This window comes from Mus caroli, unplaced genomic scaffold, assembly GCF_978045245.1.
Source record: "Mus caroli unplaced genomic scaffold, Mus_caroli_1 scaffold_3, whole genome shotgun sequence".
Taxonomy (NCBI): Eukaryota; Metazoa; Chordata; class Mammalia; order Rodentia; family Muridae; genus Mus; species Mus caroli.
The window spans coordinates 25,195,052-25,339,230 of NW_028227258.1; the positions used below are offsets into that span (position 1 = coordinate 25,195,052).

Sequence of the window (144,179 nt, forward strand, 5' to 3'; positions counted from 1 at the left end):
TTTCATTTGTAGTTGGTTTTCTTAGAATTGGAAATATAATCAATAGATTAAGAAGTAGGGATAAAAAAGTAAGTTGCATCCTATCTTTATCCCTCAAATGATTGTTTATATCTTTTATTGAAAGAATTTCTCATGATGGACCTGTTGATTTCAGTGCTGATTTTTTTGTTTATAAATATCACAGCAAGCTTTGAACTGTAACGTCTACTTAATAATAGTGAGAATATTTCAAGGATTAAATAAGTTTACATATCCTTCTATAGCAAAAGTATATCTTTGTTTTTCTATTTACTCATTAACCAATAATTCTTCCATCCATCCATCCATCCATCCATCCATCCATCCATCCATCCACCCATCCATACATTCATCTGCCCATCTGTCTGTCCATCCACACGTTCATCCATCTGTCCATCCATCCATCCATCCATCCATCCATCCATCCATCCATCCATCCATTCGTCTATCCATCCATCCACCCATCCATCATGTATCATCTATTTTCTCATAGTTAGTTTTAGAATTTAATGAATAACAAACATGGGAAGATGTTTTGTTAGTGGAATGGTACCTCTGAATTATTTTTCTGTGGTCCTGAGACAATGAACAATCTCATGACTCATCCACTTTACTGTATACACATTCCTCATTCTCACCTTTACCCTGGACTAGATCTTATTCTATTCCTGTTTTTTATATTTTTCTTCCTTCTAGGTGGACACCTTAATGTCTCCACCCATTCTGGACCCTGGTCATATTCTCATTTCATCTCCTACCTTAAGAGGTACATTTCAGACATGAGACAAACACATATGTATTAACAAGTAGATGCCACTGAAAGGCTGGGTTTCTTCAGAGTCTTCCATGAAAGGAACAGCATTGGCAGCTCCAAGCCAAGATGCTAAGTATCAAATGCTTATATTAATTTGTGCTCGGCTTGTAGAGATTCACTACTTCTTTTATCTGCTCATCAAAATTCCCAGCCCCAGTGTCACAGACAGCAACATCCTTGATTGTTTGTAATTGGTTAGTCCTTGTTCACAGCAGTGTGATGCACAGCTGCAAAGCCTGAGAATTGCAAGGGATGCTGGCATTTATTCTTTTGTCTCTAAATTAATGATATAGAGCAGTGGTTCCCAGCCTTCCCAATAATACTTCTTTAATACAGTTTCTTATGTTGTAGTGACCCCCATCTCCCCAACCATAACGTTATTTTCATTGCCACTTTGTGCCTGTAATTTTGCTACTGTTATGAACAGCAATGCAAATATTTGATATATGACTCTAAAGGGCCGAGATGCACAAGTAGAGAACCATTGTTATAGAGGGTAATGCACTATATCTGGTGGAGGGAACTCAATGTTTTGACCATAACTTTGCTTTCCACTTAACTTTAAGCACTTCAGTGGCATGGTGGGGATTTTGGCCCCTTGTCTTTGCCCATAGTGTTTGTGATTCTTGGGTTTTTCTTTCCTCCAAGCTTTTCTACTCTTCCTGTAAGATACAGTTCAGGAGTTTTCTCTTCTGAGAAAAATGATTCATTCATCTCTTTCCTGTTTTCTCTTCCAGGTAAATAGAGGTGTCCTCCAAGCCAGTTTCCCTATCAGAGCCATTGATTCTTTTTTTTTTTTCCTTTTTTTTTTTTAAAGATTTTATTTATTTATTATATGTAAGTACACTTTAGCTGTCTTCAGACACTCCAGAAGAGGGCGCCAGATCTCGTTACAGATGGTTGTGAGCCACCATGTGGTTGCTGGGATTTGAACTCCGGACCTTCGGAAGAGCAGTCGGGTGCTCTTACCCACTGAGCCATCTCACCAGCCCTGAGCCATTGATTCTTAATCGCTTATTATATTACATTGAAGTCAATTATTCACTCTAGTAACTGAGTGTAACCTGCCTTTTGATGATTCAGCAAGATGCATTCAACAGTGACTGATGATTTATTAATCACATGTGTCTTTGTCATGGATAGCAACTGTTGTCAGAGGGACAATTAAAAAATTAATGAAAGAAAATGATAACGTGGGACATATCTGTCAAATATTCTGAGTAATTTTCTTTCCATATTGTAAGTAGAGATAATAGCTGATATTTTTCTATTTTCTCCCATGAACATCATAATGCCCTGATTTAGAATTGCCCTGGGCTACTCCAAGGCTGAGAATAATAATCAGAACTGGCCAGACTCTCCCCTGAAAAGGTTACACACTGGGGAAAATTTGGAGTTAGTAATTCTATCAAAATTACTGCGTGAGATATAAAACACACACACTTTGAACACTAGAGTGGCCAGATCACTGTTTTCTTGGATTACTATTAGACTCAGGGACAGACAAATTCAGCATTTACTTCAGGTGGCTGTATTGCATACAGGTGTCAAAAGTATAAGTTGGTTCTGGAGTCAAACTCTGGGCTCAGTTTTCATCAGTAACAAACTGCAATTTGAGCCAGATGATTAAAGTTTCTTTCCTTATAAGTTAAAAATTGCATTAAAATTCATAAGCAATGCACAACATTCAAAATATTGATGCTTATTTTTAGCCGAAAAGTAAACAGAGATGATTGGAAACAAGAATGGATTATACTTGCTGAAATAAATACGTTAACTTAAAAATCTTACTAAATTGAATTAGGTTTTTTCTTATGTGTTTTTTTTTTTGGCAACTTATAATATAAATTGAGCAATAACTAGGAAAATGTCCTTGGAGTAATGTGCCCATTGTGGATATTTATATCACGTATACATACTTGTTTCCTGGAAGAGTGTCACAATGACAAACTGAAATATTACAGTTGTCTCAAGCACATTCTTAGCAGTAAAATGTCATGTAGCCCTGCTTGCTGTACTGTGCTTGGCAGTTTATCTCCTGCATCCATTAAGGGTCACTGTTACTAATCCAGTCAGTTATCAGGAACTAGGTGAACTGCATTCTATACAACAGGATTCACAGAGATTCCGGCAGGCACTAGAGAAATGGAAATCTTATTTATGAAGAGTTTTCCTCAATTCTTTTTTTTTTTTCTCAAGACAGGGTTTCTCTTCGTAGCCCTGGCTGTCCTGGAACTCACTCTGTACACCAGGCTGGCCTTGAACTCAGAAATCTGCCTGCCTCTGACTCCCAAGTGCTGGGATTAAAGGCATGTGCCACCACTGCCTGGCTTTCCTCATTTCCTAAGTGGGGTGAAGAAGTGGAATGTAAGGAAGGTTAATACCCAGAGAGAAAGTGACTCTCTCTTTGAACTTAAGACTAGATGATAGTTTTTCAGTCTGAGAGCATGTGTACTTTACTGAGAGGCTCCCAGGACCCAGTAGGGATTACCTTAGCTAAAATGCCCAACAGTGTGGAGATGGAACCTGAGAAGACCACCTCCAGTATATAGGCATAACCTCCAGTTGCAAGATGGGGCCACCCACCCATCTCAAAATATTTGATCCAGAATTGTTCCCGTCTAAAGGAAATGCAGGGACAAAAACGGAGCAGCGACTGAAGGTCATGCAGAGACAGCCCCAATTTGGGATGTCTCCCATGTACAGGCACCGAACCCTGACACTATTGCTGATGCCATGTTGTGCTTGCAGACAGGAGCCTGGCATGGCTGTCCTCAAAGAGGCTTTACCAGCAGCTGACTGAGAGAGATACTTATAGCCAACCATTGGACTGAGCTCAGGGGTCCCTATGGAAGAGTTAGGGGAGGACTGAAGGAGCTGAAGGGGATTGCAACCCTATAGGCTCAATAGTAGCAACTAATTGAACCTCTCAGAGCTCCCAGGGACTAAGGCATCAACCAAATAGGATACATAGGCTGGTCTGTGGCCCCTGCTACATATGTAACAGAGGACTGCCTTGTCTGGTCTCAGGAGGACGGGATGCATTTGTCCTGTGGAAACTTGATGCCCCAGAGAAGGGGGATGTTACAGGAGTGAGGTAAGAGTGGATGGGTTCCCCTCTTAGAGGTGAAGGGGAAGGAGATGGGGTGGGGTTTGTGGATGGAGACAACATTTGAAATGTACGTAAATAAAATAATTAATAAAAAAGCAAAAATTAATTCTTTTTGCTTTTCTATTTTATTCTTCAAAGCTACAGAGTCTTTGCTCGACTCGACCTCACTGCGGTTTTCCACTTGGTTTCTCCTTTATTTCAGATTCTTAGTGAATTATTGTATGGTCCAAATTTGATGCTACTAGTACATATTCTGAAATCGATTCTTTCAGTTATACACCTTACAAAGCATCGCTACCCACTACACTTACCTGTGAAATACTCTCCCAAGTAAAGGCCGTATTGTATGAAGCGACTTTCTTTCTGGGGAGTAGAGTTGAAGCTTGTTGTGGAACTATTCTCAGCATGGTGAATTTATACAATCCCACGTCGAATTCGTTGAAATACTCATTTGCTCTTTCAGAATCTTAGGGTAGCCCTCCAAAAGTTTATTCTCGGTTTCGTGGATGGTGATGGGAAAGGAACTTAATCTGATTGGTGTTTTAATAAGAAGCAGAGTTTTGAGAAGATCATTTTTATTCGAAAAATAATAAATGTTTATGAGGTACAATGAAATCTTTCATATATGTATGTACCCTGTAGATTAGTCAAGATGCTTTAATAAGTAGGATAATAGTCTAATATATTTTTAGTCATAAACAAGGATTATTTTGTGGCTTTTGTAATACATTTAGAATGCACTGTGATCATCTTGCTATAAGGTAAGTAAGTATATTGCACTATGATAAAAAAACGTATGGTCAAAGGAACTCTGCTACATGTCCTAAACTCTCAGAGCAAGCAGTTTTAAGTCCTTTAGGAGGAGACTAGATTGTTGATCATTGCCTGTGAGATGTGTCAGGACCATAGTGGTTGCCTTTTAATTTACACAGTCCCTTTTTGAAAGCGACATTCTATTTAGAAGTAATCATGTTAATTGCCCCTAATTGTGATATCAGCTGCCTCTCAACAGCCAATTTTAACCTTTAAAACCTGTCACAATTGTTTCTCATGTTTGCAAGTCAGGCTAAAATAACCTTGAAAAGCTGCATGTATTTTCCAAGTGTTCAGTTTAAACAGGATACGCACACCTCAGAATATTGTTTAATATTTTTGTTACTTGTATAGTAATAAAAGGAAAATATATAGGTTTAACTGTAACTTAACATGGATGAATAAAAAGAAAATTAGAAGTTGGGATTCTGCCAGTTGAAAACACCCACTTAACTCTAATGTAATTTGTGTTTGTCCAGGCATTTATTACTGACTAGTTATTTTTTTTGAATAACCAACCTTCTGCATTTGGGGATTTCCCACTGTATGAGGCAGATCCTGCCTTTCATTTTATAAGTAGAAACTCTTGGGGCAAGGGACAAACACATTTGCTTAGCTGCACCCGATTTATACAATGGACTCAGGCTTTGAAGTCTCATGAAGCAAAATGTACCAGTTATTAGTTGGCCATTCCCTCAGTTTCTGCTCCGTCTTTGTCCCTATATTTCTTGTAGATAGGACAAATGTGTGGTAAAAATTTTATGGGTGGGTTGGTATTCTTATCTGTCCACTGGGGGTCCTGGCTTGCTACAGAAGGTGGCCACTTCAGGTTCCAAATCCCCCCTGCTAGCAGTTTCAGCTAAAGTCATCCCCATAGACACCTTGGAAATCTCTCCCCCCATCTCAGTTCTCTGGCACATCCTAGAGATGCCACACCCCGTGCCCACACCCATCTTTATGTATGCTTAGGATGGGTGAAGTCTTGTTACCTATTCATACTGAGATGGTTGGAGATGAGGTTTGTATTCAATGGAGGACAAATGACTAGATGAGGAAAAGTGTTCTTGCAATTTCTAAACTGGAATAGGCAGTTTAAGTCATTGCTGTCCCTGACATGAAAATGTGACTGGGAGCTACTCACGGAATCATGATGGACAAATGAAGGGAGTCAGAGAAATTTCTGAGTAAGCTTTAGCAAACTCTCTATCTTGATTATTCATCTATTATCACATGATGTTTGACATATTCTGGAAGTTTGACTTATTCTGGAACCCAAATATGACCATAATCAACTGCTTCTTTCTGAAGAAAGAAGTTAGATTCATATGTTTCAAGCCACTTACTCCTTTATTCGTTGGCTATTGCTAACTATTCTCTTGTACAGCTTTCCCATCCAGGGGCTAAGGTACAAGAACGAAATGTAGGAACAGTCATATCCAGTGAATGGGACCTTATGAGAGCTCTGGAAACAGCTCCAGTGCAGTAACTGAAAGTCTCTGAAAACACTTAGCACAGGAAACAATGACACAGATTACAAAGGGCTTCCCTGTCTCCCTGCAGGCGTCATATGAGATGTTTTAAATGTACTTCTCTGTTTAGCTCTGTCCTGCTCATGTATTAATGAATAATTCTCTTATCAAGTCAATAAGGATATTGTTATTTTCTATTTTTATTGACAAGTTAAGTGGGGCTCAGAACAGATAATGGTTTCCTCTATGTGCTAGAGAACTCCTAGCAGGTTTGGGCTTAATCCTAGTCTCTCAGTTGGGAAAGCTTGGGGGCCACTGTTCTGAAACAGTGTTCTACCCTTCTGCTCTGTGTAAAGAGTGATCACCTATACTTTGGTAACAGTGCTTCTCCTAAATACCTTTTCTTTCCTGAGTCAAAGGAACTTAGGTCAACCATCTCAAGAGGAAAGGCAAGCAAGAAAATACAATTGAGTTTGTTAGCTGATTGCGTGTGCTTAGAATGTATTCACAAGATGTTTTAGTAGCCACATAGGAAGATCTTAGGGATTTAATAATGTTTGTATTACTTTAATAGATTTAAAGGAAAACATTAATTTTTCAATCTACTACTACATATGCAAAGAGTATGTACTTATTAAATACAGTCAATATAATTATTACAACTTGAGAAATACTTCATTCACTAGTTACAAGGTGTATATGAATGCCTTATAAACAAAGACTTTTCATATATATATATATATATATATATATATATATATATATATCAGAAAATTAGTGGCCTTACTTAGTCCTGATGGACATCTTCTCAATTCTTGTTTGGCCTGAAGTGAATTTACTTCAATCTTATTACTCTGCATGGCGAGAGCCATGCTTGATTTCCTTAACATTTGGCACATAGTTAAAGACAAAGGAAGCCGGCTATTCCAGTTAGTTGTTACATTGTTGCCGTTTTAATTGACCAGACAGCAATGAGAAGTTTTCTGAGGGATTTATGCAGTCACAACAATTCTGAGCTGGCCAGCACTGTTTTCGAATTTGGTTTGTGTTTCTTGGGTTTGATATCAAGCCTTCTGGCATTTGGCATAAGATGTAAGGATGGAAGCACTTTGAAGTTGGTCAGATGCCTGTTCCTGAGAGACTTTCAGACACTAAAGAGAATGTGAACTGGCTGCTGGGTTAGAAATGTCGGTGCCCTAACATTGGAGGTGGAATAATAACTACAGCAGCTCACTGAAGCACTAACAGTTATGTTAGATTGGATTCTATAGCAAGTAGTTGCTTCCTCTGAATGTAAAATAACAAAACAGGATGCTTATTTTTGATTCACTTTCTCTTTTTCAAAAGAGAAACAAAATACTAATCAATAATTTTATTTTTTTTCTGTATTTCTCTCACACTATTTTAGTTTCTTTCCTGATACTTAAATATAAAAGTCCAAGGTATTTTATCCATCTATCTAGGACTTTTGTAAGTCTGTAATGTCTGTAAACAGTGAAAAAGATTCCATCTGAACTTTAATATTAGAGGGTAGAGAGAATTTTGTAGGCAAAGTCATGTCAACTCTGTCAAATATGTAAACACGGCCTTCTTTAAAGTCAGCACTGCTGAGGCCAGCCTCCATGTGCTTTATTCTGCGATTCAATGTTGGAATTCAACAAAAAGGGTTTATATCTTGTCTACCCATTGATTTAGTTTCTTATTGTTTAAAGTTCTAAGCTTAGCAATGTCTGCCTGGGAAGTCTCGCTTCACAGGAGCTGTGAGCAAATAATGCCAGCTTGCCTTACAAGGCCCTGAAAAGCTAGTGTGTGGGCCACAGAGGCCAGAGTGCCAGCAGAGGGAGCTGAACAAAACAGCAGCAGACTTGTGAAAACATCCAAACAAAGATAAAAGCAACCGGTTGTGGCAAGAACCACCCTGGAAAGGTCTTAGAAGATTCTCCTGAACTTGCCTAATATGAAAGCCAGGAGTCATGTTCTTCCAGTGTGTTTGGGCGTGGATGGCTACATTGAATTTGAAGGCCAACTTCACACTTGCTGCCTGAGAATTCTAAGGCTGTCTATGCTCCCATGACTTTAAACTTAACTACACCAGCCCTCTATACCCATAAACTTAAGAAGAAACATGACACATACCAGGTTTTCATGATGATTTTACATTTGATAAGCACTTCCATAATTTAAGAATAAACATTTTTCAAACACTATATTCAGATGATGAGATACTTAGTACAATTGCTAAGGGGAAACATGCACACAATGCTTCATAGACATCACTGAGTGGTTTTTGGGGCAATCCTGTTGTGACCATCTGCCTTTTTGGTTCTAATTTTGAATTTAATCCTTGAAGCAATCACATTCATTTTTGATAGTGTTTATCCGCACACTCATATGTGTATTTGGTTGTCTGTTTGTTTATTGGAGTTATTAAAGTAAACCCAAGCATATATAATTTGGTACTTTAGAGAGTTGAAATTGTGAAACAATCTGGTATATATGGTTTGGGCTCAAATGAGAAAGAAGGACTGGAGACAAGTGCTGTGATAATCCACTATGATTTACTATCAGGCAAGTGCCTCTGCCCTAATCTTCAGAAATATTCTTATGTTGATAGAGCATACAAAGAAAAAAGTGTTAGAGGCAAGTATTTTGGACAGATAGTTAATAAAACCCACTTGAATGTTGGAAAAGAAAGTTTGTAGGACAAATCTCATTCCCATAAGGCTTGTGATTTTATGCACAGAATCAACAGTTGTAGTAACGTAAGGAAAGATGACTTGTAAAGGATGTAGTCTGGAAGACACATTCTATATTTCTAGATGTCTGTAATTTTGTTCTGGGCCTCTTAAATGTGCCTACACATGGCAGTTCCCCTAACTGGAAAGGAAGTACTCTCACAGTGTATTCCAAGCATAAATTAACAAGGGAAGCATTTATAGGGGTAAGAAAGGAGACTACCAAAAATACTAATTTCTATTAGATGAGTCAGACAAACTTTAGGAAGAGATACATACACACACACACATACCAACACATTTCCTTCTAGAGGGATTTTCTCTTAACTAAGTACAGACAACCAAGTTCTGTGTCTGGGAGCATGTGTGCTGTCCTCTTCCTCATCTGTAGCTTATGTCCCCAGAGTCTTACACATCTTCCTTTTCTAGCCAGCTACTTATAGGGCTATGTCTTCTCTGATTTATCAGTACATATATTAATACTTTTCAATTTGTCCTGGGGCAACTCAGCTCACACTTGAAATATATTGTAATACTCCCCCAATGGCCTTTGTTTTTTTCTCAGTGAGGAAAGAAGAGAAGAATGCCATGATATAACCAGTTCATGACTGACTTTATTTGCATGGCAGTGGGAAGCAGCTGGCTCAGGGACTTGGAGATGCTGGTGTCTAACGTCTAAGTACTATTAACTTATTATCCAAATCAAGCAAGTGAGTTACCAAGGCAATTATGAATTTCTCTTTTTGCATTGGATGATATCTTTAGTGCTTTTATAATTTTACTCAAATTTAAAAAGCATGAATAATAAGATAAAGAAGATGGTAAGACTTTTCTTTGTCCTATAAAGCCCCAAATTTGACTGCAACTTAGTTTAGCACTCAATACACCTAGTGGTCAAAATTAAATGAAATTATTTCCTTTGGAAAAATAATCAAGAGAAAGACATGCTGTGTTCGGGCAATGGTTTCACTATTTCTCCTTTTCTGCTAAGTGTTTTAGAGGGAATTTCTGAAAGTTTTTATTCTATGACATAAATTTTCTTGAGCAAAGCCTTCTTCCTACCATATCTTCCTACTCTTTGAGGCTGAGTTTTCTATTACTTGTTTGGAAAGTCAGTCATTTGCCCTCTCCACTTCACAGCCACACAGAACTTCTGTTTTATGTAGGTCATGTTTCCCTTGCTAATCATAGCATTTTAGAGCCTCCTTATTCTCTTGGAAAACCCCTCTGCTGTTCTGAGGTCACAAAGACACATTGCCATTGTTAAATGGCAGACACTGGATACTTAGAGCATCTTTCAGATTCACACTTTGCATATGATTTAAGACTCAGTTTTCTTTTTGCTGGCTGATATGTTGGTAGTTTTTGTTATGTTGGTATTCCATTTTTCTCAAATTAAGTATCCCCACCTAAGGACTGCCCTTCTGCTTTCCCAAAGTACCTAGAACAGGACCTGGCATGGTTAGGAGAATGAGGGACCTAGGCTGGCCTCATGGTGGCCTCACGACAGCCTTTAGCTTGGGACATGGATTTAGGAATATTCATCCACAGAGGTATAGGGCGAGCTTATGAAACTTGATGTGGTGGAGGCAGATTTGGACTCTCTGTGGGAGCAGCCGTTGGCACTGGGGTCTCTGGGCACCGCCCTCTTCTTGCGGCTGGACTTGGCCGGGTCCCCGTCACTGGGGTCATACAGCACGGTCACTGACTCCATCCTGCTCACGGTATACAGGCTGCTCTGCCGTGTGGGATGAAACCTGGTGGTCTTGAGCTCCAGCTCATCATAGCTGGAGACTTGGATGAAAGGACACCAGCGAAATGCTCTCTTGAAGCCTGCGCGAAATCTGAGAAGCAGGAGAGAAAAAGGAAGTTTCAGGGGGGCATTTCACCCCCTCTCAATCCCTTCACCATCCCCACTCCCTTTCTCCTCTAAGTAGGTGGAGTCGTCCCCTTCCTCCGCCCACAGGTATCCCTCCACCCTGACAGATCAACTTTGTGGGGTTAGGTACATCCTTTCCCACGGAGGCCAGACAAGGCAACAGCCATCTAGAAGAGCATAATTCCCAGCAGGCAACAGCTTTTGGGGTACTCCCAAGCCCCTTCCAATTGTTAGAGAACCACATGAAGACCAAGATACACAACTGCTACATAGGTTTGGTCTGGCGAGGGGGCGGCAGCAGGTGTGTGTGTGGGGCAGCTCATGCTCATTCTTTTTTTTTTTTTTGGTTTTTCGAGACAGGGTTTCTCTGTGTAGCCCTGGCTGTCCTGGAACTCACTTTGTAGACCAGGCTGGCCTCGAACTCAGAAATCCACCTGCCTCTGCCTCCCGAGTGCTGGGATTAAAGGCGTGCGCCACCACGCCCGGCTCATGCTCATTCTTTGGCTGGTACTTCAGTCTATGATAACTCTAAGGGTCCAGATTAGTTAACTCTTGTTCTTCCTGAGAAGTTCCTATCCTTATCAGTGCCCTCAATCCTTCCCCCAAACTCTTCCATAAGCGATAAAATACAGGATATCTACGCTACACTCCACAGATTAAATTTGACTGTGTTTACAGTACTGCATCAGTCCTGTGAGTCTTGTTCTAAAAGTATCATTAGGGAAAGAATTCAAGTTGAAAAAAGCATGGCCTGGGATTATCAATGGGGCAAACGGCTTTTTGGCAGTGATCCCATACATTTACATACCTAATCACATGAGGCTGCCTAGTTAAGGCATTAAAAAATGGCATACTCTATTCCAAAAACATTTATTGCAAATAATTGCACATTTACAAATTAGTCTCATTTAATGTTAAAATTATTAATCATAATGGTTTTATCTAATCATATATAAATGTGTAAAATTCTTGTCACTGTATGCTATTAAATGCAAATGATTCAAAGCAGATTTATTACTTATGCAGTGGCTTAAATTGAGATATGGCTTATATAATTAATTTAAAAAGAGTTCATTAAGCATTTAACCAACTTAAGGTACTAGTCTCTTGGTGTCTTCCCAAGTTGAGAAGTTAGACTGTGCAGTCATTTATATCTACATAAAGAACTATTTCTATTGGTGCACAAAGCCATTGCTTTATTGAGGGGACTATCTTGTAAAATTTAACCTTACTCCTCTGTGTTCAACATGCCAACAAAGTGGGTTTGGTTTTAGAACTTTAATATTTTTTAAAATATGGAGGCCAGAACTAACCTTCTTTATAGTATTAAACTTGATTATAAGTGGTCCTACATTTTTTTTTTGACAGGACCATGCTGTGCTATGTAGCCCTGGCTCAAGGCAAATTCACAATCTTCATGTATTAGTTTCCAGAGAGATAATCGGCTCATGCAAGGCTATGTGGGAAGGACAGGGACTGTCCTTGCTCTGACAGCAATGAGAGTGCTTTTAACAGAATTCCTGTCATGAATCCCATTATTTCCCCCTCTCATAGAAAAAAGTATTTTAATTGCATTAGAAAAAACCTCATCCCTGGGAATATGGATGAACCTCCACTCATGAGAGTTTCTTTTTCACTAGCAGATAAAATTTTGAAGGTTTTAAGGGAAGAAATTAGCACACATAAAATCCACCTTTAAAAACCTCTAATGTGTGCTCCTCAACTTGTGGGTTTCGACTCCTTTTGGGGGTCCAACAACCCTTCCCACAGTCACCTAAGATCACCAGGAAACACAGACATTTACATTACAATTTATAAGAGTAGCAGAATTACAGTTGTGAAGTAGTGACAAAATAATTTTATGGTTAGAGGTCACCACAACATGAGGAACTGTATGAAAGGGTCACAAATTAGCAATTTGAGCTGCTGCTCAGTGACACTTTTGAGAACTTAGGTTTTAAGGTGGGGCATTTAGTGAAGTCAGAAAAGCTCACAAGAGCATGCTCTGATTTCTCTCTGCGTTCTTACACACTCTCCCTATTCTTCCAGGGAAGGTGGAGGTGCTAAGAGACCCATGCACCAGCCAGCAGTATTGCTTTTACCTTTTGTTCAAACAGCAGTAGATGATGGGGTTGTACATGGTTGAGCTCATGGCCAGCCAGAAGCTAGCCAGGTAGACCTGCTGGATGTATTTCCACCTGTTTAACTGTTGGTAGATCGCAGTGAGAATGAAATACACATGGTAGGGTAGCCAGCAGATGGCAAATGTCACCACCACAATAATCATCATTTTTACAACCTGGAAAGAAAGGATAAAATTACTGTAAGCAAGTTAAAATGTCATTAGATTAGTTTAAATGTCCCTCTACAAGTTATTTTTTAAGTAATACAGCTAAATGTATAAAATTATAGCACATTTAATGAATAACCGAAGCTCTGTAAGTAGTAAAGACAAATGTATACTCTCTAGCTAACTAACTAATTAGCTAGCTAGCTAACTAAATACATACATAAATATATATGTATATCTATATAATATCTATATTTATATGTATACACACATACTTATCTAAACTAAATATCAAAATGTATGTTATATCACAACTCCATCCCCACCTAATAGTAAGTGACATTAATACAAATATAAAAGTATATTTTAATTGATCTGAAGTAAGGCTAGGGTTGTAGTTCAGTGCTAAAGTATTTGCCCAGAATGAACAATAATAGCCTGTTTGAATTTTCTGTACCATGGGCACACACAAATTATCTCAAGAAGCTGTTTACAAAAACCCATGAAGGAGGCAGGAGCTGGGTTAGGCTGTGATAGTCTGCAACATGTAATAGTGAAAGTATATTTAGGGAAACCAAGTCATTATGGAGGTATATTATTCTAACAGGGATGGGCTGGTTTTTTATCATTTGTCATAGTCTTCTCAGACCTATAGACTATTTAAATTGTGTTATTATTATGTTTACTAGACAACTATATAGATATTATTTTGATTCTATACATTAGAGACACTTTCACAGATTAGTGATCATTAATATAGTAATCTAAGAAAATTTTATTAACTTTCAATTTATGCACAAGTGATTGACTTATATAATTGGGTTGCTAGCACCTTTTACTAGGAGGTTGAGATGGATGCTGCTTTCAGAGCAAGGAGAATCCCTGTTCTTCCCACATAATCTTAAATCGAATCTTCTAGGATTCTAAGTTTCCTTTTTTCCTATAATTTTGAAATGTAATATCCTATAAAATTCCATTTGAGTAGGATGCTATAGTGTAGGGATTTCCTGGGAGTTAAAACATTTCATCCTGAAGGAACTCCCTTTAGGGCTCAGGAAGATCTAAGTGAAAGTATTTCATCCAGGAAGTAGAGTGGGAGGCTCATGGGACTCAAAACATAACAACTCACATAACCCAGAAAGTTGGAAACTGAAAGCTCTTGGGGTTCCTCCCTCACTCTCATTATAGAAATACTAAGCAGTTGCCAGAGGAGAAGAGATCTGACCTGCAAGTCACGCAGACTGCTCGCTCCCAGGGCGTAGCTTTCAGGGGTCAGTGTTTGATGATGAAGTTTCCATGAGTTGCTTTGCTCCTTCACCCATACTACTGTCAGTAACATGAATAAACCTAATGGTTCATCAGTTTGTAGTTTGCTGTAATTATTACTCTGATCGGTCATTTGTTCCCTATCCTGAGAATAGAAGTTTGTGTCATGCCTCATGCCCAGGATATGTCCATGTAACATTCTTGGTGCTTAAACCAGCACCAAACAGAACCAAAGATGGGTTGGGGAGGAATGGTTCCTCTGCTATGAGTGCTGAGACATGGAACTGAAGCTGATCTATCAAGGGTGGGGAACCCACAGGAGAAATCCTGGAATGCTATCTTTCCCTATGCAGCATGAAAGGAACAAGATGCCTTCTTGCTGTGATGGTAGTTTCATGGGCCTTGCTTTGGGTGATAAGACATGTAATCAAGGCTGGGCCTTTTACCCACAGGGAAAGCCTGGGTGCAGAGTCCTCAGGGACAATCCAAGTGGGGCTGTCTTACATTTTGCAGCATACAATGTCATGCTTGCTTGAAATCAAGCTTGATGAGTGGAGTCTACTGCATGATCCCAGAGATGCCATGAAAACAATCAAAGGTAAGAAACAAATATTATACTCCCTGAAGGTAACATATAAGTGACAAGATATATTGGTGAGGTTTCCTGGCTCATGTATGTGTACTAAGAAATGCATTTGAGACAACTATGGCAGACCAAAGGGAACTTGTTCATATTAAGGGGGATTAGGAAGGAAAAAGAAGGTGTGCTTAGCACCTATGCAATGATCTATTATGTAGAAAGGATTGGATTACAATGAGGTGGAAGTATTGGCTTTTTATTCTGTAAGGTTAGCAGGTTGCAAGGAAAAGAAAGCACAATTTATATACTTTTGAACACACTAAGATCTTTGTAGGAGAAGTTAAACATCTGTGTGCCTCATAACTCCTCTGTCCCTTTGTGTTAAGATACTCCAGAATCTAAGAAGACTGTAGCTGGGAGTAGCATCCTAAATAAATAGTTTTGGTTTTGGTCATAGATGGGGACAGATTCTCATTGTACAGTACTTAAAGTGCCACAAGTGATAGAATCTATCCCTGGCTTCACCTCTGTCACAGAGCAGACAGCTTGTCTAATTAAGGGTTGCTGAAGCTTCTTTCTGGGGAGACACATAATCAAATCCTACAAAGGTGGCATCCATATTTATAGAAAGATGGTCTGGCGTTTGAAAACCATGTAATTAATGCCACACAGGCTGTTTTGGGGTCAGTGGCATTTTAAGATACTGAACATCCTCAAATAATTGAGCCAATGGCTAAGTCAGATGAAATGTTTGAAAGGACAGCATCCATCCCTGTAGATGTCTGGAACACAGATGTTATGAATAAAAACATCACACCAGAATAGGTTCTCAAAAATTTTAACTCAAAATTGCTCCTGTCTAAAGGAAATACAGAGACAAAGAGTGGAGCGGAGACTGAAGGAAAGGCCATCCAGAGACTGCCCCACCTGGGGATTCATCCCATATACAGTTACCAAACCCAGTCACTATTGCTGATGCCAAGAAGTGCTTGTTGACAGGAGCCTGACATAGCTGTCTTCTGGAGGTTTTGTCAGAGCCTTACCAATACAGTTGAAGATGCTTGCAGTCAACCATTGGATTAAGCACAGGGAACCCAATGGAGGAGTTAGGGGAAGGACTGAAGGAGCTGAAGGGGCTTGCAACCCCATAGGAAAAACAACCATATCAACCAACTAGAATCCCCAAAGCTCTCAGTGACTAAACCACCAACCAAAGAATACACATGGTGGAACCCATGGCTCCAGCCTCATATGTAACAGAGGATGGCCTTGTCTGGCATCAGTGAGAGGGGAGGTTCTTGGTCCTCGGAAGGCTTGATGCCCCAGCATAGGGGAATGCTAGGGTGGTGAGGTGGGAGTGTGTGTGTGTGTATGTGTGTATGTGTGTAACACTCTCATAGAAGCAGGGGGAAGGGGTTGGGATAGAGGGTTTGCAGAGGGGAAACCTGGAAGCGGGTAAGTTTGAAATGTAAATAAACAAAATAACCAATATAAGTTAGAAAAGAATTGGTACTTCTAATAATATAAATGCAAAGAGATAACATGTAGCTGGAGAAATAATGAAAAAAGTAGCCAGTGAGCCTATGCTTGACCCATGATGATGCTGTTCATGCAAAGGACCCTGAGTTCAATCCCCAGTAAGGTACACATGCTGGTTAAGATAGTAGATTGCTATCTACAACACCCCTCCAAGGCTCCAGGAACATCATAGAAGAGAGAGAAGAAAGAAAGAGCTGGAGGAAGGGATAAAGTGTTGCATAGCAATTGCTTCCTAGTTGAAATATTCTGTCTTGATGTGAGTCTCCTTGAGGCCTGAAAATCTCTAAGTGACAACATGGCTTCCAGGAAGAAGCAGGTGATTTTGAAGGACTCAGGAAGTAAACAAACTTCACACATCTAGTGAGCATGAACATTTTAAGATTCATGAGCATCCTTCCTAAGCTATAGAAGTACTCCCCAATCACTGAGTGCCTGCAAGTCATAGAGAGAGTACTAGGGGTACAGTGTTCATGGGAGAGGCATCCCCACTCTTTTGGGGCAAGTTTTTCAGTAACGTAGCTGCCTTAGACTTGTCTCTTTTGTAAGTAATATTTTATCCACACTCCTATAAGTGACCTAAATAAACTCACTGGTTCACAAGTTGGACTTCAGTGTAATCATTACTCTAGTTTCTTTGATCCTCTATCTGGAGTCTATCTGTTGTTCCTCCCCAAGAAAAGTCTCATGATAATGACAGCATCTAACTCTCCTCTTCCTGTCTTTTTGTTGGTGAAAGTCAGAGAGAACCCAAGAGAAGATCTGTCTCTAATGGACTTGAAGCTAAATAAGCAGATGAAGAATGCATGTATGGTGAGCAACAACTGGATGAAAGGAAATGAAAGTTTTATGTGTCTATGAATGAAGTAAAATCATGTTTATGTGTTTATGAGATAGAAAAGTACCTCGCACTGTGTGTATCATGGATATGATTATCTGATATTTCTCATTACTCAGACAGCATAAATCTCTCTGTATTTCCTTGGGAATTTAGAATTCAGAATGAAATATATCCAACAAAACAATTTTGAGGCTTAACCACAGTGAGATTAACATAACTCAAAGGAAGATCCTGATGTGTGGCCCATGAGGCGTCTTCAATGTAGAAAAATACATTATTTATGAACCCCACTCGCCATTTGACTGTGAGTTGTGAATTTAGATGTGAGTTGGCAAGGTTAAGAATCATGAGAGACATTATTCTAGAAATAGACAAAGCCTGAAATGGATCAATGTGGAAGGTAAAATTTCCCTTAGGGCCTAAAAACTACAGTACTGACCTGGTGGGAAATTGACCATTAGAGCAGAAAATCCAGGTCAATAGCTCAAAGAATGTTGTCATTGGCTCAACCATGTGAAGTCGTTTGATTTTTTTTTGTCATTACTCCTTAAATTTCATTTTACCTGGAGATCAAATTTCTGCAGTTGGTCTCATGTTTCTTAGTCATGTATTTAGAGAACCCAAATAAGGATCACACTTTAATTAATTAATTAGTTAATTAATAATTAATTCAGCATTAAACATTGCAACAGGTTATGGTCTTTCTGTTGTTCATTAGGAGACTAAAGAATGGAAGATTTAACTGCTGTCATTTGTGGGATGAAGTGAGGTCTTCATAGTAAAGCTCTTAAAACTTTGTTTTTTATTCAAGCTGGAAATATTTGTTCTATTTCTTGAATTCAGAAAAGTATCCTGGGAAATATAATGACAGAAGACAAATGCATTACCTGGATGCTTAGAGCATAATGACAATAATAAGAATGCAAGAACCTTGTAAAATGCACAGTTCTGTGATGATATGAACATTTGTCAATAAAATAAAAATATTTATGAACATGGACTTGATATTGCAATAATTAGCTGAATGCAAGATCTAGCTATATGCTGAAGGGATACTGGATTGAATGAAGTTGGGAATAAGAATATCCCACTATTCCTTGAACAAATGATGTGAGCTTCTACCCTGCACCATTCCTTTTGAAACTCCACCAACAAAACACTCTGCTTCTAGATGTTTCCATGGCGAATGCTCTCGTCTTCCTGAAGCCTTCGCACAGCTGTCAATCTTTTTCAAGACTCTTATTTAGTAATGTGACCTGCTGTCTTTCTAGCCCAACTAGAACCACTTAGAATGTGCCCAATTTTAAATCTTATTTGTTATGTTTTGCTCTTTATATTTTGACTCCTTTACTGATGTATTCTAGACACATAGATGGCAATTAAACATAATGAGTTCTTAAAACTTTAAAAATAAGAGAATGAAAGTGAATGTAACGGGGAAGATATTAAAGGGCACACTTGTGGGTAAATGGTGCCCAAGGTTATCTAAGTGGCCTGTGTCACTTAGTCATTAAGTTTTGAATTGATATAGCAACATATAACAAGTTATTTACTGTTATTTCTTCTTTATGGGAAATAAACTTAGGTAAATAGAAAGAATGAATATACAATCAGTTTAAAATTATACTCTTTGGATGAAGCAATATATTTCATTGTGAGCAAACAAACAAACAAAAAGTCAGAAAACCACCCTTGAGACTGGAATGTGGAGCTTACTGGAGTCCCTCAGAGGGGAACAAGTCACCAGAGAATAAAATAGTTCTGCAGTAAAACTGAGTGAAGATTCATTAAGGCTATCAGTGTGTCTGTAAGTGGATTCCTGCCATTGCAGGGGAAAGGACTCGAAAAAGATGGGTACAACTGAAATGTGTGTGGAGATGGAACAGAGGTTTGAAATAATTTCCACTTCACAGGCATAGTATAAGGGGAGGAGCTGATACTAAAATCTACACATACTCCCTCAGGCCTCTTTGCAAAGGATCTAGAAGTGTATTTGAAGTGTATAAGAAGTGGATCTTAGGCAAACCCCAAAAGACCATAAAAGATTGTCCTAAAGTGAAATAATTTTTGTATTTTACCTTATTTATTTCTATAAAATAATTACCTTGTTGAAACTTTGAAGCTGCTGAACTCTGAAGACTCTAGGTACATGTGTGTATCTTTTTAGCATTTATTTATTTATAAAGTGAATACATCTTTCTCTCTCTCTGTGTGTCTCTTTCTCTTGTGTGTGTGTGTGTGTGTCTGCATGTGGAGGTCAGAGGATAATTTATGGGATTTAGTTTTCTCTTTCCACCATGTGGTTTCCATGATAGAATTCAGGCAGTCAGGCTTAGAAATAAGCACTCATATGATGGGCCATCTCACCCATGATCTTGTTTTTATATAAATACAAAAGTAGTTTTATTGTTTTAGAAGGGAGAAATTATTTTGGTATATGAAGTATTACAAATGTATAAATTGTCTTCCTCATAAAATAGTAAGAAGTACAGACTAGGTAGATTAAATTTATGTATTTAGAAATATTTATGTATGCTCATATAAATACATGTATGTAACAAAAGTTAGTGGGACAAGAGTCCGATAATTTGAAAGAGAGCAAGGAGGAGCGTATGAGAGGGTTTGGAGGATGAACAGGGATGCTTCCAAGGCAGTTTGTGTGGTTTACCGTCCCTTCTCATTCTTTCAGGCTTTTAGGAACATCAGGAAAGATACATAGACAAGTGACATAGATCTTAAATGGCCCTGATACCTGTTTTTACTTACTTTCTTTAATTATATATCTGTTAACTATCTATGTATCTATATACCTATGTATCTATCATCTATCTCTCTGTGATCTATCTATCTATCTATCTATCTATCTATCTATCTATCTATCATCTATTTTTATGTGTTTGTACGTGTATGAGTACATGTGTACCATGGCATAAATAGAAGTCAGAGGACATCTTTGAGAGCTGGTTCTCTCCTTCCACCGTATGGGGATAAGGGATCCATTTCATGTCCTTAGGTTTGGTGGCAAAAACATTTACCAGCTGATCAATCTATTCTGCCCAGTGCCTGTCCTTAGTACTTAAAAATCCAGTTTAACCACACATGCATAACTGAAACACAGACTATATGTCAGTTAGATAAGTACCCATTTTTCTACCTCTAACAAAGTTAAAATGAAAGGTTACATTTCTGTGTCTCATACAGGTTAGACGACAATGCCTGCAGCTGTTCTTATCTCTCACATTCGATTACAGCAGGATGGGTGATTTTGTGACTAAGGTCACAAAAAAGTGTCAGTCTAGGAAACTAAAACATTACTGACTATTAGAAAAAAACCAAAGTATTATTTTCTAGTGCAATAGCATTTTTTTCTGAATATCTAAACAGCCAATCCTGTGTGAAAGAAAGACTTTTTGAATAGCATCTCTACAGAGCATAAACTTTCTGAAACTAATCAGTATACTACAGCCTATTCCTTTATTTGTTCTCTGTGTTAGAAACTTCAGTTGAACATTGTTTTGAAAAATATAGACCTTTCTTATTTGAACTACAAAAGTAACATAAAAGAAAAATATCTAAATTTAAAGTACTATTCCTCCAGTTTTTTAAGCTAGGTTTTGGCATTTCAGTTTCAAAAATGGTGCTTAAAATTTTCATTTCAAGTTAGAAAAATTCTGCATGTCAGTGAGTTCAGAAAAGGTGAGGCGATAGCTGTATTATGAGCATATTATGGTAGTGATATTAAGGTCATCAAGGAAATCAGGCACCATTCCAAATCCAACTAGTTTTGAATATTGCCTATAAGAAGTTAAATGAACCCGATGTGAATGAGACAGCATCTATGCTCATGTGTCAGATGAAACGTTTGTGTATACGTGATGCCCTAGCAACTTATTGTCTATACTTTATTAGACACAATTAATGTTAATGTCATGTTCTTTTTCTCATTGAAAACATAGCCTTTGGGACAATTGTAATATTTTAGTAATATGAATTAAAATAATTGAAAAGATGTATCCATAGTAAGGAGATGTGTGGCATTATAAAAATACACGAAAGCAAAGGAAAGATAGATTAATTTCAGGGAATTATGACAGTAAATTACAGATAATATACAGAGGTTTGTCCTAGCCTGTCCAAATGTTATATCTTGAAATCTGAATATCAAGTCATCAAATGTGATCCTATTTAGATAGATGTGTTTTTTGCAGATATGATTTGGCTAAAAAGCATGATGGCAGGTCCCCACCACAACATGTGTTTTTCTGAGAAGAAATGATTTGACACAGACACCATCATGGGACCGGGCATGAAGGCATGGGGAGGAGATGGTCAGCTGCCTGCAAGTAGGTCACCTTCAGAAGAAAGCACCCTGTGCTGCTCTTGTGCTTACACTCATGACCTTCAGAGTCATGACAAGGTGACCCTTGTTATTTACATCTTCCAGTCTGGTATTATGTTGCCCCAGAAAAAAAATAAATGTGGAATTTGTTATTTACATCTTCCAGTCTGGTGTTATGTTGCCCCAGAAAAAAATAAATGTCGAATTTGTTCATGGAAAGTGGGGTGCTAATAAATGTAATAAATATTTTAAAAATGCTCTGAGGCTTTAGAGCTAGGCGATTGGTGCTGGGTAAAAGAATTAGGCTATGTAATCAAGAGTCTGGATTTTATCTGAGAGACCATTGATTAAACAGTAGCAATGAAAGGGAACTTTAGTGAGGGCTCATAAATGGAACAGCACTCTAGGAAAGGCTTTTACAGTTGCAGAGATATACATGTATAATGAAAGATAGAATATTCAGAATATTCACACAAATATTTCATCTGTGTCTGATGAACTCTGGCATAAAATTCAAACAGTGTTACTGGACAATGGATGAAAGATAATTCTTCTTGTCTGCTGTAAAGAATATAAACAGATAATATGGAGAGCAGAGCTTGTGAGTGAGGAACTTGGATATTAATAGAAGGGAACTCTAACCAGTTTAAAGGTCTGATCTAGGTTTGCTTGCTGTTTCTGACAAAACAGGACATAGATAAGGATAAACCATTACCAGTCTGTCTATATGACAAAAGGTGTGAAAGGGCTTTTTGGAGACCACATAGACACATGGCCACACCATCATTTGCTGAAGTGGATACAGGAGATGACGTAGGACCTAAAGTGGTATCTCAGTGAATAGTGGAAATAGGGAAATGTTTTTGCCAGTAGAGAATCAGTCAGCTTAGATATGGAGACAGAGATGAACTTACACCCGGGAAGGCACGCGTGTGGTTCCCTTCAAGACAATGGAAGGAGGGCAGCTGAGAGGTTAACAGGGCTGCCTTGCCACCACCAGCCCAAAGAACACAGATCTACAGCACCTTGGTCAATCATTTAAATAAAATAGAATTTGTTCCACTAGTTCTCAAACTTTCTAACCCTCAAAACTCTGAGAAGGTGAACCTTGTTATTTGCATTTTCAAGTCTATTATTCTGTTACTCAGAAAAACTGTAGAATTTGTTTATGAAAAGTGGGGTCTTGATGTATGTAATAAATATTTCAAAATGCTAAGAGTTTTGAGGCCCATCCCTGATCTTTTCCTGAGTTTCCCCTTTAGAGGAGGAATATCTGCCATGTGTTCTTTCTGCCATTGTACTTTGGAAACAAGTAACTTGTCTGGCATCACAGATTTTATGTGTCAAAATTTTCATGGGAAGATGCAAAACACACACACACCCACCCCCACTCCCCCACACACATACACACACACACACTTATTCATCCCTGAAAGGGAGACTTTGAGAGCTCCTAATAGTGATTGTATCAATGTCCAAGTTGGAGAACCAATGTATTTTTTAGAGGTTACTAACAGGAATATATGAGAGGAGTTCCTTACAAGAGCAGGGGTGCCCCAAAATCAGATACACCATGAAAAACCCACCCTAATCTTGATGAAAACTCACAAAAGCTGGCTGCAAAGCCTGGAGCTTTCTTGACATCTTGTAAGCAGTTCACAGGATCAGGGACTCTCTCCTCATAGTCACAACCTTTGTTTGAAGCTGACCAGTTGCTTCCCAAGGCAGGCATTTATTCCTTTGTATATGTGGGGCAGGGGCCATTAGGACTCTTTCTGGTCTTCTAGACATTTGACCTTTTGTTTATGTGCTGTGTCTCATAGAGTTTCCTCCCCTCTCAGTGGAAGAAATGTGTCAACTAGGAGGAAACTGTTGTACAATAGCTTTAGAAACAATATTTATCAGAATGCATTTTCTTTCAAGTCCAACACATTTTTAAGTAAGATATGTATATGTATGTGTGTATACTTATATACATATATGCATATATGTGTGCAAATACTTATATGCCTATTATGAATTTGAATTTAAGATTTGATAAGGTACATGTGTTTTGCAGGGTCCTAGTGAAATATAGATTGATGGTTTAATTGCCTATAGACCCTCTTTAGCAGTGTACAAAAAAAGAGCAGGGATTCTATTCCTATCAATTTGACCTCTTTTAGGTTTGATATGGTCTTCCCCACAGGATCTGTTTTCCACACTAATTCCTGTATAGAAGAAGGAATGACAAGTGCACAGAAGGCTTGTTTTCTGAGTGGAGATAGATTAGTCTTGGTTTTCATACAACTCAGACATCAAATTGAATCTGTCACTTGAGCTCAGGATGAAAAGTGAGTCCTTTTGACGATGCCGAGGCTTCTTAGTGCTCACACTTAAGCATTCACCTCTGTCAATGTTGGTTGTTAGAGAAGAACTAAAATAGGAAACAGGCAATGCAACTTACATGATTTTAAAGCCACAGACATAGATTTATTTACCAGTATTGTAGTGATCAGAATAAGACCTATTCAATAACACATTTTAGATGAAACCCCAAATATAATAAATATTATGACAGATTCTTGTGTTTGAGTTATTTAATATTTTTAAATGTCAAATATAGTTTATAAGTGCTGTCTTTTTGATGGTATGAATCTGACTAATAAATGCAAACATGTAATAAGTATACATTATTCATAGTGTATATAGTCAACATATGTAAGATACACAACCCAGTATAAATGCATAGTCTTATAATAGGAACAGGAGATAAACCATATTTAAAAATTTTTATTAGTTCCTTGAGAATTTCATGTATTGTGTTTTAATGATGTCACCCACCTGTTATAACTCTTACCAGATCCAATCCCTCCTCCCCACATACTGTATCATTAAAAACTGTAACAAACTTCTCTATTTAAATATTCATGGACATGTGGCATTCTAGTGGAACATGTCTAATTTGCTAGGTGTTACTCTCTTAGAAAAAACTGTCTCCTCTTCTCCCACCTATTGGCTACCAATTGTCAATAGTTCAATATCTAGGTTGGATTTCATGCTGGGACTTGGTCTTGGGTTTGTACAGGACCTGGCATTCTGTCACAACCACTGAGTTCACATGTGTACCTACCCTGCTGTGTTCCTGAAATATTGTTTCTTTGTAGTCATCCACTGCCTCTGGCTCTTAGACTCTTTCCACTCTGTCTTCTTCAATAATCCCTGAGTCTTGGCAGAAAGGATTGTGTGCTCCGTTTAGGGCTGAGCGTTCTGTGGTCCTTTGTTTTTGTGCTTTTGCCAGTTGTGCATCTATATGTTAATCATTATCTACTTCAAATAGAAAGTTCTCTGCTGAGAACTGAGAGTGTGTTTTGCCAGGAGTGGCTGAGCATATTTTGATCAGCGTCTCCCATCCTTTTGTTTTGTTGGGGCAACATGTCCTTCTGTATCCCAGGCTGGTGTGACACTTGTTGCTCCTTGTTTATCATCCCAAGTGTTGATTTTACAGATGGGCTTCAAAGTTCTGTCTTACTTATGGAGATCGCTAGCTTGTTACATGGTATTAGACAAAATAGAGGCCCAGTCACTGTTTTTTTGCCTTTGAGGTTTTTCTCTAATAAATTCACAATGAGTTAGCAATATTTTCATCTCGTGGTCTATGTAAGGATTTTCCATTCCAGTATTTAAGCATTTATTACTACATTTCCCCTCTTACTATTTTCCTGAGAAAATTTCTGCTTATGCCGTTGTGTTGCTGAAGGTATTGTTCAGTGCATAAAAAGATTCACTCTTCAGTCTAAGCTCAAGCAATAGTTTCAGTTATATTTAGGCTTGTATGAAATCCAGTACTAATTTGTCTCTTTGCTCTGTATACCACCTGGTTCCTGTCCCCCTTTAGAGAATCACCATAGAAACTCATCCTGGTAGTATCTTAGAAATAGAAGACCATGACCACAATATCTTAAGACTCTAGAGTATGATCAAGAGACCAAACCTAGGACTACATAGAATATAAGAAGGATTTCAGCTTAAAAAGTCATAGAAAATATGATATATATCTCCTTTATGAATATATATATGTATATATATTTAATGAAATTATAACAGAAAATGTCCAAATACTAAAGAAAAAAGTGAATACCTAAACATGAAAGGTATTTAGGATCTCCAAAACACAGGTCTGGAGATGAACCTCTGCATGACCTAGTTAAAGTGCCAAAATAGAAACCAAAGAAACAATATTAACAACTGCAAAAGATAAGGCTGACTCATCAACAATACATTAGAACTCTTATCGGCAACTCGAAAAGCCAGGAAAGCTTCAAACAATACAGTTCAAGGCCTGGAAGCAAATAATCTCCCAAGATTGCAATATTCAGCAAATCTGCCTCTTAAAATCAATGGAGTAATAGTCAAGATGATCACAAGGTTAGATAGATCATGACTGCGAATCCAGCACTGCAGAAGACACTTAAAAGAATATTGTACAAAGAGGAGGAGAGGCTCTATCATAGAAGCAAAAGAAAGAATGGATTTCCCTAAAGGAGAATATTTATAAATCAGAGCAAAGAAGGAATGCATACAAGTCATAGGGGAGTGTTAATAAAGACCAGTAAAGCAGCCAATCACAGAACAATTAGAAAATTATCAGGAATAAATGAACATTTTTCAGTAATAACTTTAAAGGTAAATGGTCTCAACTCACCAATACAGACTCATGGACTGGGCTAGAAAACAAGACCTAGCTATCTGTTTTTGTTAAGCAGCATACCTGTCCAGTAAATATAACCACAGATTGACAGTAAACCAAAGGAAAGGCTATCCAGAGACTACCCCACCATAGGACTCATTCCACCTGCAGACATCAAACACTATTGCTGATGCAAAGAAATGCTTGTATACAGGAGCCTAGAATCCTGAGAGGTCCTGCTAGCATCTGACTAAGATAGATGCAGATACTCACAGTAGTCAACCATTGGACTTAGCCTGGGGTCCCCAATGGAAGAATTAAGGGAAGGACTGAAGGAACTGAAGGGGATTGCAACCTCATATGAAGAATAAAAGACTAGCTGGTCTACTCAGAGATCCCAGAAACTAAACCAACAACCAAAGAGTATATATGAGTCTGTCTATGGCTCCTGCTACATATGTATCAGGGGACTGCCTTATTTGGCATCAGTAGGAGTGGAGAACCTTGGTCCTGTGGAGGCTTGTTGCCTCAGTGAAGGAGGATGCTATAGGGTTGAGGTGGAAGTGAGTGTGTGGGTGGGGGAGCACCCTCTCAGAGGTGAAGGGGAACAGGTAGGGAGTATGGGGTTTGCTGAGGGGAGATGGGGAAGGAGGACAACATTTGAAATGTAAATAAATAAGATAATTCATTTTACTAAATGATGTTAATCTACCAAATGAAGGGGCAAAAAGTAGCCAACATAGTTATTCTGATACCAGGAAAGCAGAGTTCTAGTCAAAACTATGCAGGAAAGAAAAAGGAGGCTGTTAAAGATTAATAAAAGAGTCATCAAGAAGATGCAAAATTATAAATATCTATTAAATTTTGGAGTTTCCATTTTCTTTTTGTTTTTGAGACAGGGTCACACTATGCAGTTCTGGCTGACATGAATCTCTGTGTAGACCAGGGGAGGGGCATCTAATTTTACGCAACAAATACTAATGTGACTAAAAAGTCAGATAAAACCTGCACAAAGCTAGTAGAGGATGTTAGTATCCCAAACTCATCTTTAGTTAGGTCTCTAAACTAAAAGACAACAAACTTCATACTTAAGTTACACTATAGATCAAAAAGACCTAACAGATGTCTACAGATGTTCCATCCAACAGGGACAGAATATATAATCTTTTCAACAGTCAGTGGAATCTTTTCTAAAACAGACCACATTCTGGTCCACAAATCAACTCTTTTTTATTTATTTATTTATTTTATTAGGTATTTTCCTTGTTTACATTTTCAATGCTATCCTAAAAGTCCCCCATACCCACCCTCCCAATCCCCTACCCACCCACTCCCCCTTTTTGGCCCTGGGGTTCCCCTGTACTGGGGCATATAAAGTTTGCAAGTCCAATGGGCCTCTCTTTGCAGTGATGGCCGACTAGGGTTTGATACATATGCAGCTAGAGACAAGAGCTCCGGGGTACTGGTTAGTTCATATTGTTGTTCCACCTATAGGGTTGCAGTTCCCTTTAGCTCCTTGGGTAATTTCTCTAGCTCCTCCATTGGGGGCCGTGTGATCCATCCAATAGCTGACTGTGATCATCCACTTCTGTGTTTGCTATATCTGGGTCCTTTCAGCAAAATCTTGCTAGTGTATGCAATGGTGTCAGCGTTTGGAAGCTGATTATGGGATGGATCCCTGCATATGGCAATCACTTGTTCAACATCCTTAATCATCAGGGAAATGCAAATCAAAACAACCCTGAGATTTCACTTCACTCCAGTCAGAATGGCTAAGATCAAAAATTCAGGTGACAGCAGATGCTGGCGAGGATGTGGAGAAAGAGGAACACTCCTCCATTGTTGGTGGGATTGCAATCTTGTACAACTACTCTGGAAATCAGTCTGGCAGTTCCTCAGAAAATTGGACAGTGTACTACCGGAGGATCCAGCAATACCTCTCCTGGGCACATATCCAGAAGATGTCCCAACCGGTAAGAAGGACACATGCTCCACTATGTTCATAGCAGCCTTATTTATAATAGCCAGAAGCTGGAAAGAACCCAGATGCCCCTCAACAGAGGAATGGATACAGAAAATGTGGTACATTTACACAATGGAGTACTACTCAGCTATTAAAAAAATGAATTTATGAAATTCCTAGCAAATGGATGGACCTGGAGGGCATCATCCTGAGTGAGGTAACCCAATCACAAAGGAACTCGCACAATATGTACTCACTGATAAGTGGATATTAGCCCAGAAACTTAGGATACCCAACATATAAGATACAATTTGCTAAACGCATGAAATTCAAGAAGAACGAAGACCAAAGTGTGGACACTTTGCCCCTTCTTAGAAATGGGAACAAAACACCCATGGAAGGAGTTACAGTGACAAAATTTGGAACTGTCACAAATCAACTCTTAACCCATAAAAAGATTCAGAATAATTTCTTCTTTATTATTAGATCACAGCACAAAACCCAGAACTCAGTAGCAAGAAAACTACACAAATACTTGGGATTAGAAGAGAACATTCTTGAAAGATCAGTACATCTTTGAAGAAATCAGACAGGATATTAAAAAGAAAATCAGTGAATTAAATGAAAATGAAGAACCATTGTAGTATAGATAAGATAGCTCTGAAGATGAAAGCTTATATGTATGTATGTTTATATTAAAATGTCAGGAAAATCTAAAATAGTTAGCCTAATGTTATACTTAAAATATTTAGATACATGAGAACAAGTCAAACTCCCAATCAGCAGAGACAAAAATAGTTTGTAGCTTAGTGCACAAATTAATGACACAGATACAAAAGAACAATACATAGAAATAAAGTTTTATGAATAAACAGGATTGACAAGCTCCTAGCTAAATCTACCAAAAAGGACAAAACTGAAATTAATAAAAGTAGAGATGATAAGGAGGTGGTTACAATAGATTCCAATGAAATTCAAATAATCATTAAAGAGTACATTGAATATTTATAGTCCCCAAACTGGAAAATACAGAAAAAAAAACAAATAAATTTAAAGACATATGAAACCAAAATGATATGAACAGCATAGAAGAAAAATTAATGATAATGAAAGAACAATGTTTGTGCTGACAGGTTTGCCCCCAAATTCTATCAAACTTTTAAATAAGAGTGAATGAACACTAATGCTTCTCAAAGCATTTTATACACCAGAAAGCGAAGGAACACTACCCAACTGATTCTTCAAAGCCAGCAATATGGCTGTATTGAAATTGGATAAGGACACAACAAAAACAACATGGATAGACCAATTTCTCTGATGAATCTGTGTACAAAATTCTTCTCAGTAAAGATGCTGCAGCTGCATTCAAGAACACAATAGCATCATAAGTTGTGACTATTGGTTATCATTCCACGAATGCAAATCAATACACTGAAAGTAGCCCATACATTAACATAAGGATAGAAGTAATGAGATGACCTATCTTCAGCCAAGGCCTTGGACAAGTTTTATTACCCCATGATACGGGTCAGGAAGAAAGTAGGATGAGGGTCAACATTCCTCAGCATGAGAAAGGTTACATGGGAGACGTCTACAAGCAACACTCTACTAACTGGTGAAACACTCAAGCATTTACTTAAAAATCAGGAATGAGACAATATTCATGACTCTCTCTCTTAGAGAGATGAGTGTTACAGCATTAAATCAAGAGAAGTAAAAGAGATACTTATAAGAAAGCAGTAAAAATTTTCCTCTTGGAAAATACACAACAATATCCTTAAAAATCCCTAATGGCTCTGCAGAAAAAGCTCTCGAGTCTGATAAATAGTTTTACTGAATTATCATGGTACAAATAACAGACAAAAATCAGTGGCCTTCTACCTACCAATAATGAACAAGTAGAGAATACTAATAAAAAACCCTCAAATTGCTAAAACAAAACACAATCAAGCTTAACCAAGGAGGATAAAGATTTTATAATAAACATTTAAAACACAGGATAAAAAAATCGAAGGCAACAGGAGATGGGAAGACCTCTTGTGTTTATTGCTTGGCCAAACCAATATTGTAAGTGGTCATTTTGCCAAAATGTACAGGGTCAGTACAAGCACCATTGAAATCTCCACTATATTCCTAAAGATCTGGAAAAAGAAATTCTGAAGTTCATATGGAGTCAAATATCAAAAAAAACCAAAAACCCTAGAATAAGTAGTTTGATCTTAAGCAGAAAGAGCAATGTTGTTGGTGTCATAGACAACACCTGATCTTAAATTATATTATAATGTCATGGTAACCCAATTGTATGGTGTTAGCACAAATGAAGACATGCAGGCCAATTTAATAGAATAGATAACTGAGAAAAAAATCTACCCAGCTACAGCACCTAGTTCTTGACAACAGTGTAAAAAATACATATTAGAAAAAAAACACAGCCTCTAGATGTTTATGTCTGCATGTTGAAAGATAAAACTGGATCCATCTGTCACTCTGCACAGGAATCAATTCACAATGCACCAAAGCTTCCTGACAGGATCTGAAAGTTTGAAACTTCTAGGGAAAACAAGGATATATAACTATAAAACGATAGCTCTCTAAATAAAACTTTCTCATCTGGGCTGACAATGCTCCCTCTAATAGTTAAACACCACCTAACAGAAATCCCATCACCAGCCACGAGAAGCCCTCTTTTGAGTTGTTGGATAGGGTTGTCAAAGAGACTCTCAAAATATTACAGACTGTTGCCAGAAGTAGAAGGTAAGTTCCTATTGCTGATGATACCATGCACTTCAGACCCAGGGCTCAGAGACCCCTGATATATAGTGAAATGAGTTGAATGCTTCCTTCCAGAGGACTTAGCTTTCTTGGTATTGAAAGACACCATGCAAGCTTCCAAAGGAGGGAAACAACCTATAGTCTTAAGCAGCTATGAACCTATGGACTACAATAATGATCACCATGACATGATAACCCTAAAGGATAATCCTAAAGTGTCACCAACACGACTGCCTGAACATGAACATAAATAAGGAACAACAACAGTAGACATGCCATAATAGACAGGGGAAAGACTGTGAGGCATTGACCCTATATAAAGAACTACAGGCAACTAAACAATACAAAAAATGGGAAAATAGACTTCTCTAGGGAAGACCTTGCTTGAAGTTGGTTATTCAATATTAAATATCATCCTTGAAAACATTCATATGAGTAAAATTATACAGATTGAGCAGGTCATGTATATTTAGGAACACCCCTCCCCCAAAACACATACACACACACACACACACACACACACACACACACACACACAGACACACAGACACACAGACACTTAACAATTAATGAAAAAAGAGACCATGTATTTGAAAGAAAACAAGAAGAAATCTATGGGAGGGTTTGGAAGGAGGAAATGGAAGGAGGAAATGATATAATTACGATACTTTTAAAAATAAATGAAATATTTAAAAACTCTAGAAATGTTAGAGATGTTGCACCCATGAAGTCTCATTAAAATGTCTGCCTAAAGAAGACCTGGGTGAGGATGACACTAATGGACATGGTAACATTGAAATGTCATGAGGCCTCAGCCATAGACAAACATAGGCAACTAAGGAAAGATGAGCATGGGAGTAACAGTCTTTCCCAGGGAAAAGCCTTCATTGTCTAATATCAAGTGGTTAGCTTTCAAATCATATCCATGTAGACAACATTACATAGGGTGATCAAGTTGTATTTACATATTATAGGAATACAAACACACACATATATACACATATATTACACATTATATATAATATATGTTATATATATTATATATAATATATGTTATATATATATATATATATAATATGTACATAAGAGTAATATTCTGAATCCCCTTAGACAATACCATGCACTACCTGAAGAAAGAGAGAAGTGATTCAGAGAGGAGACCTGAGGAGTCTCCCATAGGAAATGACTTCCTTGTGGCAAAGAGTAACAATCAGGGATACTGGAGAAAATGTTTGGGTGCACATCATATAGCTTTACTTCACTGTAAAAAGAAATAAGATCAGTAATTATACATTCTGCTGACTCAGTTCACTGGACACTGTAGAGAGTTCACTTTTCAGTGACCAGCCTGATTTTCTACTGGATTCAGTGCAGAAGACTAATCGTAAATATCCTGTATTTATGCAACTTCAAAAGGCAAAAAAATTTTACACTTTGAAGATGAAAGGCCAACTTCAAAAGCACATTGAAAATTTAAGCAACAACAATAAAGTCTAGCTTCCCCGTTAAAGGAAAATCACACTGAAGTAGTGATTGGCTTAATATTGTGTTTTATACCACAACGTAATTGATCATACTGTGTTACTAAGAGAACTAGCTGACTCAAAATCTCTAAGAGAAAGAAGTGTGATCTGTATGTTTTGGGTATGCCTGAACAGTGAAGTTTCTTTTAAAAATATTTTATTTTATTACTTTATGGATTTTTTTTTGGTATTTTGCTTGAACATATGTCTGTGTGCCCCATTTTTGCAGTGCCGACAGAACCAGAAGAAGACATTCGATCCCCTGGTACTGGAGGCACAGAGAGGTGTGAACTGCCTTGTGGGTGCTGGGAATCGAATTCGGATCCTATGGAAGAGTAGCAAGTGCTCTTAGCCATTGAGCCATCCCTGCAGCCTTATTCCATAGTCTCTTACTCTTTGCATGTTGACCAATTGATAGTCTCCATATTACTGGCCATCTATTGCAAGAAGCCTCTCTGAGGATAGACAGATGCCTTGATCTATTCCAGTTAGATGACTTTAAGAGTCAGAAGTGGTAGATAACATCATGGAAAAATATTTTCCTGACATGACAAGGCAGTAGCACATATTACCTCAAAGTGATGTTGACAGCAGTCATAAGATCTGCATAAGGTCAACACAGACAGAATTCCAGCTCAGATAGGGGGAAGTGTGCACAAAATCCCACCATTAGCTAAGGAGCTACTGGCATTTGATAACTGCTACGAGAGAGTCAATTTTCTTCAATAATGTGAGCCCTGATAGATGAACCATATCAGGGAAGATCCCATTCTCAAGACTAGATGGGAAACACAAACTGGAATCCACTGAGGAAAGAAAAAAGAAAAAGAGAAAACTCAATGTCAAATGAAAAGGGAAAGGAATGAAGAGGGGAGGAATAGTTAGGGGAGGGGAGAATTTGTTCAAAATGCATTGCATGAAATTCTCAAAGAATTAATAAGAACATTGTCTTTAAAAGAGAAATAGTTAACATCAACATATAGAGAAATAACCTGTGATTCTGATGCATGGTGTCAGCAAAGGCTTTTTCTGCCTAGGTAAGCAGTTTTGAACTCAAAGATCTATTTATCTTTGTTGTTAAATAAAATGCCAGTGTATACATGTACATTTCTTTATTCACAATGGCTGGTTCCATATCCCAACTGCTGTGAGTTATAAACACGGATATGTAAGTATCTCTTTGTTTTGTGGCGTACTACCTCCGTAGTCTAGCTAGGTCATATGGAAGTTTTACTCTAGCATTTGAGAAAACTCCATGGTGCCTATGAGAGTGGATGCGACAGTGTGTATTCCCAACTATAATGTGTAAAGTCCTTCCCTCCTCATGCCTTTTCCTAAAGTTGCTGTCATTCTCTGTCTTCACAACAGACTTTCTGACTTATGTGAGATGGAATCTCATGGCAATTCTTTTCGGTTTAGTTTCAGTTAAAATAGAATAACATCATTTTCCCCATTTTCCCCACTCTCTCAAACACTCCCCATAATACGTTTCTAACATGAAAAATATTTCCTGTTCCTCCAGTTGTGAGGAGGCTGCATGTATTATTCATCTTTGTGTCTCTAGAACTTACCAGACTGCATGATGCTGAATAAATATTGAATAAAACTATCTGCTTCCTCCAAATCATGGTAGAAGCAGTGTAACTGAAAGAAGAATCATTCTAGAGAAAGTACCCAAGGAGCTAAAGGGATCTGCAACCCTATAGTTGGAACAACATGATGAACTAACCAGTACCCCGGAGCTCTTGTCTCTAGCTGCATATGTATCGAAAGATGGCCTAGTCGGCCATCAATGGAAAGAGAGGCCCATTGGACTTGCAAACTTTATATGCCCCAATATAGGGGAATGCCAGGGCCAAAAGAATGGGAATGGGTGGGTAGGGAAGTGGGGGGCGCTATGGGGGACTTTTGGGATAGCATTGGAAATGTAATTGAGGAAAATATGTAATAAAAATATTAAAAATTAAAAAAAATCTAGCAATTAGTGATTGTAAACTGAAGGAAGGATCCATGCTGTGCTATAGAATACTAGCACTTATTGTTTCTCCCTATCTGTTTGGGCCTCTGCTATCCTTTATATTTTAATCACTATGCCTATCTGTCTTCAATAGGAAATGGAAACACAAATAACAAACTTTAGTTTTCTTGAGAAAAATCAGGGCAAGACCAAGAGGAACTGGAATATTAAGCACTGTTCCATTAATATAGAGCAGTGAATGATTGAACCTTTTCAATCTAAATGTGTACCCTGATCCACATTTTACTAAGAGGGTATTACAGCACAGCACATGGATATGTGCAAGGACTTTTATAATGCTTTGTCAATCCAATGCTCTTACAGAATAGCTGATGTATGGTGTTTTCCAGACTGCATCTGCTGGTTATGGCTAGATGTTGCTTTTCGGACCAGAGCACCATCGACTGTAACAGGTATATTGGCACGAGGAGGAAGAGAAAGAAGGGAAGAGGAAGACGATTATGAGGAAAAATGGTGGCTCTCTTTTCAATTCAATTCCTTCGTACCCTTGGAATTAGGAGCCAAACTAATTCCATACTTGAGTAAAATAAAGAAAGATTTGAAACTAAAAAAAAAAAAAAAATGTCATGTTTCAATACATGTTCAAATACATGTTTATCTGCATTATGTCCACTGCATGAACCCCAAAATTATTCAAGTGAACAAAATAAGATGTTTCAAAACATTTTATAACTAAATTCAATTACTCTTTATTACTTCTTTGCTTTCAGTTATTTTGGCACTTGGAAAGAACAAATGTGTGAGCCGCGTAAGAGCATATATTAAAATGAACTATTATTTTTCTATGTGATTTTTCTATCATATCCTTAGGTTATAATTTATTTCCTAATAATGCTGTATTTCTAAAGTAACAAAGGCCAGTTCTAAGAATACAGTAATGAATTTTTAAAAGGAAAAACTATTATTTCAGTATTTTCCAAATAAAGACACTGTATTATTATTTAATAATAAATATATGAATACGTTAAATTCATGATAAATTCTTTAGGGAAAGTAACCATGTGTACACAGTAGGATACAGAATCAGTGTTCCTGGAGGAAACAATATTCAACTGAAACTCAGAAAATGTCCTGGTAGAAAAGACTTTCACATAACTGCGGGCCCTAACACTAATGTGAGTGGCTAACTGGATGAAAGCTGCATGGAACAAGCATACCTGAAATGTGCTGTGTGAATGGTAAAGTTACAAAAAAAATTAATTTTGAAGAGTAAGGTATAAATGGAGTCCCTGGGGTCTTATACATTATTTTTTCAAAGATCAAACTGTATTTGAGTTAGTTTGATAACTACTTTATAAAACCACTCAAAAACTGTGAACTGATTGCACGAGTATGTGCATTTTAAGAATATCACTTTGGTTCCTGTACAATGAGTTTGAGGACAAGGCTGCCCCTCGGGAATGTGGTTGAGGAGATTTCTCTGGTAGTCCTGGCGTACAGTTGGGTAAGAGCTGCGACCGAGTTGGTGAGTACAAGGGATGACTGATATTTTCTAGGGAAGATAATCAATATAACTTAGTGAAGGATTGGATATGGGTTAGAAAGAAGAGAGGATGATCCAGAGTGGGTCTTTTTTGAATTTGCTCCTGATGACTACACTCGCTGGTGAGTGTAAATGCTACTTACAGATGTCTGGGTAGTTGCAAAGAGAGGAAATTTTCATGCCAGACATGGAGACTAAAAATCAGAGGTCATTTTTTTAAATATATATTTTATGAGTTTAAAATATGAATAAAAACCTCAAACCAAAGACATGAAATGTGCAGCTGGCTGTGTAAATACATTGGTTACAAAGGAAAAACTGGATTGAACCACACATGTTTTTCCACCATTTACAAATAATAATTATGTCAGAAAGGATGAACTAAATCACTCAGATAGTGAAGAATCTGCTCTGACTCCTCAGTAGTTCAGTTATTTGGATGGAAGATTGAGGGAAAGAGTTGAAAGAATACAAGGAAGTAACAAAGGCTGACTAGAAAGAAACTGAAACCTCCTAAGAAAGTCAGTATAAGAGGTTTATTTTCCTGTAGGACAGAACACTGTCAACCTTGCAGAATGTCAGTCAAGCTATTGTTAGAGAAGAACGTACAGTTTCCATGATGACAAGATGACAACCTGAATAAGAGGGACAAAGGGATCCACATGCACATGACTGTGAGTTTGTTTGCCTATAATAGAAGAAGAGAAAGGGAATCAAAGGATAATTTTCTAAATTCGTCATCTTGAACAATACTTGACCAACACTGTGATCAGTCTACAGGTCCTGAAGTAAAACTGGGCTTCCATGTTTACAAAGAAATTAAGTTTGAAAGCCATTTACAGTTTTATTGAGACCAGGTATTCCTCACTGTAATGGGATTGGTGAACGTAGATTAGAGGGCATAAGTGGGTAGATTTGTGGATGATGCAATGAAAAGATTGGGGGTTATTCCATCTGATGTCATCATGTTTCTTAATAACGTGCTCTCAGTATGTCTAGAAAAAATGATAGCATGTAGAGTATTCTCAACATAGTAGTTGATGAATGAACAGAAATTGTACAAAACTCTGAATTTACCCATATTATATATTTATAAGAAACCAAAAGTCACAGATTGGGCTCCTTCTAAAGGAGGTGATAAGATACAGGTTACACAGGCAACTGCATGGTGTAATAGGTAACATAGTACAGCTTCAGCATGCTATTGGTTGGATTTTTGGTATGTTGCTAATAGAGAAGAATTGTTACTTATCTGCACTGTTCACTGTGCTCTATCTCTGAAATCTTCACAAGATCTTTTTAAAGCACCAATTTACTTTTGTAAAATGTGATATTGTGTCAAAATAATTTATGTATGCTCCAAAGTATGTGTGATTCAATGTACATATTTTAGAAACTTTCACGTCTTTTTTTCTCAATATAAGCAATGCTAGAAAGAAAGAAACTTCTTTTTTTCTGTAATGTGTGAGAAAGAATTCAGAAAAGGAGCCATTAGCATTTTAAAACTACTTACTGATCAGGATCATTCTTAACTGAGACCTCAAAATGCAAAGGCAAGGTGCATGCTGATTGATTCTTGTCTCTGGAAGCAGGAGGAATTTTAGACTTGGAAAATTAGGTAAGCAAAATGTATTTGATAAAATATTAATTGAAGCCCGGTGGTGGTGGTGCACGCCTTTAATCCCAGCACTTGGGAGGCAGAGGTAGGCAGATTTCTTAGTTGGAGACCAGCCTGGTCTACAAAGTGAGTTCCAGGACAGCCAGGGCTATACAGAGAAACCCTGTCTTGAAAAAAAACAAGAAAAAAAAAAAAAAACAACCCCCCCAAAAAAACCCAAAAAATTAATTGAATAATAAAATGACAAATTAAAATATTGTTACTATTTTTAATTTTGTGTAAGAGTGCACATGTGGGCATGTGTATATGAGTGTAGGTGCCCTCAGTCCAGAGGTGTCATACTCCCTGGAGCTGGAGTTATAGGAAGCTGTAAGGTATTTGACATGAGTCCTCTGCAAGAACAATGTATGCTGTTAATTACTATTAACTCCAGTTCCAACAGTAAGTATCTTTAAAAGTCAAAAAGTGCAAGGACTCAGTGGTCATTCAATTGCTAAAACTATATATACACCAATTGATTAGTATAAGGCACAAATGATCAGAGTCACTCTCTATTTGTATTTAAGATATTTGTTCTGACGTGTGAAGTTTGTCTAGGAAAAAGCCAAGATAATTGGTCTACTTTATATGTACTCTGTAAGGTCATTAATGCCAAGAGTGAAAATCCTCTGCACTGACAGTTCTAGAAATACATCTAAGTTATCACATACATGATCTCCATACTATGTCAAGAAAACTAGAGCGTTTCTAGCAGATTAAATGCCATAGAATCATGTGGATTAGAAATGTCAGAAATTAGATAACTTGAGGGTAACTTTGGATATATGGCTCCCAATAATGGCAGATTAACATATAGTTAATATGTATATATTGTACATGTAAAATACAGAGTATCACACATAATTCATACTGAACAGCTTATTAATCTGACACATATATACTTATGTACATGGCTTTATGTGTGTGTTTGTATATATATAAAATTACTTGTTTAATTTGTGTTGGCTATTGCTTATACACTATGCAGTCAAGCTTACAATGTTTTCATCTTTTTTAAACATGTACAACCTTACTTTATTATTCTTTCATTATTGCTGGAGCAATATAATATAAAACTGATTTCTGCAGTATTTACATTTAACAGGTTTTATAAGGAATATTTGGTTGATTTAAGGTATAGAACTTGATAGTTATATGTTATATAAAATACAATATATTTTACATAGTGGATTAGGCTATTTGAAGCTTTTGGTAAGTATAGGGGGTGCCAGTACTTATCACACATAATTCATGAGACATATCAATCAATCAATTAATCAATCAATCTCTCTCTCCCTCTTCCCCCTCTATACATATACACAAAGATGCTTATATACTGATATAATGTGCATATATATATATATATATATATATATATATATATATATATATATATATATATATAGTATACATGTCTCTATACTGTTGGTAACCCACAAATTTTAATGTTCTGTATCCATAGATGAAATCAATTGTGTATTAAAAATGTTTTAAAAGAAGAAGAAATCAAGCATCTATATAGAACTTATATAAACTACTCATAAGCAATACATTACATTTTATATAGTGTTTACACTGTATTAGGTATAAGTAATCTAGTGATAAGATACACAAGCAGAAGCAAATGGATTGTGCATACATCCTATGAACTGTTATATAAGAGACTTGAGAGTCTTATGATTCTAGTATTTGTGAGGGGTCCTGGAACTAACCCTTGCTAATACTTAAGGAGGATTCTTTATAAAAAGAGACAATCTAGGGTTTCTAGATCATTGATAATCTATCTATCTATCTATCTATCTATCTATCTATCTATCTATCTATCTATCTATCTATGTATCTATCTATCTGTTATGTATTATCTATCAATCTTTTATGATCTACCACATTGTGCTTGCAACACACACACATACATATAGAAAACATTAGTTACATTTTATAAGGTAGACAGAGTTTAGAGTTTGAATTCTATTAGTTTAAAGGGATTTCAGTAAAATCTTTAGCTTTTTCTCAGAAAGCCTACACATTAGAAATAGAACTAATGCTTTAAAAGATTGACCTTAAAATCAAGAGCAAAGTTAAACTAAAACAGTTGTGCTCATAAGGTATAAATAAAATTTTAGTTGGTCTAGTGGTCTAGTGGCCGTAAAGAGAAATCACAGAATTACACAGATAATGAAATGACTCAGAATTTCAACATTTGTCTGACAGTGTACATTAAGTGTCTTAAAATATTAAACATGAAAAAATAATAGAAAAGTAACTTAACACCCAAGTAAGTTTTACCATTAGACAGGCCTTTAAATAACTATGATTGTTTCATTAATGCAGTTATAGAAATATAATGTAGTTCATCAATAGATAAAGAATTTCAGGTGAAATACAAAAATTGTTGGAAATAGAAAACCAAATATAAACCATTTAAAAACTTAAAAAATATATTTTGTAATATCTTATACTTTTTCCTAAGGACCCTAGAATTCTAATATCTTCAGAATAACATTTCTCCCATTTTTAGTGATCAAAAGAAGAGAAAAATAATATCAGACCTCTAAATTGGAAAAAACATTTAGATATTGTTTTATTAACCATGTCTTTTTCTTATTAAAGTTTACTCTTGATAGTAAGTCACAAAACATGATAATTGCTATATACTTTCTGATAATAATAAATACCAGTTTCATAGAGTACAAACTGCCACAATCTTTTTATGCACATATCTATGCATTTGGGTCATAAATATTAGAAGAACATGATTATTTGAGTCATTACTTAAGAAGATAGCAGATTGAGAAACATTTGGGAGTGTTCTACTTTCTATGTTAAATGTTAGCTTTCACATTTTATAATTATTGTTAAATGATTTGTCCTTGAATAGAATAATGGATTTAATTGTCATCCCTACTTTGAAAGAATGTGTTTCGCAAATTGTATCTTATATCTTGGGTATCCTAATTTTTGGGCTAATATCCACTTATCAGGGAGTACATATTGTGTGAGTTCCTTTGTGATTGTGTTACCTCACTCAGGATGAGCATGAAACTCAAGAAGAATGAAGACCAAAGTGTGGACACTGTGCCCCTTCTTAGAATTGGGAACAAAACACCCATGGAAGGAGTTACAAAGACAAAGTTTGGAGCTGTGACGAAAGGATGGACCATCTAGAGACTGCCATATCCAGGGATCCACCTCATAATCAGCTTCCAAATGCTGACACCATTGCATACACTAGCAAGATTTTGCTGAAAGGACCCAGATATAGCTGTCTCTTGTGAGACTATGCTGGGGCCTAGCAAACACAGAAGTGGATGCTCACAGTCAGCTAGTGGATGGATCACAGGGCTCCCAATGGAGGAGCTAGAGAAAGTACCCAAGGAGCTAAAGGGATCTGCAACCCTATAGGTGGAAGAACATTATGAACTAACCAGTACCCTGGAGCTCTTGACTCTAGCTGCATATGTATCAAAAGATGGCCTAGTAGGCCATCACTGGAAAGAGAGGCCCATTGGACACACAAACTTTAGATGCCCCAGTACAGGGGAACGCCAGGGCCAAAAAAATGGGAATGGGTGGGTAGGGAAGTGGGGGGGAAGAGTATGGGGGACTTTTGGGATAGCATTGGAAATGTAATTGAGGAAAATACGTAATAAAAAATATTAAAAATTAAAAAAAAAGAAAGAATGTGTTTCTTATTCATCCTGGAGAAACTGTAATTAGGAAAGCAAAATATTCCCTAGGACCTCAAAATTCTTGGGAAAAATATAAGGGGTGAACAAAATTATGTAATATTCTGAAATTATTTGTCTGAAATCATAGAAAATAACTTTTGACCTGTGAGTTATACTAGGCTCCAGCTGAGTCTCACCATCTAAAGGTGAATAAGATGTTGATCCAATCTGTTAGTTTTATGGAGTTTGATGAAAGGTACCAATAAAATCCAAACCTATTAATTATTCAGGTACCCACTAATAGCTGCTCTGCTATGGAGCCATGTGGCTGACAGGGTAGTCAGAGGCAGAAGGGATTGACATAGAGGCCATGGGTAAGGGTGTACATTAGCTTTAAGGATCCACATGCTCAAAGCAAAGTGAGGTGTTCTAATCCAAAAGATTCAAGGCCAAAATTAAAGATGTGTTTGCCCACCCTCAAAATTTGGGGTATATCAATCTTGAAAAAAAATTAAAGTGAATACATGAAAGTTTTTCTCTGTGCTTAATTTACATAAACACAATTACATGCTTCATTTCCATTCAAATGATATAGTTCTGTTCTTTCTTTTTACTTTAAAGAGACTAAACATTTTTTTTAAATGAGCTATTTTCCTCATTTACATTTCCAATGCTATCCCAAAAGTCCCATATACCCTCATCCCCACTCCCCTACCCATCCACTCCCACTTCTTGGCCCTGGTGTTCCCCTGTACTGGGGCATATAAAGTTTGCAAGACCAATGGGATTCTCTTTCCAATGATGGCCCACTAGGCCATCTTCTGCGACATATGTAGCTAGTGAAAGGAGCTCTGGGGAGTACTGGTTAGTTTATACTGTTGTTCCACCTTTAGGGTTACAGACCCCTTTAGCTCCTTGGGTATTTTCTCTAGCTCCTCCATTGGGGGCCTTTGATTCATCCAATAGCTGACTGTGAGCATCCATTTCTGTGTTTGCTAGGCCCTGGTATAGTCTCACAAGAGACAGCTATATCAGGGTCCTTTCAGGAAAATCTTGCTAGTGTATGCAATGGTGTCAGCGTTTGGAGGCTGATTATGGGATGGATCCCCGTTTATGGCAGTCTCTAGATGGTCCATCCTTTCCTCTCAGCTCCAAACTTTGTCTCTGTAATTCCTTCCATGGGTGTTTTGTTCCCAATTCTAAGAAGTGGCAAAGTGTCCACACTTTGGTGTTTGTTCTTCTTGAGTTTCATGTGTTTTGCAAATTGTATCTTTGTATCTTGGGTATTCTAAGTTTCTGGGCTAATCATTGAGTACATATCATGTGAGTTCTTTTGTGATTGAGTTACTTCACTCAGGATGATGCCCTCCAGGTCCATCCATTTGCCTAGGAATTTCATAAATTCATTGTTTTTAATAGCTGAGTAGTACTCCATTGTGTAAATGTACCACATTTTCTGTATCCATTCCTCTGTTGAGGGACACCTGGATTCTTTCCAACTTCTGGCTATTATAAATAAGGCTGCTATGAACATAGTGGAGCATGTGTCTTTCTTACCAGTTGGAACATCTTCTGGATATATGCCCAGGAGAGGTATTGCGGGATCCTCCAAGAGTACTATGTCCAATTATCTGACGAACCAACAGAATGATTTCCAGAGTGGTTGTACAAGCTTGCAATCCCACCAACAATGGAGGAGTATTCCTCTTTCTCCACGCCCTCGCCAGCATCTGCTATCACCTGAATTTTTGATCTTAGCCATTCTGACTGGTGTGAGATGGAATCTCAGGTTTGTTTTGATTTGCATTTCCCTGATGATTAAGGATGCTGAACATTTTTTTAGGTGCTTTTCTACCATTCGGTATTACTCAGGTGAGAATTCTTTGTTTAGCTCTGAGCCCCATTTTTTAATGGAGTTATTTGATTTCCTGGGGTCCACCTTCTTGAGTTCTTTATATATTTTGGATATTAGTCCCAATCTGATTTAGGATAGGTAAAGATCCTTTCCCAATCTGTTGCTGGCCTTTTTGTCTATTTGACAGTGTCTTTTGCCTTACAGAAGCTTTGCAATTTCATGAGGTCCCATTTGTCCATTCTCCATCTTACAGCACAAGACATTGCTGTTCTATTCAGGAATTTTTCCCCTGTGCCCATATCTTCGAGGCTTTTCCCCACTTTCTCCTCTATAAGTTCCACTGTCTTGGTTTTATGTGGAGTTCCTTGATCCACTTAGATTTGACGTTAGTACAGGGATATAGGAATGGATCAATTCGCATTCTTCTACATGATAACAACCAGTTGTGCCAGCACCATTTGTTGAATGGTTTTAGCTTTCTTTCTTCCACTGGATGGTTTTAGCTCCCTTGTCAAAGATCAAGTGACCATAGGTGTGTGGGTTCATTTCTGGGTCTTCAATTCTATTCCATTGGTCTACTTGTCGGTTGCTATACCAGTACCATGCAGTTTTTACCACAATTGCTCTGTAGTACAGCTTTATGTCAGGCATGGTGATTCCATCAGAGGTTCTTTTATCCTTGAGAAGAGTTTTTGCTATCCTAGGTTTTTTGTTATTCCAGATGAATTTGCAGATTGCTCTTTCTAATTCTTGAAGAATTGAGTTGGAATTTTGATGGGGATGGCATTGAATCTGTAGATTGCTATTGGCAAGATAGCCATATTTACTATATTGATCCTGCCAATCCATGAGCATGGGAGATCTTTCCATCTTCTGAAATTTTCTTTAATTTCTTTCTCCAGAGATTTGAAGATTTTATCATACAGATCTTTTACTTCCTTAATTAGAGTCACGCCAAGGTATTTTATGTTATTTGTGACTATTGAGAAGGGTGTTGTTCCTCTTTCTCCACATCCTCGCCAGCATCTGCTGTCACCTGAATTTTTGATCTTAGCCATTCTGACTGGTGTGAGGTGGAATCTCAGGGTTGTTTTGATTTGCATTTCCCTGATGATTAAGGATGTTGAACATTTTTTCAGGTGTTTCTCTGCCATTCGGTATTCCTCAGGTGAGAATTCTTTGTTCAGTTCTGAGCCCCATTTTTTAATGGGGTTATTTGACTTTCTGGAGTCCACCTTCTTGAATGGGTGGGTAGGGAAGTGGGGGATGCTATGGGGGACTTTTGGGATAGCATTGGAAATGTAATTGAGGAAAATATGTAATAAAAATATTAAAAATTAAAAAATAAAAAAAAAATAAAAAAATAATGTACCCACCAAAAAAAAAAAAAAAAAAAAAGAGAGAAGGGTGTTGTTTCCCCAATTTCTTTCTCAGCCTGTTTATTTTTGTGTAGAGAAAGGCCATTGACTTGTTTGAGTTAATTTTATATCCAGCTACTTCACCGAAGCTGTTTATCAGGTTTAGGTGTTTTCTGGTGAAATTTTTAGGGTCATTTATATATACTATCACATCATCTGCAAAAAATGATATTTTGACTTCTTCCTTTCTAATTTTTATCCCATTGATCTCCTTTTGTTGTCGAATTGCTCTGGCTAGGACTTCAAGTACAATGTTGAATAGGTAGGGAGAAAGTGGGCAGCCTTGTCTTGAACCTGATTTTAGTGGGATTGCTTCCAGCTTTTCACCATTTACTTTGATGTTGGCTACTGGTTTGCTGTAGATTGCTTTTATCATGTTTTGGTATGGTCCTTGAATTCCTGATCTTTCCAAGACTTTTATCATGGATGGGTGTTGGATTTTGTCAAATGCTTTCTCAGCATCTAACGAGATGATCATATGGTTTTTGTCTTTGAGTTTGTTTATATTGTGGATTACGTTGATGGATTTCTGTATATTAAACGATCCATGCATCCCTGGAATAAAACCTACTTGGTCAGGATGGATGATGTTTTGATGTGTTCTTGGATTCGGTTAGAGAGATTTTTATTGAGATTTTTTGCATCTATATTCACAAGGGAAATTTGTCTGAAGTTCTCTATCTTTGTTGGGTCTTTCTGTGGTGTAGGTAGCAGAGTAATTGTGGCTTCATAGGATGAATTGGGTAGAGTACCTTCTGCTTCTATTTTGTGGAATAGTTTGTGCAGAATTGGAATTAGATTTTCTTTGAAGATCTGATAGAACTCTGCACTAAACCCATTTGGTCCTGGGCTTTTTTTTTTGGTTGGGAGACAATTAATGACTTTAGGAGATATAGGACTGTTTAGATCATTAACCAGATCCTGATTTAATGTTGTTACCTGGTATCTGTCTAGAAATTTGTCCATTTCATCCAGGTTTTGCAGTTATGTTAAGTATAGCCTTTTGTAGAAGGATCTGATGGTGTTTTGGATTTCCTCAGGATCTGATGTTATGTCTCCCTTTCATTTCTGATTTTGTTAATTAGGATGCTGTCCCTGTGCCCTCTTGTGAGTCTGGCTAAGGGTTTATCTATCTTGTTGATTTTCTGAAAGAACCAGCTCCTCATTTGGTCCATTCTTTGAATAGTTCTTGTTTCCACTTGTTTGATTTCGCCCCTGGGTTTGAATATTTCCTGCTGTCTACTTCTCTTGGGTGAATTTTCTTCTGTTTTTTTCTAGAGCTTTTAAATGTGTTGTCAAGCTGCTAGTGTGTGCTCTCTCTAGTTTCTTTAGAGGCACTCAGAGTTATGAGTTTCCCTCTTAGAAATGCTTTCATTGTGTCCCATAAGTTTGGGTTTCTTGTGGCTTCATTTTCATTAAACTCTAAAAATTCTTTAATTTCTTTCTTTATTCCTTCCTTGACCAAGTTATCATTGAGAAGAGTCTTGTTCAGTTTCCACGTGAATGTTGGCTTTATATTATTTATGTTGTTATTGAAGATCAGCCTTAGTCCATGGTTATCTGATAGGATGCATGGGATTATTTCAATATTTTTGTATCTGTTGAGGCCTGTTTTGTGACCTCTTATATGGTCAATTTTGGACAAGGTACTATGAGGTGCTGAGAAGAAGGTGTATCCTTTTGTTTTAGGATAAAATGTTCTGTAGATATCTGTTAAATCCATTTGTTTCATAACTTCTGTTAGTTTCACTGTGTCCCTGTTTAGTTTCTGTTTCCATGATTTGTCCATTGATGACAGTGGCATGTTGAAGTCTCCCACTATTATTGTGTGAGGTGCAATGTGTGCTTTGAGCTTTACTAATGATTCTTAAATGAATGTGGCTGCCCTTGCATTTGGAGCATAGATATTCAGAATTGAGAGTTCCTCTTGGAAGATTTTATCTTTGATGAGTATGAAGTGTCCCTCCTTTTCTTTTTCAATAACTTTGGGTTGGAAGTAGATTTTATTCAATATTAGAATGGATACTCCAGCTTGTTTCTTCATACCATTTGCTTGGAAAATTGTTTTCCAGCCTTTCATTCTGAGGTAGTGTCTGTCTTTTTCCCTGAGATGGGTTTCTTGTAAACAGCAAAATGTTGGGTCCTGTTTGTGTAGCCAGTCTTTTAGTCTATGTCTTTTTATTGGTGAATTAAGTCCTTTGATATTAAGAGATATTAAGGAAAAGTAATTGTTGCTTCCTATTATTTTTGTTAGAGTTGGCAATCTGTTCTTGTGACTGTCTTCTTATTGGCTTGTTGAAGGATTACTTTCTTGCTTGTTCTAGGATGTGGTTTCTGTCCTTGTATTGGTTTTTTTTCTGTTATTATCTTTTGAAGGGCTGGATTGGTGGAAAGATAATGTGTGAATTTGGTTTTGTGGTGGAATACTTAGTTTCTCCATCTATGGTAACTGAGAGTTTGGCTAGGTGTAGTAGCCTGGGCTGGCATTTGTGTTCTCTTAGTGTCTGTATAACATCTGTCCAGGATCTTCTGGCTTTCATAGTCTCTGATGAGAAGTCTGGTGTCATTCTAATAGTCCTGCCTTTATATGTTACCTGACCTTTTACCCTTACTGCTTTTAATATTTTATCTTTATTTGGTGCATTTGTTGTTCTAATTATTATGTGTCAGGAGGAATTTCTTTTCTGGTCCAGTCTATTTGGAGTTCTGTAGGCTTCTTGTATGACCATGGGCATCTCTTTCTTTAGGTTTGGGAAGTTTTCTTCTATAATGTTGTTGAAGATATTTGCCTGCCATTTGAGTTGAAAATTTTCATTCTCATCTACTCCTATTATCTGTAGGTTTGGTCTTCTCATTGTGTCCTGGATTTCCTGTATGTTTTGAGTTAGGATCTTTTTGCATTTTGCATTTTCTTTGATTGTTGTGTTGATGTTCTCTATGGAATCTTCTGCACCTGAGATTCTCTCTTCCATCTCTTGTATTCTGTTGCTGATGCTAATATCTATATTTCCAGATTGCTTTCCTAGGTTTCTATCTCCAGCGTTGCCTCACTTTGGGTTTTCTTTATTGTCTACTTCCCTTTTTAGGTCTAGTATGGTTTTGTTCATTTCCATCACCTGTTTGGTTGTGTTTTTCTGTTTTTCTTTAAGGTCTTCTACCTGTTTGTTTGTCTTTTCCTGTTTTTCTTTAAGGACTTGTAACTTTTTAGCAGTGTTCTCCTCTATATCTTTAAGTGAGTTATTAAAGTCCTTCTTGATGTCCTCTACCATCATCATGAGGTATGCTTTTAAATTCGGGTCTAGCTTTTTGGGTTTGTTGGGGTGCCCAGGACTGGGTGAGGTGGGAGTGCTGTGTTCTGATGATGGTGAGTGGTCTTGCTTTCTGTTAGTAAGATTCTTATGTTTGCCTTTTGCCATCTGGTATTCTCTGTAGTTAGTTGTTATAGTTTTTCTGGTTAGTGCTTTTTCCTCTTATGATTCTGTTAGCCTCTATCAGCAGACCTGGGAGAATAGCTCTCTCCTGAGTTTCAGTGGTCAGAGCACTCTCTGCAGGCAAGCTCTCCTCTTGCAGGGAAGGTGCCCAGATATTTAGCGTTTAGACCTGCCTCCTGGCAGAAGTTGTGTTCCACTCACCTGAGGTCCTAAGATCAAGTGGAGAGTCCTCTAGGGACCTTGGGGGTGTCTGCTGACTCAGTACCCAAGGTGACCCAGTGCTGGCATTGACCAGAAGGGACTTGTGACCCTGGTCAGGCTGGGTTTTCTGTTTCCCTAATTAATGCTGTCTCAGCTCTTGCACGGATTGGATTGGAACAGAAGTTGTTGTCCACCCACCAGAGGTCCTAAGATGGAGTGGAGAGTCCTTTAGGGACCTTGGGGGTGTCTGCCGACTCCACGCCCAAGGTGACTTGGTGCTGGTGCCGACTGGAAGGGCAGTCCTGTTCTTTAGTTGGGAGGAAATGTGTGTGCACACTACATAGTTCAAAGAAGTTATAATTTTTCGTTCTTAACTTAATTTTTTTATTAGATTTTTTCCATTTACATTTCAAATGCTATCCCCTTTCCTAGTTTCCTCTCCAAAAGTCCCCTATACCCTCCCCACTGCCCTGCTCCCCAACCCACCCACTCCTGCTTCCTGGCCCTGTTATTTCCCTGTACTGGGGCATATAATCTTTTCAAGACCAAGGACCTCTCCTCCCATTGATGGCTGACTAGGCCATCCTCTAATACATATGCAGCTAGAGACAGGAGCTCTGTGGGTACTGGTTAGTTCATATTGTTGTTCCTCCTATAGGGTTGCAGGCTCCTTCAGCTCCTTGGGTACTTTCTCTAGCTCCACTATGTTCATAGCAGCCTTATGTATAATAGTCAGAAGCTGGAAAGAGCCCAGATGTCCCTCAACAGAGGAATGGATACAGAAAATGTGGTACATTTACACAATGGAGTACTACTCAACTATTAAAAACAATGAATTTAGGAAATTCTTAGGCAAATGGATGGATCTGGAGGATATCATCCTGAGTGAGGTAGCCCAGTCGCAAAAGAACACACATGATATGCACTCACTGATTAGTGGATATTAACCCAGAAACTTAGAATACCCAAGATACAATTTGCAAAACACATGAAACTCAAGAAGAAGAAAGACCAAAGTGTGGATACTTCATTTCTTCTTAGAATGGGGAACAAAATACCCATGGAAGGAATTATAGAGACAAAGTTCGGAGCTGAGATGGAAGGAAGGACCATCCAGAGACTACCCTACCCAGGGATTCATCCCACAAACAACCACCAAACCCAGACACTAGTCTATATACCAACAAGATTTTGCTGACAGGACCCTGATATAGCTATCTCTTGTGAGGCTATGCCAGTGCCTGGAAAATACAGAAGTAGATGCTCACAGTCATCTATTGGATGGAACACAGGGCCCCCAATGAAGGAGCTAGAGAAGTTATAATTTTTTTTATGTTCTTAAATTGGCAGCAAACACATGTTATTTTTCTTCAAAATATTTACAAGGTATCATTTTATGTTTTAAAATATAACACATTCTGCTTATTTTATGGATTTTTTTCTTTTAGCTTATAAGAAAAGCAACTTTTGTGATTTTGATGGAAACTATTTTAGCAAAGATAAATATAATAGATAATTCTGAAGTAAACTTATCTTTTAGGCTGTGGCACTTGATGATGGAATAGTAAAATTACTCATTTTTGAGTAATTTTTTTAACTATAGTCTAATCCTAGCAAATCTTTTAGGAAGATGAGGGCAATAAAAGACAGTCTCTGTTCACTGTATCATAGGTGAGCTGACTTGTTCACCACCACACAGCACCATTTAGATATCTCTCTGCACAGACATTTCTAGTAACATTTCTGGTTCAGTGTTGAAGTATATGAAGAGATGCACCATGAATCCTCATTGTTCAAGGATGATGAGGTGAGAGGGAACTGGCTTGTATTCACAATTAAGTAAGAAAATTCACACCTTTTACTTTTTTATTAAGCCAGATTTTGAGGCAAAACCAAAAATGGGTTAATGAAATTTGGCCACCATTTATCAGCCTTCCCTGTATTTATATCATTGGATTTGTTTTTGCCTTTTAATCAAGATAGATAGCATCTGAAGGGCTCATTTTTCTATCCCTTTTAGGTATGAAACTGTTCTATAAACTATTTTCAGTTGGTTTAGGATGCTATTTTCCTTTGCTGATACATTGTGGAGCTTTCGATTTTTATTCTTCATAAAAATCTTTTTCCTCATCTGGGCTTAGATAGCTATAGCAGAGGGTTTTAGGAATCTCATCTCAGAGGTTTATAGAAGACTGACACATCATTTTAGAGGATAATAAAATAACTAGACAGAAATAATATCAGGTTTACTCTTGAGAACTAAAGGGGAATGAAGTAATCACCATATGATTTTTAAATATAAACTAAAGACAGGTTGGGAGGCATATGAATAATTTGACAAAGTTATGAACTTGGGAATACCACAAGGGAAATCTGGGGACATAGAAGGAGCTAGAGTCCTTGGAGGATCTAATATTTAAGCAAAGATGTAGAGGAAAAGCTTTCTGATATCTGCTTAAATAAAATAAGAATTAAAAAAAAGTGTTAAAAAGACATCAGAAAGGAAATGGAGTAAATAACTGTGTTCATATAAATAAAATATTTATGATAGAGAAATATGGTTTCTGGCTTTTTAGTCTACATCCAGACTGAGGAGACTAAACTTGGAAATACAGAGGGCATTTTTTTCTTTTCTTTTCTTTTTTTTTTGATTTTTAATATTTTTATTACATATTTTCCTCAATTACATTTCCAATGCTATCCCAAAAGTCCCCCATAGCGCCCCCCACTTCCCTACCCACCCATTCCCATTCTTTTGGCCCTGGCATTCCCCTATATTGGGGCATATAAAGTTTGCAAGTCCAATGGGCCTCTCTTTCCATTGATGGCCGACTAGGCCATCTTTCGATACATATGCAGCTAGAGACAAGAGCTCCGGGGTTCTGGTTAGTACATCATGTTGTTCCAACAATAGGGTTGCAGATCCCTTTAGCTCCTTGGGTACTTTCTCTAGCTTCTCCATTGGGAGCCCTGTGATACATCCAATAGCTGACTGTGAACATCCACTCCTGTGTTTGCTAGGCCCCGGCATCGTCTCACAAGAGACAGCTATATTTGGGTCCTTTCAGCAAAATCTTGCTAGTGTATGCAATGGTGTCAGCGTTTAGAAGCTGATTATGGGATGGATCCCTGGATACGGCAGTCTCTAAATGGTCCATCCTTTCATCACAGCTACGAACTTTGTCTCTGTAACTCCTTCCCTGGGTGTTTTGTTCCCAATTCTAAGAAGGTGCACAGTGTCCACACTTTGGTCTTCATTCTTCTTGAGTTTCATGCGTTTAGCAAATTGTATCTTATATCTTGGGTATCCTAAGTTTTGGGCTAATATCCACTTATCAGTGAATACATATTGTGTGAGTTCTTTTGTGATTGTGTTACTTCACTCAAGATGATGCCCTCCAGGTCCATCCATTTGGCTAGGAATTTCATAAATTCATTCTTTTTAATAGCTGAGTAGTACTCCATTGTGTAAATGTACCATAATTTCTGTATCCATTCCTCTGTTGAGGGACATCTGGGTTCTTTCCAGCTTCTGGCTATTATGAATAGGGCTGCTATGAACATAGTGGAGCATGTGTCCTTTTTACCGGTTGGGACATCTTCTGGATATATGCCCAGGAGAGGTATTGCTGGATCCTCCGGTAGTACTATGTCCAATTTTCTGAGGAACCGCCAGACTGATTTCCAGAGTGGTTGTACAAGCTTGCAATCCCACCAACAATGGAGGAGTGTTCCTCTTTCTCCACATCCTCGCCAGCATCTGCTGTCACCTGAATTTTTGATCTTAGCCATTCTGACTGGTGTGAGGTGGAATCTCAGGGTTGTTTTGATTTGCATTGGCATTTTTTTCAAGCAGAGTAGTGAATCCACATTATATAAAGTATAGGAACACTTGTTGTAGTTTTATATTTGAATCAGATGTTAAATTTTAAAAAGTAAAACCTTGAATTGAGTAATTGGGATTACTCAGTGGTTTAAAGCACTAACCATACAAGTGTAGGATCTGGGATTGAACTCCCAGAGACCTTGTAAAGCCAGGTGTGAGAACATGAGAGAGGCAGGAGAATCCCTGCTGCTCATGAGTCACTAGTCTCAGGTAAGTAGAATCAAATAACAAAAGATCACTGTCTCAGAACAAGACAGAAGGGGAGGGAACTGACACCCAAGGATGGTCTCTGACTTCCACATGAACACCATGGCTTGACTGTAGACTACATACACCACATCTAATACAGAATACAAACAAAAAAGATAGGAAAAAAATAGAGTTGAGCAATGGATCAAGATGTTCAACAAGAAGTAAAGAGGTACAGAGAAAAGATGGGAGAAGAAAATGGAGCATGAGAACCTTACTTTCTCACGCACACATTTGCTTGGTGACTGAACTGAGACAGTATGAAAGGAATCTCATGTGAAGATAAAACCAGGAAAGGGGATAACATTTGAAATATAAATAAAGAAAATATCCAATAAAAAAAGAGAAATGTCTGTTTTGGGTCCATATAGAAAATCATCAATAAAATAAGAATAATTCCTTTCAGGACACAAAAAGCTTAAAAACCATGGAATAGATGAAGTTAATTAAAATATGGTTCCTGGGTACCAGAGGGTTAAGAGGTAAGAGACAGTACTTCCAAGGAGGAAAATATATCATTAATTATCCAGACAATAGCATTAAAAGAATTGAGTTTATAAAATAAATTTTACCTTGAGAATATATTGTAGAAAGGGTTAAAACATATATGTATCATGATTTTCTTCATCTTTAATTTTTATTATTTATTTTTAAAATGATTTTACTCTTTTAAAAATATTTATTTTACTTTGTGTGTATTGGTGTTTTGCCTGCATGTATGCTTATGTAATATGTGTGTGCAAGGTCTAGCTTATAGAGGGCATTGGCTCTTCTGGAACTGGTGTTCCAGATAGTTGTTAACTACCATGTGGAGGCTGGAAATTGAAGCTGGGTCCCCTGCATCAACAGCCAATCGTTTTAAGCACTGAGGCTCTCTCCAGCACCACAGTTTTATCTCCAATTATGTGTATGAGTGTGTGTCTGTGTGTGGATATGTACACACAAGTTCAGGTACCTTAGGAAGCCAGAAGCATTGGGTAGACCTTTTTGGAATTTGAGTTTTTGCAGATGTGAGTCACTTGATGTATTGTTGGTGCTGGGAACCAATCTGCAAGAATAGTGTGTGCTCTTAACCACTGAGCAACTTCTTGAGAACCTTTCCCCCCTTTAAAAGCCCATTCATATGCAGCTGGGAGGGGTGGGGGCAGAGGGAACCTCTAGAAAGTCCCAGAGATGTGATAGGCTTTCAGAACTCAATGGGGATGTCCTTAGTCTAAATTCCCAAATTCCCAGTCTAAATTGGTGGAGGGATGGGGGCCAGCCATCTACCTTCAGAAATTTTGACCCAGAATTGTTCCTGTCTAAAGAAAATGTAAGGATAAAAACGAAGCAGAGACTGAAGGAAAGGCCATCCACTGGCCAGTCCAACTTGGGATCCATCCCATGGGTAGACCCCAAACCCTGAAACTATTGCTAGTGCCAAGAAGTACTTGCTGACAGGAGCCTAACATATCCATGTTATCCATGTCCTCTGAGAGGCTCTACCAGCATCTGACTGAGACAGATACATAAACTTACAGTCAACCACTGGACTGAGGTTGGGGACCCATATGGAAGAGCTGTGGAAAGGATCGAAGGAGCTGAAGGGAATGGTAACCCCATAGGAAGAACAGAAGTATCAACTAACCCAGACCCCTGGGAGCTCCCAGAGACTAAGCCACCAACCAAAGAGCATACGTGGGCTGCTCTATGGTCCCCCAGAACATATGTAGCAAGGGATTGTCTTGTCTGGTCTCAGTGGGAGAGGATGTGTGTAATCCTGAGAAGATTTGATGCCCCAGGGAAAGGGGATGGGGAAATGAGGTGGATAAATTGGTGAGTGTGCACTCTCTCAGAGGCAAAGGGGAAAGGATGGTGCAAAGATCAAGGGGAGGGGGAACCAGGAGGGGGCAACATTTGGAATGTAAATAAATAAAATCATTTCATAAAACAACTCATTTCTCTCCCATTTTTTCCGGAGATTCATTTTAACTATAATGCACCATAAAAGGAAGTAGAAAGGCATTGATCCTTTCCCTGACATTAGTGGTAGGATTCCAAACCAGTCTCCCCCACCTACTTGATACCATAATTGCAAGCAACTCACACATTGTAGAGGAATTTTAATCCAGTAATACAGCTGCTCTGGCAAGATATCACATCCAAAGACCTTCTAGGCCTGTATGATCTGGCAGAAAACAGACTTGCCTTTAATCCCAGGAGATAGAGCAAGCTGATATCTCAGTTAAAGGTCAACTGGTATAGAGCAAGTTTCAGGTAAAGAAAAGCTTAGATCCAGGCATGGTAGTACACACCTTTAATCACAGTACTCAGGAGACTAAGGCATGCAGATCTCCGAGTTTAGTCAGTTGAGTTCAGTGCAGTGGAGTTGGTCTGTTAGTTGAGAGTCAGTGAGTTGACAAAGGCAGTGCAATGGAATGGAGTTCATGGCAATTCAGTTCATGGAGTTCAGAGGCAGGTTTTACAGGGATAGGTTACAGAGAGAACAAACTAGACACAGGGGAAGACAGTGTGAGCCAGAGATTAGGAAGGAGCAAAAATATTAGAACAGATTACCAGAGTTAGTCTGAGGCCAAGCAGAGCAAGTCAGTGAGAGGCTGAGAGAAGCCAGATTGAATCAGTCAGCATGGAGAGGAATTTGAGTCAGAACTGCTGAGTTGAATTAGCCAGCCAGAGTTCAGAAGGAACTAAAAGGGGTTAAATTATTCAGCAGTAAGACTCTGAGATGACAGTTGAATCAGGTGAATAAATTACTTTTACAAAACACTTTAAGTGTTTATTACACCATCAGCATAAGTAAAGTATTATCTCAGTTACGAAATCTAAGTCAGAGGACATATATGACCAGCTGTGATTTGATATATAGTATCATTTTAGCTAAAAACAGTTAAGGAAGTTGAACATCTGAAAAAAAATCCAGATTTTATATTTCTAATGGATAAATGGATAAAATATCAGAGGTTCATGGGATAGACTAGTACTATATTTAACAGAATAATTTGTATTGTTGATCGGGTCACTAAAAAAACAGCCAGATAGTTTCTTGAACTCAATGTAGTCTTGTGAATTAACTTTTGCATAGTTTAATTATTCTTGATCCATTTTGTGATCACAGATTTCCTCAAACTCAGTCAGTGCTTTAAAAAAACAAAAACAAAACCTCAGTCTTACAAAAATAGAAGATGAAGAAAATATAAAGATATTAGTCAATACCAATCATTCTATCACTATGCTGAATAAACAGCCACAAATAAAATTCCCACTGACAGTGGACCATAAGTTAAGAGACAACATCCTGTTATTCACACAAGCCATATAATTACCAGGCTTAAAAATGAGGCAGGTGGTCCTTATTTCTGAAGAGCCCAAATAGCTGCACAATTGTTAGTGATTAGTCCATCTTTTCCTAAGGATATTGTATAAACAGTTTCCAACTGGTAACCTCTATAATACAATTTTATCTAGATTTTATATATTGGTTGGGAATATTATTACTCTAGGTGTCAGGAGACTGATGAGCATATGTGAGTGGAGTGGTATTCACAATTCCTAGTAGGCTAGATATTTGTCTTCATGGTTGTTATGCAACTAAGGGGTTGGGTAGGAGGTTCTTATGAAAATTTCTAAACAGAGAACAGAATAGGTACCATGAACCTGTGTACACAGGTTACCATCAGTTTTCTTCTTGAAGCTGTAAAGTGGTATTTACTCCCATGTGTACATAAGAATTTCAACCTTAGTGAGTTCTCCTATAGTAAATTCATCTTCCCTGTCACCAAAACTTGCTGGATTATCTGTCATACAGGTGACCTCTGTCTGATTCTGTCTCTCTTCCTCCCTCTCTCCTTCTCCCTCTCAGTCTTTATTTATGTCTCTCTCATATTTCTATAGCTAAGACAATTAATTTTCTTCTCTCATCTTGCTAAATATTGGGATTGCAGGTATCAGGAAACACGCTTGATCGGGGCTTTCATCTTTGTGCCAGGGGTGTGCTAATTTTCTAAACAGTTGAGTAGTGAAAGAGAACACTTCCCTTTCCTCTCTCTGTGTCTATATCTAATTAGTCACCAAATTAGGACATTATTAAAAGTTTTCCAGTTCACCCAGTAAATGTTTTATCTTCCCCCTTTTACTGTACAAAATATTTTTCAGTTTAGTGAAGTCCTTATTGTATAGTTTTGGTTTTATAACATCTATTCTTAGCAGAAAATACAGAAGTCATTATCCAAAAAACCATCATTTGAAGCTTTTCTGCTACCGTTTTGTGAGCAGTTTCAGTTTCAATTCCTAAGCTTTTGTCCGTTTTGCGTTTATTTCCTTCCATTGATTTTGTGAATGGCATTACATAAAGTGCCCAGATTCTTTGTTGTTGTTGTTGTTTCCGCATGTGGATATAACTTCATCAGTCAATTTTGAAAAGAACATTTTTTTTCCTCATGGAAATTTTTTTATGAGCACTTTTATTCATTTTTTAATTAATCACTTTATTTGTTTACATTTCAAAGGATACCCCCTTCCAGGTTACCCCACACAAACCTCCCATTCCAGCCCCACTTTCCTCACTCCTTCATCAGTCCAAACACACTGACCTGCAAAGCAATGCTAAATGAAATCTGTAGGGTGTGTGTGTGTGTGTGTGTGTGCATTCGTGCATGTAAACACAATAAAAGTGTTCATAATACAAATTATCTAGAGCACCACCAACCACCAACCAAAGGGTATACATGAGGGGCCCATGACTCCAGATACGTATGTAGTAGAGGAGGGCCTTATCTGAAATAAATGGGAGGGGTGGGAGGCTTGATGCCCCAGCATAGGGGGATGCTAGAGGGGTGAGATAGGAGTGGGTGAATAGGTGGAGGAACATCCTCATGGAAACTTGATGATACATGTGTGGGTTCATTTCTAAGTTCATTATATATCCCACTGGCACATATTTTTTTTCATTCAAGTCTCTTATTATGACTGATCTAATTTAATATCTTGTACTATGATGTCCCCAGATTATTTTCTTAGCTTAAAATGTATCCCATCACTAACTGTCAGTGAATGTGATACAAAAACCACAGGGAACTCTGACCTCACATTTGTTATTACAGAAAGATTAAAATCAACAATGTGGAGATAAGCAAATTCTATATAATGTAAGTATGAATATAAATCTGTACAATATTACAGAGATAGTATGTTGGTGTCTCCATACACTAGAGTTAGTGATATCATATTATTTAGCAATTTTAGTTCTGTAGATATGTACACACATGCATGCACACACATATATGCATAGACATGCCCACACATGCATACACAAGCACTCATGCACATGTACACACAAAGTAATTGAAAGCATTCTTACAATTTGGAATTCCTACCTCACTGAAACATTGTTTACATCAGTCAAGGTAAACAGTCAATGTAATTATACATTAACAGGTGAATTATTAAAAAAAAATAGTAGTACACACACACAGTGGAATACTTTTATCCTGGTGAAAGAAATACGTTGCTATTTTAGAAAACTATAGAATATTGTACCAGGTTAAATAAGCAAGCCACAGGAAGACAAATGACACACAATCTCTCCTGTGTGTGTAAGTCAAGCTTAGAAGTTAGGAGTGGAGTGTTTGTCACTGGAGGTGAGAAGAGGTTGGTAAGCAGAGACTTAACAGTAAAAGGCTACGAAGTTTCAATTAGATAGAAAATATGTTTTAAATATCCACTGCACAGCCAGTGACTATAGTTAAAAAATATTATATTGTACATTTCAAAATTGCTAAAAATTCAAGAGGCAAGTATATAAAAGTAATGAAGTAGATATAATATGCTAATTAGCTCTATTTAATCATTCCTTAAATATACATATGTCAAATACCAAAACATGCATTGTTTTAGTTAAGGTTTTATTGCTGTGAAGAGACACCATGACAATGGTACCTCTTATAAAAGAAAGCATTTAATTGGGGTTGGCTTAGAGTATCAGAGGTTCACTCCATTATTGTCATGGTGAGAAGCAGTATGTAAGCAGGTATGTTGCTGGAGAAGGAGCTGAGAGCTCTAAACCTTGATCTGCAGGCAGTAAAAGGAGAAGACTGTCTTCTGCAGGAGGGGACTATCTTGCACACTGGGGAGGGTCTGAGCATAGTTGACCTCCAAGACTACCTACACAGGGCCATACCTACAATGCTACACCTCCTCATAGTCTCCTTTCCTATGGTCAAGCATTCAAACACTTGAATCTTTGTGGGGCAAACATATTCAATCCACCACAGAGATTAGCTAAGGGTAGCCACAAGTCCTTTGCAGTTCATAGTAGCGGAACGAGTATTATTTTGCCTTCCATAGCATGGATGGAAGTTTGATTTCAAGTGACAGGAATGTGTGGATTTCTGAGTCTTAGTTTTCTGATCTCTTGAATGTATCAAAACAATCTCTATCAGGTCTGTGTCATAATAGGGCCTTTGTGAGGATCAAAATAACATGTGAGTGGTTTTTTGCTTTTTGTTTTGTTTTGGTTTGGTTTGGTATTTTCAAAACAGGGTTTCTCTGTGTAGCCCTGGCTGTCCTGGAACTCACTTTGTAGATCAGGCTGACCTCAAACTCAGAAATCCGCCTGCCTCTGCCTCCCAAGTGCTGGGATTAAAGGCGTGTGCCACCACCATCTGCCTGTGAGTGGTCTTTTTTATTTCTGTTTAAAAAATAAGTAGACAGTTTTATACCTTCTTACATTTCTGTCACATGATGCCTTTAACCTCACAGTATAAACCCATAAATAGGAGCATGCCTAAAATAATGAAACATTGCAGAAAATAATAATTACAGACAATATAATAGGTTATTTTTGAGTGTGTATCATATAACATCCACTTAAAATCCATACAACTATGTGAGTATATGATTTCTTTTGTAATTTGGATACACTTTTATAAATCACATTAACAAATACTAAAAGTTATATTTAATTTTGTATATTACAAAACATATATAAAACAAAAAATCCAATGTTAACACTGACACTTTTCATTAATTTTAAAAGGACTTTAAGCTTGGACTCAGTACATTATGCTATGTGTTTTTGCCAACATTTGAAGCTGGCACAATGACTGTAAGCTTCTGCTATATTCTATGACATTCAATAATAGCTTAAAGAGAGGCCCTTGGTCTTGAAAACTTTATATGGCTCAGTACAGGGGACTTCCAGGGCCAGGAAGCAGGAGTGGGTGGGTTGGGGAGCAGGGCAGGGGGAGGGTATAGGGGACTTTTGGGATAGCATTTGAAATGTAAATGAAGAAAATCTAATATCTAATATTAGAAAATATCTAATATCTAATTAGAAAATATCTAATAAAATTGTTAAATTAAAAAAATAAATTAAAAAAAGAATGCTATGCATTTATCCTGTACCCACACATTCCATATTTTTAAACTATTTTTAACTACATTAGAAATATATGTATAGTACTAAGAAGATAGCTTGGTGTTTTGTGACTCCTAACAATGGGATTGGGTGTATGTCTGACTCTTTGCTTCCACTTGAGACTCTTTTCTTCCTATTGGGATACCTTGTCCAATCTTTTGCCATGTCTTAGTGCATCATGTTTTATCTTGTTTGGCTGTCATTTCTTAGAGATCTGCTCTTTTCTGAAAAGGAAATGAAGGAGGAGTGGATCTTGGGGAGAAAAGAGGTTGGAGGGATGGGAGTGGAAGGAATGAAGGTATTATATGAGAGAAGAATCTAGTTTCAATAAAAAAGTGGCAGAGAGAGAGAGAGAGAGAGAGAGAGAGAGAGAGAGAGAGAGAGAGAGAGAGAGAGAGAGCATAGTACTCTGGCACAGGACCCAAGTTTGGCACCCAGTACCTATGCTGGGCAATTCACAACCACCTCTAATTTTCTAATTCATACCCCAGGGTATCTAATGCCATCTTTTGGATCCTGTGTTACTTGCATTCATTTGAATAGACACTACTCTACACTATGCGTGCGGACACACACACACACACACACACACACACACAATTTGAAAAGTAAAATACATCTTCAAAAATGATTCTGTTTGTATATGAGGTTGTTATGTGTGTACTGATTTGTATGACTAGTGACCACAAAGGCCAGAAGAACTCTAGAATACCTAGCATTGGAGTTGTGAATTGTGTTCAGCCACCACCTAGGATCCTCTAGAAGAGCAACAAGTATTATTAACTGTTCAGCCATCTATCCAGCCCTATTAAATACATTTTGCTTCTGATTTTTCAAGAGACGGTCTCTCTATGTGCCTTGGCTGCCCTAGAACTCACTCTGTAGACCAGGCTGGCCTCAAACTCCCAGAGATCTGCTGGCTTCTGCCTCGTTAGTGCTGGGAAGCTGTTGGATAGTGAGGTCCATTGTCAATGATATTATTCACTCTCCAGATCTTAACAGGGTGGTGGTGGTGGATACGCCTTCAATCCCAGCACACATATGGCATCTTGCAAACAGACATGATTCTGGAAGAGCTAAGAGTTCTACATCTTGATCCACAGGAAGCAAAAAGGGATTGTGTTCTACACTGGGCAGAGCTTGAGCATATATATGAAACCTCAAAGCCCATATACCTCCATCCCCAGTGATACACTTCCTTCAGCAAAGCCACACATCATAATAGTGCCAAGCCATCACACACATGAGTCTATTGGGGACCCATGTATTCAAACCACCACACTAGCTTTGATAGTGCTGGAACTTGCTGTGTATCTTATTGGAGGAGTAAAACAAACACCAACATTACCTATCTATGAACCCCGGGTGCTAAAGTGATGACAGACCTGTCAAGGCATGCCCACTGGTGCAATAGTGGCACAACAATCATGGGATTAAACAACCACTTTCTGATTGGATTTAAGGCCTGCTCTAATCCTGGCAATATCATCAGCCCAAGGACCTGTGGCTACTCCAAGAGCAGGTCATAGGTCCTAGGGGAAAACATATTATTTTGTTTTATGGACATAATATTGAACTAAGTCCTAGGGACTTGTATACCCATAGACTAACACATCCCTCTATCTTCATTAGAGAAAATTCTGCACTCAGTAGCAGTTAACATAGAGACTCTCAACTGGTCAAAATACATAGAATAAGAAAGTTATGCTCAGATCTAAACTGGGCATCTCTATAAAAGTCCTACTTTCCATAGCTCAAGGATTCCTGGGGAAGGTGGGAGAGAAGATTATAGGAGCCAGAGTTGGTAAGTGACAACAAGGGAACTAGACACAGTATGGCATATATGAAAAGACACCGGTTTTGAGCTCATGCCAGACAACAATCCCAGCATAGATGGAGGTCAAAGAGAAAAGTTCTACCTCTGTCTGAGGAGCTATTGGCAAAAGTGAGCCAATAGCTGAGAGAATAGCTATACTTTAAGATGTAGCCACTGGTAGGTTGACTGTTCTCTAGGGAAGGCTTCACATACAAGAATGAGTCTACAGCAGAAATTGGGCTTAAATCAAACAAACAGGACATAAAGGTGTTGGGAAGGGGCCTGCATCTGAGAAGAGTTGAGAAAGGGAAGTGAATCTAATCAAACATTTGTGATATTTTCAAAGAACTAATAAAAACTAGAAAAAGGTAGGCAGGAATTTATGGATAAAACATGTTGATCAAGCTTGAAAAGGAAACTGAGCAAAAGAATAAGTTATAAGAGTAACAATAAGAAACAAGTCAAATATCCATGAGTTTCCACCAGGTAAAGCTACTCATGGTGTGCATAGGAACAAGCAAGTCTGAGACTTTTCATTCTGTTCAAGTTTTAAATTTTACAGACACATATTCATAGCAAAAAGATCTGTAAATTTCTGACTGTTTAATCAATTAACTGAAAGTTTTAAAAATTCTACATGTCACTGATTTTGAACCTCATGAATAAATAAAGAAGTCATGTATATTTTTAAAAAGTTTATTAGATAAAAGCCTAAGTTATCCAATACCAAATGGTCCTCCCTGAAAACACACATATAGGTAACACTGTACCGAATGAGCAGGAATATATATGTATGTACACACACACACACACACACACACACACACACACACACGTATGTAAAAACAGTTAATGGAAGCAGCAGTTGTGAATTTGAAACAGAGCAAGGAGACGTATATGAGAGGGTTTGGATGGAGGAAAGAAAAATGGGAAACAATATAACTGTATTATAATCTAAAACAATAGAAGTAATAAAAAAGTAAAAATTGGAAAAACATAAAAGTAATTTTGTATATCTGATTGAAAACAAATTATGTCAGAGGAGTCTACCTATAACTCTCCAGAATAGTTACTCCATTTTTGTTGATCATTTTACAACACATTACAAAATGAATTTCTGTTTCTAAGGATAGGATGTCTACTCCTTTCTTCTGATTTCTTTTAACAATTAAAATACAAGGTACATACATTAACAGCCTAAAAGCATACAAATGATAAATCTAACAAAATTATGAAATACTTGTGTTTCTTTAAATGTATGTTGTATGTGCTTATTTGGATAGGTATATTTTATCTTATCTCTACATGTATGCTTGCATTCATATAACATTTGCATGGTACCAAATTTGCTTATAGCTAAGTGGTCACACACATAAATTAAAACTTGTAAATTAGCCCAAACCCTTCCAATTTATATGACTTAAAATATTTGGCAAATACGTAAACTCTGACTTTCTGGAAGAATAAGGATTGTTAGGTATCATAGCTCACATCTATAATTTCAACAGTCAGGAAACAGAAGTAGGCAAATCTTTGTGAGTTCAAGGTCAAGCAGGGCTACATAGTGAGGCCCTGTTTCAAAACAGACAAGCAGACAAACAAATGAAAGCAAGACATCTTCAGAATTGTTAACATTTATTTACCTGTTCTGTTAGTTGGTATATATCCCTCTATTAGATGTTTAAATTATTCTGTTCAATGCTTTCCATGTTTCCAGACAGGAGATCACACCATTTGAGAGATAGAAAGGTCTCTTCATAGTAGTTAAAAGAATATCCATAAGTTTTATTGGGTGTAACTCATGTGTAGAGTTCATATGTAAATGATTAGGCAGACATCTCATTATTTTTAGCTGTTTCCTTTGGTTAACTGCTTAAGGCATCATAGGTCAGTGAAGGTCAGACTTCAGATGCTCTGGGCCTGCTCATTAAAGTATGAAGTCTCCAGGAGAGCCAAGATGCCATTGTCTGTAGCCACAGCTTGCAATGGTTAACTCTTTCTGAGTAGAAAGCAGTCCTTCTCAAAGGCAGTAGCATCCCTGCTCTGAGGCCAAGGTAGCTCAGCCCAGGCATTTTTCCCCAAATGGCATCTACAAGTAACCTTACCTACTTAAGTTTTAAAGAAGAAACAACATACACTTGGCCCTCTTAATAAATATGACATACTGTTGGCTTATATTGCTGGCATATAGCTAAAATTGCCTCTCCCTTGGGACTTCACTGTTAATTATTGCTAACAACTTTAAATTCACATTGAGACAAATGATATATACAAGAAGCTATTAATATTGTAAAATATGTTCCACTAATTTTTCCCATGGGAAAATGATTATGTCTTAATTGGAAATTTCTTAAAATGTTTCTTCAAAATATAAAATTTAAAACGTATCAAAATAAAGCCTAAATGACAAGTGAATAGAAAAATATAGAAATATAGACTACCTACAAGGACACACAACAGAGAGGGAACACAGTGTTGAGGGATAGCAAGAGAGGCAAGTTAAATGGTTTGTTGAGCCTCTGACTTGTAAAATTGGCTCAAAAGTCTTACAGCTAAGAGTTTTCTTGTTGCTGAGTGTCCATTTCTCAGGTGCTTCCTTCCCTTACAGGGCAGTTATGACATCACACCCAGCTAATGTTCTCAAGCAGCTGAAGGTAGCAGTATCTGCTACAAATATCTGCTCCAGTCCTCCCTAGACAGTAAAACCTTGCTTAACAGTTAATGAGATTTTTTTTTTCTGCCTGTGTCATCAGAGCTGCCAATACATCATTTCCAAGAACTCATAAATTTGGCAAATTCAAACTAAATGGATATTCAGAATAAGCCTGTGATAGATGTTAAAATGTATGGTTGTCACCTAGAATAATTTTATAATTAATGGCCCACATTGGGTTGATTATGCAGTGGCGTCTTCATACTGAGGCAAAACTTCCGATCCTCCAGCATTTCAGCTGAAATAAAGTCTCAGACTTAAAAACACTTAAATTAATAAAAGGGAAGGCATTAACTTTCTGTACTGATCCCAGATATGCCTTCTCAGTAATTTATGCTCATGGTACAACCCAGGGAGAGACAGAGATTGTTTCTCAAACCGAGTCCCAAAGCTGTGAAGCAGCTAACTGGCTCTTTCCAGTGGGAGTGGGGCCTCAGGTAGACTCTATTATGTCTGGGACGGCGTACAGAGCTAAACAAAGAATTCTTTTTCTCAGTTATATAGGGTAAGCCTTTTATGTCTTCTCTTAAGGTCAGCTACTAGCTCTGACTTCTGTATGGCAGATAAATATATCAAAAATTTTTAAGTTAAAAAAAGAAAACAGAGGTAGAAATTTTGTAGTAGAAGGATGTGTCCCTCTTTTGATTTAAAAAATATGCTCCCTGTCTTGCCAGGGCTATAGCTAATTCCTTTGGGCAGGAGACCACTGTTTACAGTGTGCCTTTTATCTCTGTGGGAATACAATGACATGTAAAAGAAATGATTTGGTTGTGGAAAAATGGGTCTGGGCAATTGTTAAATTTTCTCACAGTTATTCAACTTACTATAGAAAAGTAAATCTGCAGATTCAGATTATATCTATCTATTCAAATGACAATGGGTTTGCTTTTATTTCATAGGCAAGAGGTACAGTTTCCTAGATGTTAGGAATAAAATAAACATTACATTTAACATGAAGAGACCACTTGCACACATAAGTCTACCTTGATCAAGCAGTATCAAAAGATAACAAAACCTAGTTAAAACTTTATCTATTGCTCTGAACTACATAGACACTGCCCCAAAGAGAACTGAATCTTAGGTCCTTCAAAATGTTATTAAAAAAAGGCCCCATCAAAGAAGGGGGAGGAGGAGGAGGAGGAGGAGGAGGAGGAGGAGGAGGAGGAGGAGAAGGAGAAGGAGAAGGAGAAGGAGAAGGAGAAGGAGAAGGAGAAGGAGAAGGAGAAGGAGAAGGAGAAGGAGAAGGAGAAGGAGAAGGAGAAGGAGAAGAAGAAGAAGAAGAAGAAGAAGAAGAAGAAGAAGAAGAAGAAGAAGAAGAAGAAGAAGAAGAAGAAGAAGAAGAAGAAGAAGAAGAAGAAGGATCTAAAATATACTTTTAAGTTGATACTAGATCTTAGACAATTTAAGTCAGAGGATGTTGATTCTACACATTCATGAAAGCCTGAAACTTTCTTCTACAGAGATAAGTTTCTTCCTCATTCCTGCAAATCAGGAGATTAAGAAGATTAAAAACCTGGAAGATAGGGTCCTGCCAGGATTCATTGTCCCTATTTGGACAGCATTTATTTAATTTATTAACTATAAACTCTTTCTGAAAGTACAAGATGTTACTCCTTGAATTCCTCATACCAGGGCAAAGGGACAACAATAAGTGACAAGACACAAGTGAGTCTCAAAGTCCTCATCCTCTCTATCAGAATCTGTGCTTACTTTAAAATTAGAAAGTAATAAGGAAATTGAAGCAATGATGACTCTTCATGCCCTACTATTCCAATCCACCTCTGGGTTTACATAGTTTTCATCTTCTAAATAGGTAGAATCTTTTATGTTTTAACATATAACACATTTATAGTATAAGAGATAGCAATATCTTCTATATCTTACTCTTTTAGCTGACCTATCTACTTCATTGTGCTTTGGCCCATATTCTCTGGTTTTGTCTATATATGTCATAAAAGTCAACTTTCTTATAATTTATGATATATCTAATATTTTAAATGTGCCTTAAATATTTTACTATATATAATATATAAAACAAACAGATACATGCAAACAATCTTCTTCCTCTATGATAATAAGCTATCCTGACTGATTCTAATGCCTATCCTGGTTTAGCATCAGGAGAATTCAGTCTCCAGACCAGAAAGACATGGCATCCCTGCCACCAAGAGGTAGGATATCCCTAGTACACAGCATCTCCATTATCCAGAGGTAGGGTATCCCTATCAGACAACATCCTGTCATTCAGAGTCAGTGTGTCACTATCATATACTATTCCCATGACCGAGAAGTAGGATATCCCTATCATGGAGCATCCCTGGCATCCAGAGGTAGGGTATCCCTATCATTCAAAAGAATGATAACTATCCATGACTTGTTTAAAGATGAGGAATAAAATGACTTGGGGTCAATTGTTAGCCACTACATGAGGCAGACACTTTGAAGGGCAGACCCTTTGACTTAACTCACTAAAGTATACTTTCCTCCATAGCGCTTTAATCTCTGCCATCTTAAACTGAGCATGCTTAGGGATAGAACAATTTCTATGAAGACATATGTGTATATATATTCCATGAATAAATCCCCAGGCTTTCAAGGAGAGATTTGCTTTGGAAATAACTTTTGTGTTCTTGCTGGTTGAAGGAAATAAATAAATAAATAATTTCCTTTCCTATATGTCTTAGCTATGCCTATTTTGAAGTTTCATTGACTAACATGAGAATGCATTGTGTTCAGTTACAGTGTATCCTGAAGTACTAGAATTATGGCAATTGTTATATATCACACATGTTAAGATTTATTTGGGGGTGGTGGTGGTAGTGAGATGTCGCACAGGTTAAGAGCATTGACTGCTCTTCCAGAGGTCCTGAGTTCAAATCCCAGCAACCACATAGCGGCACACAACCATCTGTAATGGGGTCTTTCCTGTGTCTGAAGACAGCTACAGTGTACTCATATACAAAAAATAATTCTTAAAAAAGAGAGAGTTGCCGGGCGTGGTGGCGCACGCCTTTAATCCCAGCACTTGGGAGGCAGAGGCAGGTGGATTTCTGAGTTCGAGGCCAGTCTGGTCTACAAAGTGAGTTCCAGGACAGCCAGGGCTATACAGAGAGACCCTGTCTTGAAAAACCAAAAAAAAAAAAAAAAAAAAAAAAAGAGAGAGAGTTGCTTTTAAAATGCTGAGAACCATCTTAGAAATCTTTTCAAGTCTTTGTTACACGGCCAAGAAATATATATATCTTCTCTTCATAGTGCAACATTAACAAAAAAACTTTCAATAAAGGAATACACACTTTTACTTCTCAAGCATTATTAGAAAGCCTGAAAAAAACATGTAAACTTTTCTTGGCTTTCCAAAATGAATCTTTCCCACTGCATCCACGAAGGGCAGGGAGAATACTCAATCAAAGGCTTTAGCGATGTGGTGTTGGCAGTCACTGCACAGCACAGCTGCAAAGGGTTCTCTAATCTCAGTGTGTAGCACAAGGTAAAGGAGAGGAAGCTAGCCAGGGTGTGCAGACAGCTATTTGTTTGTAAGCTTCATTGTCTCAACTGAAAACACAGAGTGGTAATGTAATTCAGCCTTGTCAGGAACTTTAGATGTATATGGCTTGGTTTTTGTTTCTTTTCCAATAAAAGAGTGAAGTTTTAAAAGAACCAACTGCATGTTTCATCTTTCTCTGCTGGGTTAAGTTATTTGCATGGTTTCAAAGATAAGAAGTAAATATATTCCAACAGTGTTCACTGATTCAGCACTCTAAACAAAAACATTTTTCTTTTTTCTTTTTTTTTTATTAGGTATTTTCTTCATTTACATTTCCAGTGCTATCCCAAAAGTCCCCCATACCCTCCCCCCACTCACTCCCCTACCCACCCACTCCCACTTCTTGGCCCTGGCGTTCCCCTATACTGAGGCATATAAAGTTTGCACGACCAATGGGCCTCTCATTTTCAAAGTAGCTGAATGAAAAATATTTGATAAAAAATCACTATCACTAATTTCTATTTTAAATTCTTACAGTATTTACTTTTTCTTCTTGTTGGAAAAATACATGACAGAAAATTCAAAAGCTATTTTATAGTTCTTTGCTCCATTTTCTTAGAAAATTTAGTTGGTATATGACTATATGAGTATATATGTAAATACATATGGTTATGTATATTTAAAAGTAAGACACACAGGTATTTAACAGCAGATCTATTATGATTAAAAATAATAGAGGATATCACTACAATTTTCAGAGTCCCATGGGCAATCACAAAGGAGAAAACCCACTCAGAAAAACATGACTACTATAAAAAAACAATATTAAGAATAACAATACAAATATTTTAACAAACTTTCCGGCAAAATGAGCAATGTGCTATGAAGGCTTACAAATGTGACATCGCTATCGCAAACCATCTCCCTTAAGACTTTATCAAAGTATTACTTCAGTTTTTAAATTTAATATCACAGTAGTGTTCTGAATAGTCCACATTCTTCAAAGGAGAACTTTGACAGCATTATTAACCAATTACTACTTAGGGTAAACGCAGAATAAAAATGTAGCCAGGCATTAGCAATTTTTGTAGATGTCTGATATTTATATTTTACATCTGGTTGAATCTATTTTTACTTGAAATGCTGAGGTTCTCCACATATGTGTATATGCATATACATATACACACATGTATATATATATTCATACAATTCATACATATATATGAATTGACATACTTGTATCCCATAGGTATGTAATGTACAAAATTTTAAACCAGAATATTTACTGTAATTAGAGATATATTTAGTTATGAGATCTATAAATTTCTTTGAAACTATAGAATGTACACAGTAAGATTTATTAATGTGCTATGTTGCTCATAATTCTTCCATTAAAGACCAGTTTTTCACATGTGAATCAAATGTTTGAACAATAATACCTATTGACTTTTAGTTCTCTTTTGTTTCTTTTTCCTTTGAATTCATCTTTTATTTTTTGAGATTATAATATAATAACACAATTTCCTCCTTCCTGTTCCTCACTCCAAATTCCCATACACCCCTCCTTGCTCTCTTTCATGGCCTTTTCCCCAATAATGGTTATTGATGTGCATGGGTTCATATAATATTGCTAACTGTACATATAAGAATTCCTAAATACATAAATATAACCTGTTCAGTCTATATAATGCTACCTGTAAGCATGTTTTCAGGGCTGCCCATTTGGTATGGGATGTCAATTAGTGCGTTCTTCCCTGGGAAGACTATTTCTCTTCCTGCGGCCGAGGCCTCTTGTGCACTCTTCTCTCCACTGAGTATGTCTATTGCCACTGTCCTCGATCAGCTCATGTTTAGGCCACCATGTTTGGGAGACTTTATGGATGTAGCTTTTGACATACTATGCCCCTTAGTTCTTGCTAAATTCTATAGGGCTCATAAAGTATAGACACCAATTATCAGGTAGAACACTATAATGTTAGTGATGTGTCGCTTTGTATGAGGGGGGTGCTATCTCATTTTCCAAGACTAATATGTCTTTTACCAAGGGCTGATTACAGCCAGTGCTATTACTCCCAAAGTTCATAGGTAATATACTAGTAGAAGCTGAGAGGGGGTGGTCAATCCCAATTTATCTAAAGGTTTTATATCACTTGAAGTATTGGACATATTAAGTCCTATAAATGTAAAAACACTATGTACTCACTATTCTTCAAAGGATTTAATAGAGTGTAAATCTAAAGATTATGGGAGAAAGAGAGAAAGAATGGCTGAATCTTTTTTTGGTTTTTTTTTTGACCTCTTGCTGTCTTTCTACTCTCTGTAGACCAGGCTGGCACTGATTTTGATGTCTTCTGATGTCAGTTTCTGAGTGCTAAGAGAGAGGAGCCAACATGCCTGGCTAGCTAATATTAAGTATATTTACGGTGTATTTATTCTTTTCTTTTTATTTCTTTTCTAAAACAAGGTTGATTCGTGTAGCCCTGGCTGTCCTAGAACTTGCTCTGTAGACCTGGTTGGTCTTGAACTCACAGAGATCTCCCTGCTTCTGCCTCTCAAGTACTGAGATTAAAGAAGTGCACCCCCACTGCCCAGCTAATGTGTTTATTCTTTTTTTTTTTAAATTTTTTTTTACTACGTATTTTCCTCAATTACATTTCCAATGCTATCCCAAAAGTCCCCCATACAATCCCCCCACTCCCCTACCCACCCATTCCCACTTTTTGGCCCTGGTGTTCCACTGTACTAGGGCAAATAAAGTTTGTGTGTCCAATGGGCCTCTCTTTCCAGTGATGGCCGACTAGGCCATCTTTTGATACATATGCAGCTAGAGTCAAGAGCTCCGGGGTACTGGTTAGTTCATAATGTTGTTCCACCTACAGGGATGCAGATCTCTTTAGCTCCTTGGATACTTTCTCTAGCTCCTCCATTGGGGGCCCTGTGATACATCCAATAGCTGACTGTGAGCATCTACTTATGTGTTTGCTAGGCCCTGGCCTAGTCTCCCAAGAGACAGCTATATCAGGGTCCTTTCAGCAACATCTTGCTAGTGTATGCAATGGTGTCATCATTTGGAGGCAGATTATGGGATGGATCCCCGGGTATGGCAGTCTCTAGATGGTCCATCCTTTTGTCTCAGCTCCAAACTTTGTCTCTGTAACTCCTTCCATGGGTGTTTTGTTTCCAATTCTAAGAAGGAGCAAAGTGTCCACACTTTGGTCTTCGTTCTTCTTGAGTTTCATGTGTTTTGCAAATTGTATCTTTTATCTTGGGTATTCTAAGTCTCTGGGCTAATATCCACTTATCAGTGAGTACATATCATGTGAGTTCTTTTGTGATTGGGTTACCTCACTCAGGATGATGCCCTCCAGGTCCAACTATTTGCCTAGGAATTTCATAAATTCATTCCTTTTAATAGCTGAGTAGTACTCCATTGTGTAAATGTACCACATTTAATGTGTTTATTCTTATATGATGTTTTTAAAGATGTCAGCCAACCTCTGTCAATCATTTACTTTTAAATGACTATACCAAAGTTGTTTGTGGAGTTGCTGTCCTGAGTGTTTATGACTAATTTGCACCACTATATCCAGTAGTTTGGTATTCTGTCTTAAGTCTAATTAGTATTATCAATGATGTATTTATTCTCTCAGAAACAGGCCATAACTAAAGAGAACATCCAAGGCAAGATTTACAGATGTAATGACATGAAAAATATGAGTTTGTCATGCTTTATAGAAACACTGTATGGTGTTTTACACTATACTAGGATATTTTCACACACACACACACACACACACACACACACACACACATACACACAAATGAGATGGATATATCTATCTGCTACATGACATTTAAAAGTTAGAATATATATATATTTGCAACTATTATGTGTCAGAGAAAATAAAGTCAGTCGCTATGTTCGTAAACAAGAAGAAATGAAGAAATATCAATTCTTTAAAATTAAGGTAAAGTGAGAATTGATGTGTGAATAAACTGTTAGGAACTCCAAGGTCGAGGTGACTGGCTATGAGATAGATGCCCATGGCCATCATGGCGGTTTACATTTTCCGTCAGTACAACCTCTGGGAGAAAGAGAAACGGACCAGAATATTAAGTGTCCGCTCCTCTGAAATGATCTAGGAAAGGCACGTTCCTGTGTGGGCTGGTATTTCCACTCTGAAAGGGTAGGGAATGAATCAAGGGCACACTTATGTCTTATTTTCACCAATAATGGAAAAGGGTAAAAGAGACAAACTTCCTCTTTCTTTTGTTCTTAATGAGACTTTATGTTAAAAAATAAAAGAACAAGCAAAAGATTTTCATTTCTTCCTAAAGAAATATTACAAGTATATGAAAAAAATAATTAAAATGTGGAATAATAGACTTAGATTTCTTGTAATTTATCCTCTAACTTTCTGTCTGTGGTATCCCCAATAATCATTATCAGAATCACAATCATTATAAAATGAAGATACATATAAGATGAGCAGATTATTGAAGTGTATCATGTTTTAGGTTTTTTTCTTCTCCTGTTTTAAAGGTTGTTTTTGCAGATAATTTTTATGATGAAGTTTTGAAAACCATATATATATATATATATATATATATATATATATATATATATATATAATCATACCTGTATCTAGCCAGAAATAAATCATGCTTACTTCCCATTTTTACATATAAAATTGTGATGTATAATAATAAAAGTAAGTATTGTTTAGCATCATTTCATATTATCAGGCCAACTTGACACAAGCTGGAGTTGCCACAGAGAAAGATGCTTCAGGTGAAGAAATGTGTAAGGCATTTTTTCAATTAGTGATCAGGGTGGGAGGACCCATTTTGGGTGGTTGTGGGCCTGGGTACCAGAGGTTTTCCATGGAGATCTCTACCCAGGCCGGGTGGGAAGGCCCCAGCAAGGGGAAGTGAGTGCAGGCAGGGAGTCGAAGCCTCTGCCATGCCTTTCTAGGTTGCTTGGTCACTCTGGTAACTCCTGTACAGTAACTGCCATGCCTCTCCTGTGGGGGTTTTGGGGGCGGTAACTCCAACAGGAGCCAGGGTCCAGGAGACATGAGAGAACTCCTTCCTTCCCATATAAGTGAATTGGGGTTGAAGATCTAGCTTCGACTGGAAACCAGGCTGTCTGTGCTTAGCCCATTGCCCCACAGTGTTGTCATCCCTGGGCTGGTAGTCCTGGGTTCCATAAGAAAGCAAGCTGAGCAAGCCAGGGGAAGCAAGCCAGTAAGAAACATCCTTCCATGGCCTCTGTATCAGCTCCTGCTTCCTTACCTGCTTGAGTTCTAGTCCTGACTTCCTTTGGTGATGAACAGTGAAATGGAAGTGTAAGCTGAATAAACCCTTTCCTACCCAACTTGCTTCTAGGTCATGATGTTTTTGCAGGAATAGAAACCCTGATTAAGACAACTACTTACTGAATTTCTCAGCTTTTAAACATATGTATATGCTTGCTGATGAATTTAAGGAACAAAAGAGAAAGGGGGAAATAGAAAAGAAGGAGAAGGCAAAGGAAAAAGGAGGAGTCAGTTGGGGAAATGAGAGAGGGGGAGGAGCAGAAAGAAAAGGAGAGAGAAGGGGAAGGTCAGAGAAGGGAGGAGAGAGAGAGAAGAGGGGAAAGGGAGAGATGGGGAAAGATGGAAAGGGAGGAGAGATAAGTGGGGATAGAAGAAGAGGGAGAAGAGAAGAGTGAGGGAGAGTAGACAAGGGGGATGAAATAATCCCAACATTCTAACTTTCAGGCAGCCATGTTACTCAGGATAAAAGCAGCTTTGAGCAGATTTCATAGTACAGCAGAGATGCTCTGATAAAGCACTGTAAAACACAGCCACACATGCAGAAATCCAATCAGCTAGATTCCATTTAAGAGAAACTTTAAGAACTTCAGGTAAAGTAATTGAGAATGGGCCACAGCAGGGACTGACAAAACAGCTCATCCTTAAGGATGTAACTGTTCTACTGCAGTCAGACATTTGCAGACCTTCCAAAGGCTGAGGTTTGCCAGGGAGAACAAAGAGGTTATGCAAGGGAAAAGTCCTGTCAAACAAAGGAGGCATTCAGAATGTGAGATATGAGAACATATTTCTAACATCAGTCAGTGCCTTCCTCCTTGGAAGTGGCCCAGTCTGCACCAACGGGTGAGTTATAGGGGTCAGTTATATGGGAGAGTTATACTGGTCAGTTATATGGGACAGTTATACTGGTCAGTTAGATGGGACCATACCTTTCGTTTAGCCTTCAGCTGCTCATGGTACTTGTCACAGGTGTCTCCTGGGATCTCTCCTCCCCAGAGAGTAATTCCAACGATGGTGTAGGTGACACCCATGATGAGCAATGGGAAACAGTACACCAGGATAATAACAATGATGTGGTACCTGCAGAGAAATACACACACACGCTAGAGAATCTTATAGGATGAAATATACAGGACTTTGAGTTTGTCGAACTTTCAATCACAATACAAATACCAGCCCTTATTTTCACCTTATGTCTAGGTCTTCATTTCACACACCTATCAAATATCCTGTAAGCATTGTAACCTAGAGTCACATGTCAAACTTTTTAGTTGCTCCTTTCCCAACTGTATTTTATGAATAAAAATTTATAAATAAAGTCTTCTCTTAATTTCTACATATTCCCTTCAGATAGAATCAAAGCTGAATATACCTGCTGCTTGGCTCTTTAGTAATTGTTGAGCTAAACTATTCAATGGGATCCTGAAAGGTCAGGTTATGTGATAGAATAAGCCTGTCATGATGTGTATTTTATTTTACAACATACTATATTACTTATTCCTGTGACATCAGACATTCATAAAATATTTTTTCTTCCACATAAGAAGAATTTGGCACTTTGTGCCATGATATAAATTTCTTTTGATTTTTCAAAAAAATCCGGTAAACCATTAGCATGTGTGTCTCTGTGATCATGGTATAATCCTTGCCTTATTCCTTGGTGGATTGCATACAAGCAAAGCATCGTCAGGCATGGCAAACACATAGTTGTGTAAATTGCCAAATTTGACTCCACCTTTTACCACCAAAATGGTACCTTGCCCTTGGGAGATATGGGGGCAGAACATATAATATCCTGGCCCATATACAATTTTACAGAGTTTATGTGGTTTCTACCACCTTTTGGAGGCTTTAAATTAATGAGTTTATACCCAAAGTTTATCTTCTAAGATAATCCTAAACCTCCTTGTCTACCTTCTTCCTGGTAGCTAAGTACTGATTTACAATGAATGATGATGTGACACAGGATGCTATCAAACCACAGCTAAGATTATTTATAATAACAGGTAGGCAAAGCACAATTTAATAACCCTGCCTGCCTTCCCTGTAGAAAGGGCTTCCTGTTTGTGTGAGAGAACCCAGAAGGAAAAACTCCTTAAAAGAAGGCAAGTCTGAATGAATGGCCAACTAGAAAGCTGTGGAGAGAGAGGAATGCTGCCTGTCTAGAGGCTCCTTTTCTTATCTTGGTTCTAGCCATCCAGAACAGCCATTCCTGACCCATCTCTGTGTCTGAACATCATTTTGCTGATAGGTAAAAATGAGCTGGAATCTACTAACTTAGCAGACCACTGGCTTCAAAGCTAAAAATGTCATCAGATGGTATCTTGGGCTTATAAAAGTAACTGTTATTCACCTACTGTAATTGTTGTCTTCAAGACTTATTGCCTATGTCTGCTAACCTAAGCTTAGTCCTGGAAGCTTCACCACCACACAATCTTATCTAGGCCTAGAATGTTTACAGCCTTTGAGACTTATTTCTGAATAAACTCACCCTTTCTTGTTTCTGAACTCTAGTTGGCTGGTTCAACTTAGCTGTTCTGGTTCAAACTCTTCTTCAAGCTGACTAATTCAAACTGACTTCTCTCTCAGCATCTGACTGAATTGCTCTGTTTGGCCTCATACTAACTTTGGCAATATGTCCTAATCTTCCGGCTCCTCATTCTGTGTTTTGTTTTGTTTTCCCTTGCATCTAGATTATTCTCAATCTGCAACCTGCCTTTCTATAACATTTTCAGTAAAACTGCTTCCTCTCTCTATTCTCTCTCTCTCCGCCCCCCCCTCTCTCTCACTCGCTCTCTCTCTCTCTCTTGCTCTCTCGCTCTCGCTCTCTCTCCCTCTCCCATAGCTTCTCTTTTTATTTCTGCTCTCATGAGAGTTGGGCATATCATATTTAGTCAAATCTTTCTCTGATTCCTCACTTTGTCTGCCTCTCAATTAGACATCAGTTTCAAACACGTCTGGTTCCTTCTACAAATTAACCTTACATTCATTGTTTGGGATTAAAGGTGTGAGCTATAGGGTCCTCAATGAAGGAGCTAGAGAAGGTCTCTAAGGGGCTGAAGGGATTTGCAGCCCTATAGGAGGACCAACAATATGAACTAACTAGTATACCCAGAGCTCCCTGGGACTAAACCACCAATCAAAGAAAACACATGGCTAGCTGCATATGTAGCAGAGGATGGCCTAGTCAGCCATTAATGGGAGGAGAGGCCCTTGGTCTTATGAAGGTTCTATGCCCCAGTATAGGTGAATGACAGGGCCAGGAAGCAGGAGTGGGTGGGTTGGTGAGCAGGGGGTGGGGGGACAGGGGATTTTTGGAGAGGAAACTAGGAAAGGGGATAATATTTGAAATGTAAATGAAGAAAATATCTAATTAAAAAAAGAGAAAAAAATAAAACTTTGTGTTTGGAAATGGCTATATGTGTGTGTGTATATAAATATGTGTACACACACACACACACACACACACATATATATATATATATATATATATATATATATATATATATACTTGGAAGTTTGGAAAAAAACTGAATACTTAGAAATAAAACAATATCTGATCAATTATTTTAGAAAGCTAGCTATACCTAGTAATAATATGCTGCATACTTCACATACTGTGATTCAACTGAAATATATTTGTAAGAATTTATCTCAATTTAATACTATACTAAATAAATAACATAATTTTGATAATAACTGATTAATACTTTACTTATAGTAAGCTTATTAGTATTTAAGCATGTGGATAATGTTGAGGTTTTAGAGGGAAGAACACAAATAATTTTATACTCTTTGAAAAATCATGATAATGCTTAAATGATTTGTGTATATCATCATAAAAAAAGAATTATACTAAAAAAAAGTGTGCTCTTAGGATGTGTCTGTATTTGAGCCAATGGATTAAAGGTGAATTCTAAGGCTGAGTCACACCACAACGAGAAACATGCTTTTCCAGCAGAGAACACAATCTCAGGGTTTACAGTATCATTAAATATTCTGCAGCACGAGCTTGTAAAAAGTTTCCTCTGTTTCTGCTTCTCTGGTGTACCCACCAATGTGCTGTAGATTTGCCTTAATTTATGACTTTCTTTGCTCTGAAAGGCCAGAAAACTTCATGAAACTGTTTTCACATTGGAACATGGAATTCAGACTAACCTAAATCTGAGTCACTTAAAAATGGCTCCTGAATAAATTATCTTGTATTTCTTTAAAAAAAAAATTCTGGACTCTTGGGGGAACAGAGTTAGATAAAATAACTGCTTAAAATGTGATTGTAGGCTAGGCATGGTTGCACAAATCTAGCCCTTGGGAGGCAGAGGCAGGAATTTCTCTTGAAGTTGAAAGTCAGCCAGGGCTACATAAAGAGACCCTGTCTCAAAAAAAAATGTGTAGTCATTGGCAACATTTGTTATTTTTAAATGTCATTAAAAACAGGAAAAGAAACAATTTTATTGAGATGTACAGGAACAGAAAAAAAATCAATTACACAATTATGTTGCCTTTCTCTTATACTTTTCTTAGATCTAAAATTCAAAATTTTCATTTTTTTTTCAAATGGCATACCCAGTTCCATTTTAATTTAGTGTTCAGGTTTCTTCATGCTGAAATGAACAAATACATACAAATAAAAGCAAAACAAAATTCAAACACCTGCCAGGACCTCTTCCACTCCTGCCAGGCTTCCTAAAAGAGCAATCAACACATTGGGCTTCAGTTCCCACTCTGGAGCACCTCTGTCAATAGCACCCTGCTGTCTCTGGCACATCACCTCCAGTTTTTATCACTCCAGTTAGGAAATGCAGGTTCTTCTCCAACAGAAGTCATCCTGTCTCCAATTAAAAAACGCTTGTAGCTTTACAAACCAGCACATCACATCGAAGTGTATTTTACATTTCTTTTCCCAAGTAATATATGACCATTCCCCCTGTACTGGCTAGTTTTGTGACAACTTAACACAAGCTGGAGTTATCACAGAGAAAGGAGCTTCAGTTGGGGAAATGCCTCCATAAGATCCATCTGTGGGGCATTTTCTCAATTAGTGATCAAGGGGGAAAGGCCCCTTGTGGGTGGGACCATTTCTGGGCTGGTAGTCTTGGGTTCTATAAGAAAGCAAGCTGAGCAAGCCAGGGGAAGCAAGCCAGTAAGTAACATCCCTCCATGGCTTCTGCATCAGCTCCTGCTTCCTGACCTGCTTGAGTTCCAGTCCTGACTTCCTTGGTGATAAACAGCAGTATGGAAGTGTAAGCTGAATAAACCCTTTCCTCCCCAACTTGCTTCTTGGTCATGATGTTTTGTGCAGGAATAGAAACCCTGACTAAGACAAATTGGTACCAGCATAGTGGGGTATTCCTGTGACAACCTGACCATGTTTTGGGGAGGACTGTGGAAGGACTTTGGACCTTTGGGCCAGAAGATCTATTCAGTGCTAAGAGCTCTGTGAGATGTTGTGTAGGAGTTTGGAAGATAATGTTGAGAACAGTGCAGAAAATAGAGGCCTGGCTTGTGAAAATTCAGAGGGAAAATTAAAGACTCTTTTCAGGGCCACTGTCCTTTTGATTGTGAAGATTCTGTGGTTCTGATTAGCTGGGGCTGAAGAATCAGCTGTGATTAACAAGATACCAGAACTATTAAAGTGAAAACTTTGCATTACTGGAACTATTGATGCTGGTTAGCTGGAGCTAAGAAATTAGCTGTGATTAAGAAGAGACCAGCATCATTGAGGTGAAATCTTCTGGGAAGTGTTTTCTGAGAGCAAAGAGGCTGTGTTTCAGAGATAGCCAAGGTTTTACTTTATGCTGCAGCAGGACTTGGTAATGTGTAAGAGTCACCCAGGTGGTACTGGTTTTGAAGGCATGAAGGGGTCACACAGAGCAGCTGAGGCTCTGCACTGTGAGAGGCCATGGAAGGACACTGGTGAAGGTGCAGCCTCAGTTGCAATTGATGGCCCAGGACTGAAGGGGTCATGCAAAGGAGTTGAGGCTTGGCACCATGAAGAGAGCCTATGAGAGGCGATTGGTGAAGCCTAGTTACAGTGGAAGACAGCAGTGTTTTGGAGATGCCAGTACCATGAGATGACCACCAAGAACAGCAGCAGCAGTGGAGTACAGGCAGCTGGAGCCTAGAAGACAACGTGTGTGCTAAAAAGGGCATGGCTGGAGAAGTGACCCAAGCCCTTGGAGGAGCCCAGAAGATCGTGAGTTGGATTCCAGACATTGGACAGTTGGAGTTTAATTTTTGCTTTTGATTGTGACTGTGCCCTGATATTTTTCCCTCTAGAAGGAAGAAAATATTTTAGTGAATCTCACAGTTAAGAGACTTTTAATTGTAAAAAGACTTTGGATTTTAAAAGATATTGGATAATTTTAAAGAATTGAACTTTTAATATGAAAAGTATGTGGGACTTTTAAAGTTATTTAAGATCTTGGGGATAAATAAGAACTAAGGGTTGAGGCTTACTAGTGATGTGTTTGTGTGTCAAGTTGACAAGGGGTCAATTGTATTGGCTAGTTTTGTGTCAAGTTGACACAGGCTGAAGTTATCACAGAGAAAGGAGCTTCAGTTGAGGAAATGCCTCCATGAGATACAACTGTAAGGCATTTTCTCAATTAGTGATCAAGGGGGAAAGGCCCCTTGTGGGTGGGACCATTTCTGGGCTGGTAGTCTTGGGTTCTATAAGAAAACAAGCTGAGCAAGCCAGGGGAGGCAAGCCAGTAAAGAACATCCCTCCATGGCCTCTGCATTAGCTCCTGCTTCCTGACCTGCTTGAGTTCCAGTCCTGACTTCCTTGGTGATGAACAGCAGTATGGAAGTGTAAGCTGAATAAACCCTTTCCTCCCCAACTTGCTTCTTGGTCATGATGTTTTGTCCAGGAATAGAAACCCTGGCTAAGCTGCCCCCCTACCCAGGGGAATGATTTTGTCTTACACAAATAATTTTTCTCCCAATCTTCATTTCCCTAAGAGTTTTATAGATCAAGCTAAGAATCGTCACAGAAAATTTACTTACGTGAAATGTTGCTTGGGACCTTCTGGCCACTGCACATAGCAAAGGGTACGGCCTGGCATGACTTTTATTTTGGAATAAAGACATTGAGGGAAGGCAAGTAGAAATGCCAAAATCCAAATACTTCCAATGACAATCTTAGTGGCTGTGGCAGATAGTCTGGGTTTCAAAGGATCGATAATGGCCATATACCTATGTGAAATAAACAAGAGCATTTTGTCATTTCCTTCATTATTGGAATTTAAAATGGAACCTCAAAGTGCTTTAATAGACATTTCTCATTGCTTAAGTTGATAAGGATTTTGCATCTAGAAGTAGCAAGATAGGTAATGATGTCACTGTCTCAGGAATTGGCAGATTTGGGGCCAAATCCTATTCTGAGACCTGCTTAACCAACCATTTGAAACTCAGCTTCATTATTTTTAAAATAGAAATAAGAACATCCACACCTTAGGGGGTGCAGTGAGAATCAATGAAAACAATGTAAGTGGAAGTATTGATTACTTGGTGCTGTGCCAAGTGCACTATCTGAATTTATAAATGTCTGCTGGATGGAGCTGAAAAGGTATCTACTGAATGCCTGAAAATACAAGCCTGATACCTCAACAGCTTCTCTCTCTGTCTCTCCTTTCTTTTTCTTTTGGCAGTGTAGAGAGTCAAGCTTGCTGCTGCTAGCCATGAAAGTGCTTTGCCCCTCAGCTACATTCCCAGCCATCAACTGTCATTTCTGTCTCTGCTGGTTTAACTTTTGAATAGAAAATTAAGATAAGATAACATGGATAATATAGATTATTGGCAAAACTAGAGAATCCCATGTGAAGGCTGTTGGCCACACCCTCAGTTAAACCTGCAAAAAAAAAAAATCCTCATTCAACTGGGACGAAAACTTCAGGCTGAATGGAGGTTTGGCTTTCATGATATCCAACAAGCTGAGTTTTTATTGCAGCCTGGGAAATTCATGGTGTTTATTACATAATTGTCCACCGCCCCATAGTTTGGGAATGCTCATTTGCAGCCCAAAGAGCACACTTTCACATGGCTACTGCAGCCCACTCTTTGGATTTTCAAAAGAAGTCATTTTATTCCTACAGGCCATATAGTAAATGAGTATCTCAGATAAACAATTTCAGCTTTAAATTGGATAAAATATGGTTAATTGCCAGATTTTAGCTTATGAGTAGAGAAAAAAAATATTATTTATAAAATCAATTTAATTCATGTTTCTGCCAATGCAAATACATATTGTTTCATTTTTACTGTGGTCCATTTTGCACTTTTCAAATATGGTTTTTATTTGTGTTCTTCAGAGATTATACTTGAGGTTTAGGAAGAATGTTGTTACTATTACAGAAAATATTACAGTATTGGCTTATGCATGCATACAACCCTAGACACACTCCAAGATTTCCCCTGCCAATATATACTAACCATTGCAACACTGAGAATAAGGAGATTAACATTAGTCATTATTTACCTAAAGGAAAATTATTAATTCAGGCTATTTGATATATAATAAATAGATAAGTCTTAGATACAAACATTCTATTTATCTGTGATTGTTCTACTTTGCTGCAAGACTGCACAGATAAGGAGCATCTAACAGTTAAATTCATAGAAGCAAAGAGCAAAGGATGACAGAAATGGGTAATTAATGCTTACTGGGCATGAAGTTTTATTATGCAAGAAATAATGTCTTAAAGATTGACTACACAACTTAGAATTTAGAGCACCAAGTGACATTAGGAACTTTTCATGTTAAATGTTTGTAACATGAAAAACAACACACCTCCCTCTATACACATAAAATGCACAAGGAATTTTGGAAGGTGTTGAATATATTTAGTAACTTGATTTTGTGGACATGGTTAAACACATTTTCTCAAGCTCATCAGATTGTAATATATAAATATAAATATATATCTTTATATCAATTATTCCTGATTATAGCTTTAAAATAGAAAAAGACATAACAATAAAAATGGTACAGTAGGTTAAGAAAGCAAAGTGAACCACACAAGATAATATAATGCAATGTCGGAATAGAAGGCTACTTAAAATTCACCGCTCATGTTCTTGGTGATGAAGATAATACTTTCAGCAATCACTGATTACTAACTACACCTAGACACTTCACTATGCATATGTTCAACACCTAAAATACCCTCATCAATAGATATTACCATAAGGTAGATTCATAGAGAAGAAAAAGGAGGTTTAAATAGATTAAAATTACTCGTAGTGCTCAAAAATGGAAAATCCTTGTAAGTTTTCTATAGGGATAACAGAAAGAAGTAGAAATCTTTTATTGGGATATTCTGGTAGTTGTAAAAGTCCAAAAGAAAGAAATTATGGCTATAAGATTCATATAAATACTTCAGAAGAGTAGGTAAATGGATATAAGCTGGAAGTTTATAGAGCATCAAACGTAGCAATTTTTTTAACCTTGTAAACCCAAAGTCTTCATGTATAATGTTAAACACTGAAGACTTGCTGTCACAAGAGCTGTAGGCAAGCATGAGTTTGTCCTCACTGCTACAGCTTCTCAATTTCAGAGTATCACAGTAGATTTAGTTAAGGCTGTGTTGAAGCTTCCAGAGCCAAGCACACTTATCAATAAAGTTTGCTGTACTACTGAACTGTGTGTTACTCAATTATGCCACAACTTGACTTCTATGGTGCTTCTGAAAGTTTATAAATGCCATTTGGATATTCATACAATTAGTTTTATATACTTACAGTGCTTTCTACATCCTATAACACAGATAGGTCAAAACAAAGTCCAAAATCTTCGTTGACCCTTTTGTATAGTTATCCTAACTTTAGATAAATTATTTCTTGATAGTGGTAGACTATTATTTCACTTGAATTATGTGAAATCAACTTACATTCTCACAAAGTGGTATGAAATCTTGAAACATTAAAAGGCATTTTAAAAATTTTATTTCTATTTATTATTATTTTTATTGTGTGAGTATGTAATATCATTATCAGAAGAGAGCTCTGTGAAGTTTGTTTCTCTTTCTGCATTAATATGTGTTCCGGGGACTGAATTCAGTTGTATTTGATGAGCCATCATGTCCGATCTTGAAAATTAAAGAAGGTACTTTTGCCCTTTTTAGTCTATTAATAAGTACCCAAGTTATTCATTGGAACATCAAATTAAAACCTATTGTGGTATTCCAAACAAAGCACTAACATAGCCATGAACACACAGGCCATTTTAATTACTTACAGTCTGTGAGCCAGATACTGAATTAATCTATTTTCTACTGATTTAAGTAATAACCCAACTGGGTATTTTATAAGGAAGAAAAGGTTAAGTAGCTTGTAGTGTTGGAGCTCAAAGACATGGCCCTGGTAGCAGCTAGTGAGATCCCCATAGGGCACCAGAGTGGTAGGACAGCTTGTGGAGCAGAGATCACAGGCTTGATGGGGAGCAGTCATTGAGGGCAAATTCTGCTTTTGTCTCATTACTCTCTCTCAGACTTGAACTAATCACATCCCACTGTGCTCACTCGTAAAGTCACCACCACCCTTTGATATCCAAGTATTGGGAACTGAACTTCCAAGACATCAGTCTCTAGGCAACAAATGGTATCTAAACCACAGCATAATCTAATCAAATGAACTCACTAGGTATCAATTACAAATGTGACAGGGGCTGCAAAGAAAAGGCCGAGATAACCCATTGATTGGTTAAATTGTGTTTATATTGCATTTTGGGTATCACTAAGGAACTCATTTCATGTTAAAACTCTGAAGGATGAGTAGACAGGCTGAGCCCTAATTAAAAATAATTGATGTCATAAAGGACGGGGGATAGGAAAATGCAGAGACACTGGGAAATGGATAGAAAGCATCCAGGTTTAGGTTGGAGTGTGCTTGTTGAGAGACTGGAGACAGTAAGTTACGTGGAGACTGTTCTGTTCTCTACTAGATTATGTTTCAAAGGCAGGGTCTGGTCACTGATGACGGTGACAGCATTTAGGAAACAGGGTGATGAGAGTACTTTATATGCCCCAATATAGGGGAATGCCAGGGCCAAAAGAATGGGAATGGGTGGGTAGGGAAGTGGGGGGCGCTATGGGGGACTTTTGGGATAGCATTGGAAATGTAACTGAGGAAAATATGTAATAAAAATATTAAAAATTAAAAAAAACAAAAAACAAATGACAGGATACAGAGGGAGACCCAGCAGGACAAAGAACAGTATCATTTTCTCATTGCTGAAGATCAGTTTGAAGTCGATTCTGTTCTGTACCTCGTGCCAGTGATAGTAACTTGCTCATCAGTAGGAATGGAACAAATACATGCTTAGGCTCATGGGAACAAAACCCTCCCTTTGAGTCATAAGTGTTTCTCACCTCCCGAATCACTGGTACATTTCAGAGGGTCCCCTCACCTCCTGTCTCCTGAGGTTGCCTGCTTCCATTCTTTCTGCTGGCCCTCAAGGCTTCTCTTCTGTTCCCCCGAACCCTGCCCCCATACTTGATCCTGTTCCCCTTTTCCTCTCCCCCTCCCCCTCACGCCCAGGTCCCTTCCTCTCTCTGCCTCCAGTGATTGCTTTCTTCCTCCCAAGTGTGATCAGAAAGGCCCAACAAGCAGCTGACTGAGACAGACACAGATACTTACACTGTGTGTGTGTGTGTGTGTGTGTGTGTGTGTGTGTGTGTGTGTGCAGGCACATGTGTGGCATGGCAAATGTGTAGAGGACAGAAAGTAACTGTGGGGAGCGAGTTCAGTGGTTTTCAAGGATAGAACGCAGGCCACTGAGCTTTTGTTCCAAGAGTTGTTATCTGCTGAGCTATTTGTCAGCCTTGTGAGATTTTAAAGTCAATAAGTATTGACTAAAACACACACACACACACATACACATGGGGAAGCAGAGATGTATGTGAGCATTAATAAGAAGTTAAAAATATTACCTAGGAAGAAGTGAATCAGTTATTCACTTATATGATTCTTAGATTATATTGATGAAGACATTGTATTAAAAAGAATTAGATGACATAACTGTAGTAAACATTCAACATAAAGTATTCTAAACAACTCTAAACACATTGCACTTAATATTTGAAAATAAAAGGGCTATGGGGGTAACCTTGACTGAAAAATAAGCGTAACTTATTTAAAATGAATCTTTTGTACCGCGATTAGCATGGAAAGAAAAATACATTTTCTAATTAAATTCTAAGGATTAAAAGAAAAATCTGCTTTTAATATACTCCATATCTCTTCTGTCCAAATCTATTTCATTAGGAGGATGTAGTGTAGTGGACCTTCTTTCTAATCTTTCCTCTTAAAATAACACTTTTTTAATGAAGAATAATGAGACCTTTTATGCAATTTCAACAAGCGCTTCTAGTGTTCAGTGATTCAATGGAAATAACGTTACACCTGAAAACATTGTAATTTCATTGGACAGAGAGGGAATCAATTCCATTAACTTTGTTTGATCTATATATATCAAATTCCTTTCTGAAATGAATAGCAGCCTGTCATTGTCCCTGTGTATTATCTTAAACTCACAGAGATCATGGTCATCGGTAGAATTTCCAAATTGTATTAGTTCTTAGATTATGTCCTACAAAAGTTTATGTAAATGTGTAAATGGAGAAAGCAGGCATTAAACATCTAAACACTGAATAAGGGTTCAAAGTGGAGGCAGTTCCTTTAGTTAATTTTTGTCTCTTAATAATATTTTCATATCATCTAAAATTGAGTAGAGCATACATCTTAACAAAATAATTTAAGAAATTGCCTCAGTCATTCACTCATTTACATCATTGATAGTCTGAGGAGGATAGTGAATCTTGTTTCCAAGAACTGAGAATTGAAACAGATTATAGTTATATATTCTACAATTATATATTGTATATGCATGTGTAGAACAATTATAAGTAAAGAATGAGAGAGCTTGGGTTTGAAGAATGGGAGGGACACAGGAGGAAAAGTAGGGGGAAGTGGGAAGGGGAATGAAATAGATTCAATATTAGTATATGAAATTTTCAAAAGATCAATAAAAAAAGGTCAATAACAACCGTAGCATGGAGTTTCTTGTAAGTTTGGAGAAACCTGAATCATCTACACCGAGTTTTGTTTGATGACCAACAGCAATATAAAATGCTTTTAAACTTTATAAGCTCAATCTTAAATTAATGCAATGGCAGCTCTAGAGGATGCTAAGAGAATGTAGAATGATGGTTTATGATGAAAATTCTTCCTTAACAGAAAGTAAGAGGTTACATGTGATTTTTCTAAAAAATCTCAACCACAAAGAATGCGGGAGTTGAGGCAAATCCCATCATATTATGGAGTTTGGTGGTAGTCTGTTGTTGTTTTATTGTTTCTTTTTCTTTCACAATATGGAGAGTAGTTTTGGGTTATGGAGTAGGGTTTGTAGCATCTTAAAATCCATTCAAGGAGCACACTATTATATTGATAAGCAACTCAGTTCTTTTCTGCCTCTCTTAACCCCTTTAATTGAATGGTTTCTCTAAGGTCTCCCAAACTATGCATACATTATGCTGTCAGAATACTTCCAAGGCAGGAACTTGAGAGCAGAGAAATGAAGGGTGATCTTCCTGGCGCCTAGAGAAGGCTATGGAGCAAGAGGGGATATGCTAATCCTTTTCTCTTGTGTAGTTTATATAGCAAAAGAAATCCAGTAGTTATTTATCTAGTTCTACCTTTAATTTTTAATTGCATATTTGTAGATTAAAAGCTTCAAGCACCCAAGGAGCTGAAGGGGTCTGCAACCCTATAGGTGGAACAACAATATGAACTAACCAGTACCCCCAGAGTTCGTGTCTCTAGCTGCATATGTAGCAGAAGATGGCCTAGTCAGCCATCATTGGGAAAAGAGGCCCCTTGGTCTAGCAAACTTTATATGCCTCAGTACAGGGGAATGCCAGGGCCAAGAAGTAGGAGTGAGTAGGTAGGGGAGCAGGGCAGGGGGAGGGTATAGGGGACTTTTGGGCTAGCATTTGAAATGTAAATGAAGAAAATATCTTAAAAAAAAAGGCTTCAAGCAATTAAGATCCATGGTGATTGATTAGCTTGGAAAGGTTGCCCTATCTATTTAGTAAAAATTACACATTGTACTCAGCCGCATAATTTAGCCACTTTCATTTAGTCAGTGTGCCACAGTTTGACATTTGACAAAAGTTTTCTTTTTTGATATCCAAGTCTTTCCCCTTTTCAGGAGGGAGGATGCATGGATCAACCATAGTCCACAAGCGCTCTTGAGTAAACTGCTGATCATTGCTGACCAACCTCTTTGTGCCTTTGTGGATAAAATGGAGGTTTCTGTGACAGAAAGGCAGTGAGTTCATGAGCAATTAGAAAACTCTACCATATTTCATATCTTCTATAATGCAGAATATTGAGACATTTATATTAAAATTGGAAAATATCTTGATGCTATTGTCGATCAAATATTTAAAGCTGTTTGGGTTATACGACAAGTGTCTCTTACTGTAATACACATCCCTTCATGATCATCTGTTGGAGGGTTTTCAGATTAACTTAAAGAACTTATCTCTCTCGGTGTCACTAAATGAGCATGTCATCACTGACATATACACAATAGCATTTCATCTGTTTTTTTTATTTTTACAGTGGAGCTAATAATGGAACCCTGATTAGGAGGCCAATTTCTCAGTTCACAGTTGCTTTTATTTAACAGATCTATTACCTGAAAATATTGATGAGAAATATAGATTTTCCAGCTTTGTTTTTCTCACCATGTGAGGACTTTTTTTTTTTTTTAACTGTCTAGAATAAGACCAAACAACTGTCTCATTTGTATTCTCACTTACTGTTAATAGAGCTATTAGGACGTTGACAATCATTCTGTACAGCCACCTGCTTGATGCCACAGTCTGAAAACTTGTAACAAGATTTTAATTCATTGGTAGCTTTCATAGTTCAGTTCCTAAGTTTATTTTCTTTTTTCCTCAGATGTTTTATTTTAATTGATTGCGTTTCTTGCTATGCTTGCTTTCAAGTATTATACGCAGAATTGTCTCCTGTTTTGTTTGCACTTCAAATTGATGGCATGGGATATTTAAAAATTAACTTTCCAGACAGAGGATGAAGCAATCCTAAAACACAAGAAGAGTTCATGTTCCATATACTATGTTATGCTTGCCCTCACACTGAGGGATTATTTACTTACTGATATTATAAAATTCATCCAGAATATTATTTACCTCGTGTTCTAAATATACTAGTGGAAATTTATTACACATATTCATCTTGTTAAGTCATGAATTCTGAAATGAATGCATTCTAAGATGCATGTGTCGTTTCCAAATTTTCATGCGTCACAGTGTACTTGCAGACATGTAAGAAAGTAAAAGGTAACTATTCACATGTTCACATGAGGCTGTTGACAGATGTCTTAGTTAGGGTTTTACTGCTGTGAACAGACACCATGACCAAGGCAAGTCTTATAAAAAGCAACATTTAATTGGGGCTGGCTTACAGGTTCAGAGGTTCAGTCCATTATCATCAAGGTGGGAGCATGGCAGTATCTCGGCAGGCATGGCGCAGGAGGAGCTGAGAGTTCTATGTCTTCATCCAAAGGCTGCTAGTGGAAGACTGACTTCCAGGCAACTAGGGTGAGGATCTTATACCCACACCCACAGTGACATACCCATTCCAACCAGGTCACACCTATTCCAACAAGCCACACCTTCAGATGGTGCCACTCCCTGGTCCAAGGATATACAAACCATCACAACAGGTAACGCACTGTTTTATAATAAACTTTAAAAATTTCTATTAGTATTTTCTCTCTCTCTCTCTCTCTCTCTCTCTCTCTCTCTCTCTCTCTCTCTCTCTCTCTCTGTTTCTGTGTATGTGCACATGCATATATGACATGGGGATCAAACTCAGATAAGCAGTCTACCACTAAGATACACCCCCAGACCATAAATCTTTTTAATCAGTAGAAGGATTACACTCTAAAACAAGAGTAAAGAGTATAGTTTGGGGAATATGTAAGCTATTAATATAGTCAAATATAATGGACTGAACATTGTTATATATTCCATACGTTTATAAGTCTGAAATCTTAGGAAATTTCTTTATCTCAGAAACACATTAGTAGTGTGCTGCACTGGCACTATTCAACTTTTTATACGCTTATAACATCACCAAATGACCACATCTCATGCCATTAGAGATGAATTACATTCAGTTGGCTGTGAGGTTATGAGAACCTTAAGAGATTGTCCCATAGTCCTCTGTTTTCCCTCCTTCTAAATAGAATGTCAACAGTACACACCCTCAGTATCAATACCTCTTCCAAGTAGTCACAATTGGCTTGATAAAGATGGCAACTGTGATTCTTGGAGGATCATTCTACAATACAGGAAACTCTCTAAGCTTGGGAGTTTTACAAAACTCTGCTATAACCCAGTTGAGATGAAACACACTGTCACTAACTCAACAATTTATAACTCAGTTTTATGTGATGTGCAATAAACTGTCAGTAACTCAAAGGTTTAAACAACATAAATTCAATAGGGTACAATTTCTATGATCCATAAATCTGTGGACAATGTCACTGGTTCTTCTACTTAGAGCTTAGAACCGAATGCTGAGTATTAGGAAAAGAAAAAAATCTTTAAACAGAGGCTATAAGGTTAAGAAAGTAGAAAACAGTAAGAGAAAAACGAATTCAGTAAGAGGAAAGAAAGGAAATCAAATGAGAAAAAATCAATAAAGGCCCAACAGAACCACAGAATAAAATTGTGAATGTGACAGTGGACTCTTTGGAAAAATACCTGAATGTGATAATGTAATAATGGGAATTCTTGAAAGAGCAAGTGACCTATAAAATCCTAAAAATATAAATGATATTACTGTGGAGTTGTGTTCTAACAACAGAAGAGAATTTTAGAGGTATTTTCTGAGAAGAAATAGAGAAATTGCTTAATACTATAGATGCTCCCTGAAAACAAAGCCCATGTTGGTTAAACATCTACCTACCCATCTATCAGTGGATGGGTTCACTCTCAGACACTATGAAAAATTCAAAGAAAATAACAGTAAATGAGACACAGTGTAACATAATTGAAAACTAGAGACTCTATATGATTCGTATAGAGGCTAATATTAGCCTGATGCCAAAGGCAGATAAAGACAGTAAAAAATAATGTTACAAACCAACGTTTACTATGGAACTAAACACAAAGCCCTAATATAAATTCCACTTATTCATATGATTCTGTCTGTCTGTCTGTCTGTCTGTCTGTGTGCCTTTCTCTCTCCCTCTTCCTCCCCACCCCAACTTGACAGAGACATAGTCCACTAACAAACAGTATTTATTCTTGGAATTCAACTCTGCATATGTCTATACATGTATTTGCATGTTTCATGGGGTCAATTCTAGAGTTATGAACATGCTCAGTGTAAGTTATACCACTAAGCAAGACTCCCAACTCCTCAAGACTTGCTTAATAATGATGGCAAAATCAATTCAATTAGCAGACTCTTTTCTACTTCAGACATGTAAGGGCCTGATTGCCTGAAGTCAGAAAAAACTATCTTTGCTCTTTCTTCTTCCTCTCTCTTTTATAACTATGCTTTCCCAAACACTTTGATCTTTCCCTAATGCTTTCATCATGTTGGGCTTCCTAACTGCTTTTTCCAAAGCTTTCCTCCCCAATCCTCTGTCCCACCAGTGTGGCTGCCACCCATGTCACTCCCCTGCCCCATCATGAACTGACACCCATGTCCTTGGAACAGCATGGTTTTTCCTTCTCATCTCCATTTTCCTCTGGCAGCAACCTAGATTTTACACCTTGCCAACCTTGAAGCTTTTCTTATAGATGCCCACAAAATTATCCTTGTGTATCCACTTGAGTCTGTAATATACACATCTCAAAGAACTTCTATACAGGTAGCATTGCCATTCCGAAACTGGAGGCTCACTTTGCAGTTTGTGCCTTCAATGTCAGTTAAGTTTTTTATGAATTAAATTTATTCTATTTGTGTAGATTCACTCGTGCATTAATACTACCATGAACCTTCACATCTAGTTTCTTTTTTATTGGTTATTTTATTTATTTACATTTCAGATGTTGTACCCTCTCTCACATAACCCTGCTTCTCTAAATGGTAGATGTTTGTGTGTATAATGTGCAAACAGGGTGCAAACTTAAAATTGATTTAAACTATGAAACATGACCCAGATAGGGGCCACCTATACACTTGTTTTTGCCTATGTCTATCATGTGAACAAAATGGTAGCTCAGGTTCAGCCAAGTGGGGGATGCGAAGCCTGGGCTCCACCTTGTAATCCAGCACCAGACTTCAACAATACAAGAGCAGAAACCGAAGAGGGACATTTAGTAAATGTTTATAGCAATTTAGGCAATATTATGTCTATCATTTGTAATTGTGATAGCTAATCTTTATTCTGGGTTTAACATCATCTAGAGTCAATTAAAATCTAAGCTGCTGGAGAAACCCAAGAGGAAATTACTTAATCAGAGGAATTGAAGCAAGAAGACCCAACTTAAATCTGGGTGTTATTTTTTGCTACAGCCCAGATTAAAAAAAACACAGAAGAAGAAAACTTTTCTTTGTGTCTGTTTGCCCTTGCTCTTGCTGGAAAGGCCATTTATCCTGTTTCCCATAGAACTCTTTTATCAATATTAGAGGCAACTTATATGGATTTCCAACACAGACTGGAAACCAGCAGCTCTCCAAAGAATTTTCTACCCTTTCAGGGCCATGGTGAGACTGCTGAGACATCCAGTCTTGTAGACCAAACCACTAATGATTCTCAGGCACTCCAGTGTGAGCTTGCCATTGTTGAACTACCCAGACAGCATCCTGTCAGCCAATCTAATAAATCCTTTTTAATAGAGACTTTAATTCTCTCATATTTGTTCTTTTAGAGAACCCTTACTAATATACTACAAATAAAATACTTGGATTGTACTTTATTGAAAAATTAATTATCTTAATCTAAACTAACTATTTGAATACATCAAGTGATACAGAAAACATGTCTGATAAAGTAAAAAAATGCATGTATTATAAATTCCAGCACATTAAAACATAAAATAAGTTCTTAAATCTTTCATAGTATATATCATCTCAATATTATAATATGTTTAATGATAAAATTCTATACATTTCTCTATTATAAGGATAATTTAAGAATATCCACCTTTATTACATTTATTCAATATTGTGTTTATGGTGTAAAAAGCCACAAGTAAGGATTGGAAGACACATGTTCAAAGGAAAAAAAATCTTCTTGCAAAATACTTTAGTGATGCAAATAAGTGCACAAAGTTTCTACTTAAAACTAACTAGTGAGTTCATCAAGGATCAGGAAAGAAAATATCAAGAATAGTTATATATTAGCAATAAACTACTTCAAACAATTACCATTTTACATGCTAAAAACGTTTACACGTAAATCCAACAAAACGAAACAGGATCTATTTCCTTGAGAAATAAAAACTATTGCCTTAAAAATTCTTAAATATGATGAAGAGAGATAACATTTGCAAGATTTAGCCTGATAAATGTTAATCTCCAAACTGACCTAACAGATTTAATGTGGTTATTATAAGGTAAAAGTTTGTTGTTACTACATGAGCTCATTCTGAAATTCACATGAAAAGGCGCACACGCATGCGCGCGCGAGAGAGAGAGAGAGAGAGAGAGAGAGAGAGAGAGAGAGAGAGAGAGAGAGAGAGAGAGAACAGAAAAATAAGTGCAAACAAGATTGATGTAGAGTGAATCACACTTTCAAATTTCAGGACCTAGTAATCAAGTCTGTGGGATTTGGTACACACAAAGATCAATGGAGCAAAATCAAGAGTCCATAAATAGACCTCCAGAAATATGGCTCATTGATTCTACACAGGTAAAAAGGAGACTAAATAGACAAATGACAGTCACTTCACCAAGTGTTTTGAAACAATTGGGCTTCCATATGTAAAAAAAACCACTTACCTTGATCTCAATCTTGTACATTACTGAAAAAGATCCACCTACTTGAATGTAAAACATAAAATATACACTGCCAGTGGAATTAGAGAAATTCTTAAATAAACAGGACTGAGAGGATTTGCTCAAACATATCCACCTTAAATAAATGCTAAAAATGTCCTTCAGGCTGAGAGAAAGGAACATCAAATTTTGTCTCAAATCCACATGAACTAAAAATTAAACTTATATAGGCTAGTGGATTGAAAGTAAAAGCAGAGAAGAGAGTCCTCTCCAAGCTTTGGAATAAATGAGTTAAAATAAAAGAACCAGGCTGACTATACTAATATCAGACCAGATAAATATAAGGATGAGACGAAAATGAAGACTAGCTATGAAATATCTGAAAGTGAACTTTAACATGGGAATGGGGTAGGTACATTCGCTTGGAGACGGGGAATGAGGGAGAGAAATGGGATGAGGAACTGTGAGAGGGCTGACCAGGATGGAGGTAACAAATGGACTGGTCAAAATAATGTGTGTGTGTGTGTGTTTAAAAATGGTATTAAAAAACAACACTTAAGATAAAAATTAACAAAAAGGAATGCCATGCTCATTTACTGAGGTCTACAAAGCACTGGTGACAGTAAGTAAAGAGCTGGATGAATTGAAGCACAAGAAGATGGACTGGGAGGTTCAATCGTTTTCAACCGACAATGTCCTCCAAATCAGAACATGTAACATTATCCTTATAACCTTCCCAATTCAATTTCTCAACAGAAACTCACCCTAATGTCATATAGGATTCAAAGTTTCCAGAAGAAAAAAAAAACATACAAAAGAAGAAACTATTAGAAGACTTGTGAAAAGAGCATTCCATTCCATTCAGAGTGTGGTAGTGTAGATGGATAGCCCAGAAATAAAAGCCCACATTTTGCTCAACTGAAAGTTGATAAAGGCTCAGAGATGCTCAAAGCAGCTCTCCTTATAATTACTCATAATTAGGAAACTGTAAATGGCCCACAGAGAGGGATGCAATAAAAAAAATAGTTGAACAGCTTTGTGAGCTATTCAGTCCATTAGCTAATACCAGAGATGTTCTGGTGAGCAAAAGTACCCAGTCTCAAAGATCTTATACTGAGTGCTTATGTTAATATGACCTTTTCACAGAAAGACTAAGCAATGGAGAATGGATTAGTTACTGCTAGGGTTCAAAAGAGGTTGAGGGTGTGAATATAATATAGCTGGAAGTAGTTCTTTTGTGATGATGAAAATATTCTATGAAATGATGGTGTTGATAAGGTATTTGTGTATTAAGCAGCCTAGATTTTTGCATCAATCATAACAAAATTTAAGTGGATTATATTTTGGTGGGGATGGTTTAGATAGTGTCCTGTTATAAAGCAAAAGATGCCTTCAAACTCATTATAGCCATAGTTGACCTGAGAATCATGGTCTTTCTACTTCAGTATCCAAATTTATGAGATTAAAAAGTGTAAGATACTAGGTTAGATGAATTTAGTGGAGTAACTTAAAATAGAATAAAATGCTATAATTTGAAGTTACATGACACCTCAAAAAATGTACAAGCAAAGAGAGGAATAAAATGAGTTAATAATACCCAATTAGCAGCTAATAGAAGCAGAAAGCAAGATAATAAAATTAGTAAACATTGTACATAATAAGCAAGCTTATTATGAAAGGATAGTGATGATGATTGGTGATGGTGGTGGTGGTGATGGTGGTGATGATGATGGTGGTGGTGATGGTGATGGTGGTGGTGGTGGTGGTGATGATGGTGGTGGTGGTGGTGGTGGTAGTGGTGATGGTGGTGGTGGTGGCTGTAATGATGGTGGTGGTGGTGGTGGTGGTGATGATGGTGGTGGTGGTGGTGGTGGTGGTGATGGTGGTGATGGTGGTGGTGATGGTGGTGGTGGTGGCTGTAATGATGGTGGTGGTGGTGATGATGACGACATTGACAATGAGGATGACATGTGTGTCAACAAATTTGTTCATTTTAAAATGCCATATTGTGTTTCAAGTACAAAGTTTTCCCTTAATTCTTTAGTATGTTTTTTTTTCTAAAAATATATATGCCAACAATTGAACCATAACTATATAAAAAATAAGTGGAAAATAGGACACAATATGTCATTACTTATTTTAATGCATAATTTCAGAAGTGTGTAGGAATAGATACACATAGTCAACCTCTGCTGTAAGGGTCATTTGTAAAGGCAAAGCCAATGTCATTGCTTGACCTTCTAGAAGTAAACTGGAGACATGATGAGTAAAAACAGACATGTGAACTTTCAGTTTCTTGTAAGTTTGTGGAAAAATAACCTATTGCTTATATAAAGTTAGACTCACTGTCACTACTAAACTTATATTTTTAAAATAAAGAAATGCATATGCAAGAAAATAAGGCTCCTCTCAGTCACCCACACTCTCCACACAGACCCTGAGAAGCGTCTAGACCAGAAATCCAGGACTGTCAGTCAGATCAGTTTCCTTGCCTCCCTGTCAGTCACATGTCCACTAACTTCCCGGAACCAACAAGTGCAAAATCCAACTCAGAAGTCTAGGTTCTCCTACAGAATCCAGGGAGACACCTTCAGACTTCTATGAGGCTGGGAGTTGTATTCATGCCTAAAATCCTATGCCCCTTTGTCAAAAATGTCCTTAACAATCTAGGGTATGTGAGAGCATCTCAGCATCATAAAGGCAATGTACAACAAAGCCACAGACAACATCATGTAAAATGGAGCAAAATTCAAAGCATTTCTATAAAAATGAGAAAATGGACTAAGATTCCACTTTCAAATCCTCTTCAATACAGTGCTTGGTTCTGTGTCTGGAGAAATAAGATAGAAGAAATGGATGAAAGTAAATCAAATAGGAAAAGAAATCAATTATTCTTATTTTCCAAGCATTTAGTTCTCGACATAAATGCTTCTAACAATTCCAGAACACTCCCAGAGCTGGTAAATCCTTTCACCCAGGTAGCAGAATTCAAAATTAGCACGCAAAAATCAGTAGTCTTCCTGTATGCAAATGGCAAACATATCAAGGGATAAATCAGAGAAATAATCCCTTTCACAGTACTCTCAAAAATATATTGCAACAATTCTAAGGGAGTGAAAGCCTTACATAATGAGAACCTGAAGACACTAAAGAATAAAACTGAACAAGATACTAGAAGATGGAAAGAACTCTCATGCTTGTGGATTAGTAAGATTAAAATTGTGAAAATGGTTACCCTACAAAACCCAATGTATAGATTTCAGTGCAATAGCATCAAAATTATAAAGCAGTTTTTCACTGAAGTTGAAATATGCTTGTACACTGAATTGTGAAACAAAAGAGATATCTAAAACATCCCTGGAATAGAAGAAACTGTTGAAGTATCATCATCCCTGATACCAAGTTATGGTACAGTGCTATCAGAATAGAAACATCCTGGTACAGATATATTGGTTATAGAACCTATGACCACTTGACTTTTGGCCAAGGAGCGACAACACACACTGGTAGAAGAGAATATCATCAACAAATGGTGCTGGTCAAATTGGATAGTTATATGTGGAAGAATGAAGTAGGTTCATATCTATCATCTACACAGAACTTAGATCAAGAACCTAAACATAAGAACTGATGCCCTTTATTTGATAAAGAAGAAAGTAGGGGATACATTTAAATGTATAGGCACAGGAACAGAATCATAGAATCCTTGTAGCCCAGGTATTAAGAAAACAATTGACAAATGGGATCATATGAAACCAAAATACCTCTGCACAGCAGACGACACCATCATTCAAGTGAAGAAGCAATCTACATAATGTAAACATATCCTTTTTAGCTATAAATATGGCAGATGGTCAGAACCTTAAGTATACAAAACTAAACATCAAGGAAAGAAGTGACCAAATTAAAACAAACAAACCAACAATAATAAAACAGAGCATACATCTAAATAGAGTTCTCAAGTGATGAAACGCCAATAGCTGAGAGACATTTTTTTTAAAAATTGTTCAGCATCTTTAGCCATCAGGGAAATGCAAATTAAAACAGCTTTGATATTTCACCATACCCTAGTCAGAATGACCAAAATCAAATATCAAACAAAGCCAACCAACCCACCAATAAACCAACAAACCAAACAGGATGCTCATGAAGATGTTGTTGGCACAGATGCGTGGAAAGAAAAGCTCTTATTGGTGATGGGGATGCAAAATGGTAGAACCACTATGAAAATGAATGCAATGGTTCCTGAAGAAGCTGGAAACATATCTAACACATGACACAGTTACACCATAGTGCTGGCTAGTTTTATGTCAACTCAGCAGAAGCTAGAGTTGCCATCTCTGGACTGGGTGGTCCTGGATGTTTTAAGAAAATGGGTTGAGGAAGCCAGTAAGAAGAACTCTCCACAGCCACTGTTTCAGTTCTTGCCTCCAGGTCCCTACCTTGAGTTCTTGCACTAACTGCCTTGATGATAGAGTATGAGCTGTGAGATGAAGTAAACCCTTTGCTCTCCAAGGAGTTTCTTTTGTTCACAATGTTTAATCATAGCAATAGAAACTCCAGCTAAGTCAATACTATCTATCTATCTATCTATCTATCTATCTATCTATCTATCTATCTATCTATCTATCTGAGTTTTAATGAAATTATCATACAAAGGGGGAATAATCTCCTAAACAGAACATGCATACTAGCAAATAAAAACCATGATACCAGGAATGGATTGCTTATTTTTGAATTTTTGGCTAGTTGAGTTTCATATACCCCCAATTATTACAGGTTAATGCTATTAATTTTGGTTACTCTCCATAACCCAATTATAAGACCTTATTGCTGAAGATTCTACAGGCTTGAGTCACAGAAAAAATCATCTGGTATTTAGTTGGAAGCTTCATCCATGCTTGGTATCTTTCATAGTGCTGGCAAGTGTAAGCTTGCTACCAGAAAATGAATATGATCATCAGTCTCATCCATCTACAAACATTGGGAGCTACAGCTGGCCAACAAGGCATAGTAGTAGTGCCATGAGAGTAAATGAATGGTCTAGCAATAACTAATTACTTTGTAACGGTTGCCCAACTCATGAGATAGATCCCATAGAGAGTGTTGTTTAAGAAGTCAGTAACTTGTAGGTAGACAGGCAATAGGCAGTATAGGAGAGCTTATTACTATTATTCTGCTAACTGCACATTGTATTAAATGTATTAAAATGACTCCTAATGGCTCATTGTTATACCCGTAGATCAGAGTATCTCTCAAGTACCATCACAGACACTTTTTGCAGTAGATGACAATTAAAATAGATCATTAACTGGTGACCATGTAAAGAATAAAAGTGCTGAGGTACTTAGCCATAAATGGGACAAATCTATCACACCTTTCCTGAAAATCTCAGGGAGTTTAGAGAAAATAATTTTTATACAATAATTTTTTTAATCATATTCACTTTCTCTCTCCCAGCTCTTCCTAGATTCAACTCTCTTACCTTTCTAATGTTGGTCATTCTTGCTTCCATTAAGGCCAATTGGTGATGCCTAAATATTCTTGAGTGTGTAGCCTTTCACACTTGGAGTATAGCTGACTTATTTTAGAGACTCCACTCTTAGAGAAAACCAGTTCTTTCCCAACAGTGAACAGCTGCCAATAGTTCACTGGCTATGGAGGGAACTTGTGCCCAGCTCTCTCCTTGCTTGAGTTGCTTTGCCTTGTGTTTGACAGCTCTTGTGCTTTGAGAGCATGTGTGCAGCTGCCCCACTGTGTCCAGAAGACTGTAGATTTATAGTCATCTATCATCTCTGGCTCTTAAGTTCTTTCTATTTCTTCTTCTGCAGTGATCTCTGAGCCTTCATAGGAGGGGCACAGAATGTATTTTCCCTGTAGGACTGAACATTCCACAGTACCTGATACTTTGTACCTTGGAGAATTGTAGGTCTCTATGTTGATAAGTTTTCTTTAAGGATGTGAGCCTTGGGTAGGCTTACCACATCCCAGGACAAGGTCCCACTCTTGAGAATAATAAAGTAACCTAAACTGGATTCCACACCCCAAACAACAACGAAAATTCAAATTTGGCTAGATATGGAGGTGAAGATGCCCATTTCTCTGACTTTCATCAGAGTGTAGATAAGTTCCAGGCCAGTGTGTACTGTAGAGGGAAATTCTATCACAAGGAACACACACACACACATGCACATGCATGCATACACACAGAGCACCCCCACTACACACACTACAAACATACAATTATTATTTCACTGTGAATGCTACTCTTAACAGTGAACAAATTTCAATATTACCATGGGAAAGTGGATTCATCAGGATGGCAGTTAGAGGCCAGAGTGAAGATAGTTTAGAATGTTTTGGCCATGCCCGACGGCTTTGATTTTCCTGCTTGTCATGCTGTGTTCAAACTGAAGGCAAGACACATACTTTTAGAGAAAACAGTATTTTATCCCCCTTTTCATTTGCCGTTGGGTCAGATGAGATTACCCAGAAACTGCAAAAACTCCATGAGCTTTTTACTGAGTTCTGGTTGGTTCTATGCCAAGATAAACCTCTAGATAAAACCTATAGAGTTTATACTTTCTATCAATGATGGCTTTGGAAAAAGATCCTGTCTTTTTTTTTTCTTTATTTTCTCCTTGGTTATTTTATTTATTTACATTTCAAATGTTGTACCCATTCCAGGTTTTCCCTCCAAAAACCCCCATCCCATCCTCCCCTCTCCTTTGCCTCTATGAGGGAACACTCCCACCCACCCTTTCCCACCTTACCACTTAAGCATTGCCTTACGCTGGGGCATGAAGCCTCCACAGAACCAAGCACCTCCCTTCCCATTGATGCCAGACATGGCATCTTCTGCTACATAACTGGAACCATGGGTCCCTCCATTTGTACTCTTTGCTTGGTAGTTTAGCCCCTGAGAGCTCTAGGGGGTCCAGTTAGTTGATATTGTTCTTCCTATGGGGTTGCAATCCCTTTAAGTTCCTTTAGTCCTTCCCCTACCTTTTCCATTAGGGTCCCCAGACTCAGTTCGATGGTTGGCTGTGAGTATCTGCATCTGTATTTGTCAGGCTCTGGCAGAGCCTTTCATGGGACAGCTATACCAGGCTCCTGTCAGCAAGCGCTTCTTGGCATGAGCAATAGTGTCTTGGTTTGGTGTCTGAAGATGGGATGAATCCCTAGGTGGAGCCATCTCTGGATGCCCTTTCCTTCAGACTCTGCTCCATTTTTTTTCTCTGTATTTTCTTTAGATAGGAACAGTCCTGGGTTAAAATTTTTGAGATGGTTAGGTGGCACCATCCCTCATCTGGGGGCCGTGCCTATCTACTGAGATGGTCTCTACAGGTTCTATCTTTCCTTTGTTGTGTATTTCAGTCAATGTCATCCCTGGTGGATCCTGGGAGCCTTTTACTTCCCTGGCATCTGGTACTTTCTAGATGCTGTCCCTTTGACCATACATTCCTCAAAACCAAGTATCAGAGACCCTTCAGCACTTGATGCACATGTGCACCCTGTGAATGGACAATGTCAGCCATGTTACTAATTTGTTTACTTTTGTATATTGTTATCAAAAACATAGGTTGTTAGAACATCAAAAAAGCCTCAAATATGAGACCAAGTAACAGAAGAATATTTGATAGTGAAGTTTTCCAAGGGATTAGGACCCTTTTCTCTGATAACCAGTGTTACATTATCCTAATCATACTTTGCATAGATGTAGAACATATATTCACACATATATGCATGTATACACACATTATTTTTCTTCACACCCAATTTTTAACTAATTTAATTAATATATATGTATTTGCATTATATCTGTGTACAATGTATAATCTGAAGAAAACTAGTTATAGATAATGAATAGACCAACCATTTTGTTCCAAAGTGATAAATGTAAACCCAGGTTTGAATGAGATATCTTGTACACAAACAAGAAAATAGAAATGAAGAGCTTAAAATGCAGCTGTTACATGGAGGGAGAGTTTCGGAAATGCAGTCAGGGAAGAAGGAAAGGGCCAAATGAACTGGAAACTGAGGTGAGACTTGCAGGCAGAAGCCCTTGGATGAGCCCTGCTGAATGGCCGGGAAGGTCAGAGAACTGACATGCCTGCTGGGACTTATCATATGACTCTTTGAATAGAACTAGGAAAAGAAATGGGGGTTGAGTGCCTTAATGAGCAAATAGCTGATAAGGAAACACAAATTTTGAATACAAGCAATGGATAGGATTGATGCTTGCTAGATGTTTTTATTTAATAATTTATTTTTCGTTAATGTTTTACTTCTCTCTCTTTGTTTTGCATTAGGGTTGGATTGGTATAACACACTCTATATTAAGGACTTGTTTTTGAAAGCTGTACCCACTGGAGGGCAGCAAGCAATGCTGCCCATTTCATGCATAGCTGGAAGGGGGGTGGGTATGCTACCTACTGTTGTTAGTGTAACCATGGCACAGACTGGAGTTCTAATTACATAATAAATACCTGAATGTAGCTTAGATGTACTGGCCTTACATATTCATCTAATGAATTAATATGCATTTGTTGCTTTTGGTTAGCACCCATGATTAATTTTGTAAGAATTTTGCGATGATGGCTTGGTGAGACTGCTCAACATCTGAGTGCTTGCTGAGTTAAATTCCCAGAACCCAGGGATTCAGTGCCTCTGGCCTTTGTGGGCACATGTCACACACATGTGACACACACACACACACACACACACACACGTACGTCTCTCTCTCTCTCTCTCTCTCTCTCTCTCTCTCTCTCACACACACACACACACACACACACAAATAAATCTTTAAAAATTTGGCACTGTAACAGAACTTTTACCATTAACCATCATTTCTATAATCGTTAACCCATAATTTCTATATACAAAAAGGCCTTTAAAGTGCTTATAAAAGAAGTACAGGAGAACACAAGGGTTACGATATTTCGAAAGTAATATTACTCAAAACATAGCTTTAATTACTATTTTGTAAGTAATTTGATGATATTAAGTGATTGATCTTATGCTGAACATCAAATTCACCTTATGGACTAAATAACGAATCACGTGTTACTGGAATAACAGCTATAGTGATAAATGACTGTAACTGCAGAGAATGTGGCTTTCCCTGAGAGTAGAGTAAAGGTGGCTCAGAGCTCTCCACTCAGACAGAAAAAAAGATTTCTAGAAACATTTGCAAAGACATTAAACCTATATTTTCTTTAGCAATAATGTAAAGTTTTTCATACCCTTAGAGTCATCTTTGAGATCAGCTCTTCACTATTTTCCAATATTGCCATTTGTTGAATCTGTCTTAAAAACCCTCCCTAAACACTTCATGAATAATTTGCATGAATTAATTTTATAAAATAGTATAACAGAAGATAGCAAATACATTGAATTTTCTTTTTACTTATTTGGATAAATAGTATTTCTTGGTTCATTTAAGTGTTCCTTTCAATAATTATGAATTTTGGCCATTTCTGAGTCTAAAGAACATAAACTATTATTTGCTGTGAAAATGTTTTTGAACAGTTACATAAAACATATGAAATCAACTCCTTTAGGTTTACCAGGAAGAAACAGTGAGTTGAATTTTATAAAGTTATTTTCATATTCAGATCAAGCAAGATCATGAATGCTCAGGTAATCCTTTACTATGTTAATAAAGCTTACTGAAATTTCTAACTTAATTTCAAAATACATGGCTAGAAAATGGAAGAAAATATTTATTGCCTATTCACTTCCCTAAATTAAGTGCTATATGTAATAAATGAGCAGAAATAAAAATTTATTGCATTAGCTGTTCTATTAATAATTTTCTACCTCCTACACTCTCTACTAAAACACAGGTAACAAAAAACTTGTTACGTGTTTTCACGCAATGCTCAGTGTTTAAACAAGTTCGAGATTCCAACAGTTCTCTAAAGGTAATCCTAGTCTAGCTAATTCCAGGCTTCACAGGTAACCAGGCACAATAGCATAGACAACTCAGAGGAGCACAGCCCTGATCAAACTGAAATGGTTTGCATCTTGGCTCCTCAACATGATCTTGGAAAGGTTTTGTATTTTTAAAGAGGTGTGCTATAACCAAATGTTTTATTTCAGAAAGGCAATTTGGAGAGAACGATATTTAGATCAGTAGAGGAAGTAACTGTACCTTTCACTTGGGGTCTGGGTATCAAGGTGGTGATGATGATAGAGAAGTGGCCTTTCAGGCAACAAAACAGGTTTTCAGGAATTGCTAATAATGTAGTAAGAACCACATGTCTAGAAAACTAACACCTGTGATGTCACATCCAAGATTTTGGTGGAGTTATTTACAGAGTGGAAAAATAAATCAATTCTATTAGTGCAGAATGCATTTCAAAAAGACACAATGTTATTTTTTTATCAAATAAATATGTAATCATTACTGCCTGTTGCTTATTAAGGGAATAGCCTTTTTCATGCCTGTGTTTTCTTGCGAACATTTGCTGCAGTTGTTGGAAAGCCGTATGCTTAAATCAAAATTTATTCTCCTTCCATACTCGGGGGATCTTTTAATTTAAGTAAAGAAATAGATTAAAATGAATGTGCGTTCCAATCAGAGTATGATCATATAAACCAGTTTATATTATATTAGTGATGCTGACTGTCATTTCCAAAAGTATTGAGCCACATACCCAGCTACCCTGGGATGCATGAAGCCTGACAGCCTCTGGTTGGGCATGTCCTTTATGAATGGGAACATTTTGCATATTATTTATTTTTATAGTTATTTTAATAAAGCATTAATTAAACAGGGAAGTATTCATTCTGGGAAGATACATTGTTAGTAATGATGTCAGCTACACGCAGCAGTATGTCCGCGAAATTGTAACCTGAGAATCCATGATGCCTCAGAAGGGCTATTCTTGCAAAGTTTATCTTATGATAGGGCTGCAAATGCTACAGAGTGTGTTCCTAGTCTGTGTTTGATACAATACCATCGTTGAAAGGGTCCATGGAGTGGCAAAAAGGAATTAGACTAACTGTTGTACTCTCTGATCTAAAAACTATCTCAGATAGGGTTTCTTCACACATATAGTTTTTAAATCATTTGTCTGCTCAGATAAGAGTATTCTTTTAAATAACAGTTTAAGCAAAAGAGATCCGCAATTATTAATCTGTTCTATTAATAATTTTCTCCCTCCTACACTCTCTACTAAAAAACAGGTAACAAAAACTTGTTACATGTTTTCATGCAATGCTCAGTGTTTAAACAAGTTCGAGATTCCAACAGTTCTCTAAAGGTAATCCTAGTCTAGCTAATTCCAGGCTTCACAGGTAACCAGGCACAATAGCATAGACACTCAGAGGAGCACAGCCCTGATCAAACTGAAATGGTTTGCATCTTGGCTCCTCAACATGATCTTGGAAAGGTTTTGTATTTTTAAAGAGGTGTGCTATAACCAAATGTTTTATTTCAGAAAGGCAATTTGGAGAGAATTGAGCTCACTTTGATTTCACAGCAGAATGTGTACTGTGGGGCTTTTATTTAGATTTAGTTTTATGATGTTTTCTATGAAATAAATGAAGAAGAATAAGCAATGAATCAACAATATTTCCAAGTATTCAACATAACAAAGTTGCTCTGCATTATCAGTTAAGCTAACCCCAAAGTTACATCAGAAGTGTTAGCCAGCTAAAACTGAAAAAATAAATAGTTTCCTCTTCAGAAGCAAATTTTACACACACTAGAATTCCCATCAAATTGCATGTTGCCTCATTAAGACTTAAAGAAGATATTGATTATTGATGGCATCATAATACTAACACATCTTTCCCCATGACAACAATAAAAACTCAAATATGAGAAATCTGTTTAAAAAGAAACAAGAACAAATCAGAATGATCTGCAAACCCCAGGAAACATTTGTTCTATCTCTGTGAGGCAAGATTTAAGGGAAATTTCAGTTTCCCAAACATGACTTTGTTCAGTCTTGGCCTCCAAGTTTATCCCCAGCAGAGATGTGCAAAAGAGCAGAGCTAGAGGGGAAAGTGACAATATAGTATTGAAGACCTTTAAAAAGTGCTTTTCTTTATGTTTGTTTATCCTAATTAGAGACATACACTGCTCCTTCAGGTTAGCATTGTGGATTGGCATGTGTAATATTTTTATAGCTTTATGCTATTAAAAATTCTTCGTTCAATATTTAAAAAAAACAAGATATTTTTTCTCATAATGCTAGGTGAATGTAGAAATAATTAATATTTATTAAGTCCTTTTGACTTTATAATAACTTCATTAATGTAAAAGAGCAAGTTTTTTGCAGAAGTTGAGACTGCTAAATAGGTATTAAGTCCCAGGCAAGTGTCAATCACTAAGGGGATTTCAGAATTACGTCGATATGTACTGTTCATCTTCATCATAATATTGAATTTAAATGGAACCATCTTCCCTTGTCAGATAAGGGCTCATCAGTGTTTCTATAAGCATGTACATACATTTCCTAGTGTTCTATAAGAGAAAGCAAGAGCATGGAGAGTTTGTAAAAGCTTGAATATTGTAACAAAGATTTGAGATTCAGTAAGCATTTAGTTACTTAAACGTTTCAGAATTTCTATCTTAGGTGAGAAATATACTCCCTGTGTGTGTGTGTGTGTGTGTGTGTGAATGTGTGTGTGTGTGTGTGTGTGTGTGTGTGAATGTGTGTGTGTGTGTGTGTGTGTGTGTGTGTAACCCCTTATTCTGTGGGTGTAATTTTTATATCTTCTGAAAAATTCACTTACATGCTTCCAGGCACAGGAGTCTTCCTTGGATTACTAGACTTTAATTCTAGCCAAGAATAAAATGGAAACTGACAAGACTTTTAGCAAGAGCTTGCTGCCTCTGTTGGACACTGGTAGCGATGGCAGGAGAGAGCTGACTTTGGGTCACGTTTAGAGAGCAGAGACTGACCATGTCTCCAGAAAGGAGGGGAGTGGGAGTAGGTGGGTGGCTCTTTGTAAGTTTCTTAGCCAGCATAGTGACTAAAGAATAGAGAAAAAGAAGACAAAACAATTTTCCTCGGAACTCGATTTCTAAACATTAGTTCAGTCATCCAGCTGACTGCCGACTTGGAATGATGGATCTCCACAGCTCTCATTTGCCTTCTGCCGTCCCTCCAGATGCCCAAATGCCAGGGAGTCAGGACTGGAGAGGGAGAAGTCATGTGAACAGAAAATGGTTCACAGTTTCTATACCTTTAAAATCCCATTGGGTCATCATTTGTTTTATAGTGCTACCGACTGACTGCTTGCCCCATTTTGCTCCCCTCTCCTTGCCTCACCCACTTCTTGTCCCCTCCTCCCCTTACCTGTCCACTGCAATGGCTGTCATAGAGTAGATGCTGGCAAACACGGCTGTGATGGGGAAGAAGTTCTGGAAGCGGCAGTAGTTGGCGCCAAAGTACCACTCGCTGTGAAGACCATAGATGAAATTGACCAAGGTGTTGAAGGCAGCCACGGAGGCGTCGGAGAAAGCCAGGTTTACCAGGAAATAGTTGGTGACTGTCCTCATGCGCTTGTGGGCCAAGATGATCCAAATAACAATGAGGTTTCCAAAGACTGCCACGGCCACCACTAAGCCATAGGCCAGCGACCAGAGCGCGATTCGCCAGGACGGCTGCACGAACTGGTTCGTCAGGTTGGCCCGGACCTGGGAAGGTGCCTGGGGCGTCACTGGCAAGCCCAGAGCGGAGGAGAAGTTGCCAGCCTGGAGCGCAAGCCACTCAGTGATCCCCAGCGCAGCGCTCAGATTCCCTGTATGGGACCCCACGCCAGCCGTCCCGTCGGTCCAGTTTTCGCCGGTGGGAACCGAGGCCATGGCCAGCGTCTGCAGCCGGGGACCTGTCACACTCCGGAGGCCAGCAGGAGCCCGCTCCCTTGAAGTTCTTCACTCCCTGGGCACGTTGTTTTGGGGCACTACCTGGTAGCCGGCAGTGATGGATGGTTCCGCCCCCTGGGATGCTGTGGTGGGGCAAAGGCTGCAGAGCTGGAGCCTCACTCCTGGGAGTTTGCTGCTCTGCTGGGCAGGAAAGAACCAGACTCCTCGGGGTCCTGCCAGGGAGGAGCTCCCAGGCAGCAACAGGAGAGCTGAGATCTGCGCTGAAGGCAAGCTTTATAGTCTCCAGGAGTCCCCAGCTTCCGTGACGTCGCGGGTCGCAAGACTGACGGAACACCTCCCCCCCCCCCCCCTGCTCCCCACCCATCAAGCTCCTGCTTCTCTAGTCCACACTCTGGGTTTCATCCCTTCTCTGCGCCTTCCCTGGCAGCTGACAGCTGACAGCACAGGAAAGACATGCTTTCTCCCTGGAATCACAGTCTTTCTGAGACTGTCTTCCCTTTTTTAACTTTAGGGGATTGCTCTGAGTTTTACAGTAAGATCTATTTTCCTAAAACGACTGTTCACTAGGGAGCTAGGGAGTAGAAAGCAAGATGACAGGTGAATTTGTAGACAGTGTGTAGGAATGTGGTAGCCAATTATACTTCTGTGTCGCTGGCTTTGAGATTTAATTCAACATTTGGGTCCTGTTTATATTTTATATATTTACATATTTATATTATATTTACATATTTATATTTTCCGTCTGAGATTCCTTTTTTTTTGCTCCCACTTTCAGTGTTTACCCATTTCTCTTTCGACTCCTAGTTTTGTTTGTTTGTTTGTTTGTTTTTCGAGACAGGGTTTCTCTGTATTGCCTTGGCTGTCCTGGAAGTCATTCTGTAGACCAGGCTGGCCTTGAATTCAGAAATCCGCCTGCTTCTGCCTCCCAAGTGCTGGGATTAAAGGCGTGCGCCACCACGCCCCGCATGACTCCTAACTCTTGTCACTGGAAATCTGTACCCCCCACCTCCTTCTTGCTTTGCTTCTAGTCCCCTCAAATGGATCCACACTTCTATCCTGGAATATGCTTCTCAGATTAGACTGTCCCAGCACTCAGAATGTAAATGTTCTTAAAACAAATCGATGCAGCATAGATATTTTTGCCCACGGTAAAAACGCACCCAGTAGGGAATGTGAGTGTGTGCATGTGCTTGTGCGGCCCCAGACCTCTGTGCTCAGAACTTAACCATTAATTTCCAAGCCGACCTGTTGGCCTGTTTTCTGAGCTTGGTGAAAGTTGGTGACTGCGAGTGCTTTGTGGAGTGGAAACCACAGACAATGGTCTGTACTTCTGTAGACATCTTAGGACATTTATCAAACCTTGTTGGTTAATCTCTGAACAGGTTCAGTTGTAAACATTTCCTCCCCCATGCTATGCCAGGTACTGGGAACGGGTGACAGTAGCCAGGTACGGTGGAGCCTATAGTCTAAGCAGTAGACAAAGAAAGATACAGACATATATTGGAATTGGAATATTTAACAGCATGGAAGAATACTAAAACTACAGGTATTCTTGGGATTCTTTCAACTTATCATAGTATATTACTTTGTGAGATGTGTGTGTGTGTGTGGTGTGTGTGTGTGTGTGTGTGTGTGTGTGTGTGTCTTCTGCAAGATGCCTTAGTCATGGTGTTTTATCACAGCAATAGAATAGCAACAAAGATATTCAGGCAATCAGTACAGCTCCATTCAATTGTGCAGACAGGTGCTCCTTAAGAATTCTTGCTCTAACTACTATATCAATCGGCTATTCGAAAATGGAATTTGCAGATAAATGGATGAAACCAGGAAAAATCATCCTGAGGGAGATAACCCAGACCCAGAAGAGCAAATATAGTCTGTATTCACTTATATGTGAATGTGAGCTGTTGTTACTGTAAGTAAGCTACAATTTTTATTACCAGAGAGGTTAGGCATAGAGTAAGGACTATATGGGAGAGGTGATCTCCTAAGATGGGAAAATAGAACAGATGGTTATGGGATGGCAGATGCAGATGGGGAGGAAAAAATGGTGAGGTGAGGAAGGGAACATCGGGAGAGGAAGCTAAAACTAAGGGCCATTTGAGGGGTCATATGGAAATCTAATACACTAAAAGATTCCTGGGCTGGAGAGATGGCTCAGCAGTTAAGAGCACTGACTGCTTTTCTGAAGGTCCTGAGTTCAAATCCCAGCAACCACATGGTGGCTCACAACCATCCATAATAAGACCTGATGCCCTCTTCTGGTGTGTCTGAAAACAGCTACAGTGTTCTTACATATAATAAATAAATATATTTTAAAAAAGATTCCTAAAATATATACACATATGAAGGCAAGCTAAATGAAATAAGCAAATAACAGGGAGACAGAGCCCCAGCTTAACCTCTCTTGTCACCAGATGAAGCTTCCAATACCAGGAATGGATTCCATCTAATCTACTTGTTGACCAAAGGGGTTCCATGGGAAGTACCCTGCACCCCCCCACCCCCAATTCCAGGCTATTGCCAAGGCTATTGACTGCACTCCACAAACTGATAGACAGCCTTCTTGATGAAGACAGCACTTACACAACTCATTCAACATGGAGAAGTTGTGCTGGTGTCTACATAGAGCCATTATCTGTATGGACTACTGCTCAGATCATAGTGATGAAAAATGCCCTACCTAAGGAGAAATATAAATTCCAAGCCAACTACAAACCCTTCAGGCTACATGGTGACCTGTATGCAATATATGCTGATGCAATTGTGGGACAGAGATTGGGGGAGTTACAACCAGTATCTAATTTGACTTGAGGATCACTTCATGGAATAGGGCCCATGCCTGATGCTACTTGGGTAGCCAAGAACCTGAGACTAGATAGCCTAGGGACCTAGGGTAAAACCAAATACTACCGTTCTGCTCAAGGAGCATAGTAATAACAACAACCAAAGAGCAAGGACAGGCTGGACCCCCTTCCCCCAACCCCTGCACATATGTAGCAGATGAGCAACTTGGTCTTCATTCGGGTCCCCCAAACAACTGGAGCAGGGGCTGTCCCTGAGCCTGTTGCCTGCCCTCCTCTGGATCCTGTGCTCCTAAATGGACAGCCTTGTCTGACCTCAGAGGAAGAGGATGAGTCTGAGTCCCACAGAGACTTGATGTGTGGGAGTAGGGGTGGGGTAGGGGGATGGTAGGATTTGACACCCAGAGGGGCCTTCTCCTTCTCAAAAGGGGAAGAGGGAGGAGATATTGAGATATTGAGAAGAGAGGATAGGCTGGTATTGTATTATAAAGGGAATGAATAAATACATTTAATTAAAAGTGAACTCAATGACATATTTGGAAGTTCTTTATCTCACAATTTTCAGTCATGAATTTTTTTGCCCTTACAGGTCCTTTCTGTATATATTATGGTTTCTGGTTTTATGTTTTTATGGGAGTCCTGTGTATGCAAATGCCTGTCTCTGTGTCTATATTTTTCTTGTGTTTCCCTTTGGCTCTTTTTCTTCTGCTTATTTTGTCTATTCTAATTTGTTTGTTTTGTTTTGTTTTATCCTATTTTAATTTATTATTATTTCTTAGATGCTTGTTCGTTTCCTAAGGAGAGACAGAAAAGGTAAGGGTGTATATCTGGGTGGGAGGGGAAGAGGGAGGTGTTGAAAGGAGCTGGGGGTGGGGAACCATAACGAGAATATATTGTATGAAAAAGCCCTATTTTCAATAAAAGAAAAGATAATTTTTGCTCTGTACCAGTCTCTCCACCTGTGCTAAGATTAGGTTCTTAAATATAAATGGCACGTGTTCCTTTAATCTTCTATTTCTCCCTTATGTTCAGCCAGTTTTGCTGTCTCAGTTTCATTAAGCAGAATTAAATACATTCATTCATCCAAGAATTTCAACACTTAGATGTAATTGTTTTCTTCTTGCACTATTTGGGCATTTCCTGGTCCATGTAAGACCTAGTATTTGTATTTTTACTACTTTTTCCTGTAGCTATCTTTCTTGCCTCAACACTTCATTCCTTGTTGTCCTTTCTCTTTACTTTAGAAAAGTATCTAACAATTTTTACTCCAGTAGGAATTTATTGAACAAACTCCTATTAAAACTGACTTTCATTGCTCTTCTTTTGTCCTTAGGTAAATTTCTTTATCAAGATACCTACACTTGATGTTTCTGCTTACATGTCCTCACTTTACATATTAAGTACTTGCTACTCTTTGACAATGCACTTTCCTACCAACCTACTGGTACAACTTTCTTTATATTCCTACAGCAGAAAGCCTGACATTTAAATTCACTTCTTCATGACAAACCGTCATGAAACAAGTGGATTAAAATAACAAAAACTGTATTCTTTCACAGTCTCAAATAATGGTCAAGACCTGGTTTGTCTGTCTGGGGAGTAGCTGCTGCATGCCTGTGTGTGAACTCCTTTGCACAGTCTTTGGTGTTCAAGGCTCAAGGGAGAATTTCCTAAGATTTTAGTTCTGTCATTGCATACTGTTACATAAACCCCTTCAAATAAACTGGGGCTCTGAGAAACTCTATGCCTACATGTGCATATCTTTTTTCTTTACCAGACATCTCTCTCTTTTAGTCTCCTTTGAGAAACCCACACTTACACTCCCAGATGTAATTTTATTCTTTTCTTATCTCTCTTCTGTTCTTAATCAAAATTTAAGAAAAATGTCCAATTTTCCCCTTTTTAATAAAGACATAAATTTCTTTGAGTAAGATCAACCTTGAACCCTTATATCTCATATTAACCAGTTTTCTGCACAAGCTTAAAGAATCAGATCATATTCAGGGTTACTGTTCTTTTTTTAGGGGGGAGGTGGGGATAGGGGCTTAATTCTGTCTACAGTAGACTTCTATTAATTTCCCTCACATTCATGCCTTTTACTTGGGTAAAGTAGATTAATCTCATCCCAGCATTCTCCAAGTTATTTTTTTAAAGATTTATTTATTTATTTTATGTATGTGAGTACACTGTCACTGTCTTCAGACACACCAGAAGAGGGAATCAGAGCCTCATTACAGATGGTTGTGAGCCACCATGTGGTTGCTAGGAACTGAATTCAGGACCTCTGGAAGAGCAGTCAGTGTTCTTAACCTCTGAGCCATTTCTCCAGCCTCCCCTCCCATTCTACAAATTCTTATCCAATCCAGTACCAACACTAAGTATAAAATATTGTCTCAATAGCAGTTCAAAGGTCCCCATGCTTTATTATCTACATCATGCATGTATGAGAATCGGTACAGGTTTATCATGCGGCTAAAATCTTCATTCACATATCTCTGAAATTGTAATACATCCTATATCCTTCTCTAGAATGGAATGATAAAGTGGGCATAGGCTAGGCATATTCCCATTTCAAAAAACATGCAAGGGAGGGATTTAAAAGACTGTCATCAATGCAAGGTTTTGCTAACAAACAAATCTATTACATTTTATTTCCTGACATTTGACATCTGTGGTTTGATGTTCCAACCTCTGGGTCTGTATTGGCTGTATATTAGCTCCTGTCTCTCAGCCTTCCAAGGTCCTGTTGATTTTTGCTCCTGTGGCTTTGAGTTAAGTCTGTTATTCATCATGCAAGAAAGTGATGGCCCTGCTCTGCCAACAAAGGGAGATTGAAGCCCCACTGATCTATTAGACATCCTTGGATGGTTTCCCTTTCTATGCAGAATAACCCATGGTTTGAGCTGAGAACTCACAGTGGGCCTTTTCTTGTGTCTTGCTATAACAATTCTCAGGTCTAGCAACTTTTCATTTTATCCTGATGGGGTGGTTAGGTTACATGTCTCTCACACCTGATCATTATTAAAAGTTTATCTTTTGATATTTTATTTGGAGTGTTTAATATGATTTTTCTTATTTTATTTCCAGTGGTGGTATATTACTTCCTGAGTTTGCTATTATTGCTTTTGTGGATTCTATGGCAGAGTTGTCATATATCATTTGATTTTAGTCAGCATTCTTTGTATTATTATGTGACAGAATGCAGTATGGCTGTCACACTTGCTATTTGCAGAGTAAAGTGAAAGATCTGCAGATGTCTTCAAAAATTTGTCTTATCAGTTTTACTGATTCACATAACATTCTCTGTTGTATTTCAAGCGGTGACTTTAAAACAGTTTTTTTTAAATACTCAATTGAGCAGATTTTGCAAGGTTTCAAAAAAGAAAAGTATAAAATAATACTGGTTGAGAATATAAAAAATTAAATCATTTGGAAATATGCTTTTTTTTTAAGATCTATTAAATGAATCACCCGTAGAAGTGAGACTATAATCACTTCCTCAGAGGGTTTCTGCTACAAAGGAGCAATTGTTGATGTTATCTCATAATAATATTTCATTAGAATGTACAATTTTTATAAAAGAGGACCTGGAGTTAATCCTTCTTTGATTGTTTTTGTCTTCTTTGGACTTGTGAGTCACTTCCAAAGTTTATATCATGTGGGATGAACTGCCATCCACATAGTTGTTGCTCTCTCTCTTACATGCATATGGGAAGCAAAGAGATATGCAGCTAAGATGACAGGAACGGAACAGTGAGAGCTCAGAAAACTGGCAGTATATTTTGAATTTAAAACATTTTTTTTCTCTAGTATAGATTTTGGCCCTTTGTAAAGGAGGATGCACAATTGTTTGAGTATTTGATGCACACGATCCTAGCTTTCTTACAGATTTTAACTGAAAGGAGTTTTTGTTCTCCAGAGTCCTTCAAAACCTTGCAGTTTATCATTTTATTATAGCTTTAGTCTAGGATTAGTAATTATGTGTGACCTGGGGTTTGATCCAGCTTACTTATAGAGTTTCTATAAATATTGTTTCTTCTTGGAGATCTTAGTTCATTGTCTGTTGCTATTATAAAATATTAGAGGATGAGCATCTTATACAGGAAAGGTATTTGTTTAGGTCACAGTTTTGGCAGTGCCATACGTGAAGCTTCCTAGAGGGCGTTTTGGCTACATGACAGCACCCTGGATGACATCACAGTGGGAACATGCACAAAAGGGAGAAAGGACACAGCTAGAGAGAAAGCAAGAGTAATTCAAGACAGTTTATAAGCACTCTCTTTCCTTTCTTTCTTTCTTTCTTTCTTTCTTTCTTTCTTTCTTTCTTTCTTTCTTTCATTTGGAAATGACTAATGTGCTAAAAAACAAAAGAAACTATAATAATGCCTTCTAGTGTCTCCAATGGCCTAAAAACCTTCCACCAGCTTTATTATTGTCTCACCAATAGCCATGTCCTAGTCACAGTAGATATTATAAGAAAAACTTATAAATGAATTTATCACTTAATGCAGTTCATACAGTTATCATACATGGGATATTTATTAAAAAAAAAAACATGGTCATAAAAATCTCATCTTTCCTTACAACTCAGGTTTGAAGAACTCTCTTAAAAACTGAGCAAAGGCTTCCAGAAGTTGTGCAAGAGTAAAACTAGGAGGCCAAGGGGAGGGAGACATAGCACAGGTAAGAAATGGATTCACCTGCTGTGTTTGAGCAAGTTGGTGCTGGTGTCTAGGTGGGTTTTAATTTGGTTAATGGAAGCTCTGCTGCTGAGTGCAGATGTAACAATCTCACTAATAAGTGATGTGTAAAGAAGTTTCTGTATGTGATGATAGCCTGAATCATTCCCCCCTGAAAAGAGCAAATGTTCTTATCATAACTATGCCCAGTGGAGGCAAGTTTGTCATTAACAACGCAGACTTTGATGCAATCCAAGGTAGGTTACTAAAATAAGCCAAAAGCTTATGACTGTAATTTTATTTCTAGTGACTCCTAGTAGCTTGATGCAAGGACATAATTAGAAGAACACACAGAAATTTACGAAGAAAATAATACCCATTTTAGTCTTGTTTTGAGAATAAAGACATTAAAAGTATAACTGTGAAATGATTTTCAAATACACACTAAAATAATGATAGCATAACTCAAAGATGGGCTTTCCTCCTTATGAAGAACATGTTTTAAAGGCCATTAGTGAAACAGGATAAGTTAGAATGTTAAGTAAAAACAAATATATATATATATATATATATATATATGAATATGTATATCTGAATCTATCCTACTTTTTAATTGCATAAGCAATGAAATCACGTGCATGTTCACAGATGGCAATAGTGAAGTTAAGGATACTTAGCATTTTTTATATCAGAGGTTATTGTTTGATTTAGACTTGTATATGACTTTAACTTTTACAAATCTTTTTATTTCTATACTTTTATCACATATATACCTTTTAAATAAAAGATGTAGCCTAGGGAATTTTTGGTATTGAGAAAGAAAAGAATGGAGAAAAGAATTATTTGAATATATATATATATATGTGTGTGTGTGTGTGTGTGTATGTTTCAAATATATATATAGGATTGAATAAAAATCTCCCATAAAGGTATATGCTTACTGAGGAACTGATATTCTTGACTGACAAGCTAAATTAATCAGATGACATTTTAATGACATTGGCATTTTCCTTCTGATATTCTCTGAAGAATATCACAACATAATTAACAAGAATAAGGCAGTATATACTTAAGACTAAATTAGTGTTCTATTTTCAGAAAGCCATGCTTTGGAGGTAACCAATCAACCAACGAATATATTACCTTTTCATGTTTTTCTATTTTACTGTTTTTGGACAATGATAATGAACATAGCTTTGGACCCTGAGAGGCTAAGGTTAAACTGAAGAATCCTGCTCTCTTATTCCTCAAACTACTTTCTTTTAGGCTTGGCTTTATGCTCAATAATGTAATGATGATTATATTAACTCATGTATATTTTATATTAAAACGTCTTCTGCATAATATATACTAAGTATAGAATGCCCAAGACCCTAAGTACAAAATATGAGTCTGATGAATATACAAGTTAAACCAATTGAATGTTTTGTTTGTACTAAAGGATTTTTCAAGCATGGTATTTATATGTCTTAACTCATTCTTGTTTCATAAGCATCATGTGTGATGATGTCATTTATATTCCAATTTTTTAACTAAGAGTGTAAGAAGATTAAATAACATGGCTAAACTCTCATATAATGTCTACAAAATAATAGGAGGCAAAATTAAACCCAATATTATGTATAGGAGTCTATAACATTAATAATTTTATTATATTATCTCTTGAATGAAATAAATACAATCAGTAAAACAGTTTATTAACAGCTCAGATGAGAAGTAGGATTTGCAACAAAGTGAGATCCAATATAATGTCTTTAGCTTCTGTTACCAGCTCATCAGAAAGAGAAAAATTAAACAAAACCAGACAGAGCAAAAGAAAAAACAAAGCAAAATATCTTTTAAAATAAAATAAGAGCATTATTGAGTTAAAATTGATGACCCCAAAGATTTTATTACATTGCTCCTCTTCACTTGAAACAAGTTTAAATAAGGGAGAGTAAGCCTTTTAGTAGGAGCTGTAGATAGCATCCATTCCAGATAATTGTAACTAGTTTTCTGGATTGACTCCAGATAACTATAAGTAGCATCTGGATTGTCTCATGCAATTAAATATTGTATGAAGAAGAAGTGAGTCTCTGCCAAGTGGGAACAAAATGGAGGAGCTCAGAATTTTCCTAGAAAGCAGAATACACAGAGGATTCAATAGAAGGCTTTCAGAGTGCTGTTTGTAACAACAAAAGTTGGTAGGGAGGATGAATGAAAAGGGAGAATGAAATACGAAGATGGGCATTTACGACATTCTAGAATGATTTGTGTTATGCATGGTTCTGAAAATTTTGAAATTTTTGACCTTAGAAAGCTATGAAAATTCAAGAGAGAAATTAAATAAAAGCTAAAAGATGAGTGACCCATTATAAAACACCGATTTTCTAACCCCCAGGAGATCATCAAAAGAGTCAGAAGCAATTGAACAAAATAACCAAGCCCCAACTCCTCATCAAAAGGAGAACATGACCTTTAACTTTATTCTATATTGGTAAGTAGATTATTCAGGCCAACCCATTTTCCAAAATACAAACTTAAACTTGAATAACTGCAATGATTTAATTTTGGTTGAAGATTTTACTGGATCATGAGACGATTGAGAAGATATATATCTACATATGTCTGTAAAGGTGTATCCAGAAAACACTGACACATAGGTCATAAGTAGAGCCTGAAAAACCCACACTGAAGAAGCGTGTCACTACTTAATGGGCTGGGGATTTAGAGGAGAAGCAAGGACTTGAGTCTTATAGCAGTGATAATGGTTTTGCTGGAGGTCAGACAGATGTGCAAACAGCAAAGATTGTTCTTGACTTCAAGGTATAGACAACCAAAGGAGAACTGAAGGAACCTTTATTTAAGGATGACACTTGGATCTGGAACTGGTTAGGAGCCAACTCAACTGATTATGTACAATTATTATTACTATTATTACAACCATTAACATTTCTGAATATACACACAGCAGTAACACACACAGAGACACAAAGACATACACAATATACACACAGCCACACAATAATCACACATACATAGTAGGCATTAGTTTCAACCATCTTTCTGTAAGAAAATTTCATATTCAGGTTTTTTTTACCCAAATGTCCATAACAGTCTACAAATATTTCTGTGAACATAATCTTAGGCATTAGCTAAATTAATTGTATTACCAACATGATTTTTATTGAGTTTCAAATATAATTAATTTTGAAAGATGAATTATCTCCTAATATTTATAACACATATTAGGTAGAATAATATTTAGTTAATCATGAACTACATGCTGATGACCTATGCATCTTTACTCCTTAGCCACTGATGGATTTATGCTACAGATTGGAACAGTTGTGAAGGTTGGGACGCTCATGCATTTTTAATGTTTAATGTTTCCTGAGCCTCCTCCAGATGCTGAGAATCTTTGAAAAAATCCATTAACACTTTTGTTAGTGCCTTTGTTACTAAGTTTATACATTTTGGGAGATGTCTTTAATCCTATTTCCACTATATGTCTTTTTATTTTTTTGTTAAATTAACTTTCTCCTCCAAACACGAAAGTCCTTCATGAACATTTACATTAATATGATTAAAATTCCTGTGCATAATATTATTCATATTCTAATTTGTTTTTTGTTATTAGTGGTGGTGATTTGTTGTTTGGTTATTTGGGTTTTTTGTTTGTTTGTTTGTTTGTTTTATTTTTCTAGAGAGGGTTTTACTTTGTAGCTCCCACTGTCCTGAAACTCATGCCATAGACCACTCTGGCCCTGAACTCACAAAGATCTGACTGGCTTTGCCTCCCAAGTGCTGGGATTAAAGGTGTGTGCCACCACTTCTGGCTAATTTGTTAATGTGAAAACTGAGAAATAGTAAAGTAGTTTGAAATGTGACTAGCAGGGCCAGGACTCAGTGAGATGTGTTGCACAGTTATCAGCACCCCTTTTTCTGGCATCAATTTCATTGAGAAGTCAGTGGATGAGGATATTGTGTTTTTCTCTGCCTAGTAACCTCATGGTTTAAAAGATGTTGGGTGAAGCAAGCAAGTAAAAAGAATCTATCAACAGATATAAAAGGGTATTCTAAAACTCAGTAATGCTTCAATTTGTATTTTAATGTTTTGTTCTAGTTAGGCATTTTGAATATTGGCCCTATTGTTTGGAAATAAAATCCTGTCTGTTTCCCACAGAGAATAAATCCCTCTAAAGAAGTTTCCCTTGGTGACTAATATTTACATGAAAATTATAGATTTAAGATAAGGCTACTAGGAAATTGGTTAATATATGAAAGTGGTGGTTTAAATAATAATGGCCCCATAGGCTCATATTTGAATGCTTGGTCAGGGAATGGTACTACTTGACAGGAATTATAAAGTGTGGCCTTGTTGGATTAGGTGTGGTCTTGCTAGAGGAAGTGTGTCACTGGGGTTAGGCTTTGGGGTTTTAAATCCAAGCAAGGCTTAGTGTCTCTCTGTTGCCTGTGGATCTGGATGTACAACTCTCAACTTCTCTCTGGAGCCATGCTTGCCTGCATGCTACCATGCTTCCTGCCATGAAGACAATGGACTAAACCTTTGAACTGAAAGCCAGCCCTAATTAAATGCTTTCCTTTTTAAGAGTTGCCATGGCCATGGTGTCTCTTTAAGCAATAGAACACTGACTAAGACAATAAATGTGATTTATGATTTATAAACTTGTGTTCCAGATTTTATTTCCCCCCTTCCCCCTCTCAAACATTATCAGAAAATTCTGCTTTCTAAACAATGGCAAAACAATACTTTAGAAGAGTTGAACCTTTTTATTAAAAAATCTTTTAGGCCTTTGAAATTTTTTTTATATAAAACAAAGCATTGGAAGTAGACATCAGTGCATCTAAGTTACTACGTACATAATCATTGCCTTTCTCTGCAACACTGGTCTCCAACGAAGTCATATTCTTCATGCAGTGATGAAAACCATTCACTTGTGCACAGGAGGACATAGCAGAATGTTATGTTTCAACTTCATCTCATTCTTTACATGTATTATTGGAATACAGTTTTAAAGTTGTATTTAATAAAGTAATGATCACATATATGTGATGTATGTGCATATTATTTTGGTTGATGGTGATATAATAAAAACATTTATGCTAATGGTTTCTGTTTTGTGTCCTTTCTCCCACCACTGACATCTTTCCCTGGACATAGAGAAGATGAATGTTCATTTGCCTTTTGACGACATTTTCCTATTGGGTTCAATTTGCAGAATTTCAAGGACTCTATGGGGGAAAGAAAGCAAGATTTAATTTTTGTTTGGGTAGCTATTTTCTGAGTCTCAGGAGTGTTGTGAAAAGTGAAGTTATATCACAGAATTTCCCTTTAACCATAAGCAATTGTGCCTATAAATTCTACTTTCTACAGTAGACTTTTAATCCAACTTGATGTTGGTATTCTATTTAGAAAAATTCTTTATTCAGAGATTTCAATTATTATATTAGAAATATTATTCTAATACATTTATTTATCATCTCATCCTAGAGATAAACTAGACCAAATATTTTTAGTGAATTTATGAATATATCATTTTTTTAAACTAGAGAAATACTGATTTTTTTCCCCCAACAGTTTCCCTGTTCTTTTTAGGTCACTAAAATTTGTTATCAAACAATACAAGTATTATCTGTTATGTTGCAAATATGATTGTGTTTCTCAGATTTTAGAGCCTAAATTTATGAAAAGATTGTTTAAAGAGTTACATTTTTCAGAGAGCGGTTTATAAATCATCTCCCAGGGCTTAAAGGAAATTGATTATTTATATGTAGAAGTCATTTCCTTGAATGACTAAAGTAAAACCAGTGAAAAGGTAGAAGGTAAATTAAGCAACCACATGTCTCTGGCTGGACTATGGACTTTACTTAATCTGATCCCCCAGAAGTAGAACAGTTGAATCAGGAGAAGAGGGGAGGGGTCATTGAAGTCACCAGTATTTGTGTAGAGGAGACATTATTAGGATAGATGAATACTTGTGCTGAACATTCTGTCACACTGATGCCTGAAGCAAAAACTTAAAAGGGTAAATGATTGGATCCAAGGTTGCATACTTGAAATGCCGATTAGACTGCATAAAGCTTTCCAGTAAGTAAAATATCTCAAAGTAGGAATTTATGAATGAAATTTATACATAGCCATGGCCTGCTGTTCTTGGAATATATTAATGGAGTAAATGTAGCAACAAAATGGAACCTTTCCATTGCCCCAAACAATGGAGAAAGGAAACTGTTTATATCATTTATTCATACTGTTTTTATTTCAGATTGTTAGGTCAGAATCCCTCCAATTATCTCAGCACCCCAGTGATTTACTTCAAGCTACATAAGATAAAAGAAAATCATAAATATATTTTACTTTAATTTCAGATCTACAGGATGCAGATATTAGTATACTGTACTCATCGCCAAGTTTCTGTGCAAGGGAAGACAGTAGATTCTAGAGATGACCTACAGGTCATAGAATAATGTGGTAATGCCTCACAAAGCTCTAGTGTGTCCTATTTGACATCGAAGCTCAAGGAGTGCAACAAAATGGGATCGTTGACAGCTCATGCCCGTCCTTTTCAACTCCATTTCATAAAGAAGCCAAATTTAATTTCTCACTCGTGTGGAATGGTCTTTCTCATGCATTTGTTATTCTTCTAAAAAGAATTTGTAACTTGTTGGTAATGCCAAAATCTGGAGAGAGAGAGCCTTAGATTTGAATAAGTAGGAAAATATTTATTATTCCTTATACTAGTACCATTTTGTTGATGTCTCTGTAGGAGACCAAGCTAGGATTAAGTTGCTGATAATCATATGACCTCTGGAGGATGGCAGGTCAACCAATGGAAGTACAAGAGTTATAGAAATAAGGACATTCCCAGAATCCATGTGCACAGAAATGACTGGAGATGACTTTCAGACAATCAAAGATAACCTACTTCCTCCTGTCAGATCCAAAATCAAATGAAGTGTCAGAAAGACTGATTTTATTTTTCAATTTCTAAAACAAATTTACAGAACATCTGTAAATTTATTTTCTCATTATTTATTAGATTCCTAGGAAAACAATAACCATAAATGGAGTTTTTGTAAGAATAGATTTCCTCTAAGCTTCAAGATATCAGAATGCAAGCAGATTTATTAGAGTATCACACTGACCCATTAGAGGATTTTGGAAGTATATGAAATATACAGTTACTTGGCAAGTTAGAAAAACAGCAAATAGAGATATAAACACTTATCCTACACTGGTCAAACAGATATTCATACCAAAAGCTACTAATGAGAACCCAACTCCAGATGCCCAAGTATCAAAACAAAAACATAAACAGCACACAAAAAAACAAAACAATATGTCTCTTTCAAAAATCAGTACTTCCATGCCAACGTTCTCTGAGAAAAGTAAATCTAAATATTAGTATCATGAGTAATCCATATTATAGGCATAGTCAATCTCTTTATGACTGGATTTACAATCTACTGCTCAAAACAAATGTTTGATAATTTAGGCCCCAAACTCATGATTTGTTTGTTTATAGACTCTAAGGAAGAGCTTAGTACTATAATCCTGCTAAATGAGTATATTAATAAATTACTCTGTAGTCGTTAGTTTCATGCCCACATAATAATTCATGTCGAATTGGTCATCAGAAAAACTTCCTTTTGCAGTAGATGGCGGTTAATACAGAGACCCATAACTGGTCAAGATGTAGAGAATACAATGGTAAGGAGTGCTCAGCTCTAAGGAGACATCCGTATCACATATCATCTCCTCAAAGTCTTAGGGTTCATTGTACAAGAAAAGGAAGGAAAACTGTAAAACCAGGGGTAGTAAAGACTGCACATGAGAATGTTACTGCGCAACTGAGAACATATGTCCCAAGCTATTGTTCTCACCAGCAAGAACACACTTGGACAACCAGATTCTTCTGCGGCAAGCTTTATTGCTTCTTAAGGAGGGAAGACCCCAACCCCGGAAAATGGTGCTGCTTATATAGCCCTCAGGGTGGCGTCTCAGCACCTGATATGACGTGTCAGCTCCTGATTTGTTGCTTGCCCATCACCTCATTACTACGCCCGGAGATGGGCAGTGACTAGGCGTGAGTTCACTCTCGCACTTGCGCACAAGGCTTGTTTACTAGTTAGGCCCAGCGGAAGCCAGTGCCATCTTATAATGGTGATTGCTCACGGCACGGCTCTCCACAAACATAGTGTCTGTGACTGCAAGTGCAAGCCTTGTATAAGACTAAACCAGATAAAGTTCAAGCATGGATGAGGGTGTGTATTAATTTGCTTTTTATTGCTGTTGTAAGCAACATGCTGAAAAAAAGATTTGGGAAAGAAAGAGTTCATTTTTTTGAACAGCTTACAATTCATCCTGAAGAGAAGTCAGGACAGAAACTCAAGGCAGGAACCTGAAGGAGGAGTTTGTATAAAAGGCCATGGAGGAATACTGCTTATTGGCTTACATCCCATCATCTCATGACTTGCTCAGTTTCTTGTATCATACAGAACCACTTTTCCCAGGGGTGACACCACCCATAGTCTCTTGGGCTTTCTTCATGTCAATCATTAATCTAAAAAAAAAAAAAAAAAGTACTAGATTTGCCTGCAGGCTAATTTAATGGATGTAATTACTCAGCTGAACTCCTTCTTGCCAGATGACTCTAGTTTGTGTCAAATTGACAAAAATCTAACTAGTATAGAGAGTCGGTGGTTTCATCTCTAGTTGAGAAGCTATTGTTAATCTATGGCTGCAGGGTAAAAGAGAGTCAGTTTATTTCTTCAGTGATACAGCACCAGGTAGGCTACCCAAATGCTAGTAGATTACCCTGTATACATGAACAAAATAGCAGTACATAATGGACTCAGTGGATTCAGAGAGAGAGAGAGACAGACAGACAAACACACAGAGAGAGATAGAGACAGAGAAAGACAGAGGGAGAGACAGAGAGACACAAACAGAGAAAGAGACAGAGAGATACAGAGGCACACAGACACAGAAAGTCAAAGAGAGATGGAAACAGACACAGAAACAGAGACATAGAAAGACAGAGACACAGAAAAGTTGGGAAGGAGCAGCAGTGTGGGAGTTGGGGAGAGGAATTAGAAGAAGGAATAGAAAATGCGGTAATAGGCATATTTTTGACAACTTGCTTTTTTAGAAAGATAAAAAATTAAATTAAAATAAAAATTACATTTATAACTGTATGTCAAAGTAAACCACGGAAGGTATCAATTGCAAGAAAATGAGGCCATTGTATATTTCAGTCCTTATCAGATCTTCCTAAAAATAAAAACCAAATTATCCAGCTGGAGTATATCATGGCCACTCTCTCATCAGCGCTGAGAATGCTAAACATATGACATAGATACTACCTTGGAGTTGGGAGTTGATAGTAAGCCAGGAAATCGTTTGTCCTGTTATGACGGTTACACCTACACCTATAGCAAGGAGGAATTGATCCGTTTACTGAACAGGCAGCACTCAGGGAGTGTGCGTCATGGTATCAGCGAAATATGGTTGCAGTAATAACTTTTTGGGGCAAAATTAATTACTTTCCTTTTCTTCCTTTTTATTTTCCAAGATAGGGTTTCTCTATGTAGCCCAGACCACACTGAAACCCTCTCTGTAGACCAGGCTGCCCTTGGACTCACACATTCATTTACCTCTGCCTCCAGAGTGCTAGGAATAAAGGCACTACCACCAGGCTACAAACAACATCAAATGCAAATGTAGTCTCTTTCCAGGGTACTAGGATGTTTATAAATTCACAGATGTCTGAGTTCATTGTGGAAAATGATATATGATCCACATATAGCTTATATGTTCTTCTGAAAGCATTAAAACACCACTATATTACTTATGAAAAGAAAAAGTCTGTATATATATATATAATTGGATATATTCTTTATTTACATTTCTTTTTTTAATTAGGTATTTATTACATGTGGGGAGCAGGTGTGGCAGCAGTCCCAAGAAGGTGCCAGGGACTGCAGCTAAGTCCTATGACTTGCACCTGACTTCCTCATACAAACCACAAACATTGTGAGAGCTGCGCAGGTGTACCAGGTTACTGGCGAAGCCATTTTGGTGGAGATATGCCCCTGCTGCCCTGATTAGCTGAAGCTGCGTACCTGGTGAGGTGATGTGGCCTGCTGTGAGTGGATGGGAACTGAGATAGTATATAAGAGTGAGAGGCCCAGGGCTCGGGGTCTTTCGCCTACACAGTCAATGGTCTCCCAATAAACATGTGCAGAAGGATCCTATTGTGGTGTCTTTCTTGCTGGCGAGAGTCAGGTGTCCCACAATTACATTGACATTTCCAATGCTATCCCAAAAGTCCCCCACACACTACCCCCACTCATCCATTCCCACTTCTTGGCCACGGTGTTCCCCTGTACTGAGGCATATAAAGTTTACACGACCAATGGGCCTCTCGTTCCACTGATGGCCAACTAGGCTATCTTCTGATACATATGCAACTAGAGACAGGAGATACCGGTTAGTTCATATTGTTGTTCCATCTATAGGGTTGCAGATCCCTCCAGCTCCTTGGGTACTTTCTCTAGATCCTCCATTTGGGGCCCTGTGATCCATCCAATAGCTGACTGTGAGCCTCCACTTCTGTGTTTGCTAGGCTCCAGCATAGTCTCACAAGAGACACCTATATCAGGGTCCTTTCAGCAAAATCTTGCTAGTGTATGCAATGGTGTCAGCTTTTGGAGGCTGATTATGGAATGGATCCCGGGTATGGCAGTTTCTAGATGGTTGCCAAATTCAGGATTATGTCCTCCAAACGTTGTCTCTGTAACTCCTTCCACGGGTGTTTTGTTCCCGATTCTAAGAAGGGGCAAAGTATCCACACTTTGGTCTTCGTTCTTCTTGAGTTTCATGTATTTCACAAATTGTATCTTATTTCTTGGGCATTCTAAATTTCTGGGCTAATATCCACTTATCAGGGAGAACATATCATGTGAGTTCTTTTATGATTGGGTTGCCAAATTCAGGATTATGTCCTCCAGGTTCATCCATTTGCCTAGGAATTTCATAAATTCATTCTTTTTAATAGCTGAGTAGTACTCCATCTCCATTGTGTAATTGTATCACATTTTCTGTATCCATTCCTCTGTTGAGGGACGTCTGGATTCTTTCCAGCTTCTGGCTATTATGAATAAGGCTGCTATGAACATAGTGGAGCATGTGTCCTTATTACCAGTTGGAACATCTTCTGGATATATGCCCAGGAGAGGTGTTGCAGGATCCTCCATTAGTACTATGTCCACTTTTTTGAGGAACCGCAAGACTGATTTCCAGAGTGGTTGAACCAGCTTGCAATTGCACCTACAATGGAGGAGTGTTCCTCTTTCTCCACATCCTTGCCAGCATCTGCTGTCACCTGAATTTTTGATCTTAGCCATTCTGACTAGTGTGAGGTGGATTCTCAGGGTTGTTTTGATCTACATTTCCCTGATGATTAAGGATGCTGAACATTTTTTCAGGTGCTTCTAAGACCTTTGGTATTCCAGATGAGAATTCATATTTTAGCTCTGAGCCCCATTTTTTAATGGGGTTATTTGATTTTCTGGAGTCCACCTTCTTGAGTTTTTTTTTACATATATTGGATATTAATCCCCTATCTGATTTAGGATAGGTAAAGATCCTTTCCCAATCTTTTGGTGGCCTTTTTGTCTTATTGACCATGTCTTTTCCCTTACAGAAGCTTTGCAATTTTATGAGGTTCCATTTGTCCATTCTCAAGTTTACAGCACAAGCCAATGCTGTTCTATTCAGGAATTTCCCGGGTACCCATATCTTTGAGTCTTTTCACCACTTTCTCTTCTATAAATTTCAGTGTCTCTGGTTTTTTGTGGATTTGCTTAATCCACTTAGATTTGACCTTGGTACAAGGAGATAGGAATGGATCGATTCACATTCTTCTACATGATAACTGTCAGTTGTGCCAGCACCATTTGTTGAAAATGCTGTCTTTCTTCCACTGGATGTTTTTAGCTCCCTTGTCAAAGATCAAGTGACCATAGGTGTGTGGGTTCATCTCTGGGTCTTCATTTCTATTCCATTGGTCTATTTGTCTGTCACTATACCAGTACCATGCAGTTTTTATAACAATTGCTCTGTAGTACAGCTTTAAGTCAGGCATGGTGATTCCACCAGAGGTTCTTTTATCGTTAAGAAGATTTTTTGCTATCCTAGGTTTTTTGTTATTCCAGATGAATTTGGAGTTTGCCCTTTCTAATTCGTTGAAGAATTGAGTTGGAATTTTGATGGGGATTGCATTGAATTTGTAGATTGCTTTTGGCAAAATAGCCATTTTTACTATATTGATCCTGCCAATCCATGAGCATGGGAGATCTTTCCAACTTCTGAGATCTTGTTTAATTTCCTTTTTCAGAGACTTGGAGTTCTTATCATACAGATCTTTCACTTCCTTAGTTAGAGTCACACAAGGTATTTTATATTATTTGTGACTATTGAGAAGGGTGTTTTTTCCCTTATTTCTTTCTCAGCCTGTTTATCCTTTGTGTACAAAAAGGCTATTGATTTGAGTTAATTTTATATCCAACTACTACACTGAACCTGTTTATCAGGTTTAGCAGTTCTCTGGTGGAATTTTTAGGGTCACTTATATATACTATCATATCATCTTCAAAAATTATTTTGATTTCTTCCTTTCCAATTTGTATCCTCCTGATCTCCTTTTATTGTTGAATTGCTCTGGCTAGGACTTCAAGTACAATGTTGAATAGGTAGGGAGAAAGTGGGCAGCCTTGTCTAGTCTGTGATTATAGTGGGATTGCTTCCAGCATCTCACCATTTATTTGAGGTTGGCTACTGGTTTGCTGTAGATTGCTTTTATCAAGTTTAGGTATGGGCCTTGAATTCCTGATCTTTCCAAGACTTTTATCATGAATGGGTGTTAGATTTTGTCAAATGCTTTCTAAGCATCTAAGGAGATGATCATGTGGTTTTTGTCTTTGAGTTTGTTTATATTGTGGATTATGTTGATGGATTTCTGTTTATTAAACCATCCCTGCATCCCTGAAATGAAATCTAATTGGCCAGGATGGATGATTGTTTTGAGGTGTTCTTGGATTATGTTAGCGAGAATTTTATTGAATATTTTTGCATTGATATTCATAAGGGAAATTGGTCTGAAGTTCTCTATCTTAGTTGGGTCTTTCTGTGGTTTGGGTAACAGAGTAATTGTGGCTTCATAGAATTAATTGGTTAGAGTACCTTCTCCTTCTTTTTTGTGGAATAGTTTGTGAAGAACTGGAATTAGATCTTCTTTGAAAGTATGATAGAACTCTGCACTAAACCCATCTGGTCCTGGGCTTTTTTTGGATGGGAGACTATTAATGACTGCTTCTATTTCTTTAGGGGATATAGGACTGTTTAGGTTATTAACCTGATCCTGATTTAACATTGGTACCTGGTATCTGTCTAGACATTTGTCCATTTCATCCAGGTTCTCAGGTTTTGTTGATTATGGCCTTTTGTAGAAGGATATGTCGGTGTTTTGGATTTCTTCAGGATCTGTTGTTATGTCTCTCTTTTCATTTCTGATTTTGTTAATTAGGATACTGTCCCTGTGCTCTTAGTGAATCTGGCTAAGGATTTATCTATCTTGTTGATTTTCTCAAAGAACCAGGTCCTCATTTAGTTGATTCTTTGAATAGTTCTTCTTTTTTCCACTTGGTTGATTTTGCCCCTGAGTTTGATTATTTCCTGCCTTCTAGTCCTATTGGGTGAATTTGCTTCCTTTTGTTCTAGTGCTTTTAGGTGTGTTGTCAAGCTGCTAATGTGTGCTCTCTCTAGTTTCCTTTTGGAGGCACTCAGAGCCATGGGTTTTCCTCTTAGAAATGCTTTCATTGTGTCCCATAAGTTTGGGTATGTTGTGGCTTCATATTCATGAAACTCTAAAAAGTCCTTAATTTCTTTCTTTATTCCTTCCTTGACCAAGGTATAATTGAGAAGAGTGTTGTTCAGTTTCCATATGAATGTTGGCTTTCTATTATTTATGTTGTTATTGAAGATCAGCCTTTTCCATGGTGATCTGATAGGATGCATGGGACAATTTCAATATTTTTGCATCTGATGAGGCCTGTTTTGTGACCAATTATATGGTCAATTTTGGAGCAGGTACCATGAGATGCTGAGAAGAAGGTATATCCTTTTGTTTTAGGATAAAATGTTCTGTAGATATCTGTTAGATCCATTTGTTTCATAACTTCTGTTAGTTTCACTGTATCCCCATTTAGTTTCTGTTTACATTATCTGTCCATCGATGAAAGTGGTGTGTTGAAGTCTCCCACTATTTTGTGTGAGGTGCAATGTGTGCTTTGAGCTTTACTAAAGTTTCTTTAATGAACGTGGCTGCCCTTGTATTTGGAGCATAGATATTCCGAATTGATAGTTCCTCTTGGAAGATTTTACCTTTTATGAGTATTAAGTGTCCCTTCTTGTCTGTCTTGATAACTTTGGGTTGGAAGTTGATTTTATTAGATATTAGAATGGCTACTCCAGCTTGTTCCTTCAGACCATTTGCTTGGAAAATTGTTTTCCAGCCTTTCATTCTGAGATAGTGTCTGTCATTTTCCCTGAGATGCGTTTCCTGTAAGCAGCAAAATGTTTCTTCCTGTTTGTGTAGCCAGTCTGTTAGTGTATGTCTTCTTATTGGGGAATTGAGTCCATTGATATTAAGAGATATTAAGGAAAAGTAATTGTTGCTTATTATTTTTGTTGTTAGAGTTGGCAATCTGTTTTTATTTTTGTTGTTTTTTTTGTTTTTTTGTTTTTGGCTGTCTTCTTTTAGGTTTGTTGAAGGATTAATTTCTTGCTTTTCTAAGGCATGGTCTGTCCTTGTATTTTGTTGTTGTTGTTGTTGTTATCCTTTGAAGGGCTGGATTCATGGAAAGATAATGTGTGAATTTGGTTTGTCATGGAATACTTTGGTTTCTCCATCTATGGGAATTGAGAGTTTGGCTGAGTATAGTAGCCTGGGCTGGCATTTGTGTTCTCTTAGTGTCTGTATAACATCTGTCCAGGATATTCCGGCTTTCATAGTCTCTGGTGAAAAGTCTGATGTAATTCTGATAGGCCTGCCTCTATATGTTACTTGACCTTTTTTCCTTACTGCTTTTAATATTCTATCTTTATTTAGTTCATTTGTTGTTCTGATTATTATGTGTTGGGAGGAATTTCTTTTCTGGTCCAGTCTATTTGGAGTTCTGTAGGCTTCTGGTATGTTCATGGGAATCTCTTTCTTTAGGTTTGGGAAATTTTCTTCTATAATTTTGTTGAAGATATTTGCTGGCCCTTTAAGTTGAAAATCTTCATTCTCATCAACTCCTATTATCTGTAGGTTTGGTCTTCTCATTGTGTCTTGGATTTTCTGGATGTTTTGAGTTAGAATCTTTTTGCATTTTGTATTTTCTTTGATTGTTGTGCCCATGTTCTGTATGGAATCTTCTGCACCTGAAATTCTCTCTTTCATCTCTTGTATTCTGTTTTTGATGCTCGTATATATGGTTCCAGATTTCTTTCCTAGGGTTTCTATCTCCAGTGTTGCTTCACTTTGGGTTTTCTTTATTGTGTCTACTTCCCTTTTTAGGTCTAGTATTGTTTTGTTCATTTCCATCACCTGTTTAGATGTGTTTTCCTGTTTTTATTTTAGGACTTGTAACTCTTTAGTAGTGTTCTCCTGTATTTCTTTAAGTGAGTTATTAAAGTTCTTCTTGATATCCTCTACCAACATCATGAGATATGCTTTTAAATCCATGTCTAGCTTTTCGGGTGTGTTGGGGTGCCCAGGATAGGCTGAGCTGGGAGTGCTGTGTTTTGATGATGGTGATTGGTCTTGGTTTCTGTTAGTAAAATTCTTATGTGTGCCTTTCACCATCTTTAATCTCTGGAATCAGTTGTTATAGTTGTCTCTGGTTAGAGCTTGTTCCTTTCATGATTCTGTTAGCCTCTACCAGCAGACTGAGGAGACTAGCTCTTTTCTGAGTTTCAGTGGTTAGAGCACTCTCTGCAGGCAAGCTCTCCTGTTCCAGAGAAGGTGCACAGATATCTGGTGTTTGGACTTGCCTCCTAGCAGAAGATGAAGGCCTGAAACAGGGCCTGTTCCAGAAGCTGTTAGCTTCTGTAGTCCATACTATCACCTGTGCAGACTAGTCTCGTCGGGATCCAGGAACCAAAATGACTCCCTCAGGTGCTCTGGCAAAGCCCTCTTCGGCAGGGTAGACACCTCTCCTATGGCAGGGAAGGTGCCCGGATGTCTGTAGCCAGAAACAGGGTCTGCCTCAGAAGCTCTTTGTCTCCTGCCTGTCCCAGAAGCTGCTAGCTTCTGTAGTTCACACTCTCGCCTGTGCAGACTAGTCTTGGCGGGGTCCAGGAACCAAGATGTCTCCTGCAGATGCTCCAGCAACACCCTCAAGTCTGTATATACTAATTCTTAATGCAATAACGGTTTTTCTTAAATACTTTGATACAGGGTGGGTTAAAGTCATTAATGGATACCAAGGTAGATACATTGAAGTGGTTATTTGAACAAATGAGACAAATAAAAAATAAGATGATTGATAGAATTTCTTATTTTTTATTATTAAATATTTTCTTTATTTACATTTCAAATATTATCCCCTTTCTTGGTTTCCCCTCTGAAAATCCCCTATGCCATCCTCCCACCCCCTGATCACCAACCCACACACTTCTGCTTCCCTGTCTTGGCATTCCCCTACACTGGGGCATTGAGCCTTCACAGGACTAAGGACCTCTCCTCTCATTGATGTCCCAGAAGGCCATCCTCTGCTACATATGCAGATGGAGCCATAGATCTATCCATGTGTACTCTTTGGTTGGTGGTTTAGACCCTGGGAGCTCTGGGAGTAGTGGTTGGTTCATATTGTTGTTCCTCCTATGGGGCTGCAAACTCCTGCAGCTCCTTCAGTCCTTTTTCTAGCTCCTCCATTAGGGACCTTGTGCTCAGTCCAATGATCGGCTGAGAGCATCAACCTCTGTATTTGTCAGTCACTGTGAGAACTTCTCAGGAGACAGCTATATCAGGCTCCTGTCAGTAAACACTTGCTGGCATCCACAATAGCATCTGGGTTTGGTGATTATATGTGGGATGGATCCCCACTCCTGGTCATATACCCAGAAGATGTTTCAACATCTAATAAAGACACATGCTCCACTATGTTCATAGCAGCCTTATTTATAATAGCCAGAAGCTGGAAAGAACCCAGATGTCCCTCAACAGAGGAATGGATACAGAAAATGTGGTACATTTACACAATGGAGTACTACTCAGCTATTAAAAACCATGAATTCATGAAATTCTTAAGAAAATGGATGGAACTAGAAAATATCATCCTGATAAAAGAACACACATGGTATGCACTCAGGGATAAGTGGCTATTAGCCCAGAAGTTCGGAATACCCAAGATACAGTTCACAAACCAAATGAAGCTCAAGAAGAAGGAAGACCAAAGTATAGATATCTGGTCCTTCTTAGAAGGGGGGACAAAATACCCATTGGAGGAGATACAGAGACAAAGTGTGGAACAGAGACTGAAGGAAAGACCATCCAGAGATAGAATTTTTTAAAATCTCACAATGTCAGAAATCCCCAATGTAATTACCAATTGTGTTTTGTAAATGCAAGTAGCAGTGACATAGATCAAAGGAAACAGGCTATAGATTGAGCCCACAGCTTGTGGCTTGGCTCTTATCGGATCATTATCCTATGACAGATAGGCATCAAAAAACTATAAAAGGTTAGAGCCTCAATCTAAATTTTGACTCATATATCTTTGAATGCCACAAATGTCTATAACAAACATAGAGCAGAAAATATTCCAATATGTTCCTTCCGGATACATGGTATTCAGTCAAGAGCTTTATTATTGTGCAGGTGTCTGGAAATTAAGAATGAGAAGCACCATATTTTATCATCTATAAAAACAGCAGGAAGGTTGAAAATTGGAATGGGTAGATGAACAGTGTGTGGATAATTGAACCGTTTAAATGGGCAATTGGCTTGTAGGCACTGAGAGGTGGCAAGGATGGCTTGCACAATTGTATCAGACTGTGTTGATGTACCATATGCAACAAAATGATTTGGTATGCTGCTAGAGCATGGAGGAGAGAGTAGGGAGGAGGGAGTGAGGGATGCTAGAGATACATTTGCAAATGTCTTCTCTGTTTCTACTATGTTCTCCTCTCTAAATACTTTCTCTATTTCTAAACCTTTCTCCTCATTCTCCAGTGTGGGACTTGAGTTTCATTTCCCAGTTCCACAGGGAGAAATGATTACTGAGGGTAACCCACAGCAATATATCTAAAGAAAATATCAAGTGAAAAGTAAAGTAGATTTTCTTCCTGTTCATGCATTGCTGAAAATTCAACTTTGGGCTTTGCTTTTTCTGAGGAAGGACTCAACCACAGTGGTCACTCCCCCCAAAAGAAAAATCTGAATAATATCAGAGTTGACAGGCAAGAAAAATATGATATACTGAGATGAGCGTACATGAAATAGAACAAATAGTAAGAATATTTATTGAAGATATTATTTTTTTAATCTTTAAAACTATACGATTTTATTTATTTTTCCATGATTTTTTTTTCATTTTTTAATTAGGCATTTTCTTATTTTACATTTCAAATGCTATCCCAAAAGTCCCCCATACACCCCTCGCTCCTCTACCCACCCACTCCCACTTCTTGGCCTGGTGTTACCCTGTACTGAGGCATATAAAGTTTGCAAGACCAAGGGGCCACTCTTCACAATGATGGCCGACTAGGCAATCTTCTGCTACATATGCAGCTAGAGACATGAGCTCTGGGGGTACTGGCTAGTTCATATTATTGTTCCACAAAGAGGGTTGCAGACCCCTTTAGCTCCTTGAGTACTTTCTCTAGCTCTTCCATTGGGGGCCCTGTGTTCCATCCAATATCTGACTATGAGCATCCACTTCTGTGTTTGCCAGGCACTGGCATAGCCTCACAAGAGACAGTTACATCAGGGTCTTTTCAGCAGAATCCTGCTGACGTATGCAATGGTGTCTGCATTTGGAGGCTGATTATGGGATGGATCCCCGGGTATGGCAGTCTCTAGATGGTCCATCCTTTCGTCTCAGCTCCAAACTTTGTCTGTGTAACTCCTTCCATGGGTGTTTTTTTCCCAATTCTAAGAAGGGGCAAAGTAACCACACTTTGGTCTTCTTTCTTCTTGAGTTTCATGTGTTTTGCAACTTGTATCTTGGGTATTCTAAGTTTCTGGGCTAATATCCACTTATCAGTGAGTACATATCATGTGAGTTCTTATGTGATTGGGTCACCTCACTCAGGATGATACCCTCCAGGTTCATTCATTTGCCTAGGAATTTCATAAATTCATTGTTTTGAATAGCAGAGTAGTATTCCATTGGGTAAATGTACCACATTTTTTTTTATCCATTCCTCTGTTGAGGGGCATCTGGGTTCTTTCCAGCTTCTGGCTATTATAAATAAGGCTGCTATGAACATAGTGGAGCATGTGTCCGTCTTACAGGTTGGAACATCTTCTGGATATATGCCCAGGAGAGGTATTGCTGGATGCTCCGGTAGTACAATGTCCAATTTTCTGAGGAACAACCAGACAGATTTCCAGAGTGGTTGTACAAGCTTGCAATCCCACCAGCAATGGAGAAGTGTTTATCTTTCACCACATCTGCTGTCACCTGAATTTTTGATCTTAGCCATTCTGACTGGTGTGAGGTGGAATCTCAGGGTTGTTTTGATTTGCATTTACCTGATGTTGCACATTTCCCTAAGGATGTTGAACAGTTTTTCAGGTGCTTCTCAGCCATTCAGTATTCCTCAGGTGAGAAATCTTTGTTTAGCTGAGTATCCCATTTTTAATGGGGTTATTTGATTTTCTGGAGTCCACCTTCTTGAGTTCTTTATATATATTTGATATTATTTCCTTATCTGATTTAGGATTGGTAAAGATACTCTCTCAATCTGTTGGTGGCCTTTTGTCTTATTGACCATGTGTTTTGCCTTGCAGAACCTTTGCAATTTTACAAGGTCTCATTTGTTGATTCTCGATCTTAAAGCAAAAGCCATTGCTGTTCTATTCAGGACTGTTTCTACTATGCCCATATCTTTGAGGCTTTTACCCACTTTCTCCTCTATAAGTTTCAGTGTCTCTGGTTTTATGTGGAGCTGCTTAATCCACTTAGATTTGACCTTAGTACAAGGAGATAAGAATGGATCAATTCACAATCTTCTACATGATAACCACCAGTTGTGCCAGGACTGTTTGTTGAAAATGCTGTCTTTTTTCCACTAGATGGTTTTAGCTCCCTTGTTAAAGATCAAGTGACCATAGGTATGTGGGTTCATTTCTGGGTCTTCAATTCTATTCAATTGGTCTACTTGTCTGTCACTATACCAGTTCCATACAGTTATTATCACAATTGCTCTGTAGTACAGCTTTAGGTCAGGCACAGTGATTCCACCAGAGGTTCTTTTATCCTTGAGAAGAGTTTTTGCTATCCTAGGTTTTTATTTATTCCAGGTGAATTTGCAAATTGCACTTTCTCAAATTGAGTTGGAATTTTGAGGGGATTGCGTTAAATCTGTAGTTTACATTTGGCAAGATAGCCATTTTTACTATATTGATCGTGCCAATCCATGAGCATGGGAGATCTTTCCATCTTCTGAGATCTTCTTTAATTTCTTTCTTCAGAGGCTTGAAGTTCTTATCTCACAGATCTTTCACTTCCTTAATTAGAGTCACACCAAGGTATTTTATAATATTTGTGACTATTGTGAAGGGTGTTTCCCTAATTTCTTTTTACCCTCTTTATCCTTTGTGTAGAGAAAGGCCATTGATTTGTTTGAGTTAATTTTATATCCAGCTACTTCACTGAAGCTGTTTATCAGGTTTAGGAGTTCTCTGGTGGAAATATTTGGGTCACTTATATATACTATCATATCATTCCCAAATAGTGATATTTTGACTTCTTCCTTTCCAATTTGTATCCCCTTGATCTCCTTTTGTTGTCGAATTGCTCTGGCTAGGACTTCAAGTACAATGTTGAATAGGTAGGGAGAATGTGGGCAGCCTTGTCTAGTCCCTGATTTTAGTGGGATTGCTTCCAGCTTCTCACCATTTACTTTGATGTTGGCTACTGGTTTGCTATAGATTGCTTTTATTATGTTTAGGTATGGGCCTTGAATTCCTGATATTTCCAAGACTTTTATCATGAAGGGGTGTTGGATTTTGTCAAATGCTTTCTCAGCGTCTAAGGAGATGATCACGTGGTTTTTGTCTTTGAGTTTGTTTATATTGTGGATTATGTTGATGGATTTCCGTATATTATACCATCCCTGCATCCCTGGAATGAAACCTACTTTGTGAGGATGGATGATTTTTTTATTATGTTCTTGGATTCAGTTAGCAAGAATTTTATTGAGTATTTTTGCATCTATATTCATAAGGGAAATTGGTCTGAAATTCTCTATCTTAGTTGGGTCTTTCTGTGGTTTAGGTATCAGAGTAATTGTGGCTTTTGTTTTGTTTTGTTTTGTTTTTAATTTTTAATATTTTTTATTACATATTTTCCTCAATTACATTTCCAATGCTATCCCAAAAGTCCCCCATACCGCCCCCCACTTCCCTACCCACCCATTCCCATTCTTTTGGCCCTGGCATTCCCCTGTATTGGGGCATATAAAGTTTGCAAGTCCAATGGGCCTCTCTTTCCAGTGATGGCCGACTAGGCCATCTTTCGATACATATGCAGCTAGAGACAAGAGCTCTGGGGTACTGGTTAGTTCATCATGTTGTTCCAAATATAGGGTTGCAGCTCCCTTTAGCTCCTTGGGTACTTTCTCTAGCTTCTCCATTGGGAGCCCTGTGATACATCCAATAGCTGACTGTGAGCATCCACTCCTGTGTTTGCTAGGCCCTGGCATTGTCTCACAAGAGACAGCTATATTTGGGTCCTTTCAGCAAAATCTTGCTAGTGTATGCAATGGTGTCAGCATTTAGAAGCTGATTATGGGATGGATCCCTGGATATGGCAGTCTCTAGATGGTCCATCCTTTCATCACAGCTCGAAACTTTGTCTCTGTAACTCCTTCCATGGGTGTTTTGTTCCCAATTCTAAGAAGGGGCATATTGTCCACATTTTGGTCTTCATTCTTCTTGAGTTTCATGCGTTTAGCAGATTGTATCTTATATCTTGGGTATCCTAAGTTTTGGGCTAATATCCACTTATCAGTGAATACATATTGTGTGAGTTCTTTTGTGATTGTGTTACCTCACTCAAGATGATGCCCTCTAGGTCCATCCATTTGGCTAGGAATTTAATAAATTCATTCTTTTTAATAGCTGAGTAGTACTCCATTGTGTAAATGTACCATAATTTCTGTATCCATTCCTCTGTTGAGGGACATCTGGGTTCTTTCCAGCTTCTGGCTATTATAAATAGGGCTGCTATGAACATAGTGGAGCATGTGTCCTTCTTACCGGTTGGGACATCTTCTGGATATTAATTGTGGCTTTATAGGATGAGTTGGGTAGAGTACCTTCTGTTTCTATTTTGTGGAATAGTTTGTGAACAACTGGAATTAGATCTTTTTTTGAAGGTCTGATAGAACTCTGCACTAAACCCATCTGGTTCTGTGCATTTTTTGGTTGGGAGACTATTGATGACTGCTTCTATTTCTTTAGGGGATATAGGACTGTTTAGATCATTAGTCTGATACTGATTTAACTTTGGTACCTGGTATCTGTCTAGACATTTGTCCACTCCATCCAGGTTTTCCAGTTTTGTTGAGTATAGCCTTCTGTAGAAGGATCTGATGGTGTTTTGGATTTCTTCAGGATCTGTTGTTATGTCTCTCTTTTCATTTCTGATTTTGTTAATTAGGATGTTGACCCTGTGCCCTCTACTGAGTCTGGCCAAGGGTTTATCTATCTTTTTGATCTTCTCAATGAACCAGCTCCTCGTTTGGTTGATTCTTTGAATACTTCTTGTTTGTACTTGGTTGATCTCACCCCTAAGTTAGATTATTTCCTGCCATCTAATCCTCTTGGGTGAATTTTGGCTTTTTATAAATTATGTTGTATTTGAAGATCAGCCTTAGTCCATGGTGATCTGATAGGATGCATGGGACAATTTCAATATTTTTGTATCTGTTGAGGCCTGTTTTGTGACCAATTATATGGTCAATTTTGGAGAATGTCCCGTGAGGTGATGAGAACTTTCTGTTTCCACAATCTGTTCATTGATGAAAGTGTGGTGTTGTAGTCTCCCACTATTATTGTGTGAGGTGCAATGTGTGCTTTGAGCTTTACTAAAGTTTCTTTAATGAATGTGGCTACCCTTGCATTTGGAGTATAGATATTCCAAACTGATAGTTCCTCTTGGAAGATTTTACCTTTGATAAGTATGAAGTGTCCCTACTTGTCTGTTTTGATAACTTTGGGTTGGAAGTCGATTTTATTAGATATTAGAATGGCTACTCCAGCTTGTTTCTTCACAGTGTTTGCTATGAAAATTGTTTTTCAGCCTTTCACTCTGAGGTAATATCTGCCTTTTTCCCTGAGATGGGTTTCCTGTAAGCAGCAAAATGTTTCTTCCTGTTTGTGTAGCCAGTCTGTTAGTGTATGTCTTTTTATTGGGGAATTGAGTCCATTGATATTAAGAGATATTAAGGAAAAGTAATTGTTGCTTCCCATCACTTTTGTTGTTAGAGTTGGCATTCTGTTCTTCTTTTAGATTTGTTGAAGAATTACTTTCTTGCTTTTTATAGGGCGTGGTTTCCGTCCTTGTATTGTTTTTTTTTTTTTTTTCTGTTATTATCCTTTGAAGGCCTGTATACTTGGAAATATATTGTGTGAATTTGGTTTTGTCATGGAATACTTTGGTTTCTCCATCTATGGGAATTGAGACTTTTGCTGGGTATAGTAGCCTGGACTGGCATTTGTGTTCCCTTAGTGTCTGTATAACATCTGTCCAGGATCTTCTGGCTTTCATAGTCTCTGGTGAGAAGTCTGGTGTAATTCTAATAGGCCTGCCTTTATATGTTACTTGACCATTTCCCCTTGCTTCTTTTAATATTTTGTCTTTATTTAGTGCATTTGTTGTTCTAATTATTATGTGTCAGGAATAATTTCTTTTCTGGTCCAGTGTATTTGGAGTTCTGTAGGCTTCTTGTATGTTGATGCACATCTTTTTCTTTAGGTCTGGGAAGTTTTCTTCTATAATATTGTTGAAGATATTTGCTGGCCCTTTAAGTTGAAAATCTTCATTCTCATCAACTCCTATTATCCGTAGGTTTGGTCTTCTCATTGTGTCCTGGATTTCCTGGATGTTTTGAGTTAGGGTCTTTTTGCATTTTACTTTTTCTTTGAGTTTTGTGTCCATGTTCCCTATCGAATCCTGCACCTGAGATTCTCTCTTCCATCTCTTGTATTCTGTTGCTGATCCTCGCATCTATGGTTCCTGATTTCTTTCCTAGGGTTTCTGTCTTCAGAGTTTTTTCTCTCTTTGGGCTTTCTTTTTTGTTTCTATTTCCCTTTTTAGATCCTGGATTGTTTTGTTCAATTCCCTCTCCCTTTTGGTATTGTTTTCCTGTAACTCTCTAAGGCATCTTTGTGTTTCCTCTTTAAAGGCTTCTTGCTGTTTACCTGTGTCTTCCTTTATTTCCTTCTTAAGGTCCTCCATCATCATCAAAATAAATGACTTTAGATCTATGTCTTGCTTTTCTGGTGTGGTGGTGTATTCAGGACTTACTTGTTATGGTGGGAGAGTTTGGTTCTGATGATGCCAAGTAACCTTGGTTTCTGTTGTTTCTGTTCTTATGCTTGCCTCCTGCCATCTGATTATCTCAAGTATTTGTTGTCCTCAATATATCCAATTGGAGCCTGTCCTTCCTATAATCCCAGTTGATTCAGTACTTCTCAGAATCCAGCTTTCTCTGTGATCCTTTGCTTGTGGGCTCCTGTGAACCTGAGATTCTGGGGGTGTGTCAGAGTTCTTGGCAGTCAAGTTCCTCTGAGACCCTGAAATACTGGTGTGACCAAGCTCCTTTTATCCTGGGATCCTGTTGTCAAAGATCCTGGGTGTGTTACAGTGCCTGGAAATGGTGTCTCCTTTGAGGAGTGTGGAGCTGTCTGGTCAGTGTTCCTAAGATCACATGGAGAGTCCTCTAGGGACCTTGGGGGTGTCCGCTGACTCCGTGCCCAAGGTGACCCAGTGCTGGCACCTACCGGAAGGGCTATTGAAGTTATTATTAAAGAAAAAATTATTACTGGTCTGTATGTGGTCCTGAAATTAGTTTCTGAGATTCACCCAATTATATTTGTTCTTCTGTATGCATTGTGATATTTCTTACAAAAGTTTATACCATATATGCTTTGCAATGGTTTTTAAGAGTGAACTATATATGTGTATATATATATATATATATATATATATATATATATGGCACATTTTCTAGCTTCATATAGACATATACTGTTATTCTGTTCACTATGTACAGGAAACTTCACAGTGATGTGCATTGATGGAGTTAACCATTCTCCTAATGGTAGATGATAATATTATCTACTTAATGTAATGGAAAAGCTTTTCATTAACAGTCAAAAATTACTTTCTGTCAAACTACTGATATTCCAAACAAACTATATAAATAGAAAGAGGAGACAAGGGAGGAAAAAAAGCCATTTGTTAGTGAGGTCCCCTGACCCCTCTGGTGGTGCTGTGGGCACTGAATTAAGGGACTTGTGTATGCTAAGTACGACTAATGAGAGCCATTTTCAGCCATGTTTTTGCTCTCAGAGTCTCATAACACCTATCTCAATATCACCTTCATAAATGATAAATAAGGTGCAAAGTTACAATATTTCTGAGGGCAGACAAATTTTTTTATGTTAGCCTCTGTATCCTAGGGTAGGAAGCATATACGGTTACAATGCAAATATGTTATTTAAATAAATATTGAGTTGATGTCACAAGTCATTATTTCAAAAGGAGACTCATGAACAATATGCTATGATTTATCATTTAAAGTGTGTTTGTTAAGATGTGGCTACCTAAAATTGAATCTAGTTCTTTCACATGTGACATCTATCTTTTTAAATACTTCACTTCTTTTAATGAAAGGCTAGGCAAGTCCAAAGAGAGTGGTTTGTGAAACTACTTTCACACAGCACATTTAAGATCTGATATTTTACTGTAAAATGTAGGCATGACCTGGCAGCCCTCCTAACTGGTATGCTGTCCTTCTAAGTTAGAAGCATGCTACACCATGCTCCTATGTATTCCCATAGTCAGAACACTGAATTCTGAAGTAGCAGCATGAATAGACAGTAGCTACTTGCTGAGGAGTCTACATTCTCCACATCTCCTTTATGCCCTTCCACATAGAGCCTGGGTAGTATGGGTGGTTGCTGTCTAATCCAAGGTATTGTGATAACCAATCAGAGCCGATAGGCTTTCACTATATAAATAATTGTTCACATACAATAAAGAAGAAGTAATTCCCTGAAAGTATCTCTGGAGAAGTTCATTTCCATGCCCTTTGCGATCCACCAGCACTGTGATCTTACTGAGGTCTGGTAACAATGACCTTAAAACACAACAAGAAAAGGAAACAAAAATAAATAAATGAATAAATAGAGAGAAAACTAAAAGAAAATGTGATTTAAATGTATTTGTATGTTTATATTTATATCATAAGTACTCCTCAATATTTGCAGGAATAGGGTATATAACAACATTTCACTAATTTGAGTAAGTTTTTGGTTCCTACAATATTTTTTTAAGCTTTTAAACTATGAAACTGTGACTAGCATTTTGGAGAAAGTAATATATTCTAAAATAGCTCTCCTGAAGGGATCCATCTGTCAATTGTGAAGAACAGTAGCTATAAATGTCACAAGGTAGGGTCTATGATGTCAGAATGCACATCCTTTGCTTAAGTTATAGCCAACTGGTCATCCTACTTTGAATAGTATTTTTCTTTCTTTCTTTTTATTAGATGTTTTCTTTATTTACATTGCAAATTTTATCCTCTTTCATCATTTCCCCTCTAAAACCCACCCTATCCCATCCCCACTTTCCCTGATCACTAACACACCCACTCTCTCTTCCCTATCCTGGCATTCCAGTACACTGGGGCATCTAGCCTTCGCATGACCAAGGGCCTAACCTCTCACTGATGTCCCACAAGGCCATTCTCCACTACATATGCGGCTGGAGACATAGGTCCCTCCATGTGTATCTTTTGGTTGGTGGTCTCTGGGAGCTCTGGGGTATTGGTTGGCTCATATTGGCCTCAAACCCCATCAGCTCCTTCAGTCCATTCTCTAGCTCCTCCATTGGGGACCATGTGCTCAATCCAATGGATGGCCATGAGCATCCACTTCTGTATTTGTCAGGCATGGGCAGAGCCTCTCAGGAGACAGGTACATCAGGCTCCTGTCAGTAAGCACAATAGTGTCTGAATTTGATAACTGTATATGGATTAGATCCCCAGTTGGAACAGTCACTAGATGGCCTTACCTCCAGTTTCTGCCCCAAACTTTGTCTCTGCATCTCCTCCCATGGGTATTTTGATCCCCCTTCTAAGAAAGACCAAAGTATCCACGTCGTGGACTTACTTCCTTTTGAGCTTCATGTGGTTTGTGAATTGTATCTTGGGTATTCCGAACGTCTGGGCTAATATCCACTTATCAGTGATGTGTGTTCTTTTTGTGATTGGGTTGTTTGTGCACTGCTGATTATTGTAATTTGCATTCTCCAGGACCTGAATATCACTTCTTGCAAGAGCATTTACTCATTGATTTTTCCGAGGCACTCACAGAAATAAATGTAATAAGAGCTACACCATAACTGGGAATCAACCAGACGATGGGCATGGACTTAGACCTGTGCCTACAAAGACTCAGGCTGAACATAAATATGCACAGCGGTTATTTAATCATATGTTTTACAGTTTCAAGTTAATTAACTGAGATCTAACTATGGATATAACAGTAGCTGGCTTCCAGGAGGATTTGAGTTAAAATATATGTGAATTTCTATTGTTTAAGAAATAGGACCAGCAGTCTCAATTAATCTGGGCCCCTGAAATCTCTCAAACACTGGACGACCAAACAGACAGCATGCACCAGCTGATATATGGCCCCCAATACACATACAGTAGAGGACTTACTGGGTCTGTGTTCATTCAGAGATGATGCACCTAACCCTCAAGAGACTAGAGACCCCAGGGAGTTTAGAAGTCAGGTGGGGTGGGGGATGGGGATATCCAGATGGAGACAAGGGTGTGGGGAGGAGGTATGGGATGTGGAACAGTTGGCAGGTGGATCAAGGGGGCAGATAAAATATGGAGTGTAAAAAATAAGTTACTTAAAATAAAAAAAAAGAAAGAAGAAATTCAACTCAGGGCTCTCTAGCCATTGTTTTCTCCCCACCCTGAGGATAGCATAGAGAGTTTCTCTGAAATCTTAGAGGGCAAGATTTATGAGAACATAAAGGGAGGCTCTGTTTTGACCTCTGACATTTCAGAAAACTGAGTTTAAGAATTTTGATTGGAGGAAAACAAAGACTAACAATAAGAAATTAGCCGAAGTATTTGAACATGAAAATGTGCCTGTTCATTCTTGAACCCCAAAAGAGCACCAAGGAACCAATTCAGATGTCTGAAGGTGTTTCATTTACAGTCTCTAACCCAGGTCACACCATGGTCACTGACACAGGACAGGGGTGTGAAGCCAGGAGCTCCCAGTGGGACAATGTTTTATAGGAAGTGGTAAGCAAGCAAGGGGGTTTCTAGCCTGACACACATCTGATTGTGGGGCCATTATGGAATTTTGTTGTCCTTTACCATAGCTGGCTGGCGCTGGGAGGCAAACCATAAACTTAACTTTTGCTTTCTTCCTCCCGGGTGGTTGTTAGGAAGGGAAGTGTCAAGGAGCAGGCTTGGAACCTGGAAACTAGTACCAGGTGCCAGGTTGTTGGGGAGTTATCTGGATACCAGTGCTAGACATCGAAGTGTTGTGATCTAACCTTGAAACTGGTGCTAGACACTGGATTGTTGGGGTATAACCTCAAAACTGGTGCTAGATGCTGGCTTGTTAGTTAACTCGAGATCAACCTTAGGTCAAGTTCTCTAAGATGAAGTCTGAATCCAATATCTGGTCTCTCAAAAACATCTAAAATGACCAAGTCTACAAAGAAGCAGTGTTTGTTAACCGACTGGGTAGAGGTACATCCTATTTTACCATAAAATTTTAACTTTAAAATGCTTTTAATAATTCTTTTTTATTTCATTCATTGTAATTTGGTCATATTGATTCCCCTCCTTCTACTTCCTCCCACATTCATTGTTCATTCTATAACCATACCACTTTGTGGCCTCACTTTTTTTAAACTATCAAGTTTAATTTTTGTTGTCAAAATACTCTTGGATGTGTGGCCTTCCACTGGAGCATGGTGAACCCATCAGATATCACACAACCGAAGACAGTGAACTCCTGCTATCCCAGCAGCTATTGATTAGCAGTAGCTCCCAGCTAGAGGTAAAACT

The 144,179-nt window shown here is 37.9% G+C and overlaps 1 protein-coding gene across 2 annotated transcripts; it reads right to left on the minus strand.

Annotated features, from left to right (window-relative positions):
- Nucleotides 1–8,306: 8,306 nt before the first annotated feature.
- On the minus strand, nt 8,307–107,310 carry Tacr3 (tachykinin receptor 3). Of its 2 annotated transcripts, XM_085835250.1 has the most exons (6): nt 106,556–107,310; nt 80,268–80,444; nt 80,076–80,093; nt 74,177–74,327; nt 12,943–13,139; nt 8,307–10,805 (listed from the first exon to the last, which is right to left on the minus strand). In XM_085835250.1, exons 1-6 carry the CDS (start codon nt 107,062–107,064, stop codon nt 10,493–10,495), a joined length of 1,365 nt encoding a protein of 454 aa, XP_085691376.1. In that variant the 5' UTR covers nt 107,065–107,310; the 3' UTR covers nt 8,307–10,492. The 2 variants fall into 2 exon arrangements, with proteins under 2 accessions (XP_085691376.1, XP_021014255.1); XM_021158596.3 differs by lacking the exon at nt 80,076–80,093 and having other exon boundaries at nt 80,256–80,444.
- Between the last annotated feature and the right edge of the window lie 36,869 nt (nt 107,311–144,179).

Coding starts and splice junctions, on each gene's coding strand:
- Tacr3 (XM_085835250.1), bottom strand. CDS start 107,064: ATGGCCTCGGTTCCCACCGGCGAAAACTGGACCGACGGGACGGCTGGC. Junction 80,445..106,555: donor ACAGCCATTGCAGTGGACAG/GTAAGGGGAGGA, acceptor TATTTCACATAG/GTATATGGCCATTATCGATC. Junction 13,140..74,176: donor AGCTGAAGGCTAAACGAAAG/GTATGGTCCCAT, acceptor CTTTCTTTCCAG/GTTGTAAAAATGATGATTAT.